The following is a 112,425-nucleotide window of genomic DNA, read 5'->3' as shown; positions in this document are numbered from 1 at the left end:
CTGAGCACGGTGTGCAATTAGTGAGTTAACTGCAACCGCTGCTGCGCTGGGATTATGGCTAAAGGGGTGACCGAGCTGCTGTCGGCGGTGCTGGGGAGGGACCCGCTTCAGCTCTGCAGCAATAACTCAGGGTGAGGGCAATAACTGTGTGTCGGGGATGTGTGTGTCGTACTGCAAATACGAGTATCAGCGAGGCCGTGGCTCTCTGCACGTGTACGTGCATCCCTTCGGTCCCCGCATCACCCGCCCCGGCCCGGTACCCACCTCCATCATGAGCTGTCCCCTCCATCAAGGGGACGCGCTCCCTCTGCCCAGCTGTTTTGCAGGTAAACATGATATTTCCTTGGGGCAGGAGAGCTGCTCTGAATATAAAAACTCCTGGTGATGGGAGATGCAGAGCCCCAGCAGGAATCATGTGCTAATGCCCTTACGTTGCTGCCGCCGTGAGTCATCCAGGCCCTCCGAGGATCCCGGCTGCGCTTGGATACAGAGGAAGGTAGAAGCACAAGGCGAGAGGAAAAATTGCTTCGCTCATAAGATATCTTGGCTACAGCAAGAAAAAAAAGAAAAAATCCTCTTGCCATCCACCCACAGCTCCGGTCCCAAGGCCGCGGGTAGGAGGGGTTTGGTGTTTGCTGTTGGGTGGACAAGGAGAGAGGCTCATTTAGCAGAGACATGGGAACACTTAGCCTGGGAACATCTCGAGTCATTAACAGAGCACAATTATTAGTGGTTTTCTCCCCCCCCCCCCATCCCCAAAGCTGGTATCTTTGCGGGCAGGAGCAGGATGGGTGTCTCCACAGGGCAGGTGGGAAAAATCCATCCTGGGGTTGGGAATCAGGTTGGAGCAACACCTGGGAGGTAGTTATGGGCAGACGCTGCCTCCCTTCACCCGTGGCAGCATCGCTGCTCCCGTGCTCCCCGTCGCTCCGTGCCAGCTCGTGTGCGTTGCTGCATCAATGGGGACAGGAGGGTCCCCAGCTCCCGGGGACCATGGCCACCCCCGGCTTTGCTCCCTGCCTGGCCATGGGAGATACACAGGCACATTTGCACAGGAAGGGTGAGTTAAAACCCCGAACAACAAAACAATCACTTAAATCAACAGTGTTTTAGCTAAGGCAAAACCTCCACCAGCACCAGGGCTGCTTCCTCGACATGGCTCTGGGAACGAGAAGGGATTTATACATCAAACACATCCTCTCCTCCAAAGTGCTGCAGCCAAAACCTTAGGAATGGGGGAAAAAAAAAAAATCTGTTTCCAGCCTGTTTTCCTCTCCGCCATAAATAAACATCTCCTATCGACAGTGCGCTTCCTTCAGCCCAAGGGTTTCATTAGGCATCGGTCGTTTAATATTGCTTTTAAATACTTGTGTTTGGCTCTGAGCAGGGATGCTGGCATTTTGTGTTTAGAAAATATATGTCTATATTTAGATAGCCAGACAGATAGATATGGAAGAAGAACTGTTCCAATCATTAAACCACCGCTTTCAATTTTTCCTTATTGCTATTCTTTATTTAACCACAGGCTGGGCTGGCCAAGCACTCCCCAGGGACAGGCCAGCTGAGACCTGCAGGTCTGCAGCCCTAAAAGGGTTCTCCAGAAAAAACAACCCCAACCTGACAATCAGAGAAGAAATCTTCCCTGCAAATGTCTTCCCAAGGCTGTGGCGTGCGGGAAGGGGACGGGGACGTGGCCGGAGGGTCGAGGCAGGTGGCCCGGAGTTGAGTCTGTCCCTGGCTTCGTGCCGGGCTGTGATGGCTTCGGGGAGGAAGAGTGGGAGGAAGATGCTGCACATCTGCAAGATGCGGGGGGGTGGGGGGTGGGGGGGTGCAGGGGGGGATGTTTGTGCCTTTCAGGAGAAGAAAGAAAAGGGGGAGAGAAATCACCTTCTCTGATCAGCTGTCTCGGGTTTTGCAGGCTGGAGAGGCTGGAGGAGGGGGAGCTGCCTTTGAAGCTGGGAGAAGCACAAACAGGCGATGGCTGAGCGGAGCAGCCTTCGCTGGCACTGCTCCTCTTCCTCTGGCCCCTGCCTGCTCCCTGCCATCACCCTGACCCAGACTGGCACCACAGTGCTGGCAGCCCACCGTTTAGGGGTGCCCAGCATCCCGCCGGGGCCAGGGCCTCGGTGGTGCTCACACGCCAGGCTCTCACAGCACCAGGGATTTCCTCCGAGACCCATCACTGATGGGATCCAACTCGTAGTTTAAGCCACTCGAGCTTGGACATGTCTGGGTATCTCTTCTCTGGTAGTAGAGACCAAAACAGGGTGCCAGCACCCCCCGAGGACCCCCTCAGCCCAGCCCTCGCTGACATTGCCACTCCTTTCCCTGACACCACAGAAGAGCCATGTCATCCCCATGGACTCTGGAGGCTCCCGGTGCTGGCTGATGGACCGGGAACGCCGGCAGCGGCTCTGCCCCACGGCCCGGCATCGCTCCCGGCAGTGGCGAGGCAAGCAGGTGGCCGTCTTGGAAAATACGACACTGGGCATCCACCATCTGTGCGCCTTTGGATGGAGGAGGTGCTGCCCTCCCCAGGTGCTCTCCCAAGGCCACTGGGACAAGCCAGGACAGATGGCAGTGGGCATCTGATTTTATCAGGCTGGGAAGCAAAGCAAAACAAAATCCCCAGTGCTGGCAAAGGGCTGGAGGAGAGACTGGCTGGGGCAACGTCACCACGAACACCAACATGCATCTTCTGCAGCTCTCCAGTGAGGGTGGGAAGGTTCATCACCTTATTTGAAGTCTTGAGGGCAGGTTCTTGCCTCCTGCTCCTCACCAGGTGCTTGCAGACATTCACAGCACCCAGGAAAGGAGGACGCACAAGTGCCACCATGAGAAATAGGACAAGCCCTCACCTTATGGCTGTGTTTGACACCCGGCAAGGCTGTAGGGCCCAGCACCGTAGCCATGAAGATTTCCATAGGTTCCACTGGTAGTTGCAGCTCCCAAGAAAGAGGCTGGACACCTCCAAAGCCCCAACCTGCAGTAATTATTTCAAGACAAGGTAGGGCTGGCACCCATAGCCAGATGCTTTCAACACTCAGCAGCCATCAGGGAGATGTGCATGGGTACGTGGTGGTCCCTACGCCTGTGGTGCTCGAGGCATCCTGGAGCTGAAATGCCTCCTGATGTAGGGGGGGATATTTCAAAAGAAAACACCCACCCAAGAAGCGATGTTGTTGGCTCTTCTGGTGATTTGGACAAATCAGGGATGAGCTGGGTGGAAAGAGGATGGCTGGCCAGTGACCAAAAGGCTTTGTTTGGGTTCCGGCCAAGCCTGCATCCAGCCTGGCTCTGGCTGATCCCAACTCCCAAGCCCTTCAGAGTTTGATCAAACTGTCAAGGAAAAAATCCTGAGCTTTGCTGAGCTTTTTGGAGTAATCCCTGACCGAGCGTTGAACCGGCCATCACTACTCCTGACCAAAGCCATGCAGGTGAGGGATGCTGCAGCCTGATTCCCTGCAGTAAGTCCTGCCTTCAGGACCTGCTGAACACCTTTCTAAACCTCCCAGGATCCTGCCACAAACCCAAGCATCACCCCGGGACCTGCGGTGGGGACATGCTGGTCCCCACGTTGCCCCACAGCCAGCCAGTCACCCTGGGCACTTGCTGGGTATGGCGAGCAGGCTCCCAGCTAGCCGGGAAAAGAGCCTTAATCCCAGGTATAAAATATCCTGTAAACCACCAATGCTCAATCATATGTCATTGCTGCCCTGACCTTCACATCTCAGTGCCGGTTGGAGCCAGATGCTCTTTCTGCAGCTCCTGGTGCTGATGCCTCCAGCTTCGAGCCACCCAAATCTCCATCCTTCAGCCCAAACACAAACCTTAGCCAAACCCTCCTGTGCTTTTCCACTGGGTTTCCATCCAGAGGAGGTTTTCTCTCCTCTCTCAACCCCAAACCAACTCATCCTATGGATTTTTGGAGGAGCATGAACATGTAGAGGGAAGAAACCATTTTGTGCCCAGAGCAAGAGGCACCAAAGCGGCGCTGGGGGAGAGGAGCTGGGCTGCACCCTGCAGTTTGGCACAGTTAGAGAGTAGCAGGATTGCAGCTGGGTTAGCGCTGACCTGGATTCACAACATCAAAGACGACACACGCTTCCTCCCTGGTGGCCCCGGAGCCCTCGGAGGAGGTGAATCAATGGGCTGAACGCCCACGTGTCTGTCCCATCCCAGCACCAGCACCACGGTGGATGTGCCTGTGATGGCTCGGCTGTGGGGACCGCAGGTCATGGCAGGAGCATCCCCCCTGCTCAGGGTGCTGTGGCAGGAAGCTAAATCGCAGAGAAAGTAAATACTTTATATGCTGAGAAGGAAAACCGCCTCCTCCATGACCAGGGTCGCCAGAGATGAGCCAGGAGGTCTAACCCAGGTCCGGTCTGGGTCTAACCCCTGTCCTGCTGGTACAGCAACAGGCACTGGCAAATGCCCTGTCGGACCCAAGGGAGACAGACGAACAGACCTTATTCCCTTAGGAAACCAGGCTGTAAAACTCCTCCCTGTCCCTTAGTAGTGCAACACGTGTGTCTGCACAAACACACATGGAGTCCTCACCTCTCCAACATGTCCCAGCCACCCCAGCACCAGCACACATGGTCCCCATGTCCCAGCCAGCCCTGGGTACACGTGGTTCCTCTGTCATGACCAGTTACAGGCACCAGAACACACGGTCCCCATGTCTGAGCTTCAAGGGACCTGCTCCCTGCCCGGGAAAACCCAGTCGCAGCCCCTTCGGGGATCCCAGGGCTCACATTCACACCAATTCCCTCCACCAGCAGCTCAAAGCTTTATTTTTCCACCACAGCTCTGGCTCAGAGCAGCATCCCGCCCTGGATTCCCCCCCCTTCCCCAAGATGGTTCATTTAGGAGATGACTCACAGGTTGTTAACACTCCCGACGCACATCGGATGGAAAGCAGTGATGCCACCTCCGAGAGCCAGCCATGGAGGGGGGGAGGACGACAGCCCGGGCTCACAGCTCCCTGAAATCCGGGGAGACGCTGCCAGTTCCCAATCAATGCTCCATTGTCAGCCAAAGGCGGCACCAAAGGGGGGGTGGGGGTGGTGAAAATACCTAAATAAGCAACAATCAGGAAAAAAAAGAGGCTCCTGCGGAGATTGAGTTCCCTGGGGATGGGGTATGGTGCAGCGTCCTACACTGCCAGCACGGCTCGGGGAGACTGGCGGTGCCCGTGAGCCATACGCTGGCCCTGTCCCCATCCCTGCTATGGGGCCAGGCACAAACCTGGGTGAAGGAAAAGAGTTGAGTAACCCCTCAAATCAAAGAATCAGTTTGGAGGGATTTTTCAAGGAAACAGGATGAACCAGCTGATGCACCCACCCTGTATTTGTAAGGACCCTCGGTGTACCCAGCCCTGGGTAGGAGCAGGGGGCTCAGGGCAGGCTGGCACGGTCACCAGCTCAAACCCGGTGAGGGGACAGTCTTCTTTGTGTCCTGGGGACACTGAGAACATCTCAGGGACACTGGTGGCATCACCCCCCTGGGACACTGCTGATTTCTGGGAATGGGATCGGTGCCTGCAAAGTGCTGAGCTGAGATTTCCCATCCAACCTCCCGACCCGGCTCCAACCCCAGCCATCTCACAGCACGTCCACCGCTATGCAAATACCCTGCCCTCAGAGACAGCCTCACCGCACACAATACCGAGGAAATAACACTGCAAAAAAAAAAAAAAACCCAAACCCTCCCTCTCGCCATTCAGCCACGCATAATGGTGAGGCAGAGAAGAATCTCATCTAATTTTAACTCCCCTGACGAATGGGCTTTGTTCTTTCCCAGCAGCTGCCCCGCAAGGTATGAAAACACTCAGATCTGTTGACGTGGGAAAACAAAACGCACAAATCAGCCCATTTTCCTCTTCAAGGCCAATTTACCTGGAGCTGTCAGCGGAGGAAGGGGACACAACGGGCCCCACGGAGCTGGGGGGAGCAGCCTGGACCTGCAGCTCGGTGGTACCAGTGCAGTTGGGCTGGTGCTCATGGAGCGCCTGGTCCATTCATTCCCTTTCTTGCAAGTCCCAAACCATCTCAGATCTACAGAAAACAGGGTTGTGTTTTCTGCTGCAATTCCCCAAGGTGTGATTTTGCACATTAAACAAGGGGAGCCAGGTGCAAATGGATTTCCTAAAGAGTGGTTCACCACGAGCTGGGCCCCATCCAGGTGCCTCCATTCCACTGACCTCTTGGGTTTCTCCTAGATGCAATGAGAGAGACAGAAATCCTCTGAGCACATCCATCCAACCCACCTGAAGGGGCTGAGTTAGGATGCGGTGAATCAGGCTCTGAAGAAGTATAATGGCAGCTCAGGGGGAGCAGGTGGGGTAGGTAAATCCCAGCTGCAGGGCTGGTATTTCACTTAGGGGAGGGAGGGTGGGATGGACGGACGGATGGACAGACGGACTCCTCTTTGGGAAGAGAGAGCTGGCATATGGGACTGCTCTCACCACCATGTAACCTGGTCCCTGCCTCCCGCTGAGGCTGGTGCTGGTCCCAGCACCCATCCCCTCCCCAGGATGCCCAAAAGGTAACTGGGGTCCGTGGGGACTGAGCAGCTCTGGCAGCCACGTAGCAGAGGCACGGTCACACTCAGCCCTGCCCTGGCAGCTTCATTAATCACAGAGGATTCGTTTGGGCACTTCCCCACTGCTTCTTGTGCCTTGGTTCCAATGCAGCTTCCCCCGGGAGGCCGCAGGCTGGATGCAGCCCCTTCGCTCTCCGGCTTGGGGAGGTGTTGGGCCAGGGTCCGTCCCTGGGGGGGTTCACGGCAGAGCACCCATTGGGTGCAAGCACAACCCTGCTCTTTTTGCACGTGGTTTTCTGGTTGCTTCAGCACCCGTCTGGCTTCCCAGCCTTGTGGGAGCCTAGATCCCATCTCCAACTTCCCATCTTTGACCTGGAAAACCCCCGCGGGGCAGCCTTGAGCCATCTCCACGAAGCTCCTCCTGCAGCAGAAGGAGCTATTTTGGCTCGCCCTGCTCTGCCCAGGTTGCTGTCTGCCTCGGTTAACCCAGCTGCCTCCTCGCATGATGATCCCCCTCCCAGCTCCTCTTACGCATCCTGCTATTTTTAGGCTTCACCTGCAGACCCTGCGACGGGTTCGCACCCCTGAGGGCACACGGCTTCACCAAGCAGAAGAGAAAGATGCTGGTGGGCTCGACAGGAGCCGTTGCCTCCCCGTACCACGTTCCTTCCTTCTCCGCAGGAGGGGTTGCATTTGTTATCAAGTGCAAATAAAGTCCCTTCTCTTGGCAGGGTGCAGATGAAACACTCAGGAAACTTTCCAAGCAGCATCTGATTTTGACTTCTGGTGCCGTGGATTTGTTGAAGGGTTTATTCATCTGCTGCCACACCGGGGTTATTTTGGCTCCTCTTGAGCACCCGGGGATGTGGTGCTCCGTCAACAAACAGCCCTACAAAATGCTTTTCTGAAGAGCAAGTGGAAAAGCAGGCGAGGAGATGGAGAAAAAAGGTACCTACACATGTGGTGTGTCCTTGACTGTGGGTACCATCCGGCACAAGTTCATGCTAGGGCGTTAGGAAGGGTCACGGACAATGATGGGACCAGGATACAGCACCCACGGTGGCATTTCAGTCGGTCCCCGTCCCCATAGGATCGATCGTGGATGCTAAGCGCCAGGTCCGAGTGGTATTTGCTTTAAAAGCAAAACCCTGCACAGATAAAAAAACCTGCTTGTGTAGCGTCGGGAGGTGAGAAAGCAGCACACTAACTGCAGCGCAAGCCGGGGAAAGCCCGTGCATCCAACACTTGGGGCTGCTCATCTTGGCAAAAGCAACTGTTATGCCAACTAAAAGCCATTGCACCCAGCTGCCCCAGCACCGCTTCTTCAAATTTTGGGCAAAAAAAAAAATCCAGTAAAAAGGGAAGTCAAGCACCAGGGTGGGGGAATAAAAATCGTATCTTTCCCTCTACGCATCACAGCCCTGAATTGTCCCAGGCAGGGCTCAAGCTCGTTGCCAAAATGGGAATTATATAAAAATATTTATATTTATTTATATTTATACACCTGGCAGAGCTGCCCAGGTGAGCCAGCTCCCCAGCTCACACCTCGGCCCCACAGCCGTCGGCACAAGACACAGCCATCCCAGCGTTGCCGGAGCCCCAGCGCAAGGCTGTCACCGACATGACCCCACAGGACAAGGTGAGCAGCACGTACGGAGGCTTAGTGTCCTCCTGAGTTCCCGAAAATCTTTGGGGAAAAATCATCTCCCCCTGTTTCCTCCTCTATTAACCTCTAGAGATTCCCATGGATTTTGACTGGAGTCCTGCCAGAGCAGATTCATGGCTCCCGTGTGTTATTTTTATGGACATTTTAATTAAAACCAATAAATTCCGAAGGGGAAGAGGGTCCTCCCATAGTGAAATACGCTTTGTCAAGTTTGCAGCCTCTGCATAAATCAAAATGTGGCCATTAGCAGCTACAGCTGTAAATCCCCCCCAGGATGGACCCCCAGCTCACCGGGCAGATAAACAACATGAATCTTCCTCCTTGGCAGCCTCAGCATCGCTCTCTCCATCTCGATTTGATTTAACTCTTCTGCGCAGGGGCTGTTTGGAGGGGGCGGGAGAGGCAGCACACACCCCCCCCCCCCAGTTATCCAGAGCGTGGAGGAGAAAATACGAGCTAAGGCGATGCCGCGGAGAACTTCCTAGGAGGAGCACTCCCCCGCAGGAGGACTCAAGTGAAGATAAAGTGGCATTGATAAAATTCAGGGTGCAGAGAGAAGCCCCGGCACCCTCAGTCCTGGCTGGGGACTGACCAGCACCAGCGATGGGGGTCAGGACTCGCAGGAATCATTGCTTCCCTTCGCCTGCTGCGTGCGCGGTCCTCAGGCTCCGTGCACCGCAATGGGGTGATGCTGTCCCACCGATGTGACCTCCCTGCCTCAGTATCCCCAATTTTGGAAACTACAGCCACGGCAGTAGCCCAGCTCAGCAGGTGGAGCAGCAACAAATAACGCAGGCAGATGAACAGCAAAGCCCTTTAAAGATTTTCCATTTGGTTTATGTATCCGCTGGGTTTAATTTTAACATTCCAGCTGAAAAAAGAAAAAAAATTAAAAATGCCGAAGCTAAGCCGAGAGGATGTGTTTGCTGGAACCTGCCAGACCAATGAGTCCCTTGCAGATAACCCCTTGGAAAAGGGGCAGTGTGGGGTCTCTGGTTGTGCCGGGAGCCAAGCGAAGGGATAAGCCCTCTTCCAAAGAGCCCCTCAGCCGCTAAAAGCTATTTTGCAGTTCTCAACCTGACGTGTCCCTCCCGCCGGGAGCGATCAGCAGCCGGACTGCATCAGAGCTGAGCACAGCAGGGACTCGCCACCTTGCTCTGGGCCTGGGAGGCTGTTCTCACCCTGGGAAGGTGTTTAAACCCCATGTCCTGGAGGACACACACACGTGCAGGATGTAGCCCTTTGCCCCATCTGGGCTTTCGGTGCCTCATTGCAAAACCATCACAGGAATGGAAACAACCAGGGAGGTTGATGCTTCGCATAAGGATGCAAAGTGCAGGACCCAAGAGAGATAGAGCACATTAAAGCCATCTCTGCGCTCCCAATTCCTCCCTGTATCCATCTCACCAGCCCTTTGGGACGAAGCCGGGACTGCTGCCACCAAAACCGTCATTCCGTGACAGCAGAAACCCACCGCATGTTGTTGCCGCCTCCTCGGTCAGTGGCCCAGGAGCTGTTTACCATCCGAACCACTGGATGAATGAAAAGCTATTAATTCCCTCCTAGGCGGTTTTATGAGACTCTTGATGAAATGTCTGGATGCTTCGACACCGCAGGAGTTTTATGCTGGCAGAGCGCTATGCAGACTGAAAACCCCATCTCCAGGGTTGAGCCAGCTGCTGGCCTTTCCTCCATGTCCTGTGTCCCCTGCCCTGTCCCTCCTGAGCCAAAGGCACCCAAAATTGCAGCAAACAGTCCTCCCTGGCCAAGCCAGCTCTATCCCAGGGCACGGGGCAATGAATGAATCCATCTCCAAAGCAGAGAGGTGACAGAGGCACCCCAAAAATGGGTCCCCACAGCCCCCACATCTGCTGGGTCTCCAGACCCTTAAATGGGGGGGGGGGGAGACCTGCAGAGGGGGGACTGTGCCCTTAGGTGACCCTCAGCATCCCACAAGCCCGGCTCTGCCAAGCAGAGAGTGCTGATGGGCCCCAGTGTTTGCACCCCCACCCTGCAGCATCCCTCCTAACCCCCCCAGCATCCCTCTGAACCCCTCCAGCATTGTTCCCCACATCCCTCTTCAGCATCCTCCCCAAACCCCTCACCCCACAGCAACCCCCCCAGATTCCCCCCCGCCCCATCAAATCTCCCCCCAGCATCCCTCCAAAGCCCCCCGACAGCATCCCTCCCTCAAGCTCGCACCCCACAGCATCCCCCTCAAATCCCCCTGCAACATCCCCCCCAAACCTCTTCAACATCCCCCAAATCCATCCAGCACCCCCCCCCACCCCCCACAGCATATAGGGGGAGAGGGGAAGGGGGACAAAAGGCACGAGGGGGTGGGATCGGAGAGACCCCAGCTTTGCTGTGGGGACAAGAGAGCTGTTTGTCCCCCCACCTTCTTCCAGACAAAGAAAAACCCGAAACAGCCATAGCGCTGAGATACATCGCGTGTGTCCCCCCCCCTCCCCAAGCCCGAGCCCCCCCAGGATGCTCCGGGCCCCCCCCCGCAGCACTCGCCGGCTCCGGGGGAGGGCGGCAGGCAGGGGTGGGGGTAGGCAGGGACCGAGGAGGGGGACAGCCAGGGATTGGGGCGGGGAAGGCAGGCAGGGATGGGGGAGAGGCAGGGGTGGAGGGGGGGATGCAGGTAGGGACCTGGGGGGGGGGGGGGGGTGGGAAGGGAGGCAGAGATTGGGGTGGGGGGGTCAGGCAGGGGCTGGAAAGGCAGGAACCGGGAGGGGGGGGACGCAGGTAGGGACCTGGGGAGAGAAAGGCAGGCAGGAAGAGAGGGATGGGGGAGGCAGGCAGGGGTGGGGGAGGCAGAGACCGGGGAGGGAGACAAGGACCTGTCGAGGGGGAGGAAGGCAGGCACGGTCCGAGAGGGGAGGTGGGCAGGCAGGGACGGGGACGGGCGGGCAGACAGGGAGCAGTGGGGAGGTAGCGGGCAGGGAGCGGGGGGTGCAGGCAGGGAGCTGGGAGGGGAAGGCAGGGAGCTGCTGGCGGGAGGTGGGTGGGAGGCAGGGAGGCAGGCAGGGGGGGAGTGGGGGGGCGGGCAGGGCCGCCCCCGGCCCCACGTGGCTCGAGGGACACGCCGGGTTTATAAAGCGTCCCCGGCCGCCGGGCGGGTGCGGGAGGCGGCGGCTCTGGCCGGGAGCGGGGCTCGAACCCGCGGAGCTCGGATGCGCGCAGCGGCCACGGAGGGGCCACGGCCGCCCGCGGGCCATGGAGCTGCCCACGGAGCTGCCCACGGAGCTGCCCACAGCGCTGCCCACTGCTGCCGGTACCACCTGGGGCAACGGCACCTCCTGGGCCCCCCTGCCCGGCCACGGGGCCAACGACACGGGGCCGCAGCGGGCCAAGAATGTCACCTCCATCCTCATCGCCATCGTCATCACCGCGCTTTACTCCATAGTGTGTGTGGTGGGGCTGCTGGGCAACGTCCTGGTCATGTACGGCATCGTCAGGTGAGAGCGGGGTGCCCCGGCAGCACCCCACGCTGGCCTCAGTGCCGGGGAGGGCATGAAAAAGGGGAGCGAGAGGGTGCGAGGGGGAGCGCACACTGAGGTGAGTGTGCCCAGGGGGTGAGCGTGCACCAGGGGTGAGCGTGCATCACGTATGAGACGGCAGCAGGACTCCATTGGGGGTGAGTGCGCACCACGTGCAGATGTCAGATGGCAGCAAAAGCGAGTGTGCCCCAGGACCGAGTGTGCACCAGGGGTGAGACAGCAGCAGGAGTGAGTGTGCACCGGGTTTGAGTGTGTACCGTGTGTGAGACAGCAGCACAAGTAAGTGTGTGCCAGATGTGAGACAGCAGCAGGAGCAAGGATGGGTGTGCACCGGGCGCTTGTGAGCAGGGGTTAGCACAGGTAGCACCGCGATGGGTGTGATGTGCGTGTGAACAGCGTGTGTGCAAGCATAAATGCGTGTGGAGGGTATCCAGATGCTGTGCGAGAGGAAAAAGCAAAGACTGCGTGTGCACAGAGCAGCACGGGGGTTGCATGGGAGCTGGTGTTTGGGGGGGAGCTGGGGGGCACACCCCGACCCCAGCGGCCATGTGTTCCTCGTCCCTGCGTGAGGAGCGGGGGAAACTGGTCACACCTCGGTTTGGGAGAGGCGAGAGGCTGGCGGGGTATTTATTTCCAACACACAAATGCCACCACTAAGAGCTGCCCTGTTAGCAGGGAGACTCCCGAGTCCCCCCCGCACCCACCCCACAGAGAGGGGCTGGTGGGCTCCCACTGGTACCTGCCCCACTCCATCACCGGGACCCGAGGTGCTCGGAGGGCGAATGACCCAGCCCAGCCCATTCCCGGCTCTGCTGCGAGCTCGTGTTCGTGCTGTCCGCACCTCCCGCAGCCGGCTGACTCCTGCTTTTCTCTAACAAAGAGCAGGAGCTCGCATCGCCCAGCCCCAGCTCGCACCACGACCGAGCTGTCCCCCGCCCCCCCCGGCACCAGGTACCGGCTCCAGCAGCAGAGAGACCCCCTCACGTCCCGGGGGACCCTGAGCCCTGCTTTGGCTCCATCCAGCATTGCAGTGGGAAAGCAGGCGCTGGGGCAGGTCCTCAGCTGGCAGAGACACCTCTGCCGAGGCTTTCCCTGGGCAGGGAGGGGGTCTGCTGGGTCTCTGCACCCCAGGACAAGCAACAGGACCCCAGTGCCCCCCTTTTCAGTAGACGGGGCACGGCGAGACGCTGCTGTATCCAGCCCGGCACTTTTGTCAGGGTGCAAAATTTCCTGCCCATACGAACCGCCTCTTTGTGCGAGACGCTGGTTGATCCTCTCTGGGTAAGCCGGGTTAACGTGGCCAAGGCTGCAGTTACTATGGGACAAGGAAGCCAAGTCTTGCAGACCACAGGACCACCGCTGGCAGAGCCCTCCATGGCCCCAGACCCCACCGGCACTGGAGGACAGGGCCGGGCGGCAGCAGAGGCAAGAGCCATGCTCACCATCACACTGCTGTCGGTGACGGCGTGGAGACTTCATCACCTCCAGCCTGGCAGGAGGGAGCAGAGATCTCACTGGGTGCCTGGGCTTCATGGCACCCCTTCCCACGCTGGAGAGGGCTTGTCCTGGGGGGTCCAGGATTCACGGGGTCAATGCTAATTCCCATCGCCCCGGGGGCTGCTGTAACCCCAGCTGGGGCCAAAACCCCAGGGCCAAACCAGACCTTGTAGCTTGATTTAGGCAAACTCCAAGAATCCCCATTTTTAACTATTTCCATCCCCCCCCCGCCCAGCACTTTCTGTCCATAGCGATCGTTAGAGGAGGTCAGCACGGCCCAGCACTGCCTGAGCATGAAATAAATGCGGTGACTCACTGGGGGGAAGGAAACCAGCCTGAAACGTGCCCGCAAGCCGCGCCAGGCTGCCCATTACCCTTGCGTCCGGCTCCGCGCTCTTTGGGCAGCTCTGCCGTGTATTTTTAACCACCCAAGAGGGAGGGCGGATGGGTAGCGGGATGGGGGTGTCACTCACTGACCCTACCCAAAACCAGATGGGATTTTTTCATCAACTCAAGAAAGCTTTAAAAAATCAGCCCTAGACTGAAAAAGCAAATTAAGGTAATTGGTGCAGAGACATACGCCACGTACAGTGTCATGGTGAAGGATGAGTGTTATTAGACCCCCTCCAGCTGGTTCTGCTCTTAGAGAAGAGGGAAGGCATTTTAAAGAGAAGGCTTTAATGTGCAAACAACATCCCCTCTATTTAACTTGCTAAGTAACCTGATGTTACCCGTGCTTTAGAAAGCCTGACTCTACAGCATCCGCAGATCCCATCACCGCGGTTTCTAACCTCCCATTTTCCAACCCACCAGCTGACTCTGGAATTAAACACATCTCCCAAGGAATGAATAAGCACGGAGCCCCTGGGACAGCGGGGGCTGCAGACACGCACAGAGCCCAGTGCCTTCGCCCCTTACGTGGCCGAGCCCACCTGGAGTTTCACAGGATCAGAATCATTTTGGTTGGAAAAGACCTTTAAGATTGTCAAGTCCAACCGTTAACCTACCACTGCCAAGAGTTCGCAGGGGTTTGTTGGCAGAGTTGCTCCATGTTGGCAAGGTTTAGGCCAGGACTAGTTAGGCTCCACTGGGGGAAACCTGTGTCCATGCGGGACAGGGCTGTGAAATGGGATCAGCTTGAATTCAGATCTCACTGGTGGGGAGATGCTGGTCGTTCGCCTTGTGGCCCTGGGGACATCTCCCAGTGCCACCTCCCGCTGCCCTCGGGCCCGCACAGAGCGCCTGGGCAGCCTGCAAGCGCGGCTGGAGTGCATCCCGCAGGGCTCGGGGACCTCGGGGTCCCTGGGGACGCAGCGCTGAGGATGCCGCAGAGCCCGTGCCTGCCAGGGAGCAGGTACGCTCAGGACCGTGCTCCACGGCCCCAGCTGAGCTCCCCGAACGGGCATTCGGCACCCCAGAGAGCCGAGCGCGGCCGAAACCCGAAGCACTCCTTGCCCAGAGCAGCCAAAACCCAGCCGCGCTGCCGGAGGGAGCTCAGCCTCCCCGGCACCCTCCGACAGCAGCACGGCCAACAGCTCTGACGGCGACCGGCGCTGCAATTACCACTGCATTGTCAGGCGCTTTTAAAAATACCCCTGGAAGCAATTTGCAGCTGCGAGCTCAGGCTTGCAAGTGCCCACGTCCCCGCAGAGCCCATCAACCCCCCGCCAGCTCCCGCACAGGCTGCGAGGGCATCCGTCCCTTTGCTGGGCGCAGGATTTGTTAAGCCAGGCTCTTTAAACCCAAGGAGTTTTGCGGTTGTTTCTCTCACTTATTTTCTGAGAGATTTGGAGAGCTAAAGGGTCCCTACCCGGGAGTTCAAATTGCGGGCGTCGCTGCTGGGATGCCCTGCGCTCGCTCCATCTTCTCCAGCCTCATCTCTCCATCAACACCTTCCAGATTGTTGTTCAAGTGCGTAACTTCTCAATCAAGGCACTCGCTTAATTGCGATGGGTTCGGCAGCCCGGGGAGCTCCATCAGCAGAAGCGGTTGGTTCACTGCTGCAGGGGATAAACCTCTTTCCCGGAGCAGCAGCTTCTTTTGCAGCTCTCGGGGTGGGGGGTGTCACTACGATGGACCCCCCCACCCTGTGCAGTGGGTTTGACCCTCAGCCCAATCCTGGAGGGGGCTGAATCCTGCCCCAAAACCCCAGCTCAGGGGGATAAATCGAGTCATCCCCATCATCCCAGTCATCCCCATCGCTGCCTTGCCCTCCCCAGCACAGCCCCATCCTGCCCAGGGAGAGGGCTACAGCCCCAGCCCCCCCGGCCCCCCCATTCCCGGCACATCTGGCAGGGGGCTGGGGAAGCGCTTACCCAGCACGGCCGAGCGTGCCTGGCAGAGCATGGCGTGAATAACTGATTTTTTTTTTTTTCCACTGTACTCGAAAAGCAGAGATCAAAGAAGTGTGCATCTACCTGAAACGACTATTTTTTAATTTAGGTGAGACAAAACCTGACAATAACACAAATTCTCAGCTTTTTGTTTAACCTGGAAGGAAACTTTTCTAAAAGATGCATTTGCAAAAGAGCTTGGAAAATAACACTAAAGAGAACTGAAAAGGACTTTTCAAGGAAAAGACATTTTTTTCCCCCGTATTTAAAATAATAATAAAAAAAAGTTCGAGTCAGATGTTTCCACCCTTGGGCAAGGGGCTGCCATTTGCAGCCAAGGCGAACGAGAAGTGAATGCCGCTGCGGTCGGGACCCGGTCCGAGCTGCTATTTTCTCCCAGAGAGAAACGGTTTTTGCAGCCTCCATCTCCTGGCTCTACTGACAGCGTAACCCAGTGGGTCTCTGCCCCTGCCAGCATGCTCTCCTGACCCCGCCAAGATGGAGAAAAGGACAAAGTGAAGGAAATTGATATTGCCATCGAGCCCAGGAACCTCTTTCCTACACCAACCCGCTCTCCTGGTCTCTAGCTGGGGCAGCAGAGCAACAACCATCCGAGCTGGGAGGCACTCAACCCCCTCACCCCAATTTTTTCCATCACACGATGGAGTTACGCTATGAGCTGTGCAAGTATCTTTTCCTCCGGCAGCCAAGGGGTTGTCTCCCCCCACGCACCAGAGCCGAATTCAGCCTCCGTCTTGTCTAGGACCGAACCCCACCGCAGGGATGCTGCAGGCAGGTTTAGCGATGCACAGAGACGCTTGTGTTCAAACTGACACTTTTGTTAATTAATTAGGGTGCATCTAAATGAGCTCGGGGCTGCGGAGGATGCTCTGAGCAACAAGGACTTGCTAGAAGGGAGCGCGCGGGGAGGGTTTGGGCTGCTGGCGTCGCCCTGACCTCAGCCTAGCAAACAACCCCAGGGGGTGCTGCAGAGCGCCCCGAGCCCACCCCGACACATTGCCCTTCAGGCACCCCCACCAGCCCCCTCGGCAGCTTCGGGCACCCCCACCAGCCCCCTTGGCAGCAGGGACAAGCATCCATTTCAAACTAACTGCATCATTCAAAGCATCACCTTGATAAACTTCAAGGGCAGGTTTAGATTAGGAAAATTTTCTTCACCGAAAGAGCGGTCAGGCGTTGGAATAGGCTGCCCAGAGAGATGGCGGAGTCACCATCCCTGGAGGTATTCAAAAAACGCGTAGACGTGGCACTTCGGGACATGGTGGTGTTGGGTCGACAGTTGGACTTGATGATCTTAGAGGTCTTTTCCAACCTTAAAGACTCTATGATTCCATGAACACCCGCAGGGCTGGATACTCCGAGGACACGCACCCATCCCCACCAGCCCTAGCACCCACCAGAATGATGCCTCATCCCTTCAGGAAAGGTTTCAGCACTCAGGACTGGGCATTTCTCTCACCATGATGTGACAAGGACCAGAGCTGGCGTGACCAGAGCCGAATGTCCTGGGGGAAGCAGCACCATGCCCCCAAGCCACGTGCCATAGCCGAGGCAGCCAGGCTTCCCCAAAGGCTCTGGAGCTCCAGCCTGGCTAATTGGGCTGCTTCCAGATGGCCTGTTTCCGGGGGTAATCGATCCAATTTCTGCAAGGAAACTCGACAGGGAAGCAAGCTAGATAATCACAATTTATTGGGTGGAAAATCAGATAACGGGAGGTAAAGGACATTGTGCAACTGATTCAGGGAAATGGAGTAAATCGATTTAATTGGAGAAGTGGCTCCTCTGAAAATTTCTTCAGGTTCCCTTTGAATAAAGGCAGTATGTGAATGAGCGTCACCTCCCTGGTCAGGTAAGGGATAACCGCTTCGGCAGGGTTTAAGCCATGTTCTGCAGGTGCTGGATAAGGTCCCACGTGTGAGGACAATCCCATGCTTAGGCACCGGGACTTCAACACACACCAAAACCATGCACGAACAGAAATACTTTCTCAACATGCTCCCTGGTCCATCGGGAAAGGTGCTGAGCACATCGGTGCTGCAGAAGGGCACATCACAAGCACGTACCTTTGCCCACCAAGGGTGATGGCACCCTGTGAGCAGCCAGAGGAAGCCGGGCTGTGTCCCCTCCTCATCACGTTGAGTGTGCACACACATACTTGGGCATGATAAGCCAGCCCTGACCACCTGTAACGACTCCCTTCTCTGCCACCCCCAGGTACACCAAGATGAAGACAGCCACCAACATATACATCTTCAACCTGGCCCTGGCAGACGCGCTGGCCACCAGCACGCTGCCCTTCCAGAGCGCCAAGTACCTGATGGAGACCTGGCCCTTTGGGGAGCTGCTCTGCAAAGTCGTGCTCTCCATTGACTACTACAACATGTTCACCAGTATCTTCACCCTCACCATGATGAGTGTTGACCGCTACGTCGCCGTGTGCCACCCGGTTAAGGCCCTGGACTTCCGCACACCAGCCAAGGCCAAGATCATCAACGTCTGCATTTGGGTGCTCTCCTCTCTCATTGGGGTGCCCATCATGGCCATGGCAGTCACCAAGTCAAAAGGCAAGTGGCTTGTGGGGAAAGGTCCCCTCCTGTCCCACGCATCCATCCTGGGGGTGACCTGGCAAACCCAAGCCACCTGGTCCTGCTCCCCAGCTCCTGGGGTGCAAATCAGGTGCCTAAGACCACCCACAATGGTATTGCAAAGTCCTCAGCTGGTCCATGCTAAGATCCATAGCTCCTGCGTGAGGAGGCCAGCCCTTGGCTGCTAGGAAAGCTCTGGGCTTCTTGAGGAAGCGGAAGGTGACATGGGGACGTGTCCATCCTGGGGGTTGGGAGGACACAGCGTGGGGATGGCCCAGGAGGCTCTGCAGGGAACAAGTCCCTGGGTTTTTGCACCCACTACATCCTGTCGGCACCCCAAGGGCAGGGAGCTGGTGGCACAAAGCTCCTGGGGGACCTCTGCAAAGAGGCCGGCAGGTGGGCATGCGTCTCCTTGTGTTTTTAACAATCATGCACATGCCCAGCCATGACCAAGCAGACAGTATTCATAGCAGACACTCCACCAGCTCCCTCTTTGATCATCCTCTCTCCCACAGATGGGATGGTGCTGTGCACGCTCCAGTTTCCCGATCCTCCCATCTACTGGGACACTGTGACCAAGATCTGCGTCTTCATCTTCGCCTTCATGGTCCCCATCTTGGTCATCACCATCTGCTATGGGCTGATGATCCTTCGCCTGAAGAGTGTCCGCCTCCTCTCGGGCTCCAAGGAGAAAGACCGCAACCTGCGGCGCATCACACGCATGGTGCTGGTGGTGGTGGCAGCCTTCATCATCTGCTGGACGCCCATCCACATCTTCGTCATCGTCTGGACGCTGGTGGACATAGACAAGAAGAACCCCTATGTGGTGGCCAGCCTGCATTTCTGCATCGCCCTGGGTTATACCAACAGCAGCCTCAACCCCGTCCTTTACGCTTTCCTAGATGAAAATTTCAAGAGATGTTTCCGAGAGTTTTGCCTGCCTTTCCGAGCCCGCGTGGACCAGAACAGCTTCTCCCGTGCCAGAAACACCACGCGGGAGCGTGTCTCCACCTGCACCCCTTCTGAAGCCCGCAACAAGCCGGCATGACTAGACGTGGGCAGCCTCCAGCGGGGCTGCCAGGGCCATGGAGGAGACGACCTGCGCTCGGAAGTGACCCAGGTCACCACCACGGAGCTCTAGCAGAGCGGTGGCCCGGGTGCTGCTCGATAACACCGCTGGGTTTTGTTCGGACTGAAAGCAAGCGACTGCAAAGACTTTTTTTCATCCTGGAGAACCCAGGATGGGGGAATCAGGACTCACCAAGCAACATTAGGAGATGACCAAAACAAGAGGCAACCTGAGCAGAGCTGCTCTGCTGCTGCTCCCACTGTGGTCGGGGACAGCCAGCAGCCCCACAGACCCAACAAGGGCTGTCACTCTCCAACACGTGGCTGTTGGCAAAGCTGAGGCATCCTGGGACACCACGATGGCAATGACCAGCTCTTCTCCTCCTGCATGGACCAACATGGCACCACAGCCCATGGCAAGAAGGGGCTGTGCTGGGGGGTGATGCCACATCATGGGGCCCCACTCCATCCCCCTCTGAGCTGCATCCAAAAAACGGCCAGAGCTGGGAAGAGAAAATGATGCCGCTTCAGAGACAGCGTTATCTAAGAGCTCCAGATCCCTAGTAAAAATTTTACTGGAGTCCTTCAAACTGGGACTGCCCTGGAGGATGACTTTCTACTGGTAATGTCATGACTGTATTATTTAGCAAACCTCTGACTGCAGCCAGGGCAGCCCTAGACACGGATGTGATGCTTGGGAATGTGGATACGGCCAGGGGACGGGTTGGGGGACGGAGCAGGGCACGTCCCAACCTCACCCAGTCTCCGCGTGCTGATGCCAAATTCCACTGGCCCAGCATCCCTCAGGGTGACAGGGAACCACTCCTCACCCATCTGCCTCCAAAGACATTAAACCTCAGAAAGATCTCATTAAGGGAGCAATTTGTGGGGACTGGAGGAGTTTCTCGCAGAGCTAAAGCAATTAGGATGGACTAATGGGCGGCGCTGCCAGGGCTCGACCTCCCCTGCCCATTGGGTGAAGGATGAGCAACGGCACTGCCCAGATTTCCTTTAGCTACGCCAAGAAGGATAGGATTTATTTTTTATTTTTTTTTAGTAGCAGATGGGAAAAACATCACCATCATTTTATAATTGCCCAAGCAGGGACAGGGGTCACGCAAGCACTGAGAAAGGACCCACAGCCTGCAAAAAGCAGAGATTTTTTGGATTTCATGCTCAGCACTCACCCAGACAGAGCAGACATTCCTCTGAAGAGGCGACTGAGCTCTGGCAGCGCATCCTGCAGGAGCCACCAGCCAAGGACCTCTGGACCGCATTATCTGCCACTAAACGATGACCGATGGGTCCTCCCAGCCTTCCGCTCCCCGAATCACCCCCGCCAGCCCCGCGCCGGCTGCCAGCAGGGTCCAGCAGCCGTGACTTTTTCCTTCCTCTCACCTTCCCACCGCCATGGCTGCGGCTGGGAGGTCAAATGGGCTGGGGAGGAGAAGGCTTGAGGAGAGCGGTAATAGCATTTAGCGCACAAATTGATGCAGCTGGAGGAAGCAGGCGAGCACCCGAGAGCACCTGGGGCTCATAGGCTGGATGGAGAGTCTGGGTTGCGTCTCTGGTTTTTCCAGTTGCATCAATTTAGCCTAATAAAGGTCATTACTTCTCCTTACCAGCCCTACCTTTCTCCGGAGCTTGTGGAAATTGCAGCCTCCCCGTTAGGAAGGCAGAGCCAACAAGGCAGCCAAAACCAATTTCTCTGTCAAAGGAACCAAATAGGGTGAAATTGCCCGTTTGGATCTCAGATCAGTCGCTGCGGAAGTGCACGAGCAATCCTACTCGTCCGTCTGCGCCGTGTCCCCTTGCCCTGAGCAAAAGCTTCTCGCTGAGCATTGCGTCAGCCCGGACATCTCCAGCTCTCGCCCAGGGCTCCTTGGGATCCCTTTGCAGGCACGGATGGAGTCCTGGGCCACCAGCAGAACCACGTTCATCCCTTGCCATCGCAAGCCCAGCTGTTCATGGAGCATTGGGTACAGGAGGGCAAACAGGATCGGCTCCGGGGCAGGAATTGGGGGGAAAACCCCCCAGGTCCCACGAGGCTGAGCTTCAGCTCCGTGAGAAGAGAGACTCTAGGAGTTGGAGACCACCCTTCAGCTCTCCACCTCCACCCAACCTGGGGGCAAAACCCTCAGTGCCGTGTGGTGGGAAAGGTTTGGAGCCGGTTCATGGTGAGGTCCTGGCAAGGTGGGATGTCCCAGCAGGGGTGGGATGTCCCATGTTGTGGACCAGGACGTCTTGGGTTTCACTCCAGGCTGAATTCCAGTTTGATATCTCAGTTTGGGGAGTAACCCCATCACCTGTGGATGGGGCATCTCTGTCCCAGCACAGCCCCTTCGAGGACACGCCGTCGTTGGGGGGGAACCAAGCTGCGAGTGCTGGGGGCTGTGGGCTGGCTCGGGACAACATGGGCAGCTTGGCCACCCCCCAAAGCTCAACCAGCCCATTTCCCATCCCCACGGGATCTTTCCGTCTGGAGGAGCCCTGCCAAATTCCCAGCCTGTTAGGACATGTGCCTGCAATGGCCTTAAAGTGGGTTAAAAGGCTTCAAGTCATTATTTTTTAAATGCAGCCACGCTCGGGCAGAGCTGAGAGCCCAGGACGCAGCGAGGATCGTGGCTTTTCTTAGCTTATGTTTTGCTGAATTAAAAAAAAAAAAGAATATTCCAGGGGAAAAGGGGATGCTGGTGGCAAACACCACACCAGAACCCTTGCGATGACACGGACTTAGGGCATCACTCACCTGCAATGGCATCCCGGCAGGTGCCCAAGGGCTGATCGAGCTTCTCCCTGCAACGGCACCCACCCAAAAATCAGCTCCACCAGCCCCTCGTTCGGGCTGAGAAACCGGGGTCAAATCCTGACCCAGGGAAACGTCCTGGGAGCTTGTACCTGCCCGTGCGGAGCCCTGCTGCGGCTGGGATGCTCAGAGGGCATGCTCTGTGTACTTTTTTTATATATATATATATATATATGTATTTCTCTCTGTCTATAGCTGTATGAAACTGAAGTGGCCCCAGGTCACGCCATCCCACCCCCCGCTATCGCAGCCCCCTGCTACTCTGTGTCTGATGGAACTCGGGCTCCTGCCCGAATCTGCCGGGTCCGCAGCCTCGACCAGGACCTCGCCGGTATTTCCAGCTCCAGCCCTCGTGACTTTGGGCTTTTGATGGCATTTCTGTATAGGAACTGTGCTTTCTAATAAAAATAAATATAATAAGAGACAGCAAGTGGTTTCCAGCTCTCCTTTGACTCTCAGGCACTGAGGGTCCCACTCAGGGTGGTGTTTTGGGGAGTGATGGGGCAGGAACCACCTCTGAAGTCAAGTTTTAAAAACTCTCGTGTACTGGGGAGAAAAAAAAAACAACCCACCTTCATGAAACCCCGAGCCCTTTAGCTGAGGTTATTTTGCAAGCCCTGGTAACCAAAAGCCTTTGTGTCGCACCGGTGACAGTCCCTCTGCTGCTGGTCGTCAAGATATAGTTTTATTTTAATAGCCCAGCAGCTCAAACTCCGGCCCAAATTACATTTGTAATTTAAATGCAAATGAGGATTTAGTGAAAATGCAACAGAAAGGGGTGTTGGAGCCTGTAACTGCACTCCTGCTTAATGAGACTTTGGATTTTAAAGTATTTATCACTTCTGCCGTGTCGATTTGCAAAGTGGTTTGTAAGTTCCCAAAGAACGGGAAAACCGTAAAGAGCACGGGGTGGATGCGAAACCTGGATTTCCAGCCGGGAGGTGATTTCTAGTGGGGGCATCGCTGCCCCAGCACCTTCCCAAGACCCCCTCTCCACCATCCGGTGCCCTTGGAAAACGAAGCCAGGCACCGACACCAGCGATTTCACAGCCCAGTTAAACCAGCAGCCAGCCCATCTGAATAATGCAGCGACGTGTGCCGGCACACGGGAGCTGCCACGCACCTACAAGCTAGTTCCAGGGACCATCCTTGCAGTCTAATACCACATTTGCTACTGCTGAAAACCTTCTTCTTTTTTTTTTTTTTTTTTAATTAATCCACCAAATAATGAACCCTAATGTAACAGGCTTTATTCTTACACATGTGATTAATTACGAAGCCGCCTGTTTCTTTGTCTGCACCGCAGGTTTAGGCTGACTTTGTAATTGCATTATTATGCATATGGAAATGAGTAGATCTGGCTTGCCTGGCGAGGACGCGGGGGATATCTCCCACCACCCTTACTCCAGAGCAGCCTGGGGTGGATTCAGGCTCTCAGCCCTGAAGAGATGCTTCTTGACTTGCAATTCATCATTTAAAAAGAAAAAAAAAAAAAAACCAAACCCACTATGATTAATTTCTAGGCCGCATTTTTTTTTTTTTTCTACCCATAGTTACAAATTCTGCTCAACCTGTGCTATTTTATTCCCTGCACAAGTGGGACTGGGAGGAAGACGAGGGCTCGGCCGTGGGGGGGTGGTTGGCATCCCGTGGGAGCACCGGGGCTGCTCCAGGCTGGGAAGGAGCCAGGCTCCAGTTCCCCAGCCCGGAGGGATGTCCTGAGCCAGGTGAGAAGTTTTCTCTGTTTTTGGCCTGTTGTTAAAGGAGATGACCCAGGGCTTCAGCAGTTTTTGGAGGGAGCAGAGAGCTCCACGCATCCCTATTTCAACCCAGTTCCCATCCCCAAGAGACCCGACACATTCCTCTACCAGGAGCCACACCAGACCATTGCACACCCCAGTTATACTGGGATATACTGGCCAGATTCCCGGCCTTAATGACAAGACTCGGGGAGGTGAGACCTCCCGGTGCAATGACCAAACTCTCTCCTTTGCTTGCAGACCCATCATTAAAGACCCGCGTGACCCGCCACGCTGCAGCAGGCTGTTTAATGAGCCGGCTCCCAAAGCCCAGGGAAAACCACACGACCTTGCCACTTGGTAATAATTAAAGCTCATTTCCTCTTCGAGGCAGGAAAAGGAGGACAAGAAATCAACTCAGTATCTTCCAAACCCTTTTGAAGATGCAATTCCCTCCCGGCAGATCCTGCAGGAGTGTTGTGCAGGTAGGGGTTTTTTGCTTTTAAAAAAATTTTCTAAAAAAAATCAAGAAAAAAAAAAAACCCAACACAACAACCCACCCATCGCTCAAGCAACACACAAAGTGCTTTTATTCTGGAGACAAAAGAGCCTCACACCACCAGAGCTCATCCTCCCGGGATGCTAAAAACCCCAAATCCCATGTTCCCATCTTTTGTCTGGAAATTAAAAGCCTTTTACGCACTTCGAATAACGACAGATGGGGACTGGGAGTGGGGGATCGGAGCTGCCAGCCGGGGACCCCCCCCTGCTCCCCGCAATGAGAAAGGGTCTGGCTGTGCCAGCGGCGGGAAACCTCTGCGTGCACCGAGGCCAGACCCTGGCACAGCTGGGGGTCCTGTTCCCCCCCCCCCAAACCCCACCACAGGACCCAAATTCCTCCTCCTCATCCCCAAAATGTCACCGCCTCGCTCCACCGGCACAAAACCTCATTAATGAGACATTTCCCTTTCCTCAATTAAGCTGTTTTCCCTTGCCCACCCTCTCCCCCTGCGCGGGGGCTTATCCTTCCCCCAATTTCCAGCAACTTCCCATTGAAGTGTCACTCCGGCTCCCAAGACAACACCGGCTGATTCATCAGCTCCGAATATTTTAAACTCTGTTGTTCTCCCCAGCCCTGTTTTCCCCTCTTTCTTGAAAATACCGCGGGCTCCCTACCACGAGGGGATATTTTCCCCTTCCCTGGAGCAGAACCAGCCCTTCCAGGACGGGTGGATGGGAACAATCCCGTCCCATTTGGGAACGATCGGGGTTTTGTCCCCAGCTGCAGGAGGCAGAGGAAGGAATTGCATCGAATCCTGGCAGGATCCGGCCCTGGGGGGAACACACAGGATGGTACCACCGCTCCGGTCCTGCTCGTGATGCAAGAAATTGCCCAAAGCTGGGGGATGGATGCAAAAAGTTGTCCGTGCTAAGGGGATGGGGAGCTGCTGGGAGCACTGGGAGCACTGGGATGGGGGCTTCTAGCTCGGGAAATTCAGGGAGGAGGTGGAGGTCGGGCAGGACCAGCACAAGCCGACCCCTCCGTGAGGGTGTCCCTGCCCCAGGGTCAGTGTTACCGGGAAGGGACAGATGAGCCCTTGGCCGAGACGCCGGGCAGGCGTTTGCTCTCAGACCACGTTGGGGAAGTGGAGCCGGCCACCACGAGAGGCTCCCAGCTCACCCGCAGCCCAGGCGATACGGGATGAGCGAGCAGGAGGCTTTCGGCAGCACTGGCAGCCGAGGAAATACGGAAAATCCCACTCAGCAGAAGGGAGGTGGAATCCCATCCACCCACCTGGCGTTTTGCCCTGTTCCTGAAGGTGCTGCACCCCGATGGGGTCCCCACTTCAGGGGGATGGGAGTTTCTTGGAGCAACCAGAGCGACGGGGCCAGGCTCCCTGGAGAAAAACCTCCCCAGGTACCAGCTTGGCCCCTTGCACCAGCTTTTCTTGGTTCAGTTTTGCATCATAAAACTCTTCCCTGTCCAATGGTGGGACTGAGGAGGAGGGATCGGGAAGAGCTGCCCCGAGCTGATGGGGAGACAGAAGCTGGGAGCGGAGCTGGACCCGCCGGGGACGCCAGGCGGCCCCAGGGACCAGCAGCCAAAGGGGTGATGAGGAGGGGAGACCCAAACCCGGCCAGGGGAGGTTGCAAAGCAAAACACTTTGCTGCCGCCGCGCCGCGGTGCCTTGGCCAGGCTGGTCGGGTCCCTCAGGTCCCTCCCCAGCTGCTCTGCACGTCCCCTTCCCCTCCCCGCTGCCAGCAATGCCTTTGGGGGGCTCCAGCCCTTACCAGAGTGAGTTTTGTCCTTCCCCAAATCACTTTCCACAGAGTTTTGAACAGGACATCACCTCTGCAGGGTCCTCACCTTCTTTAGGAGACGTTCACACCATCCAGGAATTGCACCGAAACCCCCAGCCCAGCCCCCCAGCCCAGTTTAACCGGCAATTTAATCCATCTGCCCCCAACACAGCCGGGGCCGGAGCCGCCTCCTTCCACCCGAGAAGCTCTTCCAGCCCCAGCAGCCACCGTGGTTCGTCAGCATCGCCCCGACGCCGGAGGAGTCCCACGTCTCCCTTTATTAAGTCTCTCTGCGTTTCTCAGCTATAAATAGGTCAGCGAGGTTCAAAGCAAAGCACGTGAAGACACGCGTAAAGCAGCCGCCGAAGCGGGACTTTGCAGAGCCCGGCACAGCCGTCTGCGTCACAGCGGCATTGACGGGCTTGGAAAAAGGGTGGCAAAGCAATTTTCCCTGGGAGGGATATAAAAATACCAGTGCTGTTTTTGGAAACAAGACGTTACCATTGAGCTTGTCGCTGGGAATCAGGTCCAAGACAACGAGCAATTTCCCCATCAGGTATCCAGCACCAGCAGGTCACGTTTGATAGAGGAGCATCAAATGGGGGGTGACGGTCCCCGGGGAGCAGCAGTAGTCACCATATTAGTGAACACTCGCCCATGGCTCAGCCCGCAGGGACGGCAAATTACGGGCTCCATCCTTGGCAATAAAACACTCCCCACGGCTGCCAACTTCACGCTTAAGCAGAAAAAACCCAGAGCCCTTTGCAAGCCCGGCACCACACCAGAGACAAACGCAGTCTGTAGCGGTGGGAGAGGGGGGTGCCCGCAGCACCCCCAGCCTCGTGCTCGATCCCCACCCGCTCTACGCTGAAGCCATCCCTAATTGCAGAGTCAAAGCTCGTCCTTCCCCAGCCCAAAAGATGCCGGAGCGGTGGAGCCAAGAGGCCGCCGGCAGCTCGAGCTGCTCCCGAAACCCACCAACCACCTGCCCAAAGCCCATCCCTGGCCAGAGGCTCATTAAGGAACCTGCTCCCTCCCAAACTAATTAAGAGTAAACAGACGCCGGGGGCTCCGGTCACGGCAGGATGCGGAAATTTGCTCCGCAGGTGCCGGTCTCCCTGTTGGAGCACACGCACGTGTCCGGCTCAGCTCCAGCCTGCGGCAGGGATGTGCCAAGACACCTTCCAGCCGTGCCGGTGGGCTCCGCTGCGTCTCTGGAGGCCCAAATATGTCGGGAAGAGGGGTCCCACGGGGATGAGGGGATCCCACGGGGACCATCCCTTCTCCCTGCCCCACGTCCCCCAGTCCAGCACTCCCCACACCTTCCCCTGCTGCCATCCCGTGGCCGTGTCCCACAACTGCACCCGCACACGGGTGGGACCACAGCAGCACCCAAGGGTGGCCCCCTGCAGCCCTACCATCGGACACCCATCTCAACCTGTCCCCGAGCACCGTGGCCGCAGAGGGCTGGTCCCACGCCACCGCAGCCCCTTGCCCAGGGGTGGCAGGAGTCCGAGGTGTCCAGCCGAAGGGTGCCAAGCCGCTGCTCAGCCCTGGGCTGCCCCTCCCTGGGGTGCAGATCCCAAAGCTCAGCCAGCAGCACGGCACCCTGTGCAGCTCGGGGACAGGAACGCGGCAGAGTTTATGGAGAGGTGGCAGGAGGGGACACGAGCAGCCTTTCGCGGCCCCACCACCCTCAGCCGCCAGCCCAGAACAGACCCGTGCCCACGGAGCGGGGGGGGGCTGCCCATCCCTCCAAAGCACTGGAAAATCCAGGGTTTATCAAAACTCAGTTTATTCCAAACGTTAAAAGATTACAGGGTTTTTTTCCTCTCTTCCTCAATTAATCAACCAAAATACTTTACATTTTCTTTTAAAAAAATTCAACCTATTCTGAGCCATTGTACAAGTCCCAGCCCCCCACCCCGCACACTCCCCCCCGTTTCCCCCTATTGCTATAACTTAACGTATAAAATTTAATCTTTGCAGACCCCCTTCTCAGTCCAGGTACCTGGAGGGCAGCAGGGAAAGAGAAGATGGGCCAGGCTGGGCGCAGGGAGCGAGACCAGTTGGACCGAGACCGGAGGCGATGGGGCGGAGGGAATCACGTTGTTTCGAGTGATTCGATGCATAGCTGGGTTTTGGTTGTGTCTTCTCAGCGAGGCCCTAACAGCAAATAAAGCTCCTTCCTCAGCAAAGGGAAGAGAGAAAATTAAAATAACAAAGTCCCCGCGGTGGGATGGATTTTGTTGAGTTTCCAAAGGCAACGTGAAAGAACGAGAGCGGCTGGGACTGCAAAAAGCAGCGCTGGAGGTGAGCACTGCAGGCACCAGCCTTGCCACCTGTGGGATTTTGGCTCAGACCCTGAAGGGGTGGTGGGTGGGAGGCAGGAGCCCCCCCCTTCCCTTCTCCAGCAGCCACAACTCTGTGCGCAGCACGGGCCGGGCATCGTCCCGCGGCGTTTTTCCCCTCGCAGGCTCCCAGCCGCCCAGCAGCATCATCCCACCACAGCCACAAGTACTGGGGTGAGAGGAGAGCGGTCCCCAGGAGCTCTTCCTGCTGGGCTGAGATCTCACCCAGAGGGGTTTGCCGGCTGGCAGCAGAAAAATCCAAGTCGGAGAGGTAAAAGATGTTCAGTTTAACAGGATGGGGGAGCACCCAAAGACTGGGGGAACACAGGGACCTCAGAAAGCCCGATGCCCAAACCCTTTTGTGTAGTGAAGAACAAAGCCCTCACCTTTGCTGGGCCAGGAAATATTTAAAAAAAACACCAAAACAAATGAGAAGTGGAAAACCCATCCAGCCACAGCACGAGATCAGTACAGGACTAAGCCGAGCTGGGGGAGCTGACAGAGCACTGAGCACCACGGGGAAAAAACACGAGCATCCCTGAAGAGCCCTGCTCCAGCCACGCAGATGCCGCCAGGACCCGGCTCCAGGAGCCTCCCGCCCTCCCCACCGCGCTGGTGGGAAACCAGAGCTGGAAACCGGTCGCCCGACCCAGGTGGAAGGTGTGTGGGGGGTGCGTGCGGGTCCCGCGATCCCGCTGGGCTCGGCTGCGCGGTGTCGCTTCATCAACTCTGCTCCTTGTCCCTGACCAGCAGCACAGTGTGTTGGCCACCGCTGGACACGGCCAGGACCGTGCGGTTTTCCAGCTGCTTGCCCGTCATCTCCACGGGGCTCCAGACGTCATCCTCCTCCCCTGTGCCCAGCTGGTAGTTGGTGCCCATGCCCCAGGCAAACGCTCGTCCTGCAACGGAGAGCGATGTCATTGGTGACATCAAAGCAGCTGCACGACAGGGAGGGAAGGGGACCTGGCAACAAACCCAAGGGGACTTCACACCCGGGGCCAGAGACACAGGCAGGGGGAAGAGGAGGAGCGCTTGGCAACTCAAAGAGGCATTTCATCACGCAGCCAAGGCAGCTGCTTGTCCTCGGGGAGCAAACCGAACCCATCAGCCCACGACAAACCCCCCTTCCCACAGCCACGGGCTGCAGATCCCACGCACAACCGGCACAGCACCAGAGCACACAGGTCTCACGGCAGCAGAGTTCAGGGTGCGGAGAAGGGACCGGCAGGCCAACGACCCTCTCCTGGTCGACACCCTGTTCCGGACCTTGCTGCCAAGGGCCCACGAAAATATTTGAGCAGCTGCTGCCCAGCTGCCCCCACGCCGGGTGCTCGGCAGGGGCTGCATCAGTGCCAGGACCCGGCTCCAGTCCTGACCCAGCGTGCCGGGAAGGGGGAGGGGGGTAACACAGCATGCCATTCCCAAACCCACGGAGGCGCCCGGCACTCACCGTCGCTGCTGACGGCGTAGCCGACCGACGCACCGCACGCGACAGAAGAGATGCTGGGGAGCTCCGGGATGACCGTGGGCGTGCTCTTCTCCTCCGCCCCTGCCCCGAGGCCCAGCCGGCCGTACTCTGCCCTGCCCAGGCTGTAGGCTTTACCTGGAGCACAACAGACACACGGGAAAGGTGACTTGAGGGGGCAGAAGCTCGCAGCAGGGACCCTCTCCCTCTGGTCTGACTCCTGGAGGAACATCACCCCTCCCTACCGCACCCTAGATCCCAACCAGGAGGTGCAGGGTGGGATAGAGACCCCCGAAATCAATGGGATGAGCGGGTGCCTGGACAGACTATTGAGCCTGCGAGAGCAGAGTTCGCAGGTGGCTCCGGGTTCCTGACATCCGCCCTGCCCTTTGCTGCAAACTCACGCCACCCTTGTTGCCTTGAACACCGAGGACTTGGAAGGCTCCAGCATGTCACCCCACCCCAGCACATGCCCAGCCCAGGGAGTCCCCCCGTCCCACTTTGTGCGACACCCAGCCCGCCCGTCACATCGGCACTCACCCTCCGAGTCGACGCACACAGTGTGGTGCTGCCCGCCGGAGAACCCGACCCAGGACTTGGTGGAGTTCTTGAAGCACGTCAGGTTCTGCGGGGAGAAGCAGGGCTCGGTGCCCTGGGTCCCTGCGGGGGGGGGACACGCACAAACCCAGGCAGATCAGGCCCGTGGGCACCGACAGCCCAGGCCAGGCACCGGCACTGAGCCATCCACCCTGGGGTTCCCCCCACCAGAGACGAACAGCCCCCCAAGCCCCAAAATCAAATTTCTGGCTGCAGGGGCTGGGACCTAAACCCAGAGCTATACAGAGTGACCCCCCACCACCCCAATTTCCAGCTCTGCTGTGTCCAGTGGATGCTTGGTGTTCAGGATCCAGGGTGCCCAGCAGTGTCCTCCCACCAGGCCAGGGCAGCACGGGACCAGGAACCGCAACCAGACCAAAGCGGGCAGGAGACCTGGAGAGACATAAGTGAAGCTCACCCAGCTGGTGGTAGTTGGAGAGGCCAAATCCGTAGATGTGTCCTTCCTGCGTGACAGCGAAGGTGAAGTAAGCCCCGCAAAAGGCGTCCTGGAAGCGCATTTTGCCTCTGTTGCCTTTGCCTCTGACAGGGACGCGCTGGGGGACCAGCAGGCGCTCTGGGGGCAGGAGACAAGGGGTCATATGAGGATGAATGATTTACAGCCTTTTCCTTCCCGCTCTGATCCAGCTCCCTGAATTCAAGCAATCCATTTACACACAAGGCCTTGAGCAGCAGGGGAAGAGACTGGGTCTCTCTGCTCCTCTGCAAAGCGCAGAGCTGGGGCCAAAAGACGCAGCCCCGCGCACCTCCGAGGACCAAAACAACTCACGCAGCCCTTTCCTTCCTCCTCGGTTGGCAAAGAGCGCCGGCACTCTCCCCAGCTGGCCCTGCTCGCCACAGCCGCACGTGAAGAGGTCACCATCCACCGTCAGCATCACCAAGTGGTCATTTCCTGGGAGGGGACGAGGGAGATGAGCGAAGCAGGAGTCATGCTTCAGGAACCCAGCAAGACCCAGGGGCTGAGATCCCACACGTAAACCTCAGCTGTCCCAGCTTTCTAGAATTCAGTGGGGATACCTCGATGCCACCTCCTGGCACAACTTAAAACACCAGGATCTCCCTCTTCCTGGTCCCAGCTCCTCATCTGAAACTCCAAAGAAGTTTCTCTGGGCAGGTTTAGGGGAACAGGTTCTCCCCAACTCCACCTGGGCCCTGGAAAAGTTCCCTGGCTGCTCTGCTCCGCTTCCCCAAGTCTAGAAGAGTGCGAGGGCTCTGACCTCGCGGGGTCATGGTTAAGGCATTTTACACCAGATCGGGTCAAATATTAACAATACTGTTGGGGCTAGAAGAGACACAAGGTCCGTTCTCTCAAGAGCCAGAGAAGAGCAAGTTACACCCTTGTACCTGGCTCGGAGCAGCCAGGAGGGAAGAAAAGGACATGGACCTTCTGGACCTTCACCTTCTCGCGAGGGCTACAACAGCCTCGTGCACCAGCCTGACCCCCACGCGGACCCCAGGACCTTGCTCACCTGAGACAATTTTAACGACGGGTGCACTGAGCTGGAGCAGCACGGGAACGGAGCTCGTCTTCATGGGCTCCAGCAAACCGATCACCCCGTTGTTATCCTGGGTGGAGAGACAGACAGACGGAAGGACGTCGAGTCACAGAAGCAGCAACCATCAGCAGAGCTTCCAGCGTCCGAGAAATCAACGTACCCGGAAAGAGCCCCAGACAAAGACCCTGCCGTCCTCCGTCAGCGCGGCTGTGTGACTGTCCCCCGCAGAGACCTGCACCACCTTTTCCTGCAGCTCCACCAGCCCCGGCGTGGTCTCTGACCCTTCTGCCGAGGTGTCGCGCCCAAGAGCACCTTCATCGTTGCAGCCAAAGGTGTAGATCTGCAGATAGAGAACGAGACGGTCAGGATGGGACCCGGAGGGGCAGTGGGTTGAGCGTGAAGCCAGGGGACAGAGACCCACCAGGACAAATTATCCCTTTGACCCCCTAAAATTTTGTGGTCCGTGGCATGGAGATTGTGCTCATCCCCAGGGCTGGAGCGAGCTATACGTCTGGGCAGAGCGGGGTCTGATGGAGTAATCTATACGTCTGGGCAGAGCGGGGTCTGATGGAGTAATCTATGGGCGGAGCAGGGTCTGATGGGGTAATCTATATGTCTGGGCAGAGCGGGGTCCGATTCAGACCCCCAGCTCCAGGACACGTCCCAGAGCTTGCGGGGAAGCATGGCTCACCCCCCGCCCAGTGCTGCACTCACTTTTCCCGTCTGGCTGAGGCACACCGTGTGCATCCCTCCGGCTTCCACCTGCACCATCATCTCCGGCAACGACACCAGAGCCGGCTTCTTCCTCTCCATCACGTCCTCGCCCAGGCCCAGCTGGCCGACGTCTCCCTGTCCCAGCGTCAGCACCAGGCCGGGCTCCGTGCGGTGGGACGGGTGGCAGACTGCGGGGCAGAAGGGAGATAAATATCACATAAAACATACGGGGTGGTGGTGGGGGAACAATCCTTCCTTTAAAGCTGGTCCTTGGGAATAGGGAGGGAAAACTCCCAGGGGTTTTTCTTACTTTTAATCTTCTTCCTTCCAGGAGATTCTTCTTCCGGCACCGGGCTCTTCTTCGCGGTGCGTTTCCCCGGCATGGCGCCTCGGATCTAAACACGAAACGCCCTGTTAGGGGGTCACCCACGGGGCTGCCAGTTCTTTAGGGTTCCCCCCACTTTAAAATCACCTCGGGACCCCTGAGGGACCGCTGACTGAATTAGGATTTTGGCACCCATCTCCGCCCCCACTTTGGAAAGATGTAGTTTGTTGGGGTTTGGGGTTGTTTTTTTTTTCTTGTGTGTTTTCTCCACGGTCCCCACTCTGAGGCAGACGTGACCCCCTCCACCCGGGACTGACGCCAGGGATGGTGCGGGAGGGCTCCAGCCCCCTGCCCTCCCCAACACCGAGCCCCGCGTATTCCGCACCCCACGCGGGAACGGGGCCCGGGGGGGGGGGGGGGGAAGGAAGGGAGGAAGGAAGGAAGGAAGGGAGGGAGGGAGGAAGGGAGGAAGGAAGGGAGGGAGGGAGGGAGGAAGGGAGGAAGGAAGGAAGGGAGGAAGGGAGGGAGGGAGGGAGGGAGGGAGGAAGGGAGGGAGGAAGGAAGGGAGGAAGGAAGGGAGGGAGGGAGGGAGGGAGGGAGGAAGGGAGGAAGGGAGGGAGGAAGGGAGGGAGGAAGGAAGGAAGGGAGGAAGGAAGGGAGGAAGGAAGGAAGGGAGGGAGGGAGGAAGGAAGGAAGGGAGGGAGGGAGGGAGGGAGGGAGGAAGGAAGGAAGGGAGGAAGGGAGGGAGGGAGGGAGGAAGGAAGGAAGGAAGGGAGGAAGGGAGGGAGGGAGGAAGGAAGGAAGGAAGGAAGGAAGGAAGGGAGGGAGGAAGGAGCACCCCGCCAGCTTCCCGCTCCCCCCGAACCGAGCCGTGCCGCCACGCGCCGTGCCGCTGCCCCACGAGCCGCGTGGCCGGTCTCCCCGCCCCCTCCCCCCTTCCCGCCGTTTGAATTCCCCGCCCCCCCCCGTCCCCGTCCCACGTGGGGCCGCGCAGGCCCCGCGGCCCGGCCTTTCCTCCCGACCGTCTGCCGCTCACCGCGACAGCCGAACGCAGCGCGGGGCGGGGGTGTGTGTGTGTGTGGGGGGGGGTGTGAGGCTCGGCGGGACCCCCCCCCTCCCCTCTCCCCAGCCTCCTCCCTCCCCTCCCGGCCCGCCGCCCCCCCCGGGGTCCCACCGCGCTCCCACCTCCGCTCCGCCGGCCGGCCCGCTGCCGCGCTCCCTCACTGCGCATGCGCGGGAGAAGGGGGGGAAAAGAGTGCGCGCAGCGGCGCCACCTCGGCACAGCGCCCCCTGCCGGCCGGCGGCTCCACGACCTCCCCGGCCCTCTCCCCCCCCCCCCCCACCCCGGGCAGGACGGGCAGCGCGGGCAGGGCAGGGCAGGACGGGCAGGGCAGGGCAGGACGGGCAGGGCAGGGCAGGACGGGCAGCTGGCCCTCCGGGGAGCCAGGAACTTCCGCGGGAAATACGTGCCACGGTTACCGAGTAATTAACTTGTCCTGGCGCCCTACCTCTGAACGCCGGCGATCCCCAGGGGCTGCATAGCCACGGGCTCGGCCGGGAGGGGACGGATCTGCACCGAAAATTAATATATTTAATACAAGCAGAGACTAATTGGATAGCGACAACGAAGCACGAGAAGGAGTATTAACAAAATCCTCCAGGTTCATGCGCTCAGGTGCAGCAAACAAGACCACAGCCCAGACACCGTCTGTCAGAGGTTGTTCTTGAGCCGATAGAAAAACGAACTGATTTAAGTTATTCAGGGCCTGTTCGATGTTCAGATCCCTTTGTATAAAAGCAACAAGTTCAGTAACGCGCACGGTCCTCACGAGGGCAGGAAGCCCTCTGCAGTCCATCGATTCCGGTAGTTAACTGAGAGAGCGAGTTATTTCAGATCACACCAGTTGAGGAAAAGTCACCGACCTTTCTCCCAGGGGACGAAAAACGTCTCGTTTGTGACAAAAACGGGTTTATAGAGGTTCCTACCCATGGGGTGGAAGATCCCCCCACAGTGCCAGAGCCGGGCGTTACAACAGTGTGCCACCACCACTGGGTTTTGAAAAGTAACCGGTTCATGATGTCTGACCCAATCATAAGGGTCAAACATCGTCATTACTTTCTCAACCATAACATGTGGAATTGGGACCGATCAACTTCTATTGTTTGGAAGTTTGTGCTGTTAACATCCCAAGTAGGGTTCCAGAACCCCATTTGTTCAATAAACACTCTAAATCGTCATCAGATTTGTCCTTGCAACTGGATTCCTCGAGCTGTAAGGACTCCTCGCAGTTTGGGAACTTTCTGGTCCTCATTACCAGTTTTCCTCATTACTAATTATCTTAAAGCCAAAAGCTTTATCCATTTGGCTTCCTGTGGGGGCTGGCCGATTGTTTAGGGCACATAGGGCTGACCACAGGGTCCATCCCCATCGTAATCCTCCATCCTCATCTTTATTTAGTGGTTGTAGAGCACTCCACTTTTCTTCATCCCACTGCTTTATGTGGGAAGCCCACTTTTATTCTTGAAGCAGGAACAAGACCAAATTTCTTGTGGTAACGGCAATATAGCACCCCAACAGTTTGTGCCTCTCATGGCAAGTTCAGTCTCCTATCTAAGAGGATAAATCTTTCCTACTAACAGAAATAAAGTTCCTAATCATGTACTTGGCCAAGCCTCCTCTACTCCCGTTTTAAACAGCCGGTAACATGGGGTTTATGGGGTTTCTGCACCTTTCACCATCACTCTGGAGAACGCACAATTAGCACACAGGAATCCCACTTCTGACACAGAGGCACCAACAGCAGCGCCCAGAATTTCTTTCAGATTCCAGGACACAATCACTCACAAAGAAATGTACACCAAGCAAAAAAAAGTAAAGTTTATTTAGTTCTCTACTAGTTAGAAGTTTACAATCAATCAATCCTTTAAGGCCTTATTTCAGGTAAGGTGGATGCAGAAATTACTGCTCTTGCCCACATCCAACGAGCCACCCCCAGGGATCAGCTTCCCCCAGAACTTCCTTGCCGTGCTCCAGCCGCACCGAGTCGCATCACACAGCTGGCACCACGCGTGGCCCCACTGACGGGTGGGTTGTTGGTCCACAGGCCAGCTGACGGCAAGTCTTGAGTCCACACGCAGGATGTGGCTGCTTTTTCCTATTCCCTTCTTACACGCTGGGCCCCCGCCCTTTGTGAGCACCCCACAGACAGCTCCTTCCTGGCAGGTTGGGCCACCCAGAGTCCTGCCCTTGACTTTGTGGCACCCTTCAGCCACGTACATACCGATTTCACAATGGGTCTATCGGCTTTCCTAGTGTGTAGCTCACCCACATGGGCTCAGCCCCAGCCCTGCTTCATTGTACCACAAAATTCGGCAGCTACGTAACCCACCACGTGACCAGGGACACTCCTGCCTTCTGACACAGAAAACATTTAACAGGCAATCCCCAGCGTGAAGCACGTGCTATTGGAAGGCCACAAAACGCAGGTATCTTCTGCTTCCAGCCTGTCCCAATCTCCGTGGCCAAATTTTGATTACACACACTGAACCTTAGCTATCACCTCTCTTTATTATTCGAGCCAGTACTGTGTAGGCCCCATCCCTGGCAGCGTTCAAGGCCAGGCTGGACGGGACTTTGGGCAACCTGGCTAGTGGAGGGTGTCCCTGCCCATGGCAGGTGGATGGAACTAGATGGGCTTCGGGGTCCTTTCCCACCCAAACCAGTCTGAGATTCTGTAAAATACTCACCCTCTCCCACTACACACGTGGACTCTCTTCTGTTGTTAGCATCTTATCACAGTCACCAGTGTCTGCGATAATTTAAAAAAAAAAAAAAAAAAAAAAAAGGGTTTGTTTCTGCTCTTTCCACAATTGCCACATCGCACAAACAAGGCCTCAAGCTAAACAAGTATCATTCACCTCCAACCACCAAGGATTTGTTTCCCCTCTTTAAGAAGATTCAAGCATGAGCCTCTTTCCCCCGTCCATCCAAAGTCCAACAAAATCTTAGAAGCAGGGGAACGCCTAAGCTGAGCTTTGTGTTAAACAAGGCCTGTAAAGCCTGCATTGGTATTCAATCACTTTAAGCTGATCCAATTCAGTTTCCATAAGCCACTTAGAAATAGCTCAACATTTAAGCTATTAAGAGAACCGCCTAACTATACACAGCTAAGAATATTAGTACAGCATTACTCACCTTCCACATCAGGGCTCCGCTTCAAAGTTTTCAAGGTTAGAACTGAAAGGAATAAAGAAAAGCTATTTTAAGGAACTGCTCAGGAGTTTCCCCCCCCCCCGTCCCCCCAGCCGTGCAGGCTGGCACACGTGTCCCCCTATCCCCCCGCTCCCGAAGCCGTAGAGGTGGCAGAGTTGTTTCCTGCATGGTTTATCTCCTCCGTCACCGCCCGAGGGCTCAGAGAAGCAGTAGGAATATGCAGGCTGCAGACTCGAGGCCCGGCTTGTTCTCCAACGTCGTGGAAAGGGACTGTACGTCACGGGCCCGAAGGCCTACGCTCCCATGCGCCACACGGACAGAGCCGAGAGAGAGCGACTTCTCCGGATATCCACGTTGGATTAACGTTTTAAAGCGCTTCACCCCCAAACCCACAGGCGTCCCCCGCTTTCCCCTGCTCCCAGACGTGACCCCACGACCGATACTCACGCCGGGAGCCAAACGGACGAGGCGGGGCCGGGATCAGCACAGCCTTAGGAAAGAGGAGGAGACAGTGAGGAGAGGCCGAGGGCAGCGCGGCCCAGGCCGCCCCCTCAGCAGCGCCAAGCACCCAGCGAAGGCCACCCGTGTGGCCTAGCACGGGAATAGGGACGCGGTGCCCCTACGGTTGGCCGCAGGCAGCGGGGCCCCTCACAGCCGTAGGGACTCCGTCGTAAAGCGTAGGGAGGGGGGAAGGAGGAGAAGGCCGCGGCACCTCCGCCGAGGTCGGACCCACCTGCAGCCGCCGCCGCTCGTCGGGAAGAAAGAGACCGCGCGGTCCCGCACGGCGGTATTTATAGAGCGGGTGGGCGGGGCTAAAGGCGCCTGCGCATGCGTAGTGGCAAGGGGCGGAGCGAACCGCGCTTGCGCAGTGGGAAGCCGTAGGCGGGAAAGCAGCCCATGCGCGGTGGCGACGCGGCGGCGGTTGGCGCATGCGCGTTGGGAAGGCGGGAAGGCCTGAGGCGCTTTGAAAAGACGACCACAAAAAAGCGATTAAAAAAAAAAAATCCTAAAATACTTTTATTCAATAATTAAAATCTGTTGATGAGGAGACTGATATACAATGCAATGATTTAGTCTACAGGCGTTACTGTACAGGGGGGAGCTGTGAGGGAAGAGCCCCCGCCGCCTCCCCGGGCCTTGGCACAGTGTGCAGGACGGGCAGCAATGGCCTGTGAACAAGGCAAGCCCTCCTCTCCCTTCCCACACCCTTCTTCACCTTAAGTGGCATAGTTCTGTGCATGATACAGCAGTGGCCAATACCAGATTATTATTTTTTTTTTTTTTTAAAAACCCACCCCCACATTTAGGAAGAACCAATATGAGATTGTTCTCAGGAGAAATAATCTCTTAAGGTCACTTTTTAAACCTCTTCTTCCCCTCCCTTCCAACCACACAGTGAAATTATCAAGTTTCCAGTAGGTTTAGCTGTAAAAATGAGAAAAGGCAAGTTTCACCCTGATTAGGGAGAGTAAAAAAACATCTGAGAAGAAGCTGCAATAAAAAGAATTGACTACTGTCACAGCTTCCCCAAATTAAAAAGTTTTTAAAAGGCAACAGTCATTTCCTGGTTCTGTAATTTGTTAAACAAGCCTAGATACCTCAAGACAAGATCTGTTAACATCACAGCAAGTGTGAGAGAGTGGGGAGGGAATGTTTTATACATTTAAGTTGTGGTTTTTGTTTTTCTTGGGTTTTTGTTTTGTTTTTTACAAAAAAGATGCAGCATATGTTAATATCTACACAATTCCCTTCCAGGACAACAAACCGTTGGTCAGTAGTGATTCAGGACATTAAGGACATGACAGAGACAAAAGCAAAACCAAAAAAATGATAAAGTCAACATGTCAGTTGTCTGCCAGGTCAGCATCTGCGCAGGGTTCTCTGTACACAGCTAATATACACACGTGCTTCCTAGCACATCCACTCTCCGTTCCTCAGCTTTCCAACATCAGAGCTGCCTCCCCACCTCTTGGTAAAGAGGAGGAAATGAAGGACTTGCACCCCAAAAAGGAGTACGTAGAGCTGAGAACTGGGTCTGTCCAGGCTGAGAAAGGGAGCTGGGGAACGAACCGTTTGTTCACACGTGCACGGGCTCCTGGCAGGGATGCTGGTGCCGGAGCAGAGGCGTATTGCTGAGCCGCGCGAGGTATAGTGTTCAGTTCCAGCCTGATGGCACTCGAGACACATTTGTTCCAGTGAAATGCTACATTCAGACAGGATTCCCCTTCCCTGGCCGAAAGCCCTTTTCTGGATATGTTTTGAAGGCAAATCTTGGAAGAGCCGAGGTTCCACCCTCGCTGTATTGCCTAGGAGAGGGACGCAGAGAAGCTCCAGTCCTCTCGGGTCTCTTGCTCCCTTCTTGGAAGGTTACGGTCGATGGTACCTAAAAGCCAAATGAAAAATGCGAGCGTCATTCTCGGAACTCAGGTTAAATGGTTACCGAGTCACTACAGAAGGCCAAAGAAACTGAATTCTCTCTGAACTCCCAGCCCTCAGTGAAGCTGTTAACATCACACAATTTCACCTCTGCTGTTGAAAGCTCTTGTGCGCTGCAAGCTCTCAGCCACGCAGAGCAACGGCTGGGGGGAAAAGAATCACTTGGGCCATGATCCACAGGTTACTTCATAGATAATATCCAAGCTAACTACTGAGGAGTTTTGGACAACTCCATCCCAGAAAAGCACAGTCCAGCTGCAAGGTCACACTGGTTCCAGATTCACCTCAAACCAGCCGCTGCTCACTTTGGGTTTCCAGAATTGAAGCCCTAGTTTGAGGAAGAACAACCCACTTCACAACTGGTACTCCTCCAGTCACCCAAGAACACCAAGGCAGAAAGGGACATTAAATCTGCAACTGTGTGTAGCACAGGTAATTTTTTTTAAGGTTTTAACGTTTTGCCTCTCAGCACTACCCCTGCAGCACAGTCCTCCCAACGAGACCGGAACTCTGAGTTGGCAACACGTTCTCACTCACCTCGTGAACTGCTTGCTGTCCTCGTGTACTTCCATTTCACAGCTCTTAAACTCATTCAGCTCCTTCCGGATGGCAGCCTACACAAAGAGGGCGAAATCTTTATATTACCCTCTCCCCCATTCTCAAGTGAGCTCAGACATGGCAAGAAGGTGCTGTAGCTCCAACACCCCTGCTCAGGGCTGATCTGTACCACCTTCCAGTGGTGGAATGAAGAGAACGAGGTTTGACACACAGGGCTGAGTCCCACAGCTCAGACTGCAGCAGCCCACCCCAGCTTTCACAGTCCGTTCACGTTAGGAAGACAAGACAGATGTTCTTGTCTTCCCTGACCGCTTCTTGCCTAGGCCTGCCTCAGCCTGCAAGGAACAGCACTCCTCCCACCAATGCCCTACACCTTGTGTCCTCTTCCATTGCCTAAAAGCCGAGGCAGAGGCCATGCTGGTGTGCAGACCGTGCCCGCTTGGGCTCCGCATCACCGTGGAGGGGGACGAGAAGCAGGGCTGTGTACAGCACAGGTGGGTGAAGGGACACTGGGGGGGCAGAGGGAATGAAGAAGAGGTGAAGCAGAAGAAACAGAGCAAATCTTGGCTCACGCCCTTTCGCACGAGACACCCCGATACAGCTCCCCTTCCCACCCTGTTACCTTATCAGCTGGTGTTAGTTTTGTCCACGGCTTATCTGCTCGCCGGTCATAGTCTTGAGCATCCGTTACTTCCACGTATTCGTTAAACCTCAGGATCTTCCTGGCCTGCAGCTCTGCCACTGTCGGCCTTTGGCTAAGCTGAACACCGGCAAGAACAAAGACAATTAGTTTGTTCCTTGTTTAAAGCAGTTCAGGACTACAAACATCCCAAGCGAAACAAAACCGAGCGTTCTCACTTGGCCTGAACCAGAGATACAACTAGGCCCTACTTGCAGCCTGTGAACCCTTTTGTAATCGAGTTTGAATCACGAGGCCAGGCTAGGGCAGAACCGAGGCCGCACTGCCAAGGAGACAGAAGACTCCGAGGGGTTTGGGAACAGCCATTGCAAGGGGGAGCCCTACGTGACACCCCTAAACCAAGCAATCCCATTCCCCCCTTCAGCAATGGCAACACTCCCATTTCACATCCACAGGCCATTGGGAAGTTTTTCCCACCCATGAGTAACAGCCACAAATAACTCAGACTTAATAGCTAAAAGCAGCTGTTGCTCTGCTCAGCTTCTCCCAATGCTGCTGTTAGTTTAGAAACAGATTTTTGTGAGTCTGGTGTGAAAGTCACGGTCACTGAAGTACTGTGTTAAAAAACCCAGGCCAGCACCAGCAAACCTTTCAAGCGCCAGGTGCCAAAATTTAGTTCTCATCTAGCTTGTTACGCTCGATGCCAGCTCAGATCTATCGCTGACAAATGTGGCTGCAGTGCCAACGGCTCACCGTCGGTGACAGTCCACGTTCCAAAGTCACAGCAGTCAGAGGGCACTGGGGACACTTACAAAACAGCCCCGTGACTTTACCCACAGCAAGGTACCTACAATGTGCTCATAGCCACCCCCATCCCCGACGGCTCTGCCAGATGGCAATCACAGCACGGAGCCCAGCAGTACCTTTCTGGTGAGCCTGCGCTTGATCTCTCGCTTCTCAGCTTGACGGTCAGCTTCATTTTTCGCTGCCAAGGGAAAAAGAAAAATGAATTTTTCCTGTAAGCATCACAGGCTTTTAAAAAAAAGTGCTTTCTGGACTTGAACAAAGGCGCGTATCAAGCTATATCTGGTTATCGACACATCTGAGAGCCCGCCGTGGCATGTCTGCACTTACTGCAGACAGGGAGCGCAGTCCGACTCAATGCCCTCGCTCCGGAGCACCCCCTGACTGACAGTGGCGATACGGGCCCTTACGCAGCATGAGTGAGTCATTCTCTCCAGCCCTGGGTATGTTAAACATTAATGGCCATATTGCCATCAAAATACATCCAAGCCACTTTGCAGATTGCCCCTCCCCAAAGCTATTATACTAATAGTTTAAAGAGAATAGCAGCACAGATAAATATTTTAAATGGAAACTTCCTGAACCGACATTTCACTTTCCTCAAGATGTTTATTTAAAACTTTTGCAGAGCAAGGTATGGCCAAGAGAAACACCACTGACTGAGCAACGAACTGCTGCCTTTGGATCGTGCAATACAATGCTGTAACGTCTGGACCGCAAATAAAAGTCCAGCCTAAACAACCTTTTTAACAGTCCTTGCTGTGTAACATCAGAGTCTTAACCAGTTCACATACTTTTCCCTGAGGTGGCAGGCAGGGGACAGGCAGCCTTTCTATAATATGATGCTTGGTACCACAGCTAAGGGCTGATTTTATCCAGAGCTGGTTTCCGATTGTAACAAAGTACTGGGAAAAATTAGTGGAACCGCTTTACTACAGCAACAGAAGCAAAGTACAGTTCTCCATCACTACGTTTCAAGCAGATTCCAGGTACACCTGGACTAAGACATTAAAGATAAACTTATTTCATTACTTAGGACCACTAAAGAAACATGACTCACGTTGAAGTATGTTCCTCTGCTCCAGTTCTTCCGCTGTCGGTCTCTGACTCAGTCGCCTAAAGGAAAGTGTGACAAGCGTGTGCTGTTTTATCTGGTCATTCATCAGTTGGGGATGAAGAATACAACTGCTTGGTTTCAGTGCATTGAAAAGGCTCCTTGACACCCCTCGTTCACCAGTGGAGATCACCGCTGCCCTGTTTTACACTCTCTTCCACTCAAATGGCTGTTCACCCACAGGCACGGGTTAGGAAAGCACTACTGCCTCTCAAAAGCTCAGAGGCAACTTTGCAGGAAACTCAAGGAGATAGCAGAGCCTCGACTAACAACAGTCCCAGCTTAATCCACCACCTAATGCATCAGCACTCGGCCTGCATCTGTCCACATCTTTATAGGCCATCCGTATTTTAGAATCAGAGAATCATTTTGGTTGGAAAAGACCTTTAAGATCATCAAGTCCAACCATAATGCAGTAACATTTCTGTAGTCCTTGAGACTTTCCCCTCATAGTCCATTTAACATCTGGAAATGGGGGCCTGTCAGGGAATATCGCTCAACTCCAGGAGGAACTTCCAACTGCTATAACCGAGGGGGGAAAAGCAGCACTTGGCCTCCCAGCCTTGATCCAGCAGCAGTGCCCAACCGCCCATCGTATTCCAGCACAGGCTGCTTAGACAAGGCAACAGCTTTGTCCATTCCCACCCCTCCCACGCTGTACCGACGGCTCAAATGTTACACCCTCCTCCATTCCTCGTACCTGATCAACGTCGTCCCAATCTGCTGCCGAATTTCATTCCACTCCTCCTTGCTCTTCCGCGGGAAGACTATTTTCTCCTCCTGTGGCGTGGTTGCGTTCCCCAGCTTTATAGCTAGCGTGTCTTTCCTCTTCACTTTGTTAGCCAGCGTGCCTGTGGGGAGGAAGAGCAATGGGATGCGACTGCAGTGCCCGAGCACAGCGGTATCAGCCGCTGGCAGTTGTGTTCTCCCCTGAGGCTTGCTTTCCAAGCTCTGCACTCCAGCTCCAGAGCTAGGCAGAGCTAGTCACTCCAGCAACAGCCGGCACTTCTGCATGATGCCCACACGCTCACCTAATGCTGTCCCACCCCTTCAGGTGGGACAGCACAAGCTACTGCAGCCATCTGCAACCGGAGGGGGTGCATCTCCGCAGATGAGCATACGGGTTTGGCTGTAGAGCCTTTGAAAAAGTGAGGAAGAGGACGTGTGGTACATCACAAAACGAAGAACCAGCTGCTTTGAAGCACTGTGTGAACTAGCTCATTGATCCGGATCTCAATACAGCCAGGCACGAGTTCAGCAGAGAAAAAAAGCCAGCTGCAATGTCAAAGCCTTACTGTTATGGCTTTCATCTTCTTCCTCATCCTCATCATCTTTGTACAGGATGGGTCCCTCCGAGTCAGAGTCGCTCATCCCTTCATCTCCTTCCTGCTCCTCTGGCAGGACCTGGGGTACCAGTTTTGGGATGACTGTGACAGATGGCACATCTCCAATGTACACACGAGGGCCTGAATTCTGGTCCTCTTCCCGGTCATCATCTTCCTCTTCCTCATCGTCTGGACTAACAAGAAGCACACTATTACATCTCTTAACACATCCGCAGGGGCTGGGGCACACCCAACGCCTTGTTAGCTCTCCTCAGCCCACAGACAGCAGATCTGTGGGTAGCTCAGGGACCAGAGATGCAAGAGCAGCCCCAAGATCCTGCACCGTCCCCTCTCTCTGAAGCACAGGGAGCTCTGGCAGAGGACACACCAGAGGTTCTTTGCAGAACCAAACAGCCCTCTCGCCCTCCCCCACTTTGGGATTTGCAGGTCCAACTCTGTTATGAGACAGTCCTTTTCCCACTTCTCTTTCGCAAAGTGAAAGGCTAAGGAAGGCCACAAATGGATGAAATCCAGGACCTTGTTTTGTCTAGGTGCAATTAAAGACAGGCCAGGCCTGGATTCCCGGCATGAGTCTGTGTTTGTAATTTGGAACCCACTTCCCTTTGTGAGAAACAAAATCCCAGAACCAGGGTTAATTTTGTGGGGAAGATGCACCTGGCTCTCTGAGAGGCTGAAACACAAATTCAGCCCACAAACAAAACTGTTTCTTTTCTGCAGAAGCCAGCAAAGAAACCAGCCCTGCCCACAGCCCTCCTCACCATCACAGCCTCATGGCCAGAAGCGGGGAGTACACCACCACCACCACATCAGAGCCCAGCATGACCCACACCACTGCTACGGGTTTACTACACGCATGTACAGGAGGTACTCACACTTTCAGCATCTCGATGGTGACAGGCAGGGACCTTGTCCTGCCCAGGGTGCCGTTGTCTTCTCCAAAGCCATCGTTCTCGAAGAGCAGCGAGTGAGCCCTGTGCGACCCGTCGGCAGGAGGGGTAACAGGCAGAGGACTGGCCAGAGCCTGCTGGATACGGATGTGCAATGGGATCTGGGGCAGACGAGGCAGCACGTGCGGTTCGCCAAACCCTTGTTCTGCCGTCCTCTTCGACGCTTCCAAGGACCTGAAGTCTTCAGGAGGAGGAAGAGGAGGAGGAGGAGGAGGAGGAAGAGTCTCTTTGGGTAGGTCCAGGGATCGTGGAGGGTCCAAGACAGGGGTGGAGGCAGGCAAGGGCATGCGTGGAGGTTCAGGGGGTATGTGCGTAGGCAGCGGCGGCGAAGGCGAGGGTGGCGGGTAAGCAGAGGCCATGTGCATCGGTATCGGTGCGGGGCGGTTAGCTGTCACTGTCCTGTCATTCAGGGGCTTGGAAATGATAGCTGCCTCCGATGTGGTGTTAGGCAGGAAGCCTCTCTTCGGTGGGAGAGGAGGGGAAGGCTTGGACAAGCCTGTACCACTGTTCATTGCTTGAGAAAGTTCAGCTGCAAACAAAACCCACAAAAGCCACTATATTTAACAGGTCATTTTCTGGAGATCCTTCACCAGTGTGGAATAAGCACGGCAAAGCTCTCAGAGCCTCAGACCAAGCAACTTCTGCTGCTTTTTTGCTAGAACACGGTGCCAGAAATAACCAGGTTGCAAGCCTCTAGTTTGTCCTTCCTGCAGCAAAGGTAAGACTTGGGAGAGCAGCCAGAAAGAAGCAGGCTGGGAGAGGTCTGTGCATCCTGCTGCTTTGGAGAGAGACAAACAGCACCAACGGCACCGGCCCTCAAGTGACAGCAGATGGAGCTCACCCAGATCAGCACGCTGCCTCAGCCAAAGAATGCAGGTATGTAGGACACTTCACGGCTATATTTACAGCATCAGTTTGCAAAGGAATCTGAGATCTCCAGGACACCCCAGACTCCAGTTGTGTTAACGGCTCCATTCCACATTAAAAAACTTTTTGGGAAGTCTCCCTCAAAGGCAAGAGTCAGAACTGCAAGCAGCAATGTGTGCTCTCTCTCCATTTCCATTCATCTGCCAGATCCAGCCCAGAACACCCCACTGCCACATCAGCTCCTGCCTGTTCGAGGATGAGGTTCTGCTCGGCTCCCTCTGCACTCTGTTCCCAAAGCCCTCTCCGCAACTACTAAATAGCAAAACGTCCAAAAATAGTTAGGAGCCTTGAGTCTACACAGAGCTTGTCTGCTGCGTGACGGAGGAGAGGGGGAGAAACGGGGACCGTTTCATATCACAGAAAATACCCACAGCAATCTCAGGTTCCTAGGGAAGAAACTGCACCAGGGAAGACTGCTCTTGCTTTAGGAGTTGGTAGCCTTTAACATTTACATATCAATGGCTTCTTGGGCTTGGAAAGGTTTCGCCCACCTCCTTGAAGAGGCTCAGATTTACTGCAGCGGGTGACGGTCACACAGCGGTGGCCTGGGGATGGAGCTGGGAGGAATCCGCAGTTCCAGGCACCACAAGAGGGTGCTGCAAGCGGGGAGTGTTTCACTGAGATAAGGCTGCATAACTGGAGAGAGGTGGGCACATTTTTGGGATGTTTAGCATTTTTAGACTTTCCCCTCGTAGATTAAGGGCCAGATTGTGCAAAACACCGAGTGCCCTCAGCTCCCATCAACCTCAGCCCAGAGGGATTCCAATATCTCCTCAGCAGCACTTGAAGCCTGGCAGGACCAGGCTCAAGTCACCTTTGGGCAGCCACAGACAGATTTTGAAAGGGACCAAGTAGCTGGCAGAAGGCAGAGGAGACAGAGAAGGGCTTGGGTGCCACTCAAAGCATCCTCCCGAGCCAGCCCGTCTCCCTTCAGTGCGATAAACCCAACTGGCACCACCTCTTGTGACATGCCACCACGGCAGATCCGGTGCTCTAGCGCAGGCTACGGTATCCGTGGCTCCTGAAACCTGTCACCAGCATCAAGCATCAGGGCTGCTGCCAAGCTCCTGGCCAGCACTGTTTGCCCTGCTTGCTTTTTTCAAGCCGATGCCGATTAAATTCCCACACTCCAAAAGCGTTTACTGAGCCTTATTTTCAGCTACTGCATCGGACACACCAGAACTGCTCAGAGAACGAACACAAGGGAGCATCTTCATGAGGAACAAAGGGGTGATCTGCACATTAACAGCTCTCCCTTGCCCTAGGTTACAGCAGCAGCACAAAAAGCACACACGTGCCTGAGAGCACGCAAAGACCTGCGGAGAGCTCACAAAGCCTATTCCACTGCTGCCGTTTACCCACAGCACCAAAACAAGACTCGCCCAGCAACGACTGCACGCGTGTCGCAGTTACAGCTCCATCGTGCTGGACGCGCGGCCCTGCAGAGCTGCAAAGCCTCTCTCTGCATCTGCATTCTCATCCAGGAGACAAAAGATGGGCTGGCTGCTCTGCTCTCCTCCCTTCCCCACCCCTGCAACCCCAGGTGCACCAAGCCCAGCCCTGTGTTGTCAGGGAGAGGCACAGGCTGGGTCTGAACATACATTTGATAGACCGCTGTCTCCAGCTACATTTTTTTTGTTCCACAAGAACCTCCTGCAATTAGCGCTGGGGCATTTCAAATGCCATCTGTGATGTGTGCAAGCAGCTTAAAGAAAACAAGAAAGTATTTCATCAAGTGCTCAGGCATGGTCAGACTAATCAAGCTGGTCTGGCATACAGGAGTGTTTAACACCATAGCAAGGTCACTTGCAAAACCTGCTAGAGCAAGGAGAAGCCCCAGTGGCCCAGGCTACTTCAGATAGTAACTTGCACACGATCTTCTACCACTTCTACCAAACCACACCTGGGTAACGCCTCCAGTTTCTGTGGTAACAGTGCAGACCTGTCTGATGGATCTTCCTGGCAAGATCCTGATCTGTACTAGCCTCTGCTAATTCAGTCCACAGATTAGCAGGTGGTCTGTGAAATATGAACAGGCTGGCCATCGACTGGAGGGAAGTTGTCTCATTTATCCCAGCAGTGATGCATCTCTAAGACCTCTAAAATTCCTAAGGAGAGCAGGGACTCGTTCAGCTTTAAGAAACTCTCCCCAGATCTTCTGCTTAGAGAAGTTACAGAGATAAAGACATTTACTTCTTTAAATGGGAAGATTCAGCTCAAATTACAGTCGAGCTGATTTATCCATGGGACAAGACTTAAGGACAAAACTCATACAGCAATACCCTGGCCACAGACCACAGAGAAGGTGCCTGAGTATAACCAGTGAAGTCTGAATTATCCCTGCCAGCTCCTGGCCTCTCTGCAAGTGGAAACCACATGGCCCAGCCGCCATAATAGATTTTTGGGGGTTTTGTTGATTTTTTTTTTTTTTTAAAGACCAGCTGAAAGCATCAATTCTCACTGACCAGTCTCACAAAGCAAAACTCTCATACACCATCCACCACTCCCAGCTGTCCCACAGCTGAATCCCAGCCCTCAGTGAAGCATTGACATCCAAAGACACTGTCTTATGGTCGTCAGAGAAATGCCTTCCCCTCTCCTTGCACCACCCCTATGCCTGCCAAAAAGCAGGCAGGGATTTTCCCTCCTGCAGGTAGCTGCTGGAAACAGGCATGTCTGACAGATCGGATGGCTTACGGCAGAAGACTCCAGTAATTACACTGTTCTCAGCACACCTATGCCATTTGCTACATCATACTACAAATCTTCCCTTATGAAGGGAAGAGACTCTCAGAGCGAGGGCTCCAGAACATCCCAGGGTACAAAAAAACCAGCTTACAGAGGCACTTACCTATTACTGAGTTGCTATTTCTGTTGATAGGTTTGGGAGGAGGGACGGGAGGCTGTTTGGCAGGAGCTGTGCTGGCTGTACTCGTGGGAGCAGTAGTGTTGGCACTGACAAGAGCCGGGGGCAGAGTCCTGGGGGCTGGGGAAGGGGCAGCTGTGGGATTGACTGTCTTTGCTGCAACAGGGGCTGTGGTGGAAGGTGCAGTTTTTGCAGCACTGCTGGCAGGCGTTGGATCCTTTGCCTGTGCTTCATTTGCTTCCTGGGAAGTGGAAGGAGGTCTTTTTGGAGGAAGCAGAGGTTGCCTGGGAACATACGGCTCCTGAGGTGGTTCCAGTTCGGGCCCTGAGTGGCTGCTGGATGAGCCTGCAAAGTGAGACAGCTCAATTTGAGAGACTGGAGGGCCCAGGAGGGAGTGGGAAGAATCAGATGAGAATTCAAAACTGGTCCTGGGAGAATCTGAAGCAACTGATTTTGAACACATCTGGTTTCTTACCCTGCCTTTTCTTTGGTTCCTCAGCTGGAACAGGCTTCCTAAGGCTGGATGGCTTTGTGGCCTCTTCTTCCTGGCCGGCCAGGTTACAAACCCCAGGACTATCAATTGGGACTGTGTGGCCATTCTTCAGCACAGGTGGGTTCAGCTTGTCTGGTTCTTCACCATCTGCAAGGGGACGGGAGAGAAGCAAACAGAAAACACTCAGAAAGCACAAGACGGAGGAGACGCGGCTGAGCTGACATCGATCCACACCAACTTCTCTCTGGCTTCTGAAACAGCCAACGTTCAGTCTACCTTCTGCAGAGGAAAGCACAGCAACACCAACCAGCTGAAGCCAAGAGCCCTTGATTTCATTATCAACAAGCAAAACAGTACAGCACTGTGTCCAATCAAGTGTTTTTCTTCTTCAGCAGCCTCTTAACCTACCACCGTGTTAGAAAGAATGCTACTGCATTGAAGACCAGTATGCCCGATGCCGTCCTGCAGCTCAAAGAAGTTGCAATCGCAGTTAAAAACCTCCAGCAGTTTTTGTATCTACCCCCTATTACAGGGCATTCACAAATTCTCTGCTGCAATACAAATTCCAACGCTAGCCAAGTAATCTACTGGACATGTAATAATAGATTTTGATAAAGTCTTAAAATTAGTTGAAGCACCTCTATTTTTCTTCTGTTTCTACTGTGTATTTGGCACAAAAATCACTGCTCTACCCAAAACATCGCACAGCAAGGCACATTTCCTCACTTTTTTACCTTTGTTTTAATCAGATGTAATGATACATCTCCAGAATCTGATGTAGTTTATCTTGACTATTTCTGCTTTTGCAGATGGAGCTTCCCAAATGTTTGAAGCAAGACCTTTTTTGGGAAAAGTTATAAATCCTCTTTTCAGCCTATGCTTTTGGGAGCACTTACAGCCCTAGTCACAATGGGGAAATACTCAACCATTCTCTGCTTCTCTAATTGCCCTGAAAGGACAAACTCTTCATAATATTATTCCCAAAATCAGACTTAGCATCCATCAATGGGGCATTGCCCATTTTGACTGCTTTCCAACTCAAGAAAACTTGAATACATACATTACCAATATGATTAAAAATCCTTTCAGTCTACTATCTCTCAAGCAATTGCAGTGTATGGCATCATGCCCCCCAGGTATCAGACCGCAGCACGCTCTGTTGCTCCGATTTTTGCTGATTTGTTCCACTGTCCTCCTCACCTCTTCTCTCCCCCAGGTATTACCTCCCCTTCCCTAACCTGGTGTTACTCAGAAGCTGAGAGCAAAGATGCCAAAAAACCAAAAGCTCCCCAGGCTCTCTTTTCTGCAAAAAATAGCCTTGATTCCTGACACGAGATGGGAGACAGCTCTGCCTCGCTTAGCTGCCTTTCCCTGAAACGCAGGACATACAGACAGCAACAAGGGGGAGTTTCCTCCCCAGCCAGGCCTGAAACTCAAGAGATGAGTCGGAGCTTTTTATATCAGCAATTGCCTCTGGCTAGCTGAAGTTTTCAGTGAGGGAGACAGGGACAGTACAATCTAGCTCTCCTTACCATCCAAACCTCGCATGCCCTTCTCTGGCACGGAGCTGCAGGGCGTGCGGAACGCTTCCGACAGCCTTCCCACACCACCTCGCTCCTAACTTCAGTTCCAGCGACCTCCTTCAAGGTCACGACAGTCCAACGCTATCTTAGTGTCAGCCCAGCATGACCTGCTCACCGCCAGCCCAGAGAGCAGCAGGGCCTCCTCTCCCGGCTGCAGCGGGTTTCAAAGTCTCCACTAAACCTCTTCCCTACCTCCTTGCTCACTCATCTCACAGGGTTTCCAGCACTTTGTCCACTAAGAACTCACCTAAGAAAATGAACTAACCTTGTAAGAGCAGGTTTTCAAATTGCAAGCAAATACAATAACTCACCATCACCGTCTTATGACTGCCCAAGTGTCTTAAACTCATAGAAGGGATTAAGATAATGCGCTTTCTAATCTAACCCTCCTGCCAATACTGACTGCTCCCTCATACCTTGGGTTTGCACTTTGTCCAGATTACAGCCATCTTCTGTTTCTTAAGCCAGATCAGATGACTCAAAGCAGAAAAGAATTCCATCTCTTAGCCATGCTTCTGTTACACCCTTACAGTTTGGAAGATCGCTCCTCTGTCATCTCTAGTTGGAAGTTTGTTACCCAAAGCCTTTGATCTCTCTTCCACAGTTTCATCCTGTGACCTCATACACTTTTGCATCCCCGTGAACTCTTCCTCCAGCCCAGCATTTACACCCTCGAGCAGTTGTAGATGGCCTTCATTACAGTGTAGCTGCAAACAACTGTATTAAGACTTTTCCTCTCAGTTTTGCTTTCAGTGGTTTGGTCTGAAAACCACTTTTTCACCTCCGCTTTTTAACTTTGCATCTTTCTTAGAAGAGCCCTACAATTTGCATTAGGGTAAGGCTGCTGCTGCAGTACGCCTTTTGAGGTACAATTACACATCGCTCTAAGCCAAAGACCACGCTTAGACAGGTGGGCTGCTCTCCCACCACATGTTCCTGCCCCCTCCCTTGCACCCACATCACCCAACACGCAGCCAGGCAACTAGATGGTGAACTGATCTGCCTGAAAAGTTAATTTAACAGGATGACCCCAACACAGAGATATCAGGGATGACAGAAAAGGAGATAAGACCTCTTTGACAGCATGGCAAGCTTCAGTAAGCTCAGCTGTGACTAACTGTGACACCATACCATGAGGCATCACGTCTGTAACACTTTAAGGAAATGCCTCTACCCAGGCAGCTCAAAAGTCATCAATTGGTTTCATTTTCTGAGCTTAAGGCCTTCGAACCTGAGCTCCGAGGTCAGCAGCTCTCCCGCAGCAGTTCGGAGCATGATCAGAACAAGGCAGAGACAGTGAGCACAAGCATGACGGAGAAGCTTAGCAGGACAAGACAAGGCAGTTGGAGTGGGACATGTACAAGAGGGACACACAGAACACCCCTTCCCTCCCCGCTGGCAGCAGACAGGAAGATGTCCAAGAGAGGCATTGCGCTTTCTTAGCGGCATCATCTTAAGCAAGCAGGCTGCCTTCCTCGCCAGGTGCAAAAGTCAGACAAGGGAGAGTATTGAAAAGGGTAAGACAGACAGGAACCACATTAGCAAAGAGCCATCAAATTTGTCTCTCAAAAAAGAATGGCTGCAAGGGTGAGGTTTTGCTAGAGGAAGATCAGCTCCACAGAACACAGACAGGAGGAGGAGAAGTTCATTTGCAGACTCACCCTGCTCAGGGTCTTCCAACAGAACCCCTCTTTTTACCAGCTCCTCTCTTGGCTTTCGCATAGAAATCTTTCGTTCTAAAACTGGTATCAAATTTAAAAAAAAAAAAAAAGGCACTCAGAAAACAGGGTAAGCTCAAAGTTGAAGATGATACTTTTTTTTTTAAAGGGATCCTCTGGAGGAAACAGAACGGCTTCAAATTTCACTGTTTTTGCACTGATTAAAAGGAGGGAGGAGGGACTGCACGTTCAGACCTGCACTTCACACTACATTGGTGATCATGGAGCAAACCCTCCCTCCCCACAGCTGCTTGGGGAGGTTCTTTGCAAGAAAGGAATTTGTTTGTCTGAAACTACTGCTCCATGGCAAGGTGTTTCTGGAGAGATTACAGGTGCCAGCCCATCACCAAAGTCACATTTTGGTTCTTACGCGTGTCAGCACTCAGGCTTGTGACAGCAAGCCCTTCTCACTAGCCAGATGGCTAATGGCGGGTTTACCAAGCAGAGGAAGGGACTCCCACCCAGCCCCGATTACTCTACCTTCTGAAGTCTCCTTAAATTTGTCACTGCTTTTCTTTTTCCTCCACTTCCACGGTTTGAAGATCTTGCCAAAGCTCGAGAACTTGCTTTTCCTCTTTGTAGGAGGTGTGGTGTCACCCGATTCCAAAACATCTACCCCCATGCCGGCATCAGTTGGTGGGTGATCCACGTCTTCGGCTGCACAGGAAAGAATAAAGAAGTTACCTTCGTGCCGCAGATAACGGCTGCCATCTCCCACCAGCCTGTCCCTTGCACACGGGGAAACGGCGGTGCGCGTTCATGCAAAGAAGGTAGCAAGACTCCATGCCTTCACGTAACCCGTCAGCGTTTCACATTAGCTTGGGGAGACAAGAGTGGGGTTTCCAGTGTTAACAGTGCAAAGGGTAACCGGTAAGAGGCTTTCTAACGAAACAAGGATTAGTTAAAAGTTGCAGCGTTACAGCTTCACCCAAGGAACACAAATCACTTTGCTGCAGTTTTTCATCTTCAGTTGGAAGCGACTGGTGCTAGACACAAGTAATTACATGAACACAAATACCTTCCAGACTGCAGAGCCGACTTTCATGACTGTCTACACACACTGAAGTTACCAGACCCATTACAACAGCTGTATGCGCTGCAACTTAGCCTCTCTGATTTTTCCCCCTACAAATAAGGCCAGCAAAGCTGGCCAAGAGCAACAACTACACAGGAAAGCAACACAATACAGGCCTGCGCTCCACCTACTGTACTCGAGGTCTCTGGAGAACAACACAAGAAGGACAGGGAGGCGGGAAGGGACACGCAAAAAGAACCCCAACTTGCTGCAACAAAAAAAAAAAAGCTCATAAAGAAACAACTTGCAAAGCAGAACCAGAGCACAAAACGCTAAGCTGGTGACTCAATTCTGGCTTGCCTGGTGTTACTGTTTTCTGGGTATTTGATGAAACATAAGGGAACACTTACAATCAGCAGAATCTAGCAATGCTTGCAAAAAAAAAAAAATCAGAGTGCACACAACCTAAGTGAAGCCAGCTGGTGGCCTGCTTCATGGTCTTAATTTACAGACTGAGAATCCCTTGGCTTCAGGACTGCAAACGACAGGAGCACCCAAGCTGCGTCGCAGAACTCCGTGAAAACACGCAATATTGAGAACAGAGCCTTAAGATTTCCTACAGCCCTACGACATGGTCCTGCCAAACACTGCATACTGCGGGTTGAGGTGCCGTGTTACAAACTGCACTTGCGCGTCTTATTTTTGAGCCTCCAAGTCAAATGTTCTGGAGTTCGCAAGCCTTCTGGGATCACAAAAGACCTTTTAGTCAACTTCAGACAAGCCTGTATAACGTGCCTGCAGAAAAGACAATACCCCATAGGCCATGCAGAAAGTTCAGCCAAGAATCCCATCTCCCGAGGCTAAGAGATTGGGAAAGGAATTTTAGGGGAAAGCCATTTTGCACATAGGACAAAGAGCTAATAACTTATCTGCTGTATCCTAGAAATATCCACCAAGGATGCAGACCTAGATGTGAAAAAGCAGATTCCTGTAAACATGAGGAAGAGCAGATTCAGGACAGGGGAAAAAAAGGGGCGGAGAGGAGAGTTGTTTTGTGGAGCTCTATCTGCATCCCTGTCGTGTTTCCTAGCATGAGATTTTAGATCCCAGGAAGCATCCAGACCTCCCAAGCTCACTGTGCAACACTGTGGGACAGACAGACCCCAAGTTTTCAGTCTGAGCACAAATGAAATGGAAGGTGACAGAATAATAGGGAAGAGAAGAGAATGAGCTAGCAGCACAAGGGAAACCAGAAAGTATTTCAGTAGGAGGATCTAGATCATGTGCAAGAAGCACAGTCTTTAACCAAACGATGGAGGAAGAGGAAAGCCAGTCCACGGCTCTGGTTTACCAAGACGCTGGAATGGCAAGACAAGCCACTGTGCTACCCAGCAGGGAAAAAAACCTTTTCAAAGCTAATTGTGGCCATTTCAGACTTTACCTAAAAATGCATGAGCCTTCCAGCTCTGTACAGGTTTCTCTCACTTGTGGGACTCCAGATTTCACAGTGGTGGTTGATGAGGTTCTTCTAGTTGGTTGTATTTTATTTTTTTAAAAATCAGTCCCCTAACAGAAAGCTCACTTGGAACTGGTGAAAACCTGATGCCAGCCAACATTTACTTGAAAAAGCAAGATCGATTCAGCATCTGAGCTGCTGCTTAAAAAAAAAATAAAAACCTGGCTTCATAACAGGAGAGAAGTTGGGTGGAAAAGTAACATACAATATGTCAGCACCAATCTGTGATTTTCTGTGGCTCCATTCTGTGATTTTCTGCTGGGAGTGAGGGAGGGAGGGTGGAAATGGGCACAAAAGAAAAAAAAAAAAAGGCATTTCAGGCTCCCAGAAACTCAAGAGGAATTGTCTGGATGTTTAGAGGCACTTTCTTCAGACACTAGACCATTAGCCCTGAAGTTGTACATGTAATTTTAAAAAGCAGTATTCACTTTGTTCAATAGAGCGTTCCCAAAGTTTACCAGGCAGGCGAGACTGCTTGCCAGGCACAAGCTGCGGACTGAATTTGGATCCCAAGTGCCACGCAAAGGCAGTTCCCTCACCTTTCCAAGGCGCAGTAGCAGCGCTGAAGGCAGTCGTACCAAGCTCACTTCATATATATCCCTTCCCTGAATTGCTCTTAGGAATGTAACTGCCACCCAAGGTGTCAGAGTGCTGCGCTAAGCAAAATAAGTTATTAAAAGAAAACTCAACCATCAGGTCCACAGATTAATGAACGGAGACCTCAGCAAGCTGCGATATCTCCATTTCCAATTAGAGGGAGAACGACAAGCATTCCCTCACCACAGTCACCTCCGAGCAGCTACGGAGGAGCAGCGGACATGAAAGGACGAGCCGAAACTGCAGGAGACACACGATATCCCCAAAACAGGAGCAGCTAAGAGCAGGGAAGGTGGGGGAGAGCCCACATGTGTGTTTTACTCCAGGGAGAAGAAACTCTTTCAGCAGCTTCTGCAGTCCAGGTCTGGCTGTCAAATCAAATACCATCTCAGGGTGGAGTTTCACACCAGATGTCTGACTGCCATTAATTGCAATCATGCAGGTTAATACAAAAGCTAGGTTTCACAACGACGTTCAGCATCGATATCGAATAACTCAGTTCTTGCTTCTCTGCCATGCTACTCCATCAGCCATGCTACTGCTTGTAGGCTTGTGCTGTGCATCAGGTCTTGTCCAACATGAAAAACACTTGTTTTTGCTGTTTCATGAAAGCAATTTCCCTCCCCGATACAAAATGGGATTTATTCCGTCCAGTTCTGCAGCACAGACTGCTCACAGGAGAGCACGTAATGCCCTTCCACAGCACTCTTCCTTTTCCCATCTATAATTACCACACGGACATAGACATTTAAAACAGTCTGTTGTGATGCAATTATGAATTACATTTACTGCTAATTAGCGGGTGGATCAGCAGCTGTAGGTGTGCTTTACTGATCTGTATTTTAAATAACCTCATTGTTCAGTGATTGTTCGCATTAGATAGAGCTCATATTCCCTCAAAAAAGGACCCTCCCTTCCATTCACAGCCCATTTCCAGCTCAAATTTCCTGCATTTCACATTTCTTGCCCAAGCTGCCTTCACTGTGAAGGGAACCTTGGCAAGGTGGATTCTCTGTGCTGCCTCTTGCTCTGCTCTACAAGGTACAGGAGGGTCCCAAAGGCACGCTGCAATGCAAAGCGGGAACGCCGTCTTATTTGAGTCGCACGCTGAAACGCTGCTGAGGAACCACAGCACGGTGCTTGGGGAAAGAAATGGGACACAAAAAAGAGGAACTGGACTTTTAGCGAAGGGTGAGAAGCATCAGGAAGCTGATGCTCTCATCCCACCCGGCCCTCGCTCAGCACCACGACTGCTTACCTGCGTGGCAAGTCTGTCTCCAAAAGACCGGCCTCACCTTCTTTACTGTGGTCCCAGGCTGGAAAACCCATTTAAAATTTATGGAAAAGGTTAAATGAGGTCATGCAGGTGAACTCAGAGGAGTCCTCATCTGAAGGTCAGGAGCTTTCCAATCAGCAGGTCCCTAACGTGCCCCCATGCCAAAGCAGGACCTTGCTCAACCTTTCTGTGAGAACTACATGAAGTACCCCCCCTTCCGAAAAGTGAGAGCACCCCAGAGTGCCCACCTGGACACCAGCACACCATGCCAAACACCCTGCCCCACAACACAGCCCAGGTTGAGGAAAAACCTCCAGAACAAAACATCTACTGTAACTTTTGCTCATTGCCCCAGGCAAGTGAGGGTGCTTCTCCTCAAGTAGGTGTCCTGGAGCACTTGACCTGCCATGCCTCGGCCAGAGCCCAGGACCCGGCTGGTCTGGGGAGGGAGCTGTGCCCTGGGTGCCATCGCCCAGCTTCCCTAGAGAGCCTACTGCCACTTCAGATCTTCTCTCTGAAACACTTCCCATATCCTGCTCCTGTTCCATCAAAACAAGCAGGTGAATTTGAGCTGTTTAAACAGCAGATTTGTGTTAACCCAAAATGTTTAGACTGAAATAATCTAGGGAAACGTCATAAAATTGGCACAGCCTGGAGACACAAGGCAGCAGAAAGCTCCAGCAGTGCCAAGCAGATAGGGATGCAATTCTCCATCAGTACGCCTGGCCAGCTGGTCTTCCAAACCCTCCCCCTGCAGACTGCTACACACATTTACGTTCAAGTCTTGCCGTTAAAACTCAGGTGGAAAAAAAAGCTCTTCTCCCACTGCACCTTGTGTTAGGTGCCAACTGTTGTACAAGAACAGAGGTGGTGTTGAGCTATCGCTGTAATGGGTTTGGTTTTTGTTTTTGGTTTTTTTTTTTTTCCAGAGAAGAGAAACAATTTCAAGTGGAAGAAGGTAGAGATGTGCCGTTGGTCTCCAAGCTCATCGCGCAGTCAGCAAGTGGTGCTGCATGTGTCATCTGCTCCCAAAGCTTTCATCAGGCTTAGAGCAGCCATTCTATTAAAGATAAAGCTTTCGCTTCTACTTCTCCTCTCAGTGTGTCAAAAACCAGCAGAGCCAGGATCCATGGGGTCAATTAAAAATACCGTGCGTGTTCACACCATTGCCATGCAGTTGGGACACTCGCAACAGCAAGCGGCTATCTAGCTGACCTTTACGAAATACCAACGTATAAATGTAACGGTTTAATGGTCACACTGTGGTCTAAGGGATGAAAAGCCATTACGTGAGCAAGTATAGTTAAACTCCATCTTCAGAGATCAAGCCCCAAAATACCCTTTCATACACAGTACTGCACTGCCAGCCTAGGAAAAGGCACAGTAGAGACTTCAGGTACCAACATGAATAAAGAAAAAGCCTTTCCTTCATTTAGGACCATCTCAGAGGGAAGATATCTGCAACCATGTATGAGATAGTGGCACCTCTGATGCACATTATTAAAAAAAAAAAATAAATCCAAGCTGCATCTAGTGTAGGTCATTGCAGAATTAGTCCTGGTGAATTTTTAAACCATTTTAACTTGGGCCACACACCATCAAAAGCCAGTGTGGCTATGGAGGAGGTTATTTTGGTTTTAACTGGCACACCATTACATAAGCTAAAAAATGACTTCAAGATCCAAGTTAGAGACCCTAACAAAGTAAGACTGAGGGCTACGAAGAAATCAAAGAATTGCATCCCAGATGCTGACAATTCATATTATATTGCTATATGCCTGGGAGGGAAACTACTCATTTCTAGTGTTCACAAAGAAAATGGCACAATCCTTTAAGGATGAAGGGTCAGTCAAACCCAGGACAGGACTGCAGACTGAAGTTGTTAGGAAAAAGACTGAGAACGTGCTGCTTTTCTCCTTGAAATATCTCTGCAGACATCCAAGAGCTGGCAGAGCAGACTTTAGCTCCAAAAGAAGATGCATCTCGCCACTGTCTGCACTACAACAGGGTCTTTGCCCCAGTCCTTTTCAGAGATGTTAAGATCTGTTAAATTCTATATTCATTAAGAGATATCCTTGCAAAAGAAACAAGAAAGCATCAGTGTTTTGCTTTGTAACAGGACTTGCACAGTGTGTAAATCATGCGCTTGAGCCAGATTCTTTCCATCTGCAAACCACAGTTCACCCAGAACCTGATCCATCTCTTATCATAGTAGTTACTATGGGATTTCCACAAATCCCAGGAGTTTCTGTTCACAGGGAGCTCACCGGGTATTTCTGTCTCACAGTCATAGCCTCAAGGCTCACATCCAGACAGAACTGCAGCAGTGAGACTACGCTACAGCAAAAGACAGCGTAAACGCTTAGCTGAGAGCTAAACACACTCAAATTAGGCACTTCAATGCCACACAGCAACTCTGAACACTTCTGCTTAATCACCTCTGTTTTCCTAAGCAGGCACCTGAAGTTCTGCTACACACAGAAGCCCAGAAGGTGCATCAGGAACTTTTGCTGAGAACGTGGCTGCTCATCACACGCCTAACGTCACTGGACCTCCAGAACCGTGTTTTGCAGTACAGCCTGGACCGAAGGCTACAGCGGGACCAACTGCCTCGCAACATCGAGCCCACGCAGGATCCTCACCGGCTCACACGGTGGGACTGCAACAAACCCTCCCCATTGCCAAAAAAAAGTGTCAATGCACAGGCTGGAGGATAACTCAGCTCCCTCATGTTTGCCTTTGTTGTGCCGGGCAGAGCAGTTAAGAATCCAAGAAGCTTTGAAGCAAACAGCTACAACTCAAAAAGCAAACAAAGACTCTTTTGAGGGAAATGCTGTTAAGGTTAAAGTATCAAAAAAGCACTTTAGGTAAATGTTTCTAGCTTCCTATAACAGCTTTAAAAACTTCATGTGCATTTCCTAAATGGTCCAGGTGAATCCTGACCTTAAAGCAATAAACGACTATGGTCACAAAACAGCCTCAAATAGTTCCAGCCCTCAGCTTCCCCGTCTTTTGTACGTTTCTAATCACCATAATCTTCACAAGACTTTTCAACAGCATCCCCCCACAGTTAAGACAAGAACCATCTCTTCAAGTTCACAATTTATTCAGCAGAAACTATGCAATCTGTGCCGTGAGAAAAGACTTCAGATAGCGAATAACCGTTTGCAGAAACACCAGATCTGCTGGCCTCCAGTCTCCGACAAAGGACAACATCATTGCACCAAGTGAGCCCGCTCCCCTGAAAATTACCACCCTCTCTGGTGCTTGATGAGAGAAAGAGCCCAAGACTGAACAGGTTGGCTTCTAACAGCACATAAATCTAAGGAGAAGATGCTGTTAATCTTCATCCGCAGTACGAAGATGACTGAAGTTTTACTTCTCCTTTCCACTCTCTCAATACCACTTATTTTTAGCAGCTCTTGAACAAGACTGGAGTGAACTAGGGGTGGGGATGAGAGAATCACTGGTTTAATCTGAGCCCTAAAAATACTTGCAGGTTCAAAGTTATAGAAATGAAAAAGAATGAAAAAAATAATCTGTATCTGAGGGAGTTCTCCATGTGCAAATGTCAAGTGTTTCTCTAAAAATCAGGTAATTCCACTTTACAGATCAGAGTAAGCAACTCAGCCCAGAGAGCTGACAGCAAGTCGGTAAGAGATAAAAGGGAACAGCACGATGCATAAAGTCTCCTCTTATAGCCAGCGCACGGCAGTCTCAGCGCTGGAACAGCACCTAAGACAGAGACCTGGAAACAACACTGACCTACGCTGGAAGTAGTTGAGTTTGCTACAGCCTGCCAGTTACTCAGACACCTGGTAGAGAGAGAAAACAAGCAGGAAGATGACTGCCAAGCTCCTTCTCCCCCCACAACTACTACAGCTGCCCCAAAAAGCTGGGTGTCATCACATACAAGGAGACGATTCTGGGCAGCTTCGATCCGGGCAGATTATTGGGGGGGCTCTTACCCCACTCAGGTGGATTTTACCGCTGTCCAAGCACTGTACAAAGCTACTGTTCCTGAACCCGGTATCCCTAAAAACTGCAGCTCGGAGCCTGTCCAAAGATCAGCAGAACATGTTGCACAGCGATTGCATGTGACATGAGTAAGAGAAAGGAAGGAAACGGAGTTATTTCTTTGGTTTCTCTTCCCAGCTCCCAAGCCGGGCGCAGGTTACACAAGCCCTGCATTCCACTCCTCCCAACTCCTCCGTTTCACCTGCAATCCTGCCCTGCCGCAGCCCCAAAGTTTCCTCCGTTTCCCTTGCCCTCCATTACTCACCAAAAGCAGCTGGATTTACCGGTCTCGAGAAGTGCGGCTGCCCCATTAGATTCTTTTCTAAGCAGCTCTCCGGGAGGGGGAGAGAGAGAGGGAAAAAAAAAAGTCTACCCTGAGAAAACACTTTAGTCCTTTAAAATGATAAATCCACACTCGGGACTGAGAAAGAGCCTGGTGAGCGAGGTGGCTGCCAACTCTCAGGCAGCAGCATGGGTGTCCAACGGTCCAGCGCAGGTCCTGTTCTCCCCGTACCCCATGGCCGGGCACTTGATTCTCATAAATAGGCGTCCGTGCCAGCTCCCTTCACGCAGGAATGCCTGTCATTCCAGAGCTGAGCTGGCTAGGGCTGAAGCTCAGGAAGGGGAGGAGACAGCCAGCCACACTCCAGCCACTTAGCTGCATAATCCAAATCATCAACACCCCTCGCTCCTTCCTCGCATCAAGTTTAGCAAGAAGAGAGAAACGTCGAGAGTAAGGAGAGAGGGAGACCCGATGTTTTACTCAAGGAAGAGCTTGGAGAAACCACACACGCCAATATATGGAGGGGTTTCACCTTCCAAACGGGATCAAGGAAGTAATACCGTACCTGAGCCTGCAAAATACAAACCAAGGCTGCGATGAATGAGAAAGCGCGGTACTCTAACTGTTGTAGGAGCTGCACTATCCTGAGAGTAAAAGGAATTTCAAAAAGAGTGCCTGAGCTGATATGCATCTAGCCAGATGTATAATAAAAATACAATTTCATAGCAATTCCTCTCTCCACTAAAGTTACCAGGAAGAAGGTAGGAGCAGGGAGCATGTCTTCTCATTTAATTTCAATTTAACAAAGAAAAATTTAAATTTAATAAGGAAAGTAAGAGTTTATTTTTTATTCATGTGTCACACCTTGATAGTTAAGGTAACAAATATCCCCCTCAACATTTGCATTGCAATAACAAAGATCTCCAGAGTTTAAATGTGTCCACTTGGATTCTTTAATTTTTCATCAAAATTTGTGTTGGGTCTTCAGTGAACCTACAGATCATTTCTGAACACCACACCACGGAGGAGTGGAAAAACCTTTAAATATCCTGAGGCTTAATCTTAACTCAGGGGAAAAGGAAGAAACAATTTTCAAAAAAATACAGGAATTTGCCACAGTATCACACCAGTGAATACTCAGGAACTTGAACCCATCCAACACATCCAGGTTTGTTCCCTCCACTGTAGGAAGGGCTGTAGGAAAAAGCAGTTTTAAACACACCAAGATTTGCTGCAGCCCTTGAGGTCCCTTGTCCTTGTCAGGCCAGCAGCTGTAGTACTTCAATATCACTGAATATTACTCAGGCAGCCAGGAACAGTTCAGGACAAGCTCACTACTGCAGTTTGTCCCGATGGTAAAAACCTTCTATTCTGGGAAACAACAAAATCCAAAGATTGTCAATTTGGGCTGGTGCAGCTGGGAACAATCAATGCTGCGCACTAGTCAGAACAGACACCCAAAGCGAACGCCCGCTTCACAGCGGCGGCGATCGCCGCTCACAACCGCGTGTCAGGGTGGGAGGCAGTTTTGCAGCCAACACACCCCAGGAAAGGGAATGGGGTAGTTCCGAAATCTAATAAAACTCCACCTAAGCCACAAACACACCTGGAAGACGCTGATGCTCTTGGTTCCTGCACTAACATACTAGACATGCCATCGAACAACTTGCAAAATCCACTCCTCCCTCCCGAAGCACAGCTGTAAAAACACGGGAGGAAGCAGGACACCTCTGCACCTTCTCCACCAACACCAGCACCCCGCTGGTCCTTAACCCCTGCCTGCTGAGATGACCGCCGTCCCCACGGACAGTAAGAGCATGCGGAGGAGCAAAGGATCAGCAGACACGTGGGGGTGGAGGAGCAAATAGCACCCTCCTCCCTCGTGCAGAACATATGGACGTTCCTGAAAGCGTTGCTCTTCTCGGCCTCCCACCACCAGACATCTCTGTGCTCCGAAGAGAAGCCTGCATTTCTTTCTGGTCAGCCACAGCAGTCAGTCTTCCAAGTACTTTTGATTTTCATTGTGGGCAATTAACACACTGATTCACAGGCATGGCTCCACCTCATTTAAGACTCTTTGCTTTGAAACAAAGAAAAAGCCATTTTAAAGCCATTTAAATACTCTGCCATCTGGCAGAGACCCACAAAGTTTGGAGATAGAGGCTGGAAGACTTCTCCAAGTCTGTAAATCAGCTGTCCGGCTTGGAAGGCGGTCTGGAAAAAATATCCCTACATCTGGGAATGCTACAGAACACTAAATGCTGCATCTAGACTTGCCTGACTTCCAAGGAGATTAAAGCCATTGCATTTTATATTGCTGTGAATTAAGAGTGCACAAAGCTCCGCTGCAGAACAGATGACACACGGTAAGTTGTTATAGCAGAGCAGCACAATCATATATGCCTGACCCTTTATTTCTACATTAGTAAAACATGAAACATTAGCTTAAATTTCAATGACAGAGATTTAAACTGATGCATTTAAATTCACAGCGGCTGCAGGCCAAGAGTGGGCACAACACTTACTCAGGCTCTGGTGCCACACAATAACTCACTAGGCTGTAAAAAGACAATCCTGTAATAAAGCCCTTCCACATTTCTGTATCGTTGATCAGGCCTTACGAACCATCACGAAGAAAATAACAAGACTATTTGTCAAAGGCACACATAATAAAGTTTGTACCAGAAGCATTAATATTTGCCTCCGAAATGCAAGGCTGCGGTGCCCAAGGAGGAGTATCTAATCAGCCACAACTCTCTCTTGGGGAAGAAAGAACAAAAACCCCACCAGAAAACACAGAGAACAGCAGAAATCCAAACCAAAAGGAACACCAACAGCATTATTTTCAAGGTGGACTCCTGGCCAGAAAAACCTGCCAGTCCATCCTCCAGTTCCACCTCTGGAAAGAAGGGTGTAAACCCCACACCAGCAGACACAACGCAAAAAACCACCCCCCTCATTCCTGTCTCAACTCCAGCCTGAGGACACAGCGTAAGAGCAGCCATACTTACTGTGCTCTTAAGTAACCCTTTGTATCCAAAGTGCTTTGTTTCACAGCTGGTGAAAAAATATAGGACAAAGCAACCTGGCCAAGATCCCTGCCAACAGCACACGAGGAGCACAGAGCACCCACGCGTGGGGTTTAGCACCCCATCTAATAAGGTTGCTTCAGCTCTCCCAACGGCAGCGAGGAGACAAAACCTCAACCTGCATCCAACGGCGCATCTAGGATAAAGGAAAATCCACATTTCAAGCAAGGAGAAGTAACAAATGTCCCAAATTCCCATAATAACGCAGAAGGGCCACCTGACATGGCAGCAACCAGCAGAAACCAGAGTAAAGCCTTTATTCCTCAGGGACAGGTGACCTTTATGAGAAGGAAGAGCTCAGAATAGCAAAGAGCATTCTACAGCAAAGCAAAAAGGGATATGGCTGATAGTCCCTTCAATATTTTCTTCTAAAAGCGTAGTAACCAAGAAATCCCAGTTACACGAACATCTGACAGGATTTCAGAGGAGTCAGATGGCTAAAACAAAACAACAAGACAACCGGTTACGGGCACTAAACGCCCAAGAAGTGGGATACATCGCTTTCCTCTGAAGCTTCATTTCCCCTCCATCCAGACTGGCATCCCATTAAAAACCCAACATTCACATATTAATAGTCTGTTTATTTACATTGTAAAAGAAACTCTCCTGGATTGTTTCACTTGAAAATCTAATGAAACCCATAATGAACACAAATATTAGCTCCTCTAATAAAGACACTGTTGTTCACATTTCGGTTCACACCAACGTGAAACACCGCATTCATCTGCGGTGACTCAGACATTTATGTTCTGTGATTCAGCCACAGGAATATTCAAAAGGACTCTGCCATTATCCCATCCATGCAGATGGAGCTGTCTATTTAAAACCAGTGATACTGGGCGTTTTCCTTTAGAGCCCATCAGGAAGAGAGTCAACAGTGGCTACAGGATGTTTAAGGCTCTGGAGATGCACCCACTCGAAATACTAACACAGGCCCACGGTACCGTTTTACCAGGAGGACTGGTAGGGAGAAAAAAGTGGCAGCACCATGACCCTGGCTGCGTTTCACCACAATCGGTCTGCTAGCAATCCTCAGCAGCTTGGGCAGAACATGAATATGAAAAAAAACCCCGTAATATATATACGTTAACAGCTCTGGCTGCCTACAAAGATGACCGTTTCTGGGTTGTGCTCCGAAACAGAGCATGTGGCAGAGTTATTAACCATGACAGCAGACCGAGGGGAAGCAAGCGGGTGGGAAGCCAGGCAGTCGGTCTGAAAGGTCACAAGGCAACACAACGTGACGCTCTTCCTTTCTCCTCACATGGTACTAAAAGTCAGCCCGATACCCGGTGTGGAAATGGAAAATGGTTTATTTATAAGCCAGCTGGCACTGCATTGTTTAGGTTCTGTACACTTTGATGAAAGGGCGCTGGTTCGGATGAGACAGAAAAGTGAGGTAACCGCTCGTATACCACATGATTTCCTCCATGCTTCCTGTGGCATTTCCAAGGGGGAAACTCCTATTTCCCAGAGCATTCCAGCCCCCCTCATCCCCACCAATTAGTCAGCACGACAATAGGGGCTGCTTGATCTCAGCAGCGGATCCAGGACTGTCTTGGTGCCACCACATACGTGCTGGTGGTGGGGAAGGTGAGCAACCCGTGTCCTACGGAAGCCCAGATGTTGACTGGGACGGAGCAGAGCTGGAGGAAGAACGCTGCTGTGGGCTCAGCAGCAGCCTCTGCCAACGAAGTGACTGACAGCACGTTCAGCCTCATGTTTAGGCAGGGAAAATAAAGCTGAGGACATGCTCCTGTAAAGCCCTGTGATCACAGCGGGAGGCTGGAACACAAGGAATCGCTTAATTGTCACAAGGACCAGGCTAAAGAAAATTGTGTAGTAGGTCTTGGGGCCAAGAGGAGCTTAAGGCCAAAATATCCCCCAGCCTTGTTTTCCAGCGGAGGAAGTGCAACGTCTGATGAGAGCACATTTTAGTCAGTACTGAAAACGTATCATCTTCAATGTCTCCTCACCATTCACTGTAATTACAACACATGCTAAGTATTTTCTTGTTTACTAGTGAAGGAACGCTAAGCAATAATGTAATCCTGACAAAATTAAAGATTCAGTCACCTCTTGGCTAACTTGATCACCGCAGTGATTCATGGCTGTGCCATCTTGAGGCAAGGGAACCTCCAAAGCTGACAAACTACTTTTTGGAGTACCTTGAAGCAGCACTAAAAGAAACACTGGTCAGAAGCCAAAGGAAGCACAGATATAGGACACATTCCAGCAAAGCATCAGGCATCAGCAAAGCATCAGCATATTCCCAACAGTGAAGCACTCGGAGGCAGGATACCCATCTGCCACTTCCAGCTAGATTATTAGGAACACATTAAGCAAAAACACGGAGGAGAAAATTACATTAATTATTCCATTGTTTAAGGAAGAAACAGGCATGGCATTTAGCTTAACTCTTGTCTAACCCTCTCCCACAGCAAAAACTAAGATACTCGGAGAACCACCTATAAACTGACATCACCTACAGCTTCCCATTGAAAACACTGGAGCTAAAGACAGACAAAACTAACAGAGCTTCAGCGCAAATCAAAACTATATTCCTCTCCTTTCAAACCACTGCCCAGCATGTGCTTTTACAACCAGCACAGCCCAAATATGCAGTGCCCTTCCTAAGCTAGTGGGAGCAGCACAGATGACACATCCTCCGTGTTAACCACCTTACTGGCCAAACCTAACTCACACACAAGACTTTACAGCCTTATACAGAAACTATTCAAAATCACCGAGTCCTCTGGCAAAGAGGTAAGACCATCTACGCCACCTATAAAACTGATGGGACAAACTCTGTTAAGCACTACACTGGAGAGTGCAAATTAACAGCGAGAATATCAGTAAATATTAAACCTCTAACATAAGATTAAATGGAAATTAACCCTCAGAAGTAGCACTATATTTAACTCTAGAAGTTAGTCTGCGATGAAGAGGTCAAGGTCCACAGGCTAGTATCCCAGCTCCGATTCATTAAAAGACTCATGATCCCAAATTTCTCTTCCTACCTCTAATCCTTCAAGATGACAAACTACACCTTGAGTCGCAAGCCCCTCTGCCCACATGCTGGCTGAAAAGGCAGACAGCAAGGTTTCTCTGAAAAAAAGCCTTGTTTCCTCTTTTTAAGATTTCACCAAAAATCTCCGCAAGCGCGCTTGCTCTTCATATCCAAAGATGAAACTGCAGCACAGCATTTTAGTATTTCCTCCACCACCCCAAAGGGCTCGTTGTAGGCACGCCACCCCAATAAGCCAAATTATCCTTCGACACCTAGAGCTACTCGGTCTGAAATTACTTTTTTTTCCAAATTACTACACAAAGCCAGCCAGTGCCAGGGCATCCTACCATCCTTCACGCACTTGGCTATGCCCAGGGAGAGTTACAAAAGCGCCTTGGTTTAGCTTTTGGGGAACACCCAACTTCCCCACCGCACCTGCTCTGCTTTAATTATTGACTAGGCTAGAAGCTCCTTATTAAAATGCAAGGCAAGTTTGGCACACAATCTCAGCTTCTGATCATCTCGAGCAGATACATTTGGAAGAGAAACCCAAATTCCCTGCCACGGTTCAGAAATTAAAAGAAACGGCATATAGATTTGGTTTAAGGCACTTAAATTCAGCAAGAAAAATACTTTTTTGCACCCGTGCAACTGAAAGCTCTCATAAAATGTGAAATTTTAAACCACAACTTTAGATTCACACACAAACATGAGGTTTAAAAGCTTCCTTTCAAGCGTGCTATGATTTACAAGCCATTTCTACCAGAGTGAATCTAACAGGTAATTACAGGTTTGACCTCCTTCTATTGCACAAATATGCCTTTTGAAACAATGTGGATAAATATTTGCCCAATACAAGACAACAACCCCAAGAGGAACCATTCCAGTTTATCAACTTTGTGATTCATGTTGATACAAGCTTTATTCTCTATTTAAAGAACAAGATAACACTTAGGAAGTTCATCTAGCCAAATATGTTTTATAGATCTACCATGGACCACCCTCAACAGTGGCACATCCAGACCACGGGTCGCACCCAGGCAAGAGCCATCAGCAACCTCAACTCTCCAAATATTTACTATTGCTCAACCACCAAGGTGTCTCCAAGCAGCAGCGAGGCTTAAGATCGAAACACATCGAGTAAAAGATTGCTGCTAGCGTGATTAAAGCAATGCTTGGTTTTGTGTTGTGAATCATCCCCTTCCTTATTCCTTCTTGAATTGGCTCACTGAGGACAGAATTACGGAGGCCCAAAGGAGCTGAGAGCAAAATGCAAGCTCCCTATCTAACCCCCTTCGGCTCCTCCTAAAATCCCAGCCCCTGCCCTGATGTTCCTCTTTTCTGCCACCACCAAGAGCTTTAGCGAAAACAAGACGGTGGCAGACACCAGCGCTAAGCATCATCCCAGGACAAGGCACAAAAAGCAGACGTGACAATTGCAAACAGGTAGCTTACGTCCCAAGACGTACACAGATCGGGTCCCCCAAACCAAACGGTGTTTACGCATTGCATTGACTCACACAAGCTGCAGAGACAATGCCATGGCAATTGTTTACAGTGTCAAGGCCATTTCGTATAATTCAAGGAAATGTCAAGAGATGAGATAACACCAACAGTTCAGGAGGTCCAGCTAATCATAACCTTGTAAGAAGCTGTTTCTCCCACAGTTGTTCCCCTTCTTGTAGGAACATGTTCCCAGAATCCTCATTTCATTTAATTTCATCTAGTTTTCTTGCTCCTGCATTTGTAGAGCACCAGCAGTGACCTTGTTTAGTAACGAGGAGCACCATACCAAAACAGCGGCTGAAAACCCTTTCTGAGACTATCAAATGGCGCTCCCATCTACTCATGCTTGGCATGGTTGCATGTGGGGCTGCAGGCAGACTCCGAGCACTGCTGCAGGCACCACTGCCCAGAGAAAACACGGTTAAATTGAAACAGGACTGTTTCTGCCAGGAAGAGGTTTGACTGTAGCCCAGCACGACCACTGCAGTCCATCAGGACTGGCTACGAAGCAGCCAGCAAAAATGCCAACAGCCTTGAGCTCTGCTAGGGTGAGCTCCTCAAATATTTACTCACCTTCTCAGACACATTTCGCAGCAGCAGAATTATAGCACACTACCGTTTCAAGTATGTAAGCTAACAAGCTTACAGCCAGCCCAAGTAGGCTTATGTGAGCTGTAGTCCTACCTTCACTTGCAATGCGGACAACCCCCAAGTCAGCGGGCTAGACAGAGCAGCGTGATTCACCTTGCCCCTGGCCACGGCAGCCTTTGTAAGCCTCACACCTACATTAAACACCTTGAGATAGGGGCTCAGATCAAAGAATCCCATGTCAGAGATTAGGCAGCCAGAGATCCATGCTACATCCCATGGCTCCACGAGGTTACAACAAGTTTCCCAATGCTCAAAGAGGTCAACGCTGCTGATTAGGGAGAAGGATCTTACAGGCAAGTATCAGCACAAAGTCCCTACCATGGCATCCACCAAAGAGTTCCCACCTCAAGATCCGCAGCACGCAAAACCGAGCAGCACCAAAACTCAAGTTCAGGGGTTTTCAGCTTGCAGGAAGAATGAGCAAGAGTTATCTTTAAGGGGTCCAAAGAGAAGTCGCTGAGAAAAGCAGGCATGTCTGTATTAACTTCACAGGGGTCCGTGCCTCCTATCAGACACTGTTCAAAGGTGCACGAATGAAAAGTTGAAAACCACAGCTCTGTAAGTGTATTCTTCAAGCAGTAGTTACCACAAGGATACGTTAGAGCAAGCATTTGAATTGGTGCACATTTAGACTGTGGAAACAAACATTAAACCATATCTCCATGCACTTTAGTTTTGAAATAGGGAATTTGTTCTTGTGCTGGATTCCCATCTAAAGCTTGCAGAAGGCAGTAGTTCTCCCCTTGCTGTACGAATGCCATCCCTGGGTTTCCCTCAAGGTCCCTAAAATTATAGGGACCGTCTAAATCCATCCCCTTACCAACAGCAGGGCTAGCTGGCCCCTGGGCACTTAAACTGAAACCTCAGCTGGTCCAAAATCCTAGGTGGTCCATGTCGTCTTCCTGCCTTCTTTGGGGCAGCCCAGGCACATGAGTCACTAGCAATGCTGAAGCCCATTTCTGCTGTAAGGGACCTCCTCGGGGCTTCCAAAACAATTCTCACCTTCATCAAGGGAGTAGGAAAGAAAACCCCACAACTAAAAGCTCACCAAAAAAAAAATAAAATCTGCAGTTCTTAACGAGATTCAGATCAGCCTTAAAAAAAAATAAAATCAAAGCTTGGAAACTAAAAGCTGACTGACCCTTTAACGGAACTTTCCCATATTTATGGAAATTTCTGGTTTGGCACAAAAACATCTGCTCATTTAGCGGGTGTTGTAGAAATCACTTCTTTAGTCTAGCGATACTGAGAGAGAGAGACCTGTTTTATTGTTAATTCAACCTCTTGACTACAGAGAAGAGGAAAAAAAACCTGTTTTCCCTGACTTTGAAACGCAAATTCTAATTCTCACCAGGGTCTAGGTCTTTACCTCTCGCACGATACACGGTGGCCTGATTTTTGTCCGTAACTGCAGAACCGTAAGTCACTACGTTTTGCCCCACTGCAACCAAGGACACAACCTGACCTGGCAGCAACACCACCATTGTTCCAGCTCATGACAAACCCCACAGAAACATCAGGCCACTAAAATTTGGAGGTCTGTGGGCCCAACAGGAAAGCAATCACATCCCCAACGAACATCGTCAAATGACTGAATATGCATCAAGGCTTTTCCCTGTCCTCCACACACAATCATTCTGGTTCTTGTGTTTTCCTGACATTGATTACCTTGCAATTTATCAGACTGCTTAAAAATAAACTCAAGACAATCCTTTTAAAAACCCCGCCAGTTACCTTTGTTTAGAACAATTGCTACAGACTATCACAGATGCAAAATTACGCTTTCAAACCAGTACTGATTATATTTTGCAAATATGATGGCCCGGGAACAGTCTCCAGCACAGGAACTCCCTAAACTGCAGATTCTTGATGCCAGGAAGGCATGACGAAGGGAAGTCTCCTTTTATACTTGTCCTTGTTCTTCAGTTCTTTTCCTAAACGTTTATTTAGGGATGGGCTCAAGGGATCTTTGGCTTCATAAGGCAACAGGGTGCTCGTTATCAAACTCATTTTTTTAAAAAAATAAAATCCAGCACCACTGGAAAACAGTGCCCCAGACACCACTTCCCAAAATTAACTCTAGGAAGACTGATCAATACTGAACAGGAAAATAAGAAAAAGCCCTGAACACATAGGGAGTGTCGAGGGTGCCAGACTGACTAGAATAATCCCATTATAGAGTTATCCAGACCAAGCAGTTTGCTCAATATTTGCAAGATAACAGGATTAACTTCATGTTCAACATCCTTTCAGCCTAATAATTGCAGAATCACTCCTAAGGCCCTAACGTCATTGATTCAACAGGGGATTCCCATCAAAGCCCCACCAGCCCCAGCTTTGAAAGCCCGTTCATTAGCATCAGCATCTTAACTTAATTACTTTGAGAGATTTTTTTCCTTTCCTCCCCAAAGCAAAATGTAACTTAACGCCTGCAATGCAGAAGGCTTGAGTAGAACAAACTTCTGCCTTCCCTCCAGGAAGGGATGATGTTTACTTCCCTAATCACCAATCACGTCTCCAAGATTTAATGTTAAGATCAAAGAGCTGGGGGGTGGTGAGGCAGGAGAGCAGCTTTTTCACCGTTTGGGTTGAATTTCAACGAAAATCATCGCAGAGGCTGGTTACAGTCCTCTCAATGATCAAGGGTCAGACATCTGCCTCACTACCTTCCTGAGATGGGGCGAAGGTGTTGATCTACCCCTTGAGATCAGAGCTACCAGCAGATCCATCCAGCAAGGAGCACAACAGAGTCTTCGGGACTTAAATTTCCTTGCCAAGCCATGACTCACTGTTCACCCAGCTTTGGAAAGGAGTCCCTTACTGCTGCGGTGCTGGGGAAGTGAAAGAAAAAAAAAACACAAAGCAAGCAGTACACAGAGCTGTTTCCTAGCCCGCGGGGGAGAACCACAGGAACCAGGCGTGTTTTTCTACTGGATTCTTCTATGGAGCACGGAAAGTTATTAAATTCCACCTTTTCAAGGGCAGGGGGAGATTTTTGTTTGGATGCGCTACACCAATTAGGCCGCCCTTATTATTTTGCCCCTAACCTGATGCAAACGCAGCACACCGCTGAGTCACCCCCCAACTTCGCTGCATTCTGCCGGCTCACCGCCTGTGAAAGCTGCCATACACGGCCACAGTTTGACTGCACCTTCATGGTTTCTTTCTTTTCCCCCCCCCCAAAAAAAAGCAAGGGAACCCCAGGGCGTGCTCTTGCGACGGGGAGGGGGATTACAGAAACACACGTTTTACCGGGAAGCGCCCTGGCAGGGGGTCAGGACATGCGGTTCTCCGCTCCCCGGGGGTGAAGCCATGACACGCAGCACCCCGGGACGGGAGAAGGGGCCCCGCCGAGCCCGAGCCCCCCCCGCCCCGGCCCGGCCCCCCCGGCCCGGCCGACCCCCCCCCGCCCCGCCCCGCCGCTCCCCGGCCCGGCCCCGCCCCCTGGCGGCCGCAGCCGGCGCGTCCCCGTGTCCGTCCCGTCCCCCCGGGGGCGTTGCGGAGCTCCGGGCCGGTGTCGGGGATACACGGTCCGGAACAAACGCAGGTCCCGCCACAGCACCGAGCCACCGAAAGAGGAAAGCGATGGGTGCGGAGGGGTGCGGGGGTCCGCGGGTCCCTGGGGAGGGGCTGGACACTCGGTGCCACCCGTCAGCGCAACGGGCAGGGAGAGGAATTTTTGCCTGCTGCGTTCATCCCGTGAGAGGAGTCTTGCGGGCGAGGTGCCGCCTCGGATCTCAGCACCGATTCTGGCCTCTTTACATGAGTTTAGCACAAATCTGCTTTATTTCCATCTCGAGTTCTCCAACAACCGCTCTGCAACCTCCCAGGTCACCCCACACACCTGAGACGAAAGCAGGTTTCCGGGCCGAAATGGAAGACACTGGGTTACATCAAGGTACAAAGCTGTACCTTACACAGCCTAAGATGAGCTCTAAAAGGCACCAGGGTCCACTGCTGATCCTGAATCTGCAAAGCTCAGCTCAGAAACAGAACAGCCCAAGTACTAACAGGCTACACAGATCTTTAAGTGGAATTCAGTAACTCCTATAAATAGTTTTTAATGTACAAAGGAATAAAAATTTTATCAGAGCCCAGCTGGTAAGGCCTTCAGAAATCTTAAAATCTGTGCATCAAAGCAAGACAAAAACCAGGCTGGGCTGAAGATCAATATTCTTCCTAACCAAGTCATGGTTATCACTCATCCCATCACAGCTGGATTGGTCCAACCTGTAAAAAACCACACCAGATCCCTGGTTTCTTGTTGCACTCAAGTGTTTTAGGAGACCAAAGACACCTTCAGAAATCAGAGCCAGGCTCCTTTTCAAGACAAATGAGAAAGAAACAGATAAAGCGGTGACATCAGCGGTGACACCATGCAACTGTTAGCAACCACCGGAGTGCAGATCAACACCAGCCCTGGAGCCCAGCGGGGCCTGAGAGGCAGCTTTGTTCAGCCAATGGCTCAGCTAACACTATTTACAACTCACAAGGGCAGCGACATTAATGAGAACATTCAGTATTTTGTTTTTAAAAAGCCAGGTTTGCCATTCAGCCTGGACACATTGCTGCTCTGTGAACTAAGAAAAACAGTAGTAACAACAACAAAAAAATCACTTCATTTATACGAAACCCACTTACCTCTGGTTCCAGGCAGGCTCCTCTTCCACCCTCAACCCCAATAAAATCAGCTACTAAAATCCCTCGACGGAATTTACAGGCAGCAAGGTTCCAGAGAGCAAGGTGAATTTAAGGTCCAACAAGTTGAAAGTGAAAACTAGAAACTCTGGAAATCTGACCCTCCTGCTCCGTGCCCTACTTACTGAGCCACAATAACTCCACACTCACTATTTCACAGTGAGTCGGCCTGAATTATCCAGAGGATTGATTACATGTCCTACAAGGTCTTATCTCTTAATACAAGGAATAAGATCGTTCAATTCAATCACGAAGCACTTCAGCGGATACAACATTTCTCACTCAACATCAGCCTTCGCTACTATCTTGCTCCAGCCAGCCTGGAGGCCAAAGCATCTCATTCCCAGCACGTCCACAGCTTAGCCACTAAACCACAAAACCAGCAAAATTAACCTCCGCTTTCCTCCAGGCAGAGCTATCTGTAGAAACTGCATGGCCATTTACTACAACAGCTTTAAAAGTCACTCGAAATGGGGTGCCGTGGAATTACAAGGTCTCTGGCAGGTCAGCAAATAATCTCTCTAAAACATTTGGCTTGTAGATCAGGAGGAAAAGGCAGCAAGAGTTCAGACACCTACTCGAATCACAAGGGGCTTGTTCAGGGAGGGAATTACTGGGTATTTCTTTTCTTAAATGCCACACCAACTAGTAGATGGATAGCTGATCTGAATCACTTCCACATACAGCAAGCAGAACAACAGCACCCGCATCCCATTACGTGCCCCAAGCGCCCTGACAGCGCTCAGCACATTAATTGCACTGAGAACTAGAAAGTCCATCGCAAAAGGCTGTCGGGGTAACATCCCCAAGTGTTTTGCTAACTTGTCGAGAGCACTCGACTAATTTACAATAGGGAAGCAAGTGTTCCGCACTGCACCTTGTTTAAAAGTCAAACGTTCTCCACTGAGATCAGTCCAACCCTCTGGTCAATCTGACTAAGGAACAGTAGGATTTTGCCTTTCTGCTTGCTTGCAAATTAGCATATTTCAACTGTAATTAAATGTTTAATCTCAGGCACTTTGACCACTTTGGCTCTCTTCTATTGTACTGCACAAAGCAGTTATATTGCTATGTACATAATACACAGGATCTCATGAGGGAATCGCAGCTTCTGTGTTTTCCTGGAAAAAAAAACCAAAACTGTTCTTTTGTTCTGGAACAGCTTATATTATATATTATTCATTATAAAGAGATTTCCACTGGCTAGTTAGCATTAACTGTTCTTTTCCAGCAGACTAGAGCTGTGTGACAGTGAAGCACCCTCAACACTGCAACACTCTGGGTTTGACTCTGCAGATCAAAACCATAAAACAACAAATGGCATCCCCAGCAGCCCAGTTTAAACTAAAAACCACACCGTCAAAACACTTTAGTTCAACATAAAAGTGCGTATTTGACAAGTTTTCCCTAAATGCAGCTGAATGGTTAGTTAAATGCCTGTCCCAGCAGCAGTTTCAAAGCAGCCGATTTCCAGTTGAAACTTAGTCATCACAAGGGGATTCCCACCCAGCCCCGAGCACCAGCAGCAAGTTGAAGAGCCCCTGAATCAGAGGCTGGCCTTTCAACCAAGTTCTTCAGCAAATGCTGAACAAAACAAAATAAAAAAAATAATAAAACAAAGTGCCCTCCACGTCACCCTCTCCCTTCCTGCCCCTACTTGGACCTTTCTCTTTTTGAAGTGCATTACTCAAAGCACCAGAATGACTGTTCTAGAGATCTGAAGGGTTCTGAGCAACAGAAGACAATTGACAGCAACAAGTATTTCCTCCTCAACTCTGACACCCTGTGGCAGTCACCATCAGATCAGGGGGAGACCTTCTTCCCACGCAGGCAGCTCCACCTGCGGCTGTGGTCCTTGCAAAGTCCCTGGCTCTGCCACCAGTCTCCGATCCGCTCCAGAGGCACAAGATGGGAGCTCATACTCATGATCTCTCTTCCTTAGGTTCAAACTAACAACCTTCAAAGCAAAGCATTTTACATCCTAGCAGCCGCTCCCTCAGCTTTCACTGCTGCTAAACACAAAAGGCTTCGTAAACAAAGGAATAGCAAAAAGAAAATCACTTGGCAGACACCTTTGAAGCAGAAAACTGGTTTTCCTAAGCAGGTTTTGTTTTCTCATAACAGACTTTGCACATCTGTAGTCTTCTGCTCTCTTCTACTTGCACACGGTGCCTACCAGGAGGAGATGCTGAGCTTGGTGGGTCTTGGTAAAGAACAGCAGCGAGGGGAGCAAGAGGGATCCCCCTCACGTCCCATGCATCAGCCAGCAGCCATATGAAAGCAAAGTGTTATTTTCACATCCCAAGGCAGCAGGCTGATGGAAACCAGTGATTAAAGTGTCTTTGGGACATGGTCACGGTCACTCCACCTTCACCATTGCACCCATCTCTCTTCTGAGCATTAGTCTTTCAAAAGGTAGCAATGCCAGAACTCAGATAATGCTCAGATACTCTAGCCCTGGAACAGCTTGATATGTCTTTTTGATCTCAAACTTCCTTTCAGACAGCAGGGCTGCTAGGAAGTTGGCAGCAATGGATGTATACTGAAAGGGGTTGCTTCTACAGACGTGCTTCGAACCAGAAGCGATCTAAAAATCCTGTTCCCTATGCACACACGATGATCATGCCCGCATTTCCATCACGGTTTTGAACGTCTGGAGCATCTGAAGGTATTGCTCTCATTCTTAGGGATAAAAAATGGGAATCGAGTAGCCAGCCACGCATCCTGCCAGGAACAAGTAGCAGAGCTGGTAGCATAAGATGCAAGTACTCACATTTCTAGCCATTTCCTCTATTCAAGACTATATTTGGAGTCTAAGTCTCCAAAAGCAGCAGATTCATATCACACTGGTTTCCTTATGAGGCATGTAGCCCAGAAGTCAGCATAGATGCTAAAACAAATTGCTGCTTTGTTTGCACAAAGGTTAAGGACTTGAAGAGTATTTCTTATTTTTAGTAGGAAAAGAATTGGGAAAAATGTAGCACAGCAGGAGATGAAGGGGATGAAAGTCAAAGGGGGTGAAAGTCAGCCTTGAATAAAGAAATAACTGTGCAAGATTCTTTTAGCATCCATAAACTTAGTATTTCAAGAGCTATTCTAAAAAAAGCAGCTTTGGGCAAGAGCTTGTGTGCACAACAGCTACTTCACTAATTTCCCAAAATGCTTCACAGTTGTCCCATGGAGATTTAGACCTTTTTGGGAAGCTCCCAAAACATTCATATCTCAATACCTGCTGAGGAAGTGTGGTGCCACAAGCAGAAAACTGTAAACAGAGCACCAAAGTACAGGAGGTCAAAGGACCCAAAAGCAAACGCTTCTCATGAAGAAAGGCATCGCCACGCTCCCTCTGCAGCCATTCATGAATTATTAGCTCAAACATTACCAGGCAAGTGAACTGTAGGCCTGCTTCCACATTAGATCAGTCCAACACCACAGCAGAGCTTTCAAGAAACCAGAGGCACAAAGTGAGACATGCCCTGCCAAGCACAGAGCTCCCATTTTTTCCAATAATTTGCTTTTTAAGATCTCAGACTTACAGGCAGATGAAATGCTAGATATAAAGACAATCCCTTGACTAAGAAAAAGGTCCAAACTTAGCTCCTATCACGGTAAGCCAAGCGAGCGGTCTTTGGGAGAGGGTCTGAGCAGCAACAGCGTGGGCAGTAGATGGAACAGCGGAAAGAGGCTCCAAAAATAGAGTGTGATCCTTCACCCGCACCACAGGAAGGATCTGAAGAGGGGAAAGGTATTCCAGTGACATTTCCCTTCAACAGACCACTCGTGTAGGTGGGACCTCAGAAAGCAGGGAAACTCAGCCCAGCAACACAAGTATATTTAGATTTCATTTATTCTTCTCACTAACCTCTATCCTCCCACCTGCCCCACAGCTCTGCTGACAACTCAGGGGCTTCACACCAAGGCACAAACCATCGCCACCACCTCTTAGCTCCTACACAGAACCTTGCAGGTTCCCACCACTTCAAAACTTCTTCCATGGCCAGTAGGTTTCACAGCGTTGAGTCAGTAGCTGAGGGTCAGGCTGACAAGCTACACGAGTTGCTGTGACTTGAGCAGTTTATGCATTTTTTTAAACCAACACCAGTCACACAGGCACAGCCTACAGCAAAATAATTCGGTCTTACTCAAGTCCAGCATTAGAATGAAAAAATTAAGTCATCTGATGCTGCCCTACAAGACATGCACGTCCAAATTACTGCAGATAACTGACATGTGGTTACTTAAACTATACTCACTTGCTCAAGGCCACATCCCGAGGCTTGTAAGGAGTTTCTGTATATTCTTCTCTATACTTAGAAAACAACCTGGGTAGGGTTGAGAGCAAATTTTAAATTGTATACCTGTTCTAAACTGTGTATAGAAAAGCTCTGAAACTTCACTGCAGCTGCCTGGAGACCATGCTTCCACTAGTCTTCAGAGATAAGCATGAATTAAAATCTGAAGACAACAGCAAATTTCATTTTTAATTAGCCAGGGCAGCCAGCCAAGGAGGGCTCCCCCACCCACCCATGGCTAGTGAAGCCTGACAGCTAAAAAGGATTTATGCTTCACTGTGCAGTCCCAGTGGCCATTCGAAGCACACCAAACTCTGAACACGCGCCAATGCAGTTAAAACAAAAGCCAGCCATGCAGCATTGTGAATGCAGTTAATACACAACCAGTTAAGGACAGCAATACATCAAAAAGCACCAGGCTTTGAGGGAACAAAGAGCATCGACTTCAGCTCAGCTCCTGCACGCAGCTCCGCCTTACCTCATCTCCAGTCTCAGTGCCGGGAACAACCCAGGAGTCCTGAGCTTAGCAGCACTTGGAGAATGAGCATCCTTAAAAGCAAAGTAATTTTAAGGAAATAATAATAAAGGACCCATCTGCTTATTCTGCCTTTACTGTGGGGGTCTTAGCTCCCAGCACTAAGGAGGCAACACGTAAAGCTTCACAACCAGCTGTGCGGGGTGCCTGTGCATGCAAAGATCAAGTACAGATACTCCATCCTAAATTTGCACAGCTGAATGTGTTCAGAGGGAAAGAGGAGGTATTTTTACTTAAGCTGGCAAAATGCAAACAGAACATAAGGCCTTTCACATCCCAGGCCACCAGCGCTGCTCAAATCAGGAGTCAAAGCTCTCAGTAACCTCAAGTGGATCCAATCCCATGGCCCACTGACCTAGCCAAAAAATGGAGTTCAACTGCACATAAAAAGGGACAAAAAGCTTTGTGACAGGAACACAGCTGGCTGCTGGCAGTCCCAGCAGAGGCTGAGTCCTGGTGAATAAGCAGAGCTCACAGTGTTGCTCAAAGCCATCCCATTAATGCCGGCTGGAGAGATGGAAAAACTCGCCCTGCTGCTGTCTGTGCTTTGTCCTGGGGTTGAGTGGGGAGCTGTCATCTCCACAGCCATTGCTTCAACATCAGCTGCCAGCGCTACACTCACTTTACCCATCCTCCCCCTTCAAAAGTCATCACTTGGGATTAGTTTGCCACAAGCAAATCATAAGGGAAAGCAATCACCACAAACTGAATGTGCACCTTACAGGCTAACGATTAGAGGGCACAGCAGCAATTCTTGCCACCAGGATTCTAAACATGACATGTTTTTGTACAAGTACACTTGGCTTGTAGCTGTTCCAACTGGGCCACTGGGTTCCAACAGATCAGCTTTGCATGAGGTCAGGTACATCTGCCATGCCAAGCATACCACGCTGCTGACAAGCACATCGATTCTCAAGTTTTAAGGATGGCATCACCTAGCCGCATAGGAATAATCTAGAAATAATATTTACGGTCACAGAGTTGCACTTCACTATAAGTTAGAAGTCACCAACTGCAACATCATGGTCCACAAGATGTGAGGTCAATATGTTTCATGGAGACTGGCTTCCCACAGTGCGGGCAAGGGCTTTCATGCAAATGTCATTTCAGTGGGAGGGAAAACATGGCCATTTAGCTAGTGTCTTCCATAGCCATTTTAGGCAAACAGATGGAAAAAACATTCAAGACAATCTCTAAGGCAAAAAATTACCAGTTTTAGTTGCAACCGTATCCTTGCATCAGTTAAACCTAACAGCAATGAGTCTGCTTGCCTCAGGGCAAGCAGTACACAGTGCCTAAAGCAAGAGCTTTAAAGCCAAATTTTGTTTAATAAAAAAAATCCTACATCTTCTGCAAGATAGAGCAGCCTAGAGAAATAAATACAGAAAGAGAAGTCAGGATCTGCCACCACGAGCTGATCTTTATGGCTTGCCACGTGCCTTGTTCAAATCTTGTACTAGCTCAATGCTTCTAGTCTTCTGCCTATCAAGAAAGGGAATGCTATTTGTTTTCAAGGGCTTGGGATAGCCAATAGACTTGTACTCCAGGTTTCACAGCTGGGAGATTTCAAAAAAGATCTTCCAGACATACAATACATCTTTAATCAGATCTGGTCCAAACCATTAGTGCAGTCCAGTTGCAACTACTGCATCTGCCAAAGTAGCTTATTTTCAATTTAAATGTAGAAGGTGATTAGAAGTCATGAAGTTTAAAGTAACAAGGGTGTTTATGATACTTAACCAAGGAGGAAAGAACAGATCTCCAACCCATGGTAAGATATCTAAGAGCGTACTCACCAGTGTTCTCTTCCATTCCTCTTACACACTAGCTTTCTGAGCAATTCCTACAAAAACAGAAAACAAAGTTAGCACAAAAAATTAAAATTCCAAGCATGACCAAACCCCAGATTTAGTTTCACTTCTCTATCAGCTCTGCCCAGTCTACACACAACCAGCATAGAGAGAACCTAGAGCAGAAATCCTGCCCCAGCAAACCAGGCATGAGAGTGTGTGGCATCTTCACCCCTCTTTGAAGATACCACTAGCCTCTAATCACACACACACTGTGTTGGAAAAGGGAAACAAAATTAAGGTGTAATAAATTACAAAGCATCAAATGTTTGTTCCCAGGGAAAACATTCCATTGCCTGCCTCTTCAAGAAGGCGTGTGTCTGCTGTAAAAGGGAACAGCTTGTGCTTATCTAGCAAAGGCAGAATAGCACGTGCACAGGAAGTATTTGAGATGTCACACAACATCAAGACAGTTCTGAACATACTGGGGAAAAGACAAGGAGGAACTAGGATTTTAGTAGCAAACCCAACTTTTCTCTGGAGAAAGCTCTGAAATGAGGTGCAAGAGGAACCGAGTTTGGGGAAATCAGGAGACATCCTGATTCTCATATATTACGTAGCGCGGTTAAAAACACGCTCAGCATTTTAGAAAGAGAGAACTTCTGTCCTAAAGAGATTGCAGTTCAAACTAAGACAACCACAATAGGAAATGTCAACAGGCACAGCATGGGGTGATTGGGAAAGAGCTACAAAATAAGCTTGTTTCCAGCTCTGAGAAGTCAAAGCTAGCTTTTATGCGTAGCCCATTTCAGCCTAACCCTTCACCACTAAGTCTAGGACAGCTCATCACCTTGCCCCCTGAGCAGCAAAGCACAGTTGTTGCCTGTAACGCAACATCAGATCAGATGGATCATCTCCATCTGATAATTTGCTGACTTTACAGCATGTGCTCAGCTTGCACAACAGCACCAGAGCATCAGAGGGCTGCGGTGTCAGAGGAGATAACCCTACCACGCCATCACTGGAAGTGCACCTGAACAAGCGATCGCCAGCAGGGCTTCTAAGCTTTGCTTTGCTGAACTGCGTAGGCGAAACACTTCTTTTGATCAGACAACCATGCTCCAGGCTACTTCTCTCTGTTGCAGCTAGAATACCATTGCAGCAATATTCCTAGATGGGGAGAACACCTCGACAAAGCCATTAAACTCACAAAAGATCGTTGGCAATCACAACATTTAAAGGGCTTTGCAAAGAGAAGGGTTAGCTGTGCAGACTTCTGGGCAGCAAGTCAGTCGCCCAAGAACATCAGGTGGTCTTCATTTCAGAGGCAGGTTACTTGGGAAACACCCTCAGAATCCCTCCAACTTTATCCATTAACACTGCTAAAATACAGCTAACATGCATTTTGGATGCATGATTCGGTACATCCACGTGATATGTGCATAAAGGACACCATTTGCAAAAACTACAACAAATGCTTCCCACTGAAGGCAGAAGAGCCATAATGATTATTAGAAATATCATTATCAAGTCAGCATTCTCCACGCAACCTCCAGTTAGTAGCAACTCTACCGTACAGAGCATTTGCAGGTAAGGTCTCCCTGCCTGCCCTTCTGGGAAGGGAAAGCAGAAGACAAACAAAAGCAGACACCTCAAAACCTACTTGAACCTCAGCATAGATGACAGCAACCCTCCTACTCCCCCGGAGCCACCAGGGAGTTCAGTTTAATTTGCCTTTCAAGGGCATTCCTGCACAGGCTGTGCTGAGCTTTGCATATTACAAGGGGCACATTTGTGCCTGGAATACTAATCCTGGCAGCCCGTCGCTGCTGGACACTCACTGTACGCACCAAGGACATCTGTCATCGCTTGACAGCACGGCTGGAAGCACCTCAGCCTGTATGGGAAAGGATCTTTCTGAGCAAAACGCTAAAGCCACAGTCCTCTGGTTATTAATAGAACAAGCATAAAAGGCACATCGGAGAAGAAAAAAAAACGATGCCAGGTTAGAGCAAGAGGGAGCAACGTCAGGACTCCCAGCATTTCCATGAGGCTGCCAAAGCAGGAGCGCACGTCCCTGCATGCGCTAAGAAACAGGCACTTTCTCACTGAAGCAATGGATTAAGCAGTGCAGATCCTGCTGCCAGCGTTAACTAGGACCAGCTAATTGGGAAGCTGTAGTCTGCAACGGACAGTTTGAGACAACCTGCCCTGCAGAACAGAAAATTACTTTTATCCCTTACTGTCAGATGTGTCCCAGGCATGCAAGCCTGAGAAAACTTGGATTTTGCATTTCCTTTAGCATGACACATGGTACAGTTCCTCTGAATATTCATGTCCCCAAAGCGCTCAGACATTCCCTGGGCCTGACAGCTGTGTGAAATTCCTGGTACCGGCACAGCACAGCTCCTTTCACCGCCCTGGGATCCACCACTCCGCAGCCCCGCTGCCTGCCCCTCGCTGCTGCTCAGCATTGCAGCGAGCAGAAGCACTGTCTTTGTCTGGCTTGTTAGTTCAAACACTTCGCCCTTTTTTTTTTTTTTTCCCCCAGCTCTTTGTACCAATCTAAGAATATATTCTTGTTCCATTGACCTGTCTCTGAACTCGCAGCAGCAAGGTGATGGCTTTTTTCCAGCTAGGCGGCTAATCCACACACAATAGAAAATGACTGCTCCGCAGCCATGCTGTAGTATTTTCTACACTGTTTTCTACCCCGTTTTTTCAGTCTTAATGCATTCTCTGCTGAAGCAGGGAATTTCATCGGTCCCAGCTCTGCCCATGTGCTCAGCTCCGTGGCATCCTCCCGAGGGTGCGGTCCCACAGCAACATAAACCGAGCAAAGTCCAGACTCCGGATCTCCTCCCGTGCCTTCCCACCCCTTCCTTGCACCAGCACCTATCCACCCACCCAGGGAGCAGCCAGAAAGCTGACCCAGACACAAACTAAGCACTTTGAGAGGAGCATGCAGTGGGTCGGGAAGGACAGGCCCTTGACAGCCCCAGCTCCAAACACTAAGTCACCACGAAACTACACACTAAGGTGCCACTTTTTTTCCAGCCTCGGGCAATCCACATAGTTCAGCTAGAGCTTTACTGATTACCAGCTTACCCACTTTCTCATGGTCTGATTTACAGCAACCCTTACCCAGACCTCTTGAAAATTATGCTTTCAGCTTCCTCCACAGTGAAGCTCATTAGCTGTACCTCTCTGTCCTCACAGACACTTCTGATCTAGGATTGCTCATCTCCGGTAACACTAAACAGCTTCTTTCAAAAGACTAAGAGATGTTTCCAAAAGTCCAACTAAAAACCAAGCCAATGTTGGTTGTTTTTCCCAGCTAAACTAGAAAACTGACAACTCTTCCAAACAGAAGTGGCACATTACTTCTCCGCAGCGCCTGCTAACAGGCTTGCCTTAGGCGTGGAAAGCCAGTTTCCATGCTGGCTCAGCTCTAAATCACCATTCCAGAGAGGGACGTGACAGCAGCTGGGCAGCTACTACAGGGCTCTTACTGTAATGAGACACAAAACCGGAGGCTGTCTTGGAAAAAAAAGCATGTGGGGGAGAGAAAGGATGTTCTTATGTCTTCAACTATACCCATCGGTTGGAGGGAGAGGAAAAGGGAAGTGTTAACAAACACCCAACAGCCTGGGGAACAAGGTCCTGCATTAATACAGACCATTACCGAGCGCTCAAGTGACATACCCATGACATGAAACCAAACTCCCTTGACGACCTCCTAAAAGATACTTTATTTTGACCCAATACATTGCTAGTAACAGTCAATAAACAAATATTATAATTCATTATACTAGTTCAGTGCTTTGCTTTACACCATTTTATAAAGGGTATCACTACAGCAGCACTCAGGAGCCCAAATTCAGAGCTGGTCCCCGCTGGACCGGATGGCAGATGAGCCGAGTGAGGGACTGCTCCTGCCTGCAAGAGCTCCCAATTTGAACAAGAAGAAGCGGACAAGAAGAGTAAGGCTAGCTGGGGGACGAGGCCAGGCAGCCTGCTCTTCTTCACACAGGTTATCCCAAGGGGGTTCCGAGTTTTCATCCCCAGCTTGCCAAGCTTTACTCGGATGGTTGAACCAAGCCATCAGAAAGACTCTTTTCACCGCATCAAACCCAGCTGCAGATGTTTCTGAAAGGCTGGACTCACAGCAAAAAATTCCCAACTGCACTACCAGATCTGATTGTCCATCCCTTTTTTATAAATGCAATTAAAAAAAAAATCAACATTTTATTCTCTCAGCAATCAATTACTCATTCCAGGAAAACAGATGAGCAGATTTTTGCAAAGCTGAGATAACTCCACCTAATGCTATGGGTGTGCTGTCCATGAAGCCCCATGAAGTCCCCAGGGAAGGGCTAAAGTAACTCAATTTATCTGCCAGCCGTAAGATTAAGAGCATGGTAAACAATATTAAAATTCTGTTCTACAAAGCTGAATAACTCAACAGCACAGAACAGTTCTCCCAAGGGGCAGCTTATAGCATGGGTGCACAGACAAGAGTTTAAACATCACAAGGGAAATTGTGAAAATAACCTAAACAGATCGAGGATGACAAATGCACAACTATAAATTACAAGACAAGGTGTGAAGGCAGAGTTAACCTCTTCTTGGATCAAGCAGTACAGAAGGGAAGAGAGAGAGATGCCCAAGCCCTTCTTCAGGTCAGCAGAAGCCAAAAAGCTTGTCTGTTTTTCTGACTTCATCTAATAAAATCAACCCCACCTAAAAATCTTGGTTTGCTCATGTCCTGCAGTTATATGGTTTGAATATTTACTACAAAGAGGTATGCCGCTTTCAAAATCCTCCAAGCAGCCCCTGCTGACCCAGTTTGTTCTGTGCTAATCACGCACAGAGCAATAGAGAGGTCAACTCCTGTGCATCCCTGGAGGTAAATCAGAATATTCCCCCCTCAATAAAATGACACAGATTAAACCAAGTTGTTCTCACAGCCTAATCTGGCAGTACGTCAATGAACGGGGTGCACCAATAATTAATGGCCCTGCAGTTTCTCTCACTTCATAAGGATCCCAAAGCTTGAGACTGGAACGCGGCTTGCATTTCTGCGCTTCGAGCAGGAGCACAGCAGCTGCTTAGCACAAGGAAAGGGTTTTGTGGAAGAAGTGGGAAAATCAGAAAATAGTATAACAACTATAAATGTAGTTTAAATAGAATACTAGAATAACTACGTTTGAGAAATCTAAATACAGGAGGATATTACAGCAAATGAAACTGATGGCTTTTCGTCACAGATTTAACATTTGATAACTGGCTCCCCATACAAATGGCAAATATTTTTCAGCAGCGTGGTAGCTGCCTGTGGGTGGCACAGTAATATAACATTACCAGAGAGGAACTGGAAAGGGAAAGGAGCTGCATCCTCCGTGGCTGCGAGGTGTGGTAAACGGGTGGGTTTTTTCATCACTCATGCAAAGTAAGCCTTAAAAATACTCATCGACACGCTGTGCAGAACACTGAAGCGGGACTCCAGACCCACCTTCAATTGCAGCTCTGCTACTGACCAGCACATTGCACTCTGGAAAAGGCCCTTTGTCTATCCGTGCCTCAGTTTCTCCCTCTTCAAGAGGGGATTAACTTCTTTTGTAAAGCAATTCAAAACCAAATGAAAACTTGCAATACTCTATTTTCTAGAAACTGCCTTATATAGGACTCCTCCATTAGCACCTGGACATCTTACTCAGCTAACAAGCCAAACACAGCAAATATTTTTCATAGTTCTACTTGAAACAGATCATACAAAGTCTCAAAAAGCCACTACAGCCTCTCCCAGGTGTCTCAGTTCACTGGATGAGCTCTATTTACCAAACCTTAAACAAAAAAGCCAGCAGCCTATAGGAAAGCACGGCACAGAGATGAACATGACTTCTAAGCCAGCTCCCAGTGACAAATGCTATTTCTATTTAGCTATCAGTACAGTAAACACTTTAATTCACCTCCAGACCTTTTGGCAGCTGATCAACCACTCTGGAGGTGTGGATGCACGCAGAGGGAAAAACCCTGCAGTATGAATATAGCCAACCAGCTTCCCTACTTGCTGCCCTTGAAGCAGCTGAAGAGCTTGCCTCAACCAAAATTATCTTCCTGATAAAAGCAGAGGGTAAAATTAAAGCAGAATGGCTAATGACAGATGCTTTTGTTCTTATTATCGTGGAAGCTGACACAGGAGTGAGAGCATCCAAAGGGAGGTACCAAGGTATGATCAATCTCCCAAAAACTGGAAGCCCTAAGTCACCACGAACAAGAGATAATTTACCCTCTGGATTCCTGACTGACAGCTAGACTGTAAAACTTTAGATTTACCTCTACTGTTGAGTACAGCTGGACACTTTACCCTAGAAAGCTTGACAAATGTACTCATTACCTGCAGGTTACCACATGTCTGTGTGCAGCTGGTATTTAGTGCCCCATCCTCTCCAATTTCATCAGCTGTCTGCCCAACATTTAGCAATGCAGGTTTCAGCTTGGAAAAGTTTTATGAAAGACAAGATTTTAAGCTTGGCTCAGCAAGAAGGCTCAACACCTTACATTTGAACCACAACGCTCAAAACTCACCACCACCACAGCTGCAAAACAGTTCTACTACAGAAATCTTTTCCATAGAGGAAGATGTACATTTAATTGTAACACAGAAGGAACAAAATAGCCCTTTTGTGGAGATCAGAGGTGAGAACTAAAAGCAACACAGGGCTGAGAAGTTAAAAAAGCCAGAAGACTAAGCTTGATATAATTAAATCCAGGATATTAAAGATATTCTAGACATCCACAAGACCAAAACATACTACTTAATCTATCAACACATACAAACCCTCAAAATGTGTTAATAAATTCTTATACCAAAGAATGCAATTCACACATTTTGCTATTACCCAGGAAATCTGGGCACACCAAAAGGAGAGAAGGAACAGAACTGATGTATTTGTAGAGTAGTTTCCACAGAGGATCCCAGTTATCTGAGTACCCAACTCATTTTAGCACAGTGGGACTTAAGATGATGAACCAGCTCCACCAACACCTGCTTCAGCATACTGCAAGCAAAAAACAATGAATATTTGAAATGCAGCTCATTTGCCCAAGATCTAAGCTGTACTTTCTATTTCTCCCTCTGTCCAAAAAGCACAAGATGACAAACTGAATTCTTGACTATGAGTCCCATATTAGGAATAACATTATTGCTGCTCGAGCCACCATAGCACCAGAGCATCCCTAGCTAGCTACAAAAATACCAGCCGAGCCTCTGCGAACCTAGACCACAGCCCAATCTCTGCGCCAGAGCAAGGTCTCTATAAATTAATTAGTGCAGTAACAGGAAGCACACAGGAGATCTGGAAATACCTAGGAAATTCACCTTTCAGAGAGGGTTATACTAGCGTAAAGGAAAAGCATTCAGGAGTGTGGTCTCTATTCCTCAGACCTGTGAATATTAAGAACAGAAAGTCCCGAGATGCCTTTTTTTTTCCCTAAAACACCACACAATGTATTAAACATTGAGTATCTAAGATTCAAACCCAAAAGTCAGCCTGGCTGCCTTAAACCACCCTAAATGCAGGCCACCAATAAAAGGATTTATTTTCACCCAGATCTTTTCCAGCTTGTTACATTGCCACAAAAACACTAGCCCCAGCTTTTTTTTTAAGGGAGAAAACATGGTAGACACAGGGCTGTAGAAAGTTTCTCTTCCAAAAGCAACTAAATGTCAGCTTGCAGTTCCTGTGAAATCCCAGCCCCAGCAGCACCACACTTGTTTCAACTCTGGAACTGGCGTCTTTCCATCGTGTCTTTCTGCACAACCGATTTCAGTACAATAGGGCTCGTCAGAAATTAAAATTCCCTTGTGATCAGTACATACCTGCTCGTACAACGGTTTGTTCTTGTACCGCATCTCGTGGGGAATTTCAATTTACTTGAAAAACCACTAACCAACTCTATCCGTACAGAACCATGGACACAATTAGAAATGAGAGGATTATTGACTCCAGGGTGAAGAAACTGCAGCAGCCCGAGAGCGTGGAGCAGTTTGTGCGAAGCTACAATCCAATACCGCAAAGCAAAGCAAGCGGACTCATGACAGCAACTCCACGACAGAAATAAATGCACCTGCGGACTTGCACTCAACTCTGCATAGGAAGTTACATCTTTCACCCCCCAATTTTAACAATTATGTTCCACTCTTTTTGAATTTGTACAGAGACTGCTGAAGAAGCTCACACCTCCGCCACAAAAGACTGATCGAAGATAATCACCACATTCATTAAGTCTCAGCACTGATTAAGTGAAAAGGCTTTACTGTTTCCAAGGAAGCCTACAGCTTTTGAAGTAGCAAGAGCTGCTTTTACAACCCAACAGGAATTCCCAAGAAAAACTGCTTCTAATGAACAAAATCCATTTTAACCCGACAAATGCTACTGAAAACATGAACTCAGTCTTCTACTTATAGCTGTCTGCCATGGAGCATAAGAATGAGCTTGTTTGGATGTATCAGCAACAAAAACCTCCATCCTCAACCTACCATTAAGGCGTACAGTTGAGGACTGTGGGTTGTACATATCATCTGGGCTATATATAATCTGTGTCTGCATCGCGCTATAACGCGCACCCAAAAGGCACGTAATAATAGGGTTACTTATTTACCTCTGGCTTCTGGGGTAAAATACAAACCACCTTTATTTCAGTTTTGTGGTTTCCATTTTCGTCAAACTTTCAATGAAAACAAAGTAGCCAAGTACGCATTGCAATGCTGTGGTAATGCCCCCGTAATTATGACTCGACAGACGATTTCATTTGCAACCACCATTTCCTCACCGAAATGAGGCCACTCTTCACCTCAGCCACTGCAAAGTCAGTTTGCAATGTGTTTCTTTTTGCCCCTAAGAAGCGACAGGAACGAGCTTAGCCAAACTAAGCACTAAAATGAATTTCTCAGCTCACCTGAACTCTGAAAAAGCCAGCAGCACTTGAGGCAGTAGCTGAATTTGCAGTCCTGCCATATGGGTCATTCCCAAAGCACCTCGCGGGTTTGTTCCCGGCTGCATGCCCCAACTGCTTCCTGGGATAAACAGACCACAGGGTACACGCAATCTGATTAAACCCCACATTTTCACGGCTGCGAGTACATAAAACAGGCACCTCTAATCAAATTCCATGCTGAAAGGCAACGCAATGTTCTCACTTGAAGAAAGGTGAGATAGACACCTACACAGCACAGGTTTCCTGTATCAAAGTATAGAGTCAATACTCATTAACTAGACACAGCTCAGCTATTGAATATTAAATCTCTTTGGAATCGTGTCACTACAGGAGCCTTAAATTTCATCTTTTGATTCAGATTTTGCCAAGCAGTAAGTAGTTTGTAAGTAGTAGTAAGTAGTTCAGGTAGTTTGTAATTCAGTTGTAGCCTTATTTTTCCCTTCACTCTCACTACAATAATTTCTAATTACTTCTGATTAAGATATCGAATTTCCTTAAAGAAACCCTCCCCAGGCAATTTATTTTTCTTGTGTTCCACAGCTCCAGCTTTAATAAAAAGGTGCCCCAGCCATAACTAGGAAAACAGAGAAATTAATTCCCGCTACTGATCCAGCAAACATAAGTACAGGCAGCGAGGCATCCCACCGTGAAAATAAGCCCATAAAGTTTCTGAGCGAGAACATTTCCTTTAAAAAAAAATAATTTGTAGTTCTCATTGCTGTGCAAAGTTTATGACGCAGCAACACTGTTTGCATGAGGATCATACTTACTACAGCAATCTGACCTAACATGCCCCAAGCTGAGTCTAATCTCAGGGGAAAGTTGTGCCTTCCCCAACGCTCTTCCAAATGCTTCCGAGTAGGGATCAATACCATTGCTAATTCACACGTGGTCATTCATCTTTCAGAACTGTTAGAGGTTTTGACACTGATACACTTCCCCAGACCTCAGGGAGGATAATCTTAAAGGCAGTGGTGATCTCCTGAAACTCCACCATGAACGGGAATGTTTCTTTCAGCCTGCTCCCATTCTCTCCTCACCACCCTACTCTCAATTTAGAGATGATAATTTCCAGCCAACGCATTGAGCCGCATTAAGAGCTCAGCAAACTATCACTGCTTCTCCTCTGCCACAAAAGAACCTTCCACCATAACAATGGCTAGAAAAAACACCCAAGAGAACAAGCAAATCTCACATCATGCCCTGCAGGCAGGCAGTCCATGGAAACCGCTCTTCTACCAACCATGCAAAAATTAAACAAGAGGAATCCATTTCAACAGCAACCCAGCAGAGCAGCGATCAGACAGGATGTGGAAGGGCAAAGCATCAAGTGTCTCAAATGTATTTCCAAGGCACAGAAGCTGCTAGCTGAGGAAATGCCTTCAGATGGGGTGTATTAACCGTACGCTCACCGGAGCTGGCTCTCTGGTCTTGTATACCTGGGACGATGAGCTCCAGGTTCACAAGCAGCGGATCCCCCAACATGAGACGTGCCTAGGAGAGAAGCGCTCGGGGTAGGTCCGCAGCTCACAGCCCTGCCTCAGGAACCAGCACACCTGGGTGCTTTGTCAGATTTACTTGACTCTGGGTCACCTTGAGTAAATCCATCTAAGAGCTAAGCGATAAATACGTACACCTCGCAAGGTGGTTAGAAGTCCAGTATCAGAAGGAGCCTGTGAGGAGCTTCAGAAGAGAATTAAAATCCAGTAAGGAAAAAAAATCCTTACAAAATGAGCAGCTTGAACAGTAAGCTATGCCTATCTGGTGACATCTCTTGTACGCCACGTTCAGCCTTTCTGTTCTGTTCAACTCCTATGTCCTTGGACATCCGAGCAGGTTTGTTAGCACACTCCCTGACCCCCCCACACTCCCAAGCACAGCTATCAACCAGCCAGAAACTGCTGGTTTGCTCAGCAAACAAGAGTTTTTGATAGGTGGCCAGCATGAGGAATGGTTACAAAAGTACCCCCCATTCCCTCCACCTCCACTAGCACTCCCAGCAAATTTTAAACAAGGTTTCTGGGAACGGATTCAACTATATCAGAGTATGAAAAAAGATGAAAAGGAATGAAACTGAAGGAGAGTGTGATCACTTAAAAAATGGAATATGGAACAGGCATATTAAGAAAAATTGTTAATGCTAGCAGGACCTAAATCTGTACTGAGCCATATAAACTAGACACAAACAAAAAGCACTTTGCTACACTCTTAAGACTTCACAGGTAGCTCTGAGTAAGCCCTAAGAGTTCGATACCTGCACACATTATCAGGCAGCTACGAGTAGACACTGACAGCATTTCTGGAAATGTAAAAATACACTGAAATCATGTTAGGATTGTATCCTTACCTACAGCTGGAAAAAACTCATTTTAAATGAAATCTAACATCAGCCACGTGAAACACACCTTAGTTCAGTTCTTACAGAAGGTAGCAGGTGGTGAAATATTCCATTTTAAGGAGAAGAAAGATTTTTTCAGCACCGTCCATGCTTCCAAAGAGATGCGGTTAGCTACAGAGAGACTGCACGACACATTCAATGCTTAACCCTGTTAGATGTGTCCACAGAAAGCCACGCAGTCAAACGCCCTCTCCATCCCTACTGCAGCACAACATGCCCTTCTAAGGAACAAAACCCACCGCTTTCTGCCACCGCCATCTCCTGCATGTACACTGCGACTCGGCACACGCAAGGGCACGCGTTCCACAGCCGTGCTGCATACCTCTGCCACACGAGATAAGGAGCTCGGTCCCTGCATGTAGGGATTGCATCGCTGCATGTAAACGCCCAGCACTTCATCATTTCTCACTTCCAAATGTCAAGCCAAGCTGTTCTAAAAGGAGACCTCGGAATAAGATGGCCAAAGGAAGGGTTTGCACAGATTATGCTGACCTATGGTGACAGGTTTATTACAGGGAAACTCAGTTCTGCAATAAAAAGGGCATTGAGGAATAGCTATTTTGATGTAAAAAGTAACTGAAGCTTCATCTAATCTAACCTAGCTTCACTCTGTAAATTAATGACACTTACAGCAATCTTCAGAATTGATAGGTATCCTTTCCCCTCTGACATAAGTCAAAGTTGGACAGACGATGTAATTCATTTGAAGGCCACAGAGGATATTTGTCAGCCAGCTTTAGGCTTTGCCTATAAATGGAGATTTCCTAAATGACTTCATCTGAGGAACACTTCAATTCACAAAGATGTGTCCACAAAAAAACAGTGTTTGATACACAAAAGCTGCATAACAGCAACAAACAGCTACCCCAGAATACAGGGAGCGGTAAAATGCCCACACCTAAATCGAACACAAACCTCCAGCAGCTTTCACCAGGACTTGAGCTATCAGTTTTGCACTCTCACATCCCAACAGCGAGCATGTGAGAAAGCTGCAGGAGCTCTGCTGACTACCAGTCACCTGCTTCACTAAGTTTATTTGCTGGAGCCCGTAACTGCACCTCTGTGCAGCCTCTCCTGTCCCTCCAGATGGGTCAGGGACCTCCAGGGAAAGGCAGCCTGTGGAACGGAGCTATAACTGCTCTGCAGTGGGGACTAGCTCAGACCACTCAGCCATAACACTTTCCTACCTCCACTCGTTGCAGCAGCCAAAGGGAATGAAGTGAGTGATTTCTTCAGCTGCCCTCCCCATCACTAAGACTTCCCTTCAGTCAGGTCTGGGTATTAACTATCTTGCTGCAGAGTCAAGCTTTGAGTAGCACAAACTAATGAGGTCTCTATGTCCCATACCTGTATTTGCAGCAAAGAGAGCGTACCACAAAAAAGTATCTTGCAAAAATGTCACGTAGTAGTGCATTTGGGATAAAATAAGCTTTTTTCCCCCCCCAGGAGAAAGCATTCATCTGTGTAAGCCAAAGGAAATAACAGGCTTTCCACAAAAATTAACAGGCCTGGACAAAATCCCCCCATTAACAAACTATCCTGATGCTGTAGAGTTCAGCACAGCTCTTCCACACCTGCAGCGTCATTGCTTTTTCGGGTTAGTTTGAACTGAAAACAAAACCAGAGAAAACAACTAAACCTGAAAGCTTCCTCGAGGGAGCAATTCAGCAAGAAGCACCAGGTGAGGGCACGAGGCACCAAACACAGACCAGAGCAACTGCGCTTGAACACCAAAACAGCTCCATGCAGATGGCAACAAAAACCACAGGCACTTGGCAGCACATAGAGCAGCTCTGCCCAAGGCATCAGGAATGACCCCAGTCAAAACCAGCCTGATGCAGAAACAGCTGGTTCTAATTCAATTCAGTTCCTCAATTTGTTTGTCACACGGCCCACAAACAGTTGTTTGAGTATCAGGGAAGGGAGTGAACACACAGGATCTCTTCTTCAGCAGCTATAGCAGTTTTAGGTGTTTACACAGCTGCAACCCAAAAAAGGGGGCTCACACTGGACAGCGCAGTCTGCTGTCACAAAGGATAAAATTGGGTTAGAAGGCATCAAGTCAGGCTTCCCAGCACCACAAACTGGCTTGAAAGATCTGACATGAATCATAAGATCCTGCCCACCCCTCTATTCCTTCTTCCACAGCAAACACCAAAGAAAAGGTGCCATCCTTATCTTTCCATGCTGTTTGAGCCAGTTAGGTCACCAAGGCAGGAGTATCTATGCTAGATACTCAGAGTGTCTAATACTACGACAAGAGAGAGAGGAGTGTTTACTCATATTTGTAAGATTGAGATCGCTGCTACAAAACTATTATTGAACTCCTCTGATACACTTAGGAGCAAAAACCTGAAACACCAACAGATCCCAAAGCACCAGGATTTGCCAGCCCCAGGTTTTGAAATGAGCAGGACCTTGTTGTTCATAACCCAAGGCCAGGCATGACCCAGGAATTCCAGTTCAACCAGTTCCACCCTTTCTACCCCCCATTCCTCCCATTTTCTTGGAACAACAGACAGCAACAAAACCCTACCCCAATCTGCACCAGAATAAACAATTCATTGTAAACCCATGCACTGGAAAGCCACCTGCTCCCCAGCACAATTAAAGGCATTTCCAAATTCCAGCTCTCCTTCAGCCAGCACAGACAGATGGACACAAGAGGCACGCACAGCACAGAAAGCCCGCTCCACTTCCAGCAAAGCCTTTGTACTGCAGCAGGCCAGAGACACAAAGCCTAATGGCAGAGTCTGCCTCCACAAGAAATGTTTTGTTAAGGGATCACAACATAAATCAGCAATCCTCCGGCCACAAGAACAGCTCAAACTCACATGGAGGCCAATTAAACGTGCAATCTGCTAAAACACACATACAACCTCTCTGACTTCTGGGGACTCTGTCTCTCAACTGGCAGATCGGGTCCTGCAATGTAGCTGATTTATTACCTGCCCCAGATGTCCCCAGATAGTAACTGTGACTAAATTTAAAATGCAATGGCTCAGTCATCACCACAGACAACCAGAGATTTTTCACTTTCTTGCACACTCTCCTTCCATTCAATACCATGTAACAGGAAGGAAATAACCCCTTTGCAAAGGAAGTGAGAGCCCTGAGAGCAGGCAATAAAATACTGAAATGGGAGCCGATCTGCCTTGCTCGCTCCTGCAGGACCTGCCTCCAACATCATAATCCCTCAAGTCTGCAGGTATTTAGGCTAGACCTGGATTCGCAGCAGGAACAGGGCTGCACTAGGCAAATGGAGCGCCTGGCCACCAGAGACTGCCAATTATTCAGACACTTGCTGCTGCCTTTGCCAAGACAGAAAATCAGTGCAAGAGGCTGTTCCCGTAGTGCTCTGCAACACACACCAAGTACAGCAAGCACCAGAGACCGAAATCTCCTTCCTTTCTCCCCTACTTGAGGTCTCTATGTGCTGTTTAGCAAGTCTGACCATCTGCTGTACACTTCCACTTGAAACACTGGCTATTAACAGGACTAGATTCCCAGGGCGGTTAATCATTGCCCCAGCAGATCAGAACCAGACCTGCCGTGCTGTAGCTCCCAGACCCTCGAGAAGCTGCCACCCACGCACAGCCAGAGCCTTTGTGCACCCACACAGTGCTGCCCTCAGTGCCACCCTCCCTCTGCACCCTGAGCACAAGCAGAAGAATTTGTGAGCACAGTGGCTTACGTGGCCTAAGCACCTATTCTTCCAGCCCCCTCAAGCATAGAAAGCTCTATCCACAGGACACATCCCATCAGCACCGCTCAGGAACCGTTTGTTAACTTTTGGCTTTCAACTCAGATTTCTTTGGAGACAAATGCTAATAGCCTTTATAAAAAAGGTTCACCAATCCAAAACCAAAGACTCATCACTCTTATGAATCACACATTATTCTCCTGCCCGTCAAAACAGAAATGTCTCACCTTGCAAAACAATTGCTGTGCTTGCTCAGGCTCACAAAAAAAAAAAGTATCTCATCTGTTAAAAAGCCAAGTGCACTGAATGAAACTATTTGACAAGCACTCCGCTAAAAGACAGCAAACATTTCACCCCACAATGGCTACTTCAAACATAGTCAAACAGCAATTGCAATGCAGCTCAGCTCGGTTAGTATCAGTCATCAGAAACACAGCTTTATAGCAAGTATTTCTTTTTGAAGACAGAGCCCATGGGGACATCGAATTTATGACTCAAGCCTGTAGCTGTGAGAAAGGTCCACGAATACACGTTTAGAAGATCTCATGCCCCAACTACCACAATCAGAAAGCAAGGACCAAACTGTTTCTGCCTCCAACACTGTAACAGAGAAGGCAAATAAACCAGGACCTCCACTTTACCTGCAAAGTCTCTGTGTAACCAGCAAACGTTCTCTGATCTGAGACTGCAAGGGGCAGGCATGGAAGGGACACCTACAGTAACACAGGAGCTAGTCACCAAGGAGGGCAAGACACCAACATCACTGATGGAGCTGAGCAGCATGCTGACATGCATCACCCCAGCTCCTCCTGCACCACATTCCCAACTGCTTTACTGGCTGTTCTCGAACAACAGTTTAACCTCAAACATGATTCATCTTGGGCAAATGGGCAAAAATCAGTCTGCTGCTGGTAAACCCAGCATACAGTAAGTTAAGCGCAATGATTTTTAACCAGCATCTCCCTGACAGACTTTTGGCAATGGACACCTCCTTCTGTTTAATGCAGATACAAATCCACTCCCAACAGACTCCTATTTCAACTGCCCTCGTTGTCACAAGCGAGTCACGTGCCCTATCAGTACCGGAATTTTGGATGAGAAAGCTTGATTCGTTCAAAGGGGGTGCAAGGATGAACACAGCGGACGATCAGTGCAGGCAAACGACAGCACGAGCTGTCACACTTTCCCAAGAGCAACCACTAGCATCAACTTCAGACGAGGCTTTGTTGAAGCCCAACTCATTAGCAGCGTCGTCAGCCATCCCATAAGTGCTGCCCACTGAGGACTCATCCAGCTAATGCACTTCCCCAGGATGAATGCCGTGCTCCAAGTTCAGGAATGCAGCATAGTTTTATAGGACACGAGAGCAAGACGACATGAGGCTTTAAACGCACAAAGAAACACTATCCACCACATTATCCTGATTATGCAAATCAAAACCCTTGCTACTGGCATTAAGAATGAAGGCTCGAATAGCTTCCTGCAGCAAAGTCACCTTGGAAATACGTAAGAATTTGAGCTTTCAGGAAGGCAGGACTAAAGAGCAGTTGTAAAGAGTGTCCCAATAACTTATGAGCCAACAGATAATGTCAAACCCCAAGGGAACAATTTGTGGAGAGCGCAGGAGGACGCACCATCATCCGCCCGTATATGATCAGGTACTTCTACTATCTTAACTGATAGTCAGAAGGTAGTAAGCTAAACATCTCGGACTAACATAAGGAACACCGTTCTTTGCATTTACTTAGCAATGTAGCCACACAGTAAGGTGCAAACAAACCTAAAGAAATGTTCATGCCAGTTATTAAAAAAAGCTAGAGTTATTTCAGTACTCATTACATGCACCACAAATGCAGAATATCCTTCAACATTAGTCCCCTATAAAAATGACTCTGATCAGCTGAACACATTAATGAATCGGCCATAATATTGACAAAAAACCCGCAATGAACTGAAAGTGAACTCCACCCTCTCATTAAAGATTTCACTGCTATAGAAACTATGATTAAATATACAAGGCCATGAATCAGCTACATGAAACGAAGGTATGCCTCGGCAATCACGGAAGCACCCAGCATGAGCAGGCAGACTGACATTTTGGTCACCGAAGACATTTCCACCCCCCCAGCATCCTGCAGATGAGCAGCTTTAAGACACTTCACAGTTCCCATGAACATTTATTCTTTCTTACCTTTTGGGTTGTTTGGTTTAGGGTTTGGGGTTTTTTTTGGCAGTGCTTAGAGCTGCACACACTCGTTACGGGAAAAGAGCAAACAGTTTTCAAATCCATTTTGACACAACTGGATAAAGCACCTAAACCCAACCCCCAGATGCCTCTGGACCAGCTATGTCTCTCTCTGCAACATTTCCAATCAAGCCTGCAGAAAAGCTGGAGGAAGACAGCAGGGCTTACCAGCAGTTCCCCAGTCTAGGGTCTGAACAAAGTGGATTTAAAAGAGGTTTAATTTTCCCAGAGACTAATACTCTCAAATCAGAATAAATCCTCCAAAAGAAGAGATTATCCATAAATTTACTAGTTAGAGATGTTAATATATCCAGTGTTTATGCAAGGACTGCTGATCTCTCCATGCACAAGCATCACCTATACAATTTCATAACAGATTTCCGCTAGTTTCTCCCCCCCGCCTCCCTTTCCACACTAAAATGTGGCATAGCAGCTTTATAAATACCACTTTCCAAGAGCAACAGTAATTTACTGAAGAATCAAAGCAAACTTGTTCCTATTACACTAGGAAAGCTCTGAAAAAACCTTCCCCTGCAAAGGAACTTAACACAGAAAACAAGATCCACAGGTAGAAAAAGTCCAGTGCGAAACCTGGAAAAACATTCAAATAAAATAAAAACAAATAGCAGAGCTGAAACTTCAAATATGCATTCACAAGCTATAGGACATGGTGCAAATTAAGAAACAACCACTTGAACACTGCTGATTCAACCAGAGCACAGCAGCAATACTCATCTGCATTGCCGGACTTACCCAACACATACCTGCTACTCAAAAACTTCCTCCTGTTATTCATATTCTCTTTACTAAAGGCTCCATCTACACACCATACAACACGTAGTACGATGGGACCCAGACCAGTATAACCTGGCTGCTAATTACAGCCCTTAAGGCTGAGATGAATTAATACATCCCTCTAGCTATGAACACAAGTATGACTACGGCTTCGCTAAGCACACATAATCTTACAGGATAGGCAGGAGGATGCAACAGGTACAGGAAAAAGTGACTTGCCTGACATCAAACAGCACAGCAACAACACAGCTTGAAGTTAAATTAGGCCTCCTGTCCACCCAAGCACCCTTATTTTCCCTGTACTCAGTCTCGTTGATAGGTAGACAGAACCCAGTCATTAGAATACAGATTGAAGGCTTCGTTTTGAAGCTAAAAGCAGATGAGAAATAGCACTGATTAACGTAATCACTAGCGTCAAATTGATTTTAGAGACCCAAGGGCACAGCACTCCTTCATTCTACTTTCCAAGCCTGATGTGTTCACACAGGTTTCTGCGCGCTGGTGACGGAACTGCACGCGCTGCAACGCGTTCAAGACACCTCAGAAAGCCTGCTTAATGAATGAATCTTGAAAATTACCCCATTTCTTCCCACCAGATGCTTTCTGTGTAAGCCCCCCAACGTACCCCAGAGAAGCTGGATACTTTCTCACTGCTCCCAAATACCAGCCTCGCTGGGTAAGATACAGAAGCAGCCGGCCTGAACTCAGGTATCAGCAACAGCAACTGAGCAGCTCATGCATGAGCAAAGTTTTCCAGCCCAAGAACTTCCCTCCCTGCAAAACCTATTTATCTTCATATTCAGGGAAAAAAAAAAATAAAATCTAGTATTTGTAAGACAAGTGAAACAGAACAGCAGCAGCAAAAAACACTTCTTGTCATGTTAGGTGTCAGGTTGAATTAGCAGGTAGGAATTTTCCTCAAGTTTTCTCACTCTGCCAGTGCTGGCCCTCTATTAACTGTTTTCACTTTGTTCTGAACAGGTAACAGAAAAGCCAGATGGCCTAAAGCCATAGCTAATTTCAAAAAAATAGCACAAGCCAAGAGAGCCTGACAGCACTCATCTGACAATTCCACCCAAAAGTTGGTATTACTCTAAAAAGGCACAACTGAGACAAGAGAAATCATGTTTAAGCATGCCTGCAATCTCAGGCTTTTCTGTCAATAATTGTGGGACTGTATGTTAAAGATTGATTTGGAAGTACAAGATGAAAAATTCTGACTTTCCTCCTGCTGTGGATCAGGGCCAGAGGTGAGCAACAGGATACAGATCAAGTTAGGAGCAGGATATAAGCACTAATTTCACTCGCAGCACAAGGTGAATGAAGCTTCAGTGACCCTCCTCCAGGGAACACGCCACTCCTCACCCGCTACTAATCAAAAATATGTAAGTGAAAAAGACTTTGCTTCTAATTATTTGTCCTCTCTTTAAGCATCACACAAACACCCTTGAAAGGGGAACAAACCCGAATCGACTTACCAGCCCTTTTCCTACTTCTGCCATTTCCCATCTAGCAATAAATTACACAGGGTTTGCAACAGACAAACTTGACTTGAGATCCCCAACAATACAAGATTAAGCTTGCTAACACAAATCAGACAGCCTAACACTTATTTCAGTCATTATTATCCTTCTCCTTCTAGGTCCCAGCAGCACAAGGTCACTCCATCCAGGAGCAGAGATCAGTAACTGAAATTCTGCAGGTCCATCCAGATTTCTACTGTCAACATTGCAGCAGAGCAGCTTTAAAAAAATACATTCCCAGAGAACCCGAGGCAAAGACCAGCCCAAATCCTCTCGACCCTGCTTCTATCCCTGTGTAAACCTGCTGAAGTCTCTTCTGCACTAGAATATGAAGGCTTGCTGGTAATGGTATACCTGCAAACCCGCTTCCTGCAGATCTTGGCACTACACCAAACCTGCAAAAACTTTTAGACAGCCCTGGAGATCAGAGCAATCAATAACATACCACCACCAGGACTTTTATGCATCTGCAGGGGAGCTCTTGCCAAGGCAGAAATAATATTGATAGAAATCCCACTTCCAGCAGGCACTGCTAGAACAGCCGATTACCCCAGACCTATACCAGCAAAGTTAGTCGGTGACATAAAAATTACTGATTTAAGTGGGAGAGAAGAATTCGACAAGAGAACACAATCTTCAAAGGCATGTGAGTACAGCAAATGCCAAAGTCCCCTTAAAATTGGCTTAGACAGTTACATGCTTTGTTCAAAGCTCAAATTCTCTGAAGGCAACGACCTTTGGCTTTTCCCCTGTCCATAAGCACCTCTGGAAACCTCACCTCCACGAACACAGTCTCTGCAAACCCACCGAGACATGACTTGGTAGCCTAACCTCCTACCTGAAGGCCACATCTAGGCATAACCTCCTTTTTTTTTTTTCCCCCCCCCCAAGACACCCTAATAAATGCCTAAGACACGGCATTTATAACACCGAGAGCCCTGCGCATGCCCTGGTACTAAACACTGTGCAGACACCAAACAAGACAGCACCTCTCAGACTGAGATCCAAGTTTACAAATCAAAGCTTCTCAGTAGGACTCGGGCCAAATTTTTCTTGCTTGCCCCCTTAAAAATCTAACTGTAGAAAAGTAGGCATGTTCAGAGAGATTCACCCCTCCCGCAGACATTGCCGTAAGGCAATGAAGGAAGCCCGTAAGGTTTGAAATCAATGGTGGGGAATAATCTTGATGGATTTTTAGACAAGTAGGTCAATGACAACACAGCTCTAATGAAGGGGTTCACTTTTGTGGATTGGTTAACTAAAGGAAAACCTGGCTGCCAGTACCTCACTTGTCTGCAAAGAGGTTCACACTCTTAGCAGAAGCTTTCTGGAGCTCGCAAAGTGAAAAGACTCAAACCCTCTAGTTTAAGTGTCCTTAGAGTTTACCAAAGTTCAATGATCTTTACCAAATCTGTTTCAAAAGATGCGTAGCTGGAGTAGACTAGAAGCTTAGTGCCAGAGCTAGAGAAGTGCCAAACTTGCACAAACCGACCTCATCAGTATGCACCTTATTTTGCCCCATGACATTCAGCAGACATGGTTAATTAGTTCATGATAATTCATTGCCCATCACAACTTCTGAACTTAGCTGTGCAGCTGGTAGGTAAGCAATTCTTAACTGTGTTTTGTAATCAGCATGCCAAAAGCACAAACACAAAAGAATAAAGTTAACAATCTGTTTACCCATTCCCCCCCCCTCCAATTGGTGCTGCTAGCACATGACTGGGGGGGGGGGGGGGAAATAAATCTATTTTCAGGATTCAATGGAGAGAAATCATTTGGACTGCTCTCAATTTTCATATCTTTGCCACCGGTGCTTTGTGTTATTTCACACAATTCATTCAGTTCTGAGATGAAGTCTGTTCCTTTGACTAATAGCATTAAAAATCTCTCTCTGGAGATAATTAGTCCTCCCTCCCCCATCCCTTCCCCAGTCGAATGTGGAAAGAGCATACAGTCATCAGTACACAAAGAAATTCAAACAGTGTGACAACCAGGCTGTAGCTAGGGACGAAAGCTGCCTCTCACCTCCATATCTCAGCACAGCTGATAATAAAAAAAAAAAAACAAGTCAACACCACAAGCGATAGAACCAGCAATACGAGAAAGAGTATCTGTAGATTAATGGCTTCGTCATTAAGAAATCAGAAAAATAGCAATTCCACATTCGCAAGGAGCGTAAATACCAAGGCATAATTAGTCATCGCCAGAGGTTTTGCATGGTCACCTTCCAACCCTGCAAGATTGACTTGAGTCATTCAAAACCAGCAGATAAGAGGCAGAACCAGGAAATCTGCAGCCTTTTACCTACAATCCCAAGCCTGTCACCCAGCCATCAGCAAATCACACCAACCTCCACACCTCCATTTCTTGCGAGATACAGAAAATCCCCCGGGGCAGAGAAAAATTAAGGATGGTCACCATTTGGAAAGCACTGAGACCCTCAGTATATTCTGTGTATCTACACCCTGATTCCTCACCTGGAATCTCCCCTTGGATTTAGGGGCAGAGTTTGGAAGGAGTTAAAAACCCCCAACCAAAGCCAGCCAAAGGTATGACTGCTGGCTTGCGCATTCACTGCCTGACGCGTGACCCCACTCTGCAGAAAAAAACTGGAAATAGTTACCGCCGCAGCATTGACAAGTCAGCAAGAGCTACTAATTAAATGATAAAAATAGATCTCTGAAAGGGCTTATTTTTTTTCCCCCCTCTCTACACAAAGCCAAGGCCTAACGCTGCCGCAGTCGCACATCCATTAATTTTCCATGGGCTACAAACTCACCCGCAAGAAAAAAACAAAACGAAAGCTCTCTCACAGTCACAAAAAACCCACTTGGCACTTCTATGCAGAAAATCCCCAACTAAACAAAATTAGGGAACCGATTCTTAATGACATGGAGCATCTCTTCACTCCGCACACTCCATTCCAACCTTTAACGGAAGCAGGAACAAGATGACATCTTTGCCCTCAACAGCCATACCAGCTTCCTTGCACTCTCTGTAGCTCAAATTTCTGGTTTTGCCTGAAAAATTAACATGTTTTGAGGTGACTCAGGTGACCCCAAGGATATACACAGCTTGCTTCATGCATGACATCACTTAGATCAGTGACAAAAAAACCCTATTATCAGTATAAGTTCCACCACTGCGTGGGTTTTGCTTTAAGCCCCCCCTCTCCCTCTCAGACATAGGTTTTGTATAGCTTGTAACTGAATATTCATCACCAACTAATAGACCTGCAGGAACTGCAGCATCAGCGTTTTTTTAATACATATAATGCCCCAACACATGCCAAACACAATGAAATTTGATCAAAATAGAAGCCATTTGTTTAAATACAAGTGATTTGGCTCTCAAAACTGTCATCAAATTAAACTGGAAATCAAATTAACCAGTGATTGAATGAAGTAGAAGGCTGTATAATCACAGATTACTGATCCAGCGGCACGAAAACAAGGATGCAATCACATTCCCCTTGTTTGTGGCAGCCTCTCTGCACTGCCCCGTACTCCCAACAGGACTTAAGGATGCTTTGTGCCCCAGATACAGCTCAGCCAACCATTTCTTGGTATTCCAGAAAGGAAACGCACCTTACAAAAACACCCTTTGAGATGTTACCCAATAACAAAGCCAGCCCTGTGAAAGTACAAGCTGACATACTTGAAACCGCATTAATTTAGGACAGAGCAACACAGTTATTTCCAGCACTGTTGGAAAGAACAAGTTTAAACCTACTCTGAATGGGAAAAGGGGTTTGTTACCGTCACCATCCAAGGTATTAACTGTCTGCCAACTAGGTCGCCTCATAAGAGGCCTCATTTTGGCTTTATTTCCCTCTTTTTTTGCACTCTCATTTTTAAAGGAATTTAAACTACGTAAAGTGACAATTTTAGGTCTTGTCTACTCTTAAAAGTAACACGTTTAAAGAGCAACAGGCAGTTATACTAAAACCATAGCAAGCAGAGGAATTTAATTACGCTCCTGTGCGACCTCTACAACAGTAGCGCATCAAGCTAATTCAGCTGATCCTTTACCCCCCCAAGAATAGACCACAGAAAATTTCATCACTCCCCTTCCACCACAAGCAAACCTGATTCTGCCCAGGACTCGCCGACATTCCTATTTTTCAAAAGCAAGCTTCAAATTTAAAACTCACTCCTACACAATTCAGGGTTTCTTTACACATTAGAGGAGCGATCACAAGCATTCCCACTTTTCTTTCTAGGCTCGTGGAAGCAACATTTAAACATCCTTACGCTTGAGGAGAGGAACTTTTTACTTGATTTCAGCCTCCATTAAGCACCTTTTCACATCACTCTCTTTTTTTGTTTTCAGTGCCCCAGAGAGGAGCACCAAGCCCTCACCTACCTTCACCTGGACAAACACAACCCAATGCAAGAGGTAAATAATTCATCTGCACGCAAACAGAAAGAAAGAACAATTAAACGAGAAAGCACAGCAGGGACGTTTCAAATTTCAGCCAACATTAAGACAGAACAGATCAAACAAAGAAATACCAAAGGGGCTGCCTCAGAAAGAATTTAAAGAAAGGTGAAAGCGCTCCCACAGAAAGCAACAGGACAGCGATACAGTTAAAAAAAAAAAAAAAAAAAAGGTTTTACTTTTAGTCACAGCCCAAGCCCTTCAGAGGACAGCAGTGAATGGAAACTGAAGCTCTGGCCGGCGCGCTGCCTCTTGTTTTGTTTCAAAGCAGGTTTACAGCATCGGTTTGGACTGTGAGCCGGTTCCCGGACAAGTTTCCCCGCCGAGGAAGCCCCCGGCCGCGGGAGGCCCGGCCCGGCCCGGCCCGGCCCGGCCCGCCTGCAGAGCCAGCCCGGCGGGCAGAGCCCCAGCCTCTCCCCGGGGAGCTGCGGGGGTCCCCGCCGGGCCAGGCGGGCAGAGCACGGCCCGAAGTGACCCTGCTGCCCCGTCCCCCCTCCCGGTTCCTCTCAGCCACCCCCCGACGCTCACCCCACACCAGACGCCCGACACCCCCCCCCCAGGCCCCTCTCAGCCCTCACAGCCCCTCGCTCACACACCGCCCCCCACCCGGAGCGCTGCCACCGGGGAGAGTGGCCGGGCCGGGCCGGGGAGAGGGGCCGGGCTGAGCTGGGACGAACCAAACCGGACCCGGCCGCCCCCCGTCGCAGCTCCCCCGGGCCGCCCGCCCTCACCTGCCGCCCGCGGCCGCCGGCTCCCTCCGCCGCTCCCGGGCCGGCCCCGCCGGAAGCCTCGGGGGAAGGGGCGCAGAGCATGCCGGGAGTTGTAGTCCGCCCGCCGGGAGGCCACGCCTCCTCACAACAGGCCACGCCCCCGGCGATAGGACACGCCCCCTCGCTGCGGATCGGGGCGGTGGGAGGGACGTGAAGGGGGGTCGGGGGGTGGGGTGAGGCTTTGGGGTGACAGGGGTGGGGGGTGATGGGGTGGGGTGAGGCTTTGGGGTGACAGGGGTCGTGGGGGTTTGGGGTGGGGGGTGATGGGGTGGGGTGAGGCTTTGGGTTTGGGGGTGAGGGGATCTGTGGAGGTTTGGGGGGGTGCTGGGGTGCTGGGGGGGCATGGTCTGAGGCTTTGGGGTCAGGGGGTGATGGGGTGCTCTGGGGGGGCATGTAGGGACAGGAAGGATTTGGGGGTAAGGGGGATTAGGGGTCGGTTACCCGGTGCTGTGGGACTTGGGGCTGGGGGATCTGGGGGGCCGAGAGGGTGCTGGGGTGCTGCGGGGTGGGGATTTGGGGTCAGCTGGGGCGTTGGGGTATTGCGGGGTGGGGGTCTGCAGCACTGCAGATGGAGGGATTTGGGGTGACATGGGGTTTGGGGGTGAGTCGGATAGCAGGGTGCTGTGGGGTGGGGACTGGGGACCAGGTGGGATACGGGGTACAGCCAGGTGGGGACTTGGCATCAGTCAGGGCACCGCACGGAGGGATTCGGGGCTGGGGGAAGCTGGGGCCGGCGTGTCAATGGGGTGCTGTGGGGAGAGTGGGGTATTGGGGGGGCAGTGGGGAGAGTGGGGGTGAGGTGTGGCGTGAGCTGGGGATGGCGGGAGAGAGAAAACCCTATGAAAGGCATGTCCCACCTGGGCTGGGTGTCAGGGCAGACCCCCTCCCCACCCCACCACCCCGGCGGGGCTATAGCACGGCTCCAAAGGGACGCGACACTGTCACCAACCTCCAAACGAGTCTGCCTAATTACTGGGGTGAAGGTTTTACTCTCTAATCCCTCAAGTTAGCTTGGATGGGAGCAGCTGGGGAAACAGGGTGACGCACCCTCGTCCCCGAAGGGGTTCTCAGGCAGCGGGGCAGAACCAGGGCGCGGGGAGGGGGGGGCAGAGCCATCGGTGGATTTAGCCCTTAGCACCCCAGCGAGGGAAAGCTCGCCCCCGAAAACCCGGCGTTCCTGGGGGGGGGGGAGCTGCCGGCACGACTGCACGCACACGCAAGACGGTGCTGGCAGGGCTGCAGGCAGGAGGCAGCTGCCTGCCCGATCGATCGCACTGCGGAGCTCGGCCGGGCTGGGAGCAGAGGTCGCTCGCCCAGACAAGGCACGTCTGTTCGAGGGATTCCTGATCTCCTACGACAGCCCCCGCTTTCCCCAGGCACCCTCTCCCCCACTTTCGGGCTCCTCTCTGCAATGTTTCCACCGCAGCCTCATTAATTGTTGGCTTCCAGCTCTCCGGCAAATAAATCCTGGGATGTTCGAGGCTCTGGGAGGGGTTTCTGCAGGGAAAGCTGCGCCAGGGCTGTCTCCTGAGCTGGGAAACCGCAGCCTTTACTCTCCCGGTGATGCTGATGCTCTTCTCAAGCCATGCCAGGGCTCCCGGCAGCTGTGGGGTGCCACCAATGGGACCCCAGGGCCGTAGCATCCTGCCCCCCGGATTGGGCAGCTTCTCCCTGCGGAGCGAGCCAAGGAGCACCCCGATGCTGCCGGCAGAGCCAGAGGAGCCGGGCGGGCAGCGAGCCAGCATCACGCGCTGCCGGGATACTGGGAGAGAGCCGGCGACGGCAGGAGCCGTGACCAAAATCACTCCCACAGCTCCCGGCACGGCGCCCGGTTTCCCACGGTGCGCTGTTGATGCTCAGCAGCTTCTCCCCATCGGGCTGCGTCATCCGAGCGGGGGTCACCGCACCGCCCCAGCTCCCACCATCACCTCACGGCACACGGATCACCTTCCTCCATGACAAACCCCAGGCTTTCGGTGTCATGGCTTTGGCTAAGCCCTTCTGGAAACACACCAAGCGACCCAGAGCTCGCTCTCCCTTTTTTTCAGCGTGAATATATGTATTTAATTCCCTTCTTCTGTAGCCGGCTCTGGGAAATGTGACTCATCCTTCGGTCGTGGCTGGGGTTCCCATTTCAGCCGAGCGGGGACGGCTGGTTCTTACAACCGCCCCGATCGCCCCAGGGGAGCAAAAACCAAGGGCAGCCTTGCCTGGGATGGACCCGGGAGTGAGACTCAAGCCATAAAACACACTTACTAAACACACGGGAAGATAAAGCAGCTCACGGCAGAGTCCTGCTGATTTCAATCGAGCCAGGACTGAGGTGAGATGCTCGCCAGCTCGCCCTCCGTCCCAGCAGGAATGGCCAGGGACTTCCATCAGCTCCCCTGCGCCTGTCCTTCCTCCTCTGACTGCTCTAAACCCTGCGGGAAGCATCTCGGAGCGCCAGCCAGGCAAGGCCAGCGCTTACAAGGAGCTTCCTCTAATGTCTCAGCTAAGAACGGCAATTTTTATCGCCCAGAGAAGCCGCTGCCGGACGATGTACCCTTCCCAGCACCGGCACGAGCAGCATCCTGTGCACACGTGGCCGGCAACGATGCCAAACTGGTCTGTCACAGGGGAAAACCCTTGTGTCCTCGTCCCCGTGCGACTTGTGGGTGAGCCACCCGCTGCTCCAACGGTGCCGGGGTGGGGGGGGGGGAGGCAATGAGCCCACTCTGGGGTGCTGCGCTCTGAGCCACCGGCTCGCGTCCCCCCCTTCCTTGGTTGCGTCAAGGGCTGGTTGATATTAGCAGCTCAAGACCATCCATATTTTATGAGTCGTGCTCGGAGCCCACCCGGTGGGTGATTAAACAGCAGAGGCGTTATCCTGCCAGGGGGTCAGGGGAACGGCACAAACCCCCGCGACAGCTCCTGGATGCTGAGCAGCGTCTTTGCAGGAGCTGCTAAAAACCCCGGCTCTGGATGACAAACCCTCCTCCCCAAAGCCTCCGGCGGTTAGAGGGACCTCTGAGGTGTCAGAAAAATAATGAGAGGAAAAGGCTTTGCTCTTACAGCGCTGTTACTGCGGAGCTTGCTCGGAGGCAAGCAGCCCCGGCGGGGAGCTCTGCACTGCCCAGCACCTTTGTTTTCCAGCCCTCCCCTCCCCTTCCAGGCCTTTTTAGACAAGAGCATCCATTTCATACATCCAGCTTGCAGCCCTTGGAGGACACGCTTTCCCCGTGTTCCCAGGGAGGACCCCAACCCCTCTGCCTGGTGGGAAGGGAAGAAAATGGGGGCCTTTCCCTCCAGGCCATCCAGGCAGGCTGTGGGCATAGCTCGGGCTCTCCCGGGTACGTGGCGGCGCTGCCCGGTGCTCAGAGCAGCTCCGGTCCCGGCCACCATCCTGGCTCTGCTCCCTGCTTTGTGCAAGGGCTGCGGCACAGGCAGAGCAGGGAGGGTGCTGGGCACGGGGTCTGAGACCCAAACTGTCCCCCCCACACCCCGGGGGTGGGCAGCCAGTTCTTGCTGATCTCCCATGAGGGACAAGGCTGCTCCAAATCCTGCGTGGGAGAGGGGAAAATGCAAGTTGTATTTTCTGTTTCCTGGGGTGGGCCCCCATCCCCTGCCATCCTGTGAACCAGCCATTCTGCAAGAAAATGGGATGGGGGGGCCTTTCCCAGCGAAGCTGGCGGCAAGATGGGAAGGGTTGGCAGTGGGGCTGGCTGCAGGGACAGGGGGACAGTGTGCAGCGGGGACACAGGGCAGGTTTGCAGCGGGGAAGGTTTGCAGCGAGGATGCAGGACAGGTTTGCCATGGGGCAGGTTTGCAGCAGGGCTGCAGGGCAGGTTTGCAGTGGGGCACGTTTGCCATGGGGCTGGTTTGCAGCAGGCATGCAGGGCAGGTTTGTAGCAGGGCAGGTTTGCAATGAGGCAGGTTTGCAATGAGGCAGGTTTGCAGTGGGGCTGGTTTTCCATGGGGCAGGTTTGCAGTGGGGTTGGTTTGCAGTGGGGCAGGTTTGCAATGAGGCAGGTTTTCCATGGGGCAGGTTTTCCATGGGGCAGGTTTGCAGTGGGGCAGGTTTGCAGCAGACATGCAGGGCAGGTTTGCAGTGGGGCAGGTTTGCCGTGGGGCAGGTTTGCAGTGGGGTTGGTTTGCAGTGGGGCAGGTTTGCCATGGGGCTGGTTTGCAGCAGGCATGCAGGGCAGGTTTGTAGCAGGGCAGGTTTGCAATGAGGCAGGTTTGCAATGAGGCAGGTTTGCAGTGGGGCTGGTTTTCCATGGGGCAGGTTTGCAGTGGGGTTGGTTTGCAGTGGGGCAGGTTTGCAATGAGGCAGGTTTTCCATGGGGCAGGTTTTCCATGGGGCAGGTTTGCAGTGGGGCAGGTTTGCAATGAGGCAGGTTTGCCGTGGGGCAGGTTTGCAATGAGGCAGGTTTTCCATGGGGCAGGTTTGCCATGAGGCAGGTTTGCAGTGGGGCAGGTTTGCCATGAGGCAGGTTTGCCGTGGGGCAGGTTTGCCGTGGGGCAGGTTTGCAGTGGGGCAGGTTTGCCATGGGGCAGGTTTGCCGTGGGGCAGGTTTGCAGTGGGGCAGGTTTGCCGTGGGGCAGGTTTGCCGTGGGGCAGGTTTGCAGTGGGGCAGGTTTGCCATGGGGCAGGTTTGCAGCGCGGGGCTGCAGACGCTGCTGCCGGTGCCCAGCGAGTGGCGCTGCCGACCCAGGAAAGCCGGGAGCCCCGGGCGGAGCAGCCGGAGCGGCGGGGACCGGCCAGCCCCGGCTCCGCCAGCCCCGGGCCGGTCCCGCCCCGCCGTGGAAAGGTCCCCCCGGGCCCGGGCTGGGAACCGCCGCTCGGCCGGAGGTCGGTTGGGCTGAAAATCCGATGCCGAGGCGAAGAAATAGCTGCAGTGGCGGCCGTGGAGCTGGATTGTTCCCCTCTATTGCAGGGGCGTGTGATGGGGACCCCTTTGCACCCATCAGGGTGCTTCGTCCCCCGGCTGGCGTGGAGCTGGGGGTGCAGGATGGCACCCCAGAGCCCGGGACAAAGGAGGTGACAGCAGCTCGGGGACACGGGGTGAATTACAGCTGCCTCCAGCCCTCCCCGCACAGCACCGTGCCATCGCCGCTGCTGCCTGGCTGCTTTTCGCGAACCAAAATGCTCCAGCAGCCAGTTGGGATTTACAGCCCACGGTACCCAGCGCCTGCAATTCCCGCAGGATAAACCCAGTTTGTCCCCAGCGAGGACAGCAAGTCGGCTTCCCAGCGACAGCCAGATTGTCACTCTTAAATCCAAAGCAAACAGCTTATTACCTGCTGCAAAGGAGCAGAGAGCTGGGCGCTTATCCGCCCCCACCCTGCGATGAAGCTTTCCCTCTGTGCCAGCAAGGATTGAGCTGATTTTGGAGGGGCTCGTGGAGGGACTCGGGCTCCCAGTCACCGGTGGGATGGCTGCTGGCACCGCAGGGACCCAAAGGTGCCCACCTCGCTGCACAGGCTGGGTGCTGGCAGGGTGCAAAGCCGCATTTCTGGGTAAAACACAGCTGCAAAAGCAGCGCTCGGTGTCCCGAAACTGCAAGGCCACGCGCGTGCCCTGATGGCGGTGTCCGTCCCGCAGCAGTGACCCGGTGGCACGGCCGCAGGCTGGCAGCCCCGGCGGGGCTGGGCACGGTGTGGGTTACACGAGGAAACAGGGCTGGCGCCGCGCACAGATGGTGCCGAGGGATATTTTGGGCTCCACGGGCAGGACACATTCTGTTCCCATGAGCTAAGGCAGTGAGCGGGGGCCGGTCCCTCCCCTCCCACCCACCACCCCGCAAAACCCTCACCGGGGTGTCTGGGCGGCTCTGGGGCTGGACGGCTGGAAAGGAGCTGGGAGGGACTGGGAGCACTGGGGCTGCGGAGCTCAGCACCACACTGCAGAGGCTCTGCCGAGGCAGCTGCTCGCCGCTGGGAAACATGCGATCCCTCGGGAGAGGTGCGGGATCGCCCACGGCCGTGCGGACACGGGCGCTGGGCAAAGCCGGGGCAGAGACCTGCACCCACCGCCACCGCTCGCCTGAGCTGAACCTCCACGTCCAGCTCCCCCTCGCAGAGCTGCTTTGTTCCCAGCCTGAGGTTTTCCATCCCCAGCCCACGCAGCAGGCCCAGGCGTGCGGCATTCGCAGCCGTAGGGCAACGAGCTGCCAGCGCTCAGGGCGCAGATATTGCCCCTCATCCCCAGCCCCGCACGAACCCCCGGGTGGGCTGAGCCCTGTCCCGGCCGATTTCCAGGGTGGGGGCTTCCCCGGCGGCTCAAATCCCCCCTGCAGCTCGGCTGGGCACCGAGAGACGCGAGACGACCCTCGGCACGGCACGATGCTGCTGCACCCTCCCCACGTTACGGCACGGCGAGGGCAGCGCCGGTAATGCCCGTTTTGCAAAGCACTTTGGACTCCCTCAGCCTTACAGTGCTCGTTCAGCACAGCCCACAAGCATTATTATTATTTTCCCATTGCATTGCTGCATTTTAAACACTGCTAAGACGTTAGGGTTTTAAATTGAGGGCAATTGTGCAAAAAAATTGCGTACATTGGGATCGTAACTATCAGCTGCAGGTAGGGAGATTATTAACACGCCTTC

General features: G+C 51.2%; 3 protein-coding genes and 1 non-coding gene across 12 annotated transcripts; 1 reads left to right on the top strand and 3 right to left on the bottom strand.

The window, feature by feature from the left end:
- The first annotated feature begins 11,267 nt into the window (after window positions 1-11,267).
- On the top strand, window positions 11,268-21,890 carry OPRD1 (opioid receptor delta 1). Its single transcript, XM_010309316.2, has 3 exons — window positions 11,268-11,676; window positions 17,784-18,133; window positions 18,670-21,890. Exons 1-3 carry the CDS (start codon window positions 11,435-11,437, stop codon window positions 19,200-19,202), a joined length of 1,125 nt encoding a protein of 374 aa, XP_010307618.2. The 5' UTR covers window positions 11,268-11,434; the 3' UTR covers window positions 19,203-21,890.
- Window positions 21,891-27,846: 5,956 nt separating this feature from the next.
- RCC1 (regulator of chromosome condensation 1) lies at window positions 27,847-34,598 on the bottom strand. Of its 2 annotated transcripts, none has more exons than XM_075773815.1 (10): window positions 34,543-34,598; window positions 33,020-33,104; window positions 32,710-32,897; window positions 32,156-32,335; window positions 31,969-32,065; window positions 31,269-31,391; window positions 30,900-31,055; window positions 30,425-30,544; window positions 29,870-30,022; window positions 27,847-29,318 (listed from the first exon to the last, which is right to left on the bottom strand). In XM_075773815.1, exons 2-10 carry the CDS (start codon window positions 33,090-33,092, stop codon window positions 29,143-29,145), a joined length of 1,266 nt encoding a protein of 421 aa, XP_075629930.1. In that variant the 5' UTR covers window positions 33,093-33,104; window positions 34,543-34,598; the 3' UTR covers window positions 27,847-29,142. The 2 variants fall into 2 exon arrangements, with proteins under 2 accessions (XP_075629930.1, XP_075629929.1); XM_075773814.1 differs by lacking the exon at window positions 34,543-34,598 and adding an exon at window positions 34,220-34,274.
- Window positions 34,599-37,400: 2,802 nt separating this feature from the next.
- LOC142604875 (small nucleolar RNA SNORA73 family) lies at window positions 37,401-37,605 on the bottom strand. Its single transcript, XR_012838714.1, has one exon. It is a non-coding gene; the product is annotated as a small nucleolar RNA SNORA73 family (small nucleolar RNA).
- A 637-nt stretch (window positions 37,606-38,242) lies between these two features.
- On the bottom strand, window positions 38,243-105,861 carry PHACTR4 (phosphatase and actin regulator 4). Of its 8 annotated transcripts, none has more exons than XM_075774082.1 (15): window positions 105,796-105,856; window positions 80,961-81,007; window positions 79,108-79,178; window positions 53,160-53,336; window positions 52,623-52,703; window positions 49,361-49,525; window positions 48,871-49,230; window positions 45,018-45,621; window positions 44,095-44,318; window positions 43,500-43,650; window positions 42,746-42,801; window positions 41,805-41,866; window positions 40,864-41,001; window positions 40,221-40,297; window positions 38,605-39,630 (listed from the first exon to the last, which is right to left on the bottom strand). In XM_075774082.1, exons 4-15 carry the CDS (start codon window positions 53,299-53,301, stop codon window positions 39,615-39,617), a joined length of 2,076 nt encoding a protein of 691 aa, XP_075630197.1. In that variant the 5' UTR covers window positions 53,302-53,336; window positions 79,108-79,178; window positions 80,961-81,007; window positions 105,796-105,856; the 3' UTR covers window positions 38,605-39,614. The 8 variants fall into 8 exon arrangements, with proteins under 8 accessions (XP_075630195.1, XP_075630196.1, XP_010302035.2 ...); XM_075774083.1 differs by lacking the exon at window positions 105,796-105,856 and adding an exon at window positions 92,363-92,513; XM_075774080.1 differs by lacking the exon at window positions 79,108-79,178 and having other exon boundaries at window positions 38,243-39,630; window positions 105,796-105,861.
- Between the last annotated feature and the right edge of the window lie 6,564 nt (window positions 105,862-112,425).

This window comes from Balearica regulorum, chromosome 22 (genome assembly GCF_011004875.1).
Source record: "Balearica regulorum gibbericeps isolate bBalReg1 chromosome 22, bBalReg1.pri, whole genome shotgun sequence".
In the NCBI taxonomy this organism is placed as follows: domain Eukaryota; kingdom Metazoa; phylum Chordata; class Aves; order Gruiformes; family Gruidae; genus Balearica; species Balearica regulorum.
This window is presented reverse-complemented; position numbering and strand designations above follow the sequence as displayed.

Bases quoted from the DNA above. Each gene is read 5' to 3' on its own strand.
- OPRD1 (XM_010309316.2), top strand. From the start codon at position 11,435: ATGGAGCTGCCCACGGAGCTGCCCACGGAGCTGCCCACAGCGCTGCCC. The intron at 11,677-17,783 runs GTGAGAGCGGGG...TGCCACCCCCAG, and splicing joins GTCATGTACGGCATCGTCAG to GTACACCAAGATGAAGACAG. The intron at 18,134-18,669 runs GCAAGTGGCTTG...TCTCTCCCACAG, and splicing joins GGCAGTCACCAAGTCAAAAG to ATGGGATGGTGCTGTGCACG.
- RCC1 (XM_075773815.1), bottom strand. From the start codon at position 33,092: ATGCCGGGGAAACGCACCGCGAAGAAGAGCCCGGTGCCGGAAGAAGAA. The intron at 32,898-33,019 runs GTAAGAAAAACC...TCTGCCCCGCAG, and splicing joins TGGAAGGAAGAAGATTAAAA to TCTGCCACCCGTCCCACCGC. The intron at 31,392-31,968 runs GTGAGCAAGGTC...GTCCCCTCCCAG, and splicing joins CGTCGTTAAAATTGTCTCAG to GAAATGACCACTTGGTGATG.
- PHACTR4 (XM_010303733.2), bottom strand. From the start codon at position 61,411: ATGGGGCAGCCGCACTTCTCGAGACCGGTAAATCCAGCTGCTTTTG. The intron at 52,704-53,159 runs GTAGAGTAATCG...ATTTGATACCAG, and splicing joins ATTTAAGGAGACTTCAGAAG to TTTTAGAACGAAAGATTTCT. The intron at 41,002-41,804 runs GTACTGCTGGGC...GCCGGTGTTCAG, and splicing joins AGCGCAGGCTCACCAGAAAG to CTTAGCCAAAGGCCGACAGT.